Source organism: Castor canadensis, chromosome 12 (genome assembly GCF_047511655.1).
Source record: "Castor canadensis chromosome 12, mCasCan1.hap1v2, whole genome shotgun sequence".
NCBI classification, from domain to species: Eukaryota; Metazoa; Chordata; class Mammalia; order Rodentia; family Castoridae; genus Castor; species Castor canadensis.
The window spans coordinates 65,101,944-65,246,122 of NC_133397.1; the positions used below are offsets into that span (position 1 = coordinate 65,101,944).

Below are 144,179 nucleotides of genomic sequence, written 5' to 3' on the forward strand. Positions count from 1 at the left end.
GGACCTGGGTGGGTTGCCATAGAGCCTACCCTAGGGCTTCTGCTTTCTCTGGAAAATATTAGATACATTATCTGCTGTGAGTGAGGGAGGACGTGATGGCCCAGGGGAATGAGGACAGTGGCTACCATGTAAAGCAGCTGCAGGGTGAAAGCCAGCAAGCCTTAGGAAGCTTGAAGGAGTAGCCCTGACCCCCTAATCCTGTAGCTATGGCTGTCTGCCTGATGGAGTTTTTTTCCAGCAATTTTCAGCAATTGGGACACTTTCCAGAGAGCCAGGAGGAAATGACAAAGGGAAGGGACTAGAGCATGGAGGATGTCAGAGGATGGATAAGGTCTCCAGTTTTGTGGGGGGTGGGTAAGCAGTTATGTTGTGTGTCTGTTTGTCTCCCCAGTGGGCTGGGATCCTCTCCCACCATAGGTTAGGGAACCCCATCCCATAGTGATGCAAAACTGACTAATACACCTATCTGGTTTTTACTTGCTTACCAGGATATTCATCTCGTCCCAGCTGCTTGGACCTTCATGATGCTGATTGATCTCCAGTCTGAACCTCTCATCACTAACTGTGGGATTCTCCCTTCCAAGACCACCTTAATCCAGCCAGGCCACTCATCATGACTACCCTTGTTGTGTTCCATCAGCTGTCAGTAAATTCCATTTTATGCCTGCATAAAAATGAGTTTGTGGGAATGCCCATCCTTAGAGGCAGGAGAAAGGCAAGCCTAGGTATCCCTCTCATGGCATCTTTATGACATGGCATACATGACATCATATTATAATTGGCTACAACCCTGTCCTCCAGTGTGTCCCCAATGCCTACTTGCATATGTACATTCTATTAGTAGTTGTTGAATAAATAAATGGAAAGATCCAGAGGGAATGGATTTATGAAAGCAAAGTTTCAAGTATTCTGTTCTTAGGCCTTCTTCTTCTGCTGCTGCTGCTGCTGCTGTTGCTGCTGGGGTTTGAACTCAGGGCCTATACCTGGAGCCACTCAAGGTGATGGTGTTTTTCAAGATAAGGTCTTATAAACTATTTGCCAGGGCTAGCCTTGAACCGCTACCCTGATTTTTGCCTGCCACGTAGCTAGGATTACAGGTATAAGCCACTGGCTCCTGGCTTAGCCCTACTTTTTGAAGCATTGGTTTGATAGTTGGTAGGTGACAGTCAATGGATGAGTGGCCATCCATCCCAGATGCTAAAGGACCTTTTGAGGTCATATCTACCTAAGAGGGTCTCTGTGATGATCTCTTTTTTGTGATAAAAGACACTACATAATGAGATACATGGCATCAGTGCCATAAAGGCCTTGGGAGTAATCAGATAGCACAAGCTTGATATTTTCTGTTCAATTATCTAAGTGTACTTGACGTTTATCTCTAATGCATAGTTCTGATGTGACTGCTGTCAAAGTGTCTCTAATTATCTCAAGTACGTCAACAGAGTCTCAAAATAAAATGAATTTGTAATCACCTTAATACAGATTCTCAGGGCTCACCCAGACATTTTGTTTTTGCTTTTTTGTTTGGTGGTATTGGGGTTTGAACTTAGGACCTTGTGCTTGCTGGCAGGCACTGTACCTCTTGAGCCATGCCTCCAGCTCACCACCACAACATGTTTAATAGGAATTCTTGAAGTTGGGCCTAGAAATCTGCATCATGTAATAATTCTCATGCGGTGCTTGGGAATCATTGTTCTATCTATCCCTCTCGCTTTCCAGATGAGCAAACAGAAGGAGGGGGAAATGACTTGCCTCAGGTCACACTGCGTCAGGATTAGTATCAAAGTCCAGGTCACCTTACTCTAACTAGTTCCAGTGCTTCCTCCGTCTGCTGTTATTTTGGAGTCCCCAGACCCTTCCTTGGCTCTTGGCAAACTGAATGAGGGCTTAACTATAGCAACTCCTACTCTGCCTGGTCTTGCACATACACCATGCGGTCTGTGGGTGCAGGGGAAGGAGAGGGCAGCTGGTGTGGTATAACGTGATGGGTGAATAAGGGCTTCTGCCACCAGCAGGGGAGCTGTGACCTGGGGCATGAGTCACTGCCCCACTGGTCTGCTGGAAGCCCCAGCACTTGACAGCTGTTTCCCTATCTAGACTCCTCTGAACTTCTCCCACCCCATTCACCAATAACTTGTCTTCCGAGGAGTAACTCTTCCCAGGAATGAAAAAAGGAAGAGAGATAGCTATGCATGTTTCTCCTCGAAGCGGATGACACAAACAAAGGAACCTAGAGGTTGTGGGTGGAAAGACTTCCTGGAGAGTTTCCATGGTAACCTTTTCATCCCTGCCCTGGCAGCTACGTGCTGCCTGACATGTGCACTCTGCCAGGTCCCTGGAGGGCACTGCTGTCTCTCACTTGCTCAGTGTTCAGGAGTGAGAAGTTAATCCCTGGTTTCAGACAACAATGTCCAAAGGCAGTCATGGGACCTTGAACCAGCTGGGCTAAAGGCTCCTGTCTGTGTGCCCCAGGGAGGGGCCTCTGCCTTCCTCCCCCAACTCAGAGCCTGGCCTGCAGTAAGTGCTCAAATACTGTTGTAAGAATGGCTGAATGAATGAGGGTCTCTCCCAGCTACTGTAAACTTTTCAGCTGGTGCAAGTGAGAAGAAAAAGGGCCAAAGTGGGGGACAAAAGGCAGGCTCTCCCCAATTAAGGAGGACATGGATTGATCTTCAGATAGCGTCTAAGAGCTCCCGTCTTCTTTCCTTCCACATCCAGTGTCTACTCTTTGCTGGCCCCTGAGCTGCAGGCCACCTGAACTAAGGTGTCATGAACAAAGTGTTTTCTCCCAGGTCCTGCACTCCTCTCCCTCTGTAGAACCCTTCTCTCCCCCTCCCCCACCACATACACCCTGGGAGAAAGGTCTGCAGCATTGGATCACCAGAGTGGAATTTCACACAGCACTGATGAAGGTGATATAGGAAGGAAAAAGGCTACGTGGAGTCCTGCAAGTCCTTGCCATCTTAGCCTGCAGCAGATTTTAACACATATAGCCTCAATCTCTTTTCAACTTTGATGCCAGTATCAGATCTGTAAATGGCAAACAAGCCTTGGGAATGAGTAGGTAAATAAGCTAGATAATGCAGTGTGGGAAGAGAGGTCCTGACAGCTGGCCTAGATAAAGTGTCAAGGCTTGGGTCTTGCTTGTTTGTTTTGGTTTCCGTTTGATTTTGTGTTGCAGAGTCATTTGAGAACTATTCCTTGAGTGTGTCCTACAATTACACACCCACTCAGACCCTGGAGATCATGAGAGGTAAGTCTAGGATAGGCCCAGACAAAGCTGGGTAACTTTCTGAGGAAAAGAGGTTTATTTTGGCTCGTAGTTCTAGAGGTCCAAGGCTGAGTGTTTCATCTGATGAAGGCCTTCTTGTCGGCAGTGTCCCAATGTGGCATACAATACCACATAATAAAAGAGACAAGGAGAATGTGTGAACATCTGTATCCTCTGATCTCTCTCCCTTGTAGTCACAAATATTCAGAGTTCCTCCTTGATGGGTTTGTCTAATCCAAATCACCTCCAAAGACCCTACTTCAAATACCGTAGTCAGCTTAAGTTTCCACTCTCACAAGGAGGATTAAATGGAAACACAGGAGCCCTTGGAGGACGCATCCAAACCATATCCAAACCATAGCAGTAGGTAGTCCATGAATATTTCAGTAGTGGTCATGTAGACTCAAGGGTTTCTGGGGCAGAATGAGGGTAGTGCCTTGTCCAGAAAAACTGGGAGATTGAGCAGGGTCTTCAGGCATGGACACAGACCTGGGGCACTGCAGGGAGGGCATTTCCTAGGAAATGATGATTGAGCTGAAACCTGAAGGATAAGTAAGAATAGAGGAGGAAATTACTCCAAGAACAGGGCTGGTGGAATGGCTCAAGTGGTATAAGAGTACATTCCTAGCAAGTTCAAAGCCCTGAGTTCAAACCCCAGGGCTGCCATAAGAAAATAAATAAAAATTTAAAAAATGTCACAATGAAACCAAGCATGGGTATCTAGAAAAGAAGTTATCAATGCCTGTCATCCACGTAGGATCATTGAACTTCCTTTCTATGGAGTATGAACAAGAGTTCTGAAATCTTCCAAACTTGAGAAGGTTGGCTAGGCCCTGAGAGACATCAGGTCTGCAAAGTGGACAGATTCTGGACTGAAACTCCTTCCTGTCCAAAGATAACATTAATGACCTTTGCGGAAGATCCTGAGGTGGCCAGTTAAAAGGACCCTTCTTTATCTCTTAGGGATAATTAGGTGGTGGAAGAGAAAACAGGAGATTTTTGGATGTAGTTATACATTTGACTTCCACAAAGATGTGTAGTCCATATGGAGTTATTATTATTTTTTTCCTTAAACAGTTTATTTTCTTTAAAAATTTAATAAAAGAAAGAAAAAAAAGACAAAAAATTCTTCATCTCATTACCATTTTCAATGTTTTCTGTTTGTACATCTAAATTTGCATATGATATCATTTCCCTTTAGCCTGAAGAACTTCCTTTAACATTTTTCATGTGTGGATTTAGTGATGATAATTCAATTTTTACTTATTTGAAATATTTTTCACCTTCCAATTTTTTTTTTGAGACAAGGTCTTGCTGTGTAACCTAGGCTGGCCTTGAACTTGTGACCCTCCTGCCTCCATCTCCCAAATGCTGGGATTACAGGCATGCACCACTTCCCCTTTAATTTTGAAAGAATTTTCACTGGATAATTTTTTTGTTTGTTTGCTTTTTTTTTTTGGCAGTATTATTCTTTCAACACTTTACAGATACTGTTTAGTTCTCTTCTGTTTTCTCTTATTTATGGCGAGTAATTAGTTGTCATCCTTATCTTAGTTCTCTGTATGTAATGTTCCTCCTCCCCCACCTTTGCATCTTTAAATTTTTTTTCTTTTTCTTTGTTTTTCAAATTTCTAACTGATGATATGGTTTTTTTTGTTATTGATACACTGAAGCTTTGATAAACTTGGGTTTTTAAATTAAAATTTTAAATAAAATTGGAAACATTTTGGTTCATATTAACCTAAACATTCTGCTAAATTTTCTCTCTTGTCCCTTGTTGGGATTCCAATTGCTTGTGGTAGACTTCTTACTATCTTGCAAATCACTGAGGCCTTATTAATTTCTTTCAGTTTTTTTCCTTTGTGATTCAATGTGGATTTATTTTTTTAGTGGGACCAGGGTTTGAACTGAGGGCTTCATGCTTACAAAGCAAGCACTCTACCACCTGAGCCACACCTCCAGTCCATTTTGCTCTGATTATTTTGCAGACAAGGGTCTCACAAACTATTTGCCTGGTTTGACCTTGAACCGTGATCCTTGCAAGCTCAGCCTCCCAAGGAGCTAGGATTATAGATGTGAGGCACTGGTGCCTGTCTCAATTTGGATTTTTATTGATCTGTTGTTAAATTCATTAATCCTTTCTTCTCTACTTTCTAATCTCTTATTCATTTTATCCAATGATTTAAAAAATTTCAAAAAAATTCAGATACTAGAAGTTTTACTTTTATAAAACTCATTTGGTTATTCTTTGGAGTTTTTACCTCTGTCTTAAAACTTTCCATCCTTTCACCAATAACATCCATCAATTGGTGCTTTAACATACTTATCACAGTTATTTTAACATATTACTTGTTAATTCCAACACATGGGTTCCTGGTACATCTCTTTCTATTGACTTCTGTTGATTATGGGTCATATTTTCCTGCTTCTTCACAAGTCTTATACAATTTTTATTGCATACTCAATACTGTGGAGTTACATTGTAGAGACTGTGTTAAATTGTCTTACTTCAAAGAAGGTTGAATTTTGATCCAGCTGGCTGTTAAATTACTGGTGGTCCACCTATTCTTAGGAAGGTTTCATTTAGGTTGCATTATGACAGGGCTATTTTTTCCTTAGTCTTTTCTGGAGTTTCACTGGAAAACCAAGGCCTTCTAAATTGGTGGGACTTGAAGTTCAAACTTAATCTTGCCAGTAGTAGTTATTGAAATCTCTTGTTTTCTCCCTTCCTCCATCCACCCTTTCCTTCCTCCCTCCCTCCCTTCCTCCCTTTCTCTCTCTTTCTCTCTCTCTTTCTGAGTTCAAACCTTAGTAATACAAAACAAAACAAAACAAAACAAAGAATAAGGGGTTTTGGAATAGTGGTAAAATCTCAAGAGCTCAAAATAAGAGGAGGAAGGAGAGACCACCAGAGATAAATGGTGAGCAGTGAGTTGGTGAGGTTAACTTCTGGACAGTGTCACTGTAGTAGGTTAAGTAGGAAATGAAGTTAGTGTTTTCAAAAAGTTCCCTGACTTTAATGCAGTTTTTTTTAAGTGATAGGGTCTTACTATGTTTTCTCATTGGGCTCAAGTGATTCTCCTGCCTTAGCCTCCCAAGTAGCTGTGACTACAGGACCATGCCCCTTCAACATTCAGCTCTAGTCTTCATGCTCCAATTCTGACAATCTCTGATTGATTCTTGGTTGTCTAGGTCGACTCAGAGACTGGTAGTTGCAGCTGTTGTCAAGTGGCTTTGACAGGGCAGTTTTAGTCCTCTGGATACCAGACACCCTAAAAAGAGCTCCACTCTGAGGAAAGAGGTGAGCACAACAGGTGAGCAGTCTAGCCTCTTCTGTTTGAAAGATAAGTGCTTCCCACCTCAGAATTTTAATGTGAGCTTCCTAGCCTTTCCTGCTTTCCAAACATTTAGCTAAGGTGATGGGTAACACTTAAATGTATACTTGTCTTCCTCAAACGCATCTCAAAGCATTTTGAACAAGCGTCTCCCAGATTCAAAACTGGCTGGAGACAAGGCAGGAGGATTTTATTCCTTAAGCACCATTTTCCCTCTTATAATCTCAGCCACAGCTGGTCTCAAAGGAAGTAACCTGGAGCTGGCTATGGAAGGCTCTGGGTGCTGATTGGGGTGCCCCTCCCAAACTGAGAGACTAAAACATGGATTAACTGAGTGTGGGGAAGAGAAGGTGGGCAAAGGTATGGAGGAGGTGAGGATATTGCCTGGGAAAGGTCACTGTGAATGGAAAGGTCACTATGCAGATGGAGGATACGGGAGGAATAATGTGTCTGGGGAGGGAAATCATGACTCCATTCTGAACTGTTCAATTTGGGGCCTATGAGATGTCCAGGTGCTGTCCAATGGTCAAGGAGCAATGTGAAGCTGCGACTCAGAAGAGAACCCAAGGGAGAAGATAGAGTGAAGAGTAACTTGGTGTGGCTTTTGGGTATTGCACCACTGGACGCTTGTGGAGTTGCTCTAGTCCTTCCCGAAGTCCTCCCCATAGACCAAGGAATGCTGTCCTAAACAGTGGCCTAGGTGGAGAACCACTCCAAGCAAAATTTTCAGAATTGATAAAGGCCCCAGCAGAGAGTCAGGATGTCTGGGTTTGAATTCTGGTTCCATTTTAAGTATTGTGTGAACTGAAATAATGGCTTCTTGTCTTTGGGACTCTGTTTTCTCATTTAGAAGTTAAAGGTAAATTGAAATTGAAGTTGAAGGTAAATTGTTAACAATTTTTAACAATTTACTAAGCACTTATAGTCATTTTTCAGTATCCATGGAGGGATTGCTTCTAGGACTTCTGTGGGTACCAAAATCTGCAGATGCTCAAGTCCCTTATATAGAATGGTGTAGTATTTGTATATAACCTCTGTACATTTTCCTATATACTTTAAATCATCTCTAGATGATTATTTATTTTGTATAACTTATAATAGTTAATATAATATAAATGTTATATAAGTAGTTATTCTGCATTTGGGAATAATAACAAGAAATAAAGTCTATATGTGTTTAGTACAGACAAACGCTGGAGACTGAAATACATTTTTGATCCATGGTTGGTTGAATTTGCAAATGGGGGCCTGTGGATACAGAGGGTCAAATGCACAATGCACCAGGTATGGGGGAAAGCTTTCTGCTTCCATCATGTTGTTTGATCCTCACAGCATTCTTGTTCCCATTTTCAGATGATCAGCTGAAGATCTGAGAAGTGAGATGACTTCCTGAGCCCATATGGCTTAGAGAGGAAGGAGTCAGGAATCAAATCCAGGGCTCTCTTAATTCTGCACCAATGCTGGTCAACAGCACTAAGGGATGGCAAAGCTCAAAGGAGGTGGGAGTAAGGGTAGTGTGGCAAAAATCCCGCAAAACTTTCTTCTATTTTGATTCTGTAAACACAGGTTTTTTTTTGACATTCTGTAGGTAGTAACACTAATAAGACTCATTTTCATATGATTATATATAAGACTTTTTTTCTTGCGGTGTTAGAGGTTGAGCCCAGGACTTTGCACATGGTAGGTAAGCACTCTACCACTGAGCTACACCCCAGCCCAAATTCTTAAAAAGTGTTTTCATAGAGACGGTCAGTAAATACTGAAAAAATTCTTTAAAAAAGTGGCAGAAGCTCTGAGTTCAATCCCTAGTATCATAGAAAGAAAGAAAGAAAGAAAGAAAAAAATCAGTCCCATTTTGATTAAGGAAAGGATCACCTGACCAAATTTAGCTTCCAATTTGTAGGACCAACACGACTCCCCAATGTCTTTTCTTCTTCCAAGCAAAGTAAAACTGAGCATAGAAATTAGGGTGGGTCTGAACTGATTGTGGGTAGAAGGATGGATAAAGGGCCCCAATGACTGATGGTGGAGGGTTAAATGAGACATGATGGAGTTGGGGTCATTGCAGAAAGAAAGTACAATGTGTCCTTTTTTTTTTTTTTTATGGTACTGGGGATAGAACCCAGGGCCCAAGAATTAATCTACCACATCAGTCACTGGCGTCATGCCTCAGCACCTTTTTATTTTTTTTGCTTTTGAGATAGGGTTTGCTAACTTTGTCTGAGCTGGCCTCAAGCTCCTGATCCTCCTGCCTCTGCCTCCAGAGTAGCTTGAATTATAAGCATTGCCACCAATAATATAAAGTAAACACTTATATTATTATTATTTATTTTATTTATTACTTATTATTTATTATTAGTTATTATTATTTTCGTGGTTATTTTTCAAAGTACTCTGTACACTGGTAATCCAAAGGCAACACCAATGCTAGTGCCTTTAAGAATGCAAATGAGACAGCAGGGGCCACATGGCAGGAACAGTAAGACTGTATTGACTGTCATATCCCTGGGCCTAGCAGAATACCTAGCACATGGTTGGTACTGAGTGAATATTTGACTAAAGAAATGAATAAAATCAGGCCAAAGCTGTTTTTCTCTTCAAAGACACACCACAACATGTTGGTTAAAGACATAGTTTCTAAACTGGACTTCTGGGTTCATAGTTTGGTGTTGACTAGCTGGGAGACCTTGGAGAAGCTACTTAATCACTATACCTCAGTTTCTTCATAAAAAAAGAGGGAGTTTGAACTTAGGGTCTAGCATTGCTAGATAGGCACTTTACTCTACGAGTCACTCCACCAGCCCCTGCTTTTTATATTTTGGTGGTGTTGGGACTTGAATTCAGGGTCTTGTGCTTGCTAGGCCACTGAGTCATGACCCCAGCCCAACATTTGCATTTCATTGTTTATTTATTTCTTGTGGTACTGGGGCTTGAACTCAGGACCTACACTTTGAGCCACTCTGCCAGCCCTTTTTTTTTTTTTTTTTTTTTTTTTTGGTGAACGGTATTTTCTGAAATAAGTTCTTACAAACTGTTTGCTTGGGGTTGACTTTGAACAGAGATCCTCCTGATCTCTGCCTCCTGAGTAGCTAGGATTATAGACCTGAGCCACCTGGACTGGCTAACATTTGCATTTTAAAAGAGACCAAATGAGATTACTGTGCTTAGCCCAAAGAATGAATCACTAGTAACTGAATTTTAATGTCTTTGAAAATATACCAAAAAGGTAATTTCAACTCAAATCCCAGTTCACTGAGAGGATTTTGGGAAATTTGATGTTCAGGGTGCTTTTTTGGCTCCAAGCCGCTGGCAAAATTCCTATCTTCTGTTTCCTAGAGAGGAGAACTTGGGGGAGAGCCACACCAAGTGTCCTATGTAGAGAGGGAGGCAGAAGGAGCTCAAAGTGCTGATGATCTGTCTGCCTCTAACCTGCTTCTACCTCCTGTTCCACCAAGACTTGAGAAATTTACACAGAAATTGAGATCTTGCATAATTAGAAACACTTCCTGTGTTAGTTGAAATCTAGAAATACGATTATTTTCATTTAGTGAGAGGATCAGACATGGCTAATAACAGAAATTAGGAATTATGACAGAGAAGAGCTCTTCACTATCAATCCTGCTTGTAATAAAGTACGTTACAGTGCTTGTGTCAGTCTGGGTTAGATCAGGGAAGTCAAACCCCTAAGAGCATTGTGGAATCAGGACTTTATTACAGGAATTAAACCTTACACAATTGAGGGAGACCTTGGAAAGCACAGGATTGACAGGGGAAGCTGAAGGGTCAGATAGGTGTCGCTAATGGGCCTGGGTTCTAATAAATGAGCTGAAACTTGCAGGGAAACCTTGAAGCCAGGCACACCCCATAGCTGGAGTTATTCCCCCCACCCCCATTAAGGGGGCTGGAGTAGAAGTCCACGGAAGGTGGTAAACTCACCTGGGTTTACTATGATCAGCAGGGCTGACAACTGGGAAAGAGAGGTGGAAAGAGAGGTAGTCAGAGTGGGAAACCCGCCTGCACCTGTACAGATGTCTCTTACCTTCTCTACTATATGACGAACTTCAGAGATTGATGGCTGCCTCTATATCTGCCCCTCCGTCTTACTCAACTTCACCTCTAAGAACCAGGATCATGGTAGGGGGACAGAGTTCCCAATGTAGCCAAATTGATGATAGCACATTATTTAAATGAGGTAATATAATTGAGGGTTGCTTTGGTTTATTTATTTATTGTAGTGACAAAGTGACAATTAAAGGATTTTATTTCAAACAAAACAAAATTCAAACTCACCTCCCCAAAATGAGATATTCAGCAACAATATGAGGTTGATACTAATATGTACAAACTTACAGACACAAACTAATAGCATTTCAGAACAATTGTTGACTTAAGCACTAGACACGAGGTCTGAGGAATTGCTGAACTCCCCACTTTAGAATCCTAAACTACCTAAAAGATATAAATTTCTCATTGTTTTTAGTAATATCTGAAAAACTTGGGGAGTTAATTCATGGAAAGAGCCAGAACTTTCTAGTGAGTTTACCAAAGGAATAGGTCCCTCTGTCATCCAGAAGACAGGAGAGCTTACTAGATTCCTGAGATTAGGAAGGTATTTCATATCCCATTTCTTTTGCATAGTTCTTCATATATTTATTCATTTGTATTTGCCTCATATGAAAAAGAATTCCTGAAGTGACTTGCAGAAAAATTTGCAATTGTGTAGGTCAATTTTCCATTACTGTACCAAATACCTGAGATAATCAACTTATGAGAGAAGAGGTTTAGTTTGGTCGACACTTTTAGAGGGTCCAGTCCAGATCGACTGGCTCTGTTGCTTTTAGATCAGTGAGAAGACAGCACAGCATGGTGAGAATGCATGGTGAGTCAAAACTGCTCACTAGTGGCTAAGAAGTGAAAGAGAGGAAAAGGAAGGGTCTGGGGTCCCAGATCTCCTTTAAGAGCATGCCTCCAAAGACTTAAAGACTTCCCACTTAGGCTACATCTCAAAGAGTCTACCACCTCTCAAACAGCACCACTCTGGGGACCAAGCCTTTAACACATGGGTCTTTGGGTGACATGTAAGATCCAAATCATACCAGCAATTGCATGAAATTTTATTTTCTTTTATTCTTTTGAGGTGGGGTCTCATGGCTAGTCTTAAACTCATGGACTCAAGTGATCCTGCCACCTCAGCCTCCTGAGAAACTAGAACTACAGTTGTGTATCACCACACATGGCATTAAAGGAAGTGAGAGAGGGAAAGAACATTGTGTAAGGCAATGAAATAATCCCAAAGGAGAATTCATGCTCAAGGAATTCATCTAAGAGCCTGTTCCATGGCAGATGGGGTTGCAGACTCGACATCCTCAGATCCAAAGCAAATATTTTGTGACAAGGATTGTCATAAAGGGAGTGGCACATATTTTTCTAGTACTGAGACCCAAGCAGAAATATCTCTTGAAGGTCTTCAAGAATAGTCCTTTGAGCTGGCACTGGTGGCTTACTTCTGTAATCTTAGCTACTCAGGGGGCAGAGAGCAGGAGAATGGAGTTTCGCAGCCAGCCTGGGCAAATCGTGAGACCCTATCTTGAAAAAGGATTCATCACAGAAAAGGACTGGTGCAGTGGCTCAAGGTGTAGGCCTTGAGTTCAAGCCTCAGTATCACAAAAAAAAAAAAAAAGAAAAGAATGGTCTGTTGATAAAGTGTCTTGGAACCATTCAATGAAACCAGTGCTCTGAGGGGTTTAAACAAAGTAGGATGAGCTTATGCTCCATGCTTTCCTTGCCTGAGGGCAGGAGACAATTTCCAAATGTTTTCCGCAGATCCTTTTACTTGGGATTGACAAACTGTTCCTATTAAGGGCAAGATACTAAATTTTTTTTTAGGGTTTGTGGGCTGTTAGGCCTTAACACTGTTGTAGTGTAAAAGTAGCCACGGAAAATCCATAAACAAATGAACGTGGCTAGGTTCCAATAAAACTTTTTTAAGGGACACTAAAATTTGAATTTCTTATAATGCATGCATGTCACAAAATATGAATTCTTCTTCTGACATTTTTCAATCATTTAACCATATAAAAAACCATTCTTAGCTGTGATCTGTAGCTATACAAAAACAGGGACCCAAATGGATTTGGTTCATATGCCATGGTTTGCCAGATCCTCCAGAATGAGTAATTTTTATAATTGATTAAACAATGGGAGGTGAGGGAATCTTAGTTCATTTGGATTACTATAGTAAAATATCATAAACTAGTACCTTTATAAACAACAGAAATGTATTGTTCATGACTCTGCAGGATGGGAAGTCCAACAAGATCAAGGCACATTTGGTATCTTGTAAGGAATTTTTCTCTGTTTCATACATGGTGCTGGCTTGCTGCATCCTCATATTGTAACAGGGGCAAAAAAGCTCCCTTGGGCCCCTTATTCAGACAGTCTTGCTTGGTAACCCAGATGGGCCTTGAACTTACTACATAGCCTAGGCTGGACTTGAAGTTAAGATCTTCCTGCTTCAGCCTTTTAAATGCTGGAATTATAAGCATGAACTACTATGCCTATCCCTTGGGTCCCTTTTATAAGAACACTAATTGCATTTATAAGGGCAAGACCCTCATGACCAAAAATGTCTCCAGATGTTGCCAAATGTTCCCTGGGGTACAAAATTGCCACAGGTTGAGAACTGAATGACTTGGAAACCTAATTGTTTTCCAAAGGTCCTGCTTCCTAATAAAATCACCTTGGGGGTTAGGATTTCAATGTATAAATTTGGGAGTAGTGGAACACAAGCATTCCTACCAGAGGAAAGGGTTTTAGATTAGTTTGAGTAACACTATTCACTATAATAGGCAAAACTCAAAATTTCCGTGACTTATCATAAATGTATCTCTACTTTTGTAAAGTCCACATGGGTGTTCCTCATAGGTGGGTGGCTCTCTTCTGAAAGGTGACCTGGTCTCTGTCCATCTTGTGGTTCTGTATCTAGCCAGGAGATGGGGCAAGTCAGGTGATGGTGGGCCTTGCTCATCAACCACATCAGCCCAGAAGTGATGCACACACATGGGGCCATGTTTGGACTCAAGGGGACAGGTCAGGTGGGGAGTGTGCTAACAAAGATATTACCTGGCTTATAAGCCACTTACAGAATGGAGCACCAATCAGAGTTACACTGATGGCTGTCCCTGCCATGGTGATTTTTTTTTAACAACTTGAGTGTAGATAATGATGCTGGTTAAGGGTGGTTCTAGAAAAAATACGCATATATGTGTGTGTGTGTGTATATATATGTATATATATGTGTATATGTATATATAAATAAATAACTTTTTTAAAGGTGGTTTGTGAGTCAAGGTGAGTGGAGGGAAGACATTCCTCTATGAAAATACCTGAGATGTATGGAGGGTGAGGATTTCCCTCTGAAAATCACTCATATAGGATGTGCCCTGATACAAGCTCCAACAGATTAGTGGTGGAAGCTTCAACATCCTTCACTCACAAGCATGACTGGAACATATTTTGTCTGGAAAAGCTTCAAAGAGTTGTGATCCATTGCCTAATATGGCTATAAATAGTCACTGACAGTGAGCTCTGGAAATTTAAAATATTAAGCAATGTGACCTCCTGTTGAACCTTCCAAAATATAGTCATCTTGAAATGTACTTCCGGGTAACTCAGAGATTTTCTGCCTTGGGACTATTCACAGTTTAGGGTGGACAATTCTGCATTTGTAGATTTTAGGATGTTAGTAGCTTCTCTTGCCTCAACACACAGATGCCAGTAGCATCCTCTGTCCCCCTATTTGTGGCAATGAAAAATGTCTCTAGGTATTGCCAAATGTCTCTTGGAGTACAAAATTGCCCCAGGTTGAACTACTGAGTAACTGAATGCTAAAAGTTATTGAATAAAATTGTCAAATATGAGCCAACTAAATGTTGCAAGACTGGAAGTATAAATGATGATATTCTAGAGTGGTTGGTCTTGGGCCATCCTCTCTGACAATTATGAATTGACTGGTTCTTTAAGAATTTCTCTTTGTGAGTCTTTGCTCCCATTTTCTGTCTGAGGAAAATGCTTCTCTCTTTCTCTTCTCCCCCCTATTGTTCTCATAATAAACTTTACAGTTTCTTTTTTTTTTTTTTTAATAATCTCTCCTGGTAAAAGAAGTTAACACACCCATTGAGCTGTAGAAACAAGACATCTGGCCTTAGGACTGTTATCCAGAATCTACAGAGAAATCAGAAAACCTAGCCCCCAAAGAATCAACATCCCAATGAAGAAATAGGCACATAAATTAAATAGAGAATTCTCAAAGGAAGAGGTACAAATGGCCAATAAATACATGAAGAAGTATTTAACTTCTGTGGTTATAAAAATGATGCAAATCAAAAGTACACTAATATTTCATCTCACCCCAGTTAGAATAGCCATATTCAAGGGCAATAACAACAAATACTGGCAAGGATTTGGTGAAACAGGAACCCTTATACACTGTTGGTAGGAATGCAAATTAGTGCAACCACTATGGAAAGCAGTATGGAGATTCCTCAAAAAGCTAAAGATAGAACTGCCATATGATCCAGTGATACTGCACCTGGGCATCTACCCAAAGGAACATATGACAGGATACAATAGAAACACCTGTACACCGATGTTCATCGAAGCACTATTCACAATAGCCAAGCTTTGGAAACAACCCAGGTGCCCTACAACTAATGAATGGATCAAGAAAATGTAGTATATACACAATGGAGTTTTACTCAGCCATAAGGAATAATAACATGTGGTTTGAAGGTAAATGGATGTAATTGGAGGACATCATGTTAAGTGAAGTAAGCTGGCACAGAAAGACAAAGCCACATGTTTCCTCTCATATGTGAAAGATAGATCCAAAAGATAAACATATACACAAAAACAAGCATAATTGTGTCCATGCTAGAAATGGAAGACAGAATGATTGTTATTTTTAAGAGACCACCTCGGGAAGCTTCCACATCACTGTGGCCCCAAGCTGTGAGCCATTGGAGGGTAATCTCATCATGTGGGAAGAGTGCTGTAGGGAGCCAAATGCCTTGGTTCAGCCCTGCTTTCTGGTTATTAGACCTTGAGCAAGTCAAAATCCTTTCTCTGCAAACACCTACCCCAGACAAGACAGCATATGCAAAAGTATTTTGTAAAATGCTACACAAGGACAAGATATTGCTGCAAACGTTCACTAGAAGAGCAATCATAACAAGAGAGAATGTCTTATACCATCTTTCCTGAAGCAATGGTTCTGCTGTCCTACACTGAACATTTAGATGAGTCACCTGAGAGATTCATTTGCAAGCTTTGCTTCAGAGCAATTCAGGGCAAGTTGTCAGGTAGCTTCTTTCACTCAGTTCTTTTTCACCAGACACTCAGAAAGGTCAGTGGTACTTATGGTTGGATAGAATTACAGCAGATTCCTTTTTTTGGTGGTACTGGGATTTGCACTTGTGAGGCAGGCGCTTGTTTGGGCCACACCTCCAGCCCTACAGCTGATTTCTTATTTTATTTTTATACAGTTCTGCATTTATTTATTTATTTACAGTGCTGAGAATAGAACCAAGGTTCTCACACATGCTAGGCAAGCACTTACCACTAAGCTTCATCCCCAGTCCTGGTTCTGCATGTTAAAAAACAAAGGCATGGAAATGCAATATAGTGGGGAGAGATTGGGGAACCACTAGCAATCAGGTGTGTGGGGAAGTGGTAAATGATGGAGCAAGAGCTCCATGGTAACAATGAAGGAGGTGGTGTTTAGGGAGTCCTTTTTCAAAGAACCACGAAGTCACTCTACTTTGGGTTCAAATCACATATTTCAAATTATGATATCCAGACCAGCAGCATTGGTTTGCCTGGGAACTTGTTACAAATACAAATTCTTCCTTCCACCCCAGACATTTTACATCAAAACTTCATACAGAGTCCAGGTCTTGTTTTAATAAGCCCACAGGTGATTCTGATGTGTGCTGAAGCCTGAAAACCACTGGTTTAAAGTATTTCTCAAGGCTTGGAGTGGTGGAACACACTTGTAATCCCAGCAGTTAGGAGTCTGAGGCAGGAGGATTAAACCTTCCAGGTCAGCCTGGGCTATATAGCAAGACCCCGCCTCAATTAATCAACCAATCAAATGATTGATCAATCAGTAAAGTATTCTCAAATTGGAACAATGCCTCCTGCCCCTAGTGAGCTAGCAAAAGAAGCCAGCTGCCTCAGTTATCTACTAGCATATCCTCTTGGGTGGTGTCCCCTGGCTTGGTTCTCTGAGAGCTAGAGACGCTTCTTTCCCGACCACATGACATCTAGGTGAGGGCTTGTCTAGGTGAGGAGTAGTTATTCTCAGGCGAAGATGCTTGGGAGGGACAGATGTCACAGTGTTTGCTCAAATCTCTTCTCTCTTTGGTTTAAAAGGATCTGGAAGTAGCCCAAAAAAGGTACGCAGAAGGCACTGGGTCATCTAGTGCTCAGGTGTTACAATGTGTTCTTTGCTGTTTCTTCAGCCTCTGCAGCTCTTCCCTACCTGTTCCCATTATACAAGAACAAAGCCTCCCATCTTGTCATCCTTGCAGAAAGGACGAAGATGATTTGGGTGCATTGAATTGTGAACCCCTCAGAGCCAATTCCACCATCTGTGACTTTCAGATCCCTCACCTGGATGCCATCTCTGCTTCACCTGAAGTTTCTCTGCTCCCAAACTCTACCTGGAATAATAACCAGGCCTGTGTATCTTATGTTCCTATCACCTAAAGTCAAATAGTCAAGAGTTCAAAAAATAATAGTTACTGCTATTATCATTATTATTTTATATTACACAGGAAGAAAGACAGCCTAGGGAGACGGAACATTAGGGGTGGCTACATAATTTGTGGGCCCCAGTGTAGAATGAAAATATGAGGCCTAGCCAGAGGTGGGAGATCCTGGAAAATCAATCTCCCCTTCCCACAGGCCCATTTCCCCAACCCATGTCAGACAGGCAACTCCCAAAAGATAACAACCTCTGTGTGGGCACATGCTTGGACCCTGGACTGGATTAGAGGGCCCCACTGAGTTACTTGCCAAATACACTGTCACCAGACACTTGCAGCTCAGGATAGACATGGCTGCAACCTTCTCTTGCAGGGACATGCCCAACTCTGACCCTCCCTACTAATATACCCAGGCAGAGGGTGACAGCTGTCTTTGGGTAGGAAGGGAGATATTGAGCTCTTGGTTCTGGGAGCAAATGACCAAGAACTCATCTGAGGAAGTTGGTAGGATATGTGACTACACATGAGCCAGCTGACCAGATCAACTTGTCTCATTAGTGACATCCATGACTTTCTAGACAGCGCAGCTTCATGAGCATGTGACCTGTACTTGATTTATTACTCTGCTGTTGCCATCCTACACTTCTTAATAATCTGGACATTGGACCTGGGTTTAACTGGTGAAGTCCAAGGAGATAATTGGTGCATGCAGGTGAACAGAGGAGAAACGAGAAATACATGTTTGTCATTCTTGGCTACCCCCATTTCCTGATAGCATTCATGATGCCCTATGAGCCCAGAATTTGGTGGACTTGTGATGTGTGGGAGTTCAGTGACAAGTAAGTGCATATGAATACAAGGTGAGCATATTTATGTCTACAACTGAGTAAGTGGGGACTTGACAGCCTCAGGGCCACTTTCCGTTCCCACAAGAAATTTCTTCAGATGCAGAAAGAAGGCATTTTGAGAATCAGGGTAAACCAAAGAACCCTATCAGATCGTTTCTTACTGTATCAGCCAGCCACATATGCTGAAGAAGATGGCACAGGAGGAAAAGGAAAGATTGTGCGTGCAAACTACAGTTCCCTTTCCTTTCAGCCCTCTCTCACTCAGCAGTGAGCCAAAAGCAGAGAGTATTGGGACAATATATACATATCCAGAAGTGAAAAAAAACACTTGAATTTGTTTTGTGCAGTATTTCCGCTGTTTTGGTGTGAATGGAATACACATGCGAGTATGAGCTATGAGAACAAATTGTGTAATTTCGGTGATTCCAAATATGAGTTAAATGAATTTGTATTTGCACTGAAAACAGGTGTTGCATGATACAAAGATGAGTGGGAAAATTCATGATAATAATTTTAAAATTTAACTGTTCTATACTTAGAATGACTCTAAATAGCAAAGAAGTAACACTGTAAGTCAAGAGAAAGAACACGGAAGAAAAAAAGCCTCACATATTAGTATCTTTCATGGTGCTTACTCTTTGAACAAGGAGTCCCACATTTTCCTTTTGCACTGGGACTCACAAATTATGTAACAAACCTCTAGTATTTGCCCTCATGGCCCCAGGCTCCTTCTCTACTCTAAGACAAAGAATGAATCAATGTCATTGTTCTGTCCAGGATAACACAGAATTTGGGCTGGACACAAAGGTGACAACTGTAAAAAAGACTAAGTTGGACAGTTGATAAAGGGAGAGAGGAGAACAGTGCATCTCAGATTGAAGAGTGGGGTGATGGGGCAGCACACAGCATGAGTCAAGATTCAGAGATAACATGGTGCACTGGGAATTTGTGTTTTTCTCAAATGGAAGGTAGAGAAAACAGTAGTAAAGGTTCTTGAGATTCATGAAACAACCTGCATTTATCAGGAGTCTGCCATTGCCAGGTTCTGAGCACTTGTGTGTCTGTGTGTGTGTGTGTGTGTGTGTGTGTTTTGGTGGGGGAGAGAATGCAGTATGGGATGGAGTGAGGTGCTCCTGCCTTTAAGGAATTAATAGATAAGTTGGACACACACACACACACACACATGCACACGCACACGCACACACACACCACTGTCCATGGGCTGGAGTGATTAGAGATGGCTTTGTCCATCTCAGTTATACATGGCTTGTGTTTGGGGTGGAGGGAATGGACAACATGGAGAAAAGATGCAGCCATGTCTAGAAAAATGGTTCAAACAAGGCTCAGAGAAGCTCAATTTCCACTGGAAAGAGACAAAACTTGTTGGAGAGGAGAGTTTGTGTCAGGAAGGAGGGTAGGACAGGATGAAACAGGGAGAGTGACAAATACCAACTTAGGCAGATTGGACCCCTGTGGGCAGAAAGGCCTGATCAAAGCAGGAGTGTGGTAAAAATTTTAGGTGTAGGATGGTGATATGGATGTAGGAACAGTGCTTGAAGTGTGGGTCTTTTGAGAGTGGGAGAAGGATCAGGGCAATATTATAAAGGGCTTTGAATGATAAACTAAAGGATTTGAAGATTATATTCAGACTAATGTTTTTCAAAAAAGTTTTAAAGCAACACCCCACCCTGCCCTTTTGTTTGTCAAAATAACCTTAACAGAAGTTCAACATACCAGACAGATATAAGCAGGAAGTTTTGCCTGGTTTGAAAGCCTTTGTGGAAGGTGATGGGAACTCTTGTAAACTCTGATGGCTATGTATGATCAGATTGAAAGGCGAGGAAGGAGATAAAGAGATGATGATGATATGGATGACAGATGAAAAGAGCATGGTGGATCTGAAGGATTTCAGAAGGAGAAGTAATGGAGGAGAGGGAGAAAGCCCAAACCCAGTCAGGAGAAAAGGAGAGTTCTTGGTGGGGGTGGTAGGGTGAGATCTTGGTTGCCATAAGGAAGGAGAACTTGATACCTTCTGGTTCAGATGCATGTGGCCACTGTTAGAGATGTTTGTTGCTGCCTGTCTCTAAACTTTGTTCAATGCTGGGACTTTTCAAAAGAGCTTCTGAATGAAGATTTGAATTTAGAGTCATGTGAGCAGTGCAATGCTGTGCACTTGTTCATGCAGTCTGATGATCTGAAGTAGTAAAACAACTCTTCAACTTGGCTGCCAGTAAAGTTTTGTTTGAAAGTTCTAACATAATTCTTGATATTGTTGACACTGCTCCTGAACCTACTCTAAAATACAGGTAGGTCTCTGGTTGCCCAAAATTGTGGAGGGTTTGAGATTTTATCATACTTGCAAGCTAATAATCCTGTCACGTGGAGGCTGACAGAAAGCACATGACCCCTGGGTCAGAGACAGAAGACAGCTTGTTACTTACAGTAATAGCAGTAATCAGAACATCGTCAATTTTGCATTGGTTCCTCAAATCCCAATTTCCACAGGGTGAAAGAGCCACATAAGCTTGCAGGTATGTGGGCTATAAGAAAGGACTATCAAGCTTAGGAAAACTGAAACTTTGATAATGGACAATAAGCCTACTTAAATTTTACCTTGAAAGGAGATACCATTATATCAGGCAGTAAACAAACCTGCCCTCTGTTTTGGAGGAGGACATTTTCTCTATCTTCCAAGGCTGTATAGACACCCTTGAAAAAATATTCTGGAATAAAAGCAGGTCTGACCCCAAGATATGCAAAAATGCAGAGACCTGTGAAGAATTGTCTCAACATGTCAAGGCTTTAATAATGAGTTAAAGGGATCATAAATTTCTTTTACTCCTCATCTTCTTCCTCCATGGAACCCATAATACATTCATGACTTTTCCAGTTGATCTAAGGGTCAAGTCTTCTATCACACTGGCATTATTTGAAGTGTATCAAAGATCTGACCACTAGAATCTGAAATACTCCCCTAAAGAGAAGTTCTACATGTCTGTATACGGTTAGTATAATAATCCCTCACTGACCTGGTCTTCATGCTACTTTGTTATCTTATCTTGAAGCTCTTAAGATTCTTTACTAGCTTGAAGTTTTGTAAAACTGAATCAGTTTTATTTACTTGGACACAAGTGTGAGCTCATAATGGAGAGATGTATGAGGAATGATCAGAAATTGTCCTAAGGATTTTCTCAAGTTTGAGACATTTAGGACTTTGTGGAAAGGAATTATAAAATTGAATAGTGAACATACCTGCATGAAAGAATTTATGAGGCCAGTAAAGACAGTGAATTTCTACATCTTATGGGCTTTTCTAGGACACTGGTCTTGTAAAGTAACTTTATAATCTCCCTGCTTAAAGATTCACACTGTGGGGGCTGGCAGTGGGGCTCAAGTGGTAGAGCCCCTGTCTAGAAAGTGTGAGGTCCAGAGTTCAAAACCCAGTACCACCAAAAGAAAAAAAAAATCACACTCTGACACCTTCAGATGAGGATGAGTTGTCACAACAGTCCTATAGATGGGACCAGGAACTATAGTTCCTTCAAGCCAGAACTCTAAAAGATGTACCCTTAGCTCCTTCCAAGATTAGAGGTCTTAGTGGAGGCTGCATTTGTTGCAGTCGATCAGCTGTGCATGTTGACTGAAACCAACTTTATTTCCATTATAATGGCTTATTGGTCCAGGCATTATATCCACACCAAAGGCAACTGCTTATCATAAGGCTCAACCCATTGCGAGGTGGCTTGGAGAAAAATTTATCTTGCTATAAAGGACCTATATTGAATGGGACAGACAAACACAACCAAGTCTGAGAAGAGGATCAATGCCAGCTCTATGGAGAGATGTTGCCATACCCTTGGTAAACAAAACTCTTGATGTCTCAGTTCTCCTTGAGGCCTGCTGGTTATCCACATTCAGGATACGTTGGAACTCAGAGAAATTGAGAAGTTAAGAAGAACAAACAGATCCTGCATGCCCTCACATTCTCTTGTATCCTCATCTCTGTTTCTAACCCATGCTTGAACTCTTACAGAGTAACATTACTACAACGATGAAAAGGTCTTTAAATTAATGTGTGACAGATCTAGAATTAGAGGGAAAGAGATGGAGAATAAATCCCACATGCAGAAAGTTGAGAACTGAGAGAAGAAGCATTATGCTCTAATCTAGGACTCTACAAATACGAAGTTAGTCAAACATCTTCTGGTAAGTTAGCTTCACTATGTCTACTGACAAAAAGAGAGAGGGAAGACTTGCTCCTAATTGCTTCAGAAAAACAGTATACGGTATAGTCCACAATATATGAGAGACTCTGAAAAAATTAAAGTTTTTTGGAAACAGTAGTCCCTTTGTCCATGCTCCCTCAGTAGGGGAGCTCATCCTTTCCCATGGCTCTAAACATGATCTTAGGCTGACAACCTCCCAACTTTATTTTCAGCCAGGCTCCTGATATGAACAGAAAGTCATGTACCTGACTGCTTACTTGTCATCTATACTTCCAAATGGAACTCTGGACCTACCCTCACAAAATCCATTCTTCCCTATATAAATAGTACTCAATAAATGGTTCTACCCATCTGTTTGCTTAAGCCAGAACTCTGGAGCCATTCTTCACCTCTCACCTCCAATTCACCAGCACGGGATATCAGTTATATCTCTAATACATGCCTTGACTCAATCTTCTTTTCTTTCTATAGTCATCGTCCTTTGCCAAGTCTCTGTCATTCTTTTGCCTGGTTGACTCAGTGACTTCTTCACTGGTTGGCTATCTCCCCGTCTGTTCTCATCTGATCTGTGTTCCACATGGCAGCCAGAGATTATTTTAAAAATCATTCACATACACACAGAAACATACACACTGACCCATGCTACTTACCTGCTTAGTACTTTTTTGAGTCTTCACCTTGAATTTAGAGTAAAAATCTCATTTCTCCTTAGAACCTTCCAGGTTCTCCATGAATCTGAGGCTCATCTCACGCTCTTCCTCTTTGCTGTCCCCACTCTGTATTTTTTGCAGTGGCTTGTTCTCACCAAGATGTTCCCTGTTTTGGTGCCTTTGACATGCTGTTTCCTCTTCTGGGAGGCTTTTTGATCCCTCTCTCTGCCTGGCTGACATCTGGGGTGCCATGCATATTGTTTTTTCCTCAAGCAATGTCCCTTGGAAGTGTGCATTGAGACAGCCCACTTTCCGGACCATACAGTCTAAAATATGTTGCGGACTTCCCACTCACAGAGTACCACATTCTTTCTCTTGGAGCATGTATCATATTTACAGTATGGGTTTTAACTTTTTTCAGTGTCTGTCTCCTCCTTAGACTGTAATCTCCATGAAGGTAAGGCTCGTGCATCTCTGACCTGGATGCAGCATTTAGCATAAGAAGCACTTAATATACCCTTGCTGAATGAATGAATGAATGAATGAATGCCTTATAGGACAGGGGAATGGGGTCTTCCTGGGCTGAGTAGGATGAATTAAGCAGGGGCATGACACCAATACTGAGAGTACCCGAGACCTGAGGACATGGCATGCTGGTTTTCCTCTGAGAGTCCCGTCTGTCAAAACCCTAAGAACTGTGTGCTGATGATTTTTTAAGTGGGATAAACATTAACACACTGTAACTGCCCTGAATGTGAACGCAATCTGTGTGGTACTAGTTGAAGGCCTAATCTGTTGGTGTGATCACCAGGCACACAAAACAAGGCAAGATCAGTATTTTTTGCTTTCTCCTTCTGCATATACTCCTGTTCCCCACCCTGGTATTCTGTGCCCTTTCAAACTTCTGGATTCTGTCTTCACTTGTATTATGTTTTGGTTCTCCCTTCTCCATGTCCAAAAGGCTGTGCTTTCTTCTTGGTTCCTGTGTTCCAGAGGGGTCTCAGACATTCTGGCTCTTGCCTTGGGACACAGCTGCTGGGTCATCCAGCCCCCTGTGCTCCTCTCCTGTCTTTCTGAATGCTGGGATGAAGAACCCCCACTGACTTCCTGACCTTCTGCCCAGCACAGACTTCCATGGATCACCATGTCACCTTTGTGACTTAGATGCCCACCTTCAGAGGCTCCATGTAACTATCTCTCAAGAGTGAGGGGGAGTCATTTTTCATGTCCCTGTGCTTTGAAAAGGCAGGCATTACTTCATCACGAAGTTCTTAGAAAAAAACCATTGCCCTTTCTTTGTGGCGTCTTTCTACTTCCTTTTAAAACTTCCCCTAATTTTGGTTTGTATATGCAGTCAACCAAAATTAAAACCATAACTCAATGACCCCAAAGTTATTGCTGAAAAACCACATAATAGCAATTTATATATGTATATGTATATATATTAATTATTATTCAAAATTACTTTCTTTTCATGATGTACATACTATAGAATGGGTATGCAAGGTAAACATGAAATATTCCCCTCCATGACCACACCTCCCCTCTGTAAGTTCCTTGCATGATCTTCCTGAGACTTTCTCTGCATTTACAAACATAGAGACTTTAGCTCTCCTTCCCCTCTCCCTGCCTGAACATTGTTGTGCACCTAGCTCTGTTCTCTGAACAATATGTTCTGTTTCAATAACCCAAAAACTTTCTCTTCATAACTAATATTCTATTGTTTGAACAAATCATAATTTACATTGAGAAATGGAATATGTAGTTTCATGAAACTACATACATATTCAAGTATATTTAAGAATAATTTCTTAGAAATTAAAGGATATATTCATTTTTAATGGGATAGATTTCTCAAATTGCCCTCTACAGTAATTTATAATATACTCTGTCAATATAGTTTACAGATTTTTTGTGTGTTAACTGAAAAATGCATTGTCATTGCAATTTGCATTTTCTTTGATCTCAAGCATATATTTGTATGTTTAGAGAATTGATGACTCTCTTTTTTTTTTTTTTTTTTGGTGGTACTGGAGTTTGAACTCAGGGCTTTGCCCTTGCAAAGTAGGCACTCTACCCTTTGAGCCAGGTCTGCAGCCCACCTTTTCTTTTTTGAAGATAGTAAAGAGTGATGTATTAGCAAAGCAGAAGTATACTTGGAAGGGTGAGGTGAACAGTTCAGATAAGGATCCTTATCTATGAACTCATGTTTCCTTATCTATAAACTTTTCATGCTTGTGCCCATTTTTTCTAGTGGAATAACTGTTCTTTTATTTTTCTTTAGTTTATTGATATTGATCTGGTTTTTTTGGTGGTAGTGGGGTTTAAACTTGGCCTCAAGCTTGCTAGGCAGGTGAGGCTCACCCCCAGCCTCTTTTTTTTTTTTTTTTAAGGTTTTTCTGAGATAGAGTCTTGCTATATAATCCAGGCTGGCCTTGAACTCTTGATTTTCCTTTTCCACCTCCTGAGTGCTAGGATTACAAATATGTACCATCATACAGAGCTGTCTTTTCTTATTGATATGTGAAAGTTACACATATTTTAAGGAAGTTTGTTTATGGTAGGTTTGTCTTGAGGAATTATAATCATTTTAATATAGCTAGTTCACCTTTCTTTTAAGGCACCTGGATTTTTGTGCTGTACTTGGGAAAGCTTTACTTGGAGTTATTACAAAAGTTTTCTTATGATTTTTTTCTAATGATTCAATTTTTAAATACATAAATCTTTGCCCCATCTGTGATTTATTTTGTTATAAGCAGCAAAGTAAGAAAAAGTGAATTTTTCTTCCTGGATGATCACCTTGATGTTCCAACGCCACTTATTGATTAATCCATCTTTTCCACGCCAACTTGAAAAACCAAAACTTGACCATTTACTAAATCCCTCTTGTCTTCGAATATGTTTCTAAGCTTTATACTCTGTCCACTGCTTTGTCTAATCATGTCTGGCCTCAGGTTTGAAACTCTTTAACTTCTTTTATTATTTTGAAGGTGTCACAACACTTTTTTTTTAGGCTAGTATTAGGGCAAGTGTTGGTATCCTTAAGCTGCCAGGACCATATGGAGGCTGAATCCTTAATGGTGGCCTAAATAACTCTTTATTCCAGCTCCAACTATTCCAAAACAGATTCTGACATTATTAGGGATCCCTGGCTGGGGGGTGTCTAGAAATCACATCCTGCCTTCATTTAAGCCTCACAAACACCTCCAGTGAGGTCATGTGTTCTTTGTTTGCAAGAACAGAGATTCACTGAGGCTGGTACAAATAATAAGGGGTATTGTGTGTATATTTATATTTGGAGACTTGAATCTCAGCCACTTCATCAGGAGAATCCACACCAGACCTCACAGGAAGGTACCATGTTTTTTCTTTTAATTGCACATCATTTATGTAATTTAAAAGCATAAGCATACAAAACTCATTTTATGAGCTTGAATACATGTATGCTTAAGGGCCCATGTCAGATATTAGAATGCTGGCCTATGAAAAGTACCTGGAAGGAAAAGGGGTACAGGTATCAGGGTCAAAGTGTACAAAGAAAAAAAATAATAGAAAGAAACAAAGTACAAGTAGAGGGGGTCTGCTATTGATTGCTGAGTGTGTGCTATGTATTGAAGAATAGTGAACTATTTACATCAGAAGTATTTTAAAAGTTAAAAGGCACAATGTGAGACTCAAGCTGGGTGCCAGTGGTTCATGCCTGTAATCCTAGCTACTCAGGGGGCAGAGATCAGGAGGATCATGGTTTGAAGCCAGCTTGGGCATGTAGTTCAAGAGACCCTATCTTGAAAAAAATCCAACACCAAAAAGGGCTGATGGAGTGGCTCAAGGTGTAGGCCCTGAGTTCAAAAACCCAGTATTGCTAAAAAAAAAAAAAAAAAAAAAAAGGAGAGAGAAAAATATAAAAAAAAGAGAGACGCCAGATGTTGGGATGCAAAATGAAAAGTAGGAAGTTATAAGGAGGAAAGAAAAGCTGAAACAATACAGGGAGGAGAGGTAGGAGAAAGCAGATGACTGGAGGAGAACCATCATTTTCAGTATTGTATTAGTCCATATAAAATATGTTGCACTAGGCAAATGACCCCACATCTCAGTGACCTAAAACTAAAAGGTCATTGCTTATATTACCTGTCCCTTACAGGTTGATGGGGATCTGTTCCATGTTGTCCTCAATTAAGGATACAGGCTGACAGAGCCATCTCTGTGCTTCTGTGACAGCCAAAGCTCATTTTCTTTATGTATGGACTTGCTGAATTTTTATTGGCCATGACAAGACATATAACACATCTAACCTTAAAGGGATGTGATTATATAATCTTACCATGAACTTAGAGGGACAGGTAGACATATTTGATGAATAGAACTAGTGGTTATTATAGGTAGTGGCTACAGTATATAGGGATGTAAGTCACAAGGTAAATTAAACCAACTTTAAGTTTAAGAATAGAATTCTGACATAGTCACATTGGCTCATGAATCAGCTGTTGTACACTGGGGAGTAGCTGTGTCTTAATGACACCAGCAGTCCACACCTGCACTGTAGATATGAGTAAATCTCCAAGACTTTTTCAAAAGTTTGCAATCACAAATATACTCACCATACACATTCCATGGATGGCATGTCAACCCTGATCTTTGCCCTAAAAAAAAAAATCTGTCCTCTGTAAATAATGTTTTTCTTTTTCAGTCTAAAGAGATACTGGATAAACAGCTATCTCAGCAAAACCCACAAAGAACAGGGATATATTGTTCTTCAGGATGCTTTAGCTGATACTTTAATCTTGACTCCCTGAACTCCCATGTCTCCTTGAGATACAACCAATGTTGCAAACGGGAGCAGTCAACCCCATATTTTCCCTGATGGCTCAAATCCTACCAGTAGTGGTGCCATATTTTCTTCTCTGGTAAGATTCAATTTTATAATATTGTAGGAATAAACCAATGAATAAACATCTTATGGCTAATTTGAGTGCCAGCCTTCTTGTTCTGCAGAGAGAAAAATATTAAAAATGCTGGCCTCATTGGGTTCCAGGACTCTTTCATATAATCTATTGGAATTAGACCACCAATTTCTAAATTGCTCACCTGGGTTACCCTGCAGGAGACAGGTGCTCAGCACCTGTAAAGCAGTAATAAAGGAGGCATTGTTGGCTGCCTACCACATTCCTTCTTCTCCTCCCAAACCTCATATTGTTTGGGATCTATCCAGTGCTGGAGGGGAAGATGACCCTATCCTCATTTTAGGGTAGGTCCTAATTAGCCTAAGCCTTGGCACTTTTGAGATTTTGAGTGGGATAATTCTTTGCTGTGGAGCCTATTAGGGATATTTTGGAATGTTTAGCAGCCTCTCTGCCAGTAGCATCCCTCACTCCAGTTGTAACAAACAAAAATGTCTTAGATATTGTCTCATGTCTCCTGGTAGGAGAATGCTTACCCAACTGAGAGCCACTGGTATAAGCCAACCATGGCAATCCTTTTAGGTAACTGGTCTAAGTATTGGGTATCTGATCATTTGGGTAATGAGATTAAAGGGAAAGAAAGCTGCTCAAAATATGCCTCCCCTGCCATAAAAACAGACCCAGTATGAGATATTTATTTTCTCTTCTCTGGATCTCATTGTGAGCAAAACCTAGACACTTTGCAGTCATCTTGCCACCAGTTTAAAGATGAAGCTAGGGAGTGAGGCAGAGACAAGAGATTTCAGAGAAGTAGCGCTAGAGCCCTGACGCACCAGCCTGGCACTGACCCACTACTGGGTAGCTTTTTATTTAGAACAACAAATATCCTTATTGTAGGAGGCAGGGTGTTCTGTTACTTGCATCTGAAACCATCCTAACTGAAGTCATTGGGAGAGCAGGACATAGAAAGAGGCACAGTCAGTCCTCTAGAGCTGCTATAGACAGGGTTCTGGCTTGTGCCTGCTGGAACAAGTGCCTTCTTAATTAGAAGCAACATGTTTTGCATCATTGAAGTGACAGGAGGTTAGGAAGTATATTTGGGTTTTTGGCAAGTTCATCAGAAGAAAACTAAGCTCCTGCTGTCTTAGAGGACAGGGATGAGGCAGCTACGGAGATAAGGACCAGCTGCCGCTAGGTCTGGAAGAGATACAAGGATCAGAGACTGGTAAGGAGGGAGCAGACTGGCACTGAGGGACCAGTTTAGATGCTAAGACTAATACAATTCTGCCGAGCACCCGAGCACTGAAGCCAAAACACCAGACTCATGCTAGAGCCCTGTTTTTCACCTTTGGCTGCACACTGGAACCACCTGGGGTCCTACCCCCAGATATTCTGATATAATTGAACTGAAGTGTGTTCTGGGAATCATTTTTTAAAAAAACTTAAAAAATGTTGGTGGTCAGTGCCTTTACTCCCAATCCTGTGTCCTTTCTACTCTATTCTGCTGCTTTCAAACCAGTAGCTTCCTCTCAATTTAATTCCTTTTATTTTGTAAGTGTATAGTTATACTTGTACCTGGTATAAGACTGCACAAGAAAGTCTCTCTCCCCTACCTGTCTCTCACTTATCCAATTCTTCTGTCTTGAGGGGGTTTATGAGTACACACAGGTAAATATTTATTTTGTATTCAGTTCTTTTTATGTATCAATGGTGGCTTTCTATGTACACTGTTCTATGTCCTGCTTTTTTGACTTAACTGTATCTTGCAGATCATTTCATATTGATACTTACAGAGCTGCTTTGTCATCTTCTTCTTTTTCTTCTTTTAAATATGGCAGCCAAGTAATTCCATTGTGTAGATGTACACTAGTCTACTGAACCAGTCTCCAAATGATAGAATTTTGATTGGTCCCAGTCCTTTTTTTTGTGATACTGGAGCTTGAACTCAGAGCATACACCTTGGACCACTCCATCAGCCCTTTTTGGTGAAGGGTTTTTGAGATAGGGTCTTGTGGAACTATTTGCCTGGGCTGACTTTGAACGGCGATCACCCTGATTTCTGCCTCCTGAGTAGCTAGGATTACACTCTACTCAGTCACCAGGCCCAGCTTGTCCCAGTCTTCTGATGGCAAATGCTGCTTCAGTTGAATATCCTTATATGGGATACCTGCAAGAAAAATGGGACCATTGGACCCCAGGGCAGGAGTATCATTTGGAGAGTCTTGAATTGATTTCATGGAGGCTATGGTCTCCTAACAACGTGTTCTATTACAACAGTGAACAAAAAGACAAAATGTCTAGGAACTTCAACTACACATGAAACTCAGAAAACCATACCAAGAAGATAGGCTCAGTAGTGTTTCATGAATTTCATTTCCTCTTGGGTAAGCCTGTTCACCCTGAAAGTGCTCTTTGCCCATGGTGGGGTATGTTACTATTATTTGATTTTTGCTCAGCTGATGGGCATCCCCCACCCCATGTATCGGCATAGTTTAAATTTGCATTTTCAAGGGTGTGGTGGTATTTGCCCATACTCCCAGAACTCTAGAGACTGAGGCAGGAGGATTGCAAGTTTGAAGTCAGCCTAGGCTGCATAGATTCTAGGTCATCTTGGGCTACATATTTCTACATTTTCTATCTCTATTTTTGAGACATCTTCTGTCTCAAAAAATTGTTTTTAAGAGGTGCATTTTTGCTATTGTGGGTGATTTTAATCATCTTCTCATATGCCAAATAGTTATTTGTTCTTTTCCTGTGAACTCTGTGTCTATTTCAAGAGCTGGATATATTTTCCTTAATAATTTGAAGAAGCCCTTGATATAGTAGGAAAATGAGCCCTTTGTATCTGGTATATATTTTTATATAGGTTGTCTTTCAACTTTGCTTAATAGAAACTCTTTTATGGATCTTTTCTTTTATGGTGTTTAGATTTTTAGTCTTTCTTAGAAACGACTTCACCATTATTCATTTAAAAAGCGAATGAACACGCTTCTTCCTGTGGTTTGTAGAAATTTTAAGTAGTCTTGTTTACTTTCCATATGAATGTTATAATCAGTCAGAGTTTTTAAAAAATCAAATTTTAGGTGTATTGCATTTAAAATTTAAAGACTAACCAAAGAGGAAGTGAAATTCATGAAGTACTATTAGGCCTCCCAACTTATTCTGCTTTTCTGAGTTCTTTGTACAGTTTAAGTTCCAAAGAATTTTATCTTTTTGTTTACTATTATAATGGAAGAAAAGATGTTATTAATGTCTATTATTAATTTGGAACCAGGAAAGCTCTCCAAGTAATCCTAACATAATGAATGTACAGGGGTGGGAAGGGAGGGGTTCCCAACAGTTCTCTGGGAACTGTTGGTTGTAATCTTGAAAGGAGTGTTGTGTCATTGATATTGTTTAGAACTGCCAGCAACAGTGATAATAAAAAAACAAACAGACTAAAGGCTTTTTGGCAATACTGGAGTTTGAACTCAGGGCTTCCTGCTTGCCCGTCAGGCACTCTACCACTTGAACCATGCCTCCAGACCTTTTATAAAGATTTTTATTATTGTTTATAAATGTTCTATGAGAAAGCATTCTCCATTGCCATATCCAGGGCCAACTGCCCTCACCCCTCTGTGTACCATGTTCCATGGGACAGTCATGGCTGAGAACCATAGTCTTGGAGTCTCCTACCTCTTCCTGCCCTTCATATTCAATTGTGTATCAAGTCTTATTCAGCAAACCTCTTATATTTTTCTCACTTCTTTCACTGCCTTTTTGTCCTTTTGCAATGCAATGCCTTTGGCATCTTTTCTCAGGACTCTGGTCTCATTCCTTACCGGCCTGTTTTCCACATCACTTTCAGTCCGATGCAATGTCAGTAGGCACTGGTGGAATTTCTACTGCCTCCCTTTCAGCCGAGTTCTCTTTACCTGCCCTTCCTCCCCCTGCCATTCCTCTCTGTGATCACCTGTGTAGACCAAAGCCTCATCCTTCCATTTGGAACAAATCAGTCCTTCCCACATCGCTGAGACCCCACATTTGTTGTTTCTGCCACCTTGACTATTTTTAATCCCTGAGTTCTTATTGCATAGAGGACCCACATTATGAACCATGCTTTTAGGAAACTGGAGTTTAGTATTTAGTAGGTACCAACTAAAAAGGCTTTGCACATTCCATCTCATGATCTCCACTTTGAAGATAAGACTAAGGCTGAGAGGCCTAAGATCATGCCACCCTCCTGTACCAGCATTGCCCTCTGCCCATCAAGAAAAGAGAGTCAGACATGTAGCCCTCAAATGTGGGATGGCCTGGGAGGGGGCTCCTTGGCAATATTTCCTAGTAGCTTCTCCCACATCTACTGTAACACTGAATCCATATATGGACAGGTATTGAGTTATAGCTTGTGTGTGGAGAGGGCAAATCACCCAACTCAATGTCAACTCATCTATAGTCAGTTTCCCTGGGGTCAATTTGCCTGCTGACTACTTTCCTCCTGATTTAACTCCCATTGAGCACAGCTGCCCTATTTTTCAATCCTTTTGATGTATTTGGATTTCAGAAAGTCAATTGGCCTAAGGGTACTTAAAACTTTCCAATGTAGCACATTCAATGACTGTTGGGTATGGTGGATATTTGTCAAGTTTTGGGACTTCCCAGCAACTTTGAAAATTTTTCCTATGTTTTGGGACTTCTCTTCATTATGACTCCTGATGCCCTAGTCTACTTTCCCAGGTTCCCTTGCAGCTAGGGTATAGACATGTGGCTTCAGCCCTGCTAACCAGCTACAGATTGTCAGTTTGCAAGTAAATACCATAAAGAAGGAGGAGCTATGCAGAATTCCTCCTATCAAAGATGCCAAGAGACAGATATCCAGCTGTCAAGGGTGGCTGTGGCAAAATCACAGCTGTAATGTCCCATGTCCAGCATCATGAGTGTGGGCAGAGATGTTAGTACAGTGGTCATAGCAGTTGCATTTCCACTGGCAGAGTTGGATGGTATAACTTAGGCATCAATCTTGGCTGACTCCAAGCCTCAAACTCCTTTTCTGCTTAAACTAGCTTGAATGGATTCTGTTTGCATATGTAATAGATAAAGTGGGGTTGTGGATTGTTGTGGCCTTCATTTTTCTACTTGAATTCCCAGGACAGTTTCCTGAAGCCCAATTGCCAGGCTCAAGGCAATCCTATGGAGGAGAGGGAGGAGAGCAGTGCCAGTGCCAGCCAAGTGTGAAATCAGAAAACTGGCATTCACATAAGTTAAACTACTCTTGGAGGACACTGGCCTGTGGCTCCACAACTCTACCACAAATAGAAACACACATTTGGCTTTTTAAAAAAATTATTTATTTATTTATTTTGATGGGACTGGGGCTTGAACTCAGGGCTTCCTGCATGCAAGCAGGCACTCTACCACTTGAGCCATAACTCCAGCCCACATTTGACTTTCACTGACAAGAGTTTTTTGTTTTGTATGAGGTGAACGTGATAACCACTCCACTACAGAAACCACCTAGAGTTTTTTGTTTTGAAACATTTGTTTTATGTGTTAGTTTTATATCTTTGACTAAACAGCTCATCATTTAGGGGCAAGAACAATACGCTTATTTTTGTATTTCTCATAGTACTGAAAGAGGTGTCCTGAACATTGTAGGAGTTTAATAAACATTGCTGATTGACTTCTCTCTTGGATTGTGGAGTGAAAACTGTATGGTTATTCCATCACTCTGCAGCATTTGCTGTAAGAGAAAGAGAGAGAGATTTGAGAATCAATAAATAATAAATAATAAACTCTAGGTATGGAGTTTGGAGCCAGAAAAGTCAAAGATACAAATCTCAGACTTGTATGGGTAACCTCCCCTTCATTTGTCTTGCATGAATTAGAGCATGAGACAATATGTACTCCACCTCTCCAAGGATTATTACGAGCTTTGTAAGAAATAACATGTACTTAAAGCACCTTGTGCTAGAAGTGTGGTTCAAGTGGTAGAACACCTGTCTTGCAAGCATGAAGTCTGAGTTCAAACCCGAGTACCACTACCAAAAAAAAAAAAAATCTTGTGATTGTTATTTAATCCATATGAAATGGGACCAGAAAGGAGGAGGCACACTAATTTTAGTGTGAAGAGGGGGATATAGTTCACCTGACCCTATTACCTTTGATCCCACCTACTTGGGGACAATGGATTTTTATAGTACTGGGCAATTGGCTTTCCAAATGTGTCTAGGCAGCAGGCATTTTCCTCCTCATCCCCTATCTCTAGCCAAAGTCATTAATTCTGCCTCAGACTTCCTATTGTCTAAATCCATAGCCTGACTCCCTGTGGAATCTGGCATCTTGGCTCAGGCCCTTATCTTATCTTAACTTATTCTGCCTCTTCTTGCCTCTGGTCTCTGGCCCTCTTTCCTTATCCTCATAGAGGGCAGTTATTGTCCTGCAGAAGTAAATCTGGTCACACAGCTTCCCAGTTTAAGTAAGTGTACTGGATAGCTTGGTCTCTTGGATATCTAAAGAGGGAAGTCCAGTTATGAGGCTGTTGCAATCAGATGAGAGGTATTAGTGAAGAGGGGTAGACAGAGAGGTGGGAAAGTTTTGAGAACTAATGCATTATACTAAACTATGTTTGTATTGCTGTACAAAATGTGTGATTTCTTCTGTGAACTCATGCAATAAATATCTACTGCATGCTGCGTACCACATGGTATGGCAAATATGAGTGAACAAACATAGACACAGAACCTGCCCTTTTGTAGCTTGGACTAGTGAAGATCTAAAGTACGGGCGTTTAGAAAATAAACTGGGTTGGGGGTGGTGGCACATGTCTGTAATCCCACACTTGGGAGGAGGAGGCATGAGGATCATGAGTTCAAAGCCAGTTTGGGTTACATAGAAAGACTTTGTCTCAAAAAAAACAACAAAAAAAAGAAGATAAAAAATTTAAAAAAATGTAGAAAATAAGTGAAGTATGGTGGTGCACACCTGGAAGCCTGGCATAGGGGAAGCTGAGATAGGAGGATCTTGGGTTCGAGGCCAACCTGGACTACATTTCAAGACCTGTCTCAAAAAAAAAAAAAAGACTAAAGAAAAACAAATAGGAAGTCAATCATAGCCAAGTGATAGTGACTTGGGAAGTACTTGAGAGAAACTGGTCAGGGGAAAGCCCTTTGAGGAGGTGATATCTGAACTGAACCTTAGTGAGGAGGAATAGACAGCAGGGGACAGTTCTGGAGAACAATATTCTAGACATAAGATAAAGGAAGAACACTGGGCATTTTTCAGAAAAGCATACTAGTGTGAGTGCCCAGTAGTGTACTGGGAAAGTTTTTTTTTCCTTTTTATTTATTTATTTACTTGGTGGTAAATAAATATTCAGGGACTTGTGCTTGCTAGGCAGATACTTTACCATTTGAGCCCTGTCCCCAAATCTTGGGGAAGTCTTATGGGCTATGGTGAAAAGAGAGACAGGGATCTCAAAGCCTTAGTAGTCATTGTCAGAAGTTTGAATTTAATTTGAAGATTGGAAACCACTGGGTGCAGTAGCGCATACTTATAATTCCAGCTACTCAGGAGGTGGAGATTAGGAGGATTGCCGTTTGAAGCCAGCTAGGACAAAACAGCAACTACAGCAATCAATAGGCTATGCATGGTGTTGCACCTGTGGTCCCAGCTACACTGGAGGAAGGCTGCAGGTGGGAGAATCATGGCCCAAGCTGCCCGCCTTCAAAAAAGGTGAGACACTATCTAAAAAACAACCTAAAATAGCAAAAAGGACTGGAGGTGTGACTCAACTGGGAGAGCACTTGCCTAGCAAATGGAAGGCCCTGAAAAAAAATTGGAAACCATCAAATGGTTTTGAGCCAGAGAAATACAATCTGGTTTATATTTTAAACAAGTCACTTTGGCTCCCAAGTGAAGAAGCGATTATAATAGTCAACGTGGAGGTAGGCAAGAATTGAAGCAAGATGATGTGGTATCGGCTCTAGCAGAGTCATTGGTGACACGGATAGAAGTGTCTTAGGACATGGAGAGAGACAGGGTCTATCTGACAGGTCAGATTGACTGCTTGCTGATGAATTGACTGGATGTGAGGGTGAGTGGCAGGAAGGAAAACAGATAACTTAAAGGGAATGGTGATCCCATTTGCTGAGACAACTGGGAAAGAACAAGATATGGGAAGAAAGGTTGAGTTCAGCCTTGCACATATTAAGTATGAGTTGTTAGCCACTTTGGTGCAGATGACAAATGACAGTTGGAGGAGTAAGTCTGGAGTTCTGGGAGAGGTCCTTGCTTGTAGATTTACTTTTGTGAGTCACTTGCGTGTAGATGATATAACAGTCACAAGGTTGGGAGGGGATCTCCCAGGGAGAACATGTAACTAGATTGAAGAACAGGGTGGAAGGCAGCCCTGGAATAGTCCGGCACTTTACAGTAAAGAAAACCAGCTGAGAGCCTTGGGAGCAAAGTTAGCGGCGGGGGGGTGGGGGGGGAAGCCAGCTGAATGACGCATCCAGCACGGACAGGGCAAGGAAGATGTGTCCAGATGGAGGGTGTGATCAATTGTCCCCAGCGTCACTGAGAGGTGGAGTAAGACCAGGGCAGGGAAGATATTTGCAACATGTTTGTAGGTCATGATGGTGACTAGGAACAAAGCAGTTTGGACCCAGTCCTGAGTGGAGTGCAGGGAAGGAGGGGTGAGGATGTGTGTTTGGCAAGGGTACACAGCTTTCAAGTTGTGCTGAAAGGCTGGATCATGGATGTTTTTGTTTTTTCATGTCTATTATCATTGTTTCATCATTAGTGTTAACAATAATGTCTGTACAGATTTCAAATAGAATCCACTCCTGCACAGATCCCTGCAGATCTTATTTTCCCCCCACTGTGACCTCTCCAACTCAAGTTTGCCATTCCCCACCAGCACCAATCTCATGTTTGCTAAGATGGGTATTTCATTGCCAGCTTCCACCAATATATGTAAATTTGGAGGCTGGTGGCAGGCATTAGTTGTGGCTGGGGCTTAATTCTTCTCAGCATCCATTAGCCAGCCCAATCCACCCAATCCCACACACGTCCAGGATCATCTCCTACCATATTTATCATCCACTCAGTTTCACAGCTGCAGACAATTCTCCTTTCCCGTCTTCTACTTTCCTGGCACCCAGAGGCAGGATAGGATAATGGGGAAGAGAATAGGGTCTCAAAGTCAGACATGTGTTTCTTTTCCCATCTGCCACTTGTTGGCGGTGTGACCTTGGACATCTTAACAGCACCGTGCCTCAGTTTCCTCATCTGTACAACAGAATCAGCGAAACGTATTTCCTATCAGTGGTGTGAGGGTTAGATGGGCCAGTTTTTTTAATGACCGGAATAGAATAAGCAGCAGCCAAGCCGGCTCATTTCGCATCAGCGATGCTCTGACGGGTTGAACCAAGATTGGTGAGAACCAGGATTGCTGAGAATCAGGATGGTTCAGATGTGTCACGGACAGTGGGAGCCTCTCACATGACCCCGAAATACTAGACGGTGTCTCTCCACACAGGGCGTATGCTGGTCCACTTGTCTTTCCAGTCACCGTGCATCTCCTGAGGCCGCGATCACACGCCCCCCACCCGTAGCAGAAACTGACGCGGCGGCGGCTCATGCGCCTTTGAGTCCTAGGCTTTTGCCACGGAACACACGTCCCATCCTCGGAGCCCGGCCCCGCCCCCCGCTCGGGGCTCGCCTCTCCGGAGTCTGGCTCGAGTATCGAAGCGGCCGCGCCCGCGGGCTCTGCGCGCTGATTGGTTGTGCCGCGCCAGCGGGCGGCCCGCGGGGGGCACACACCCTCTCTGCGCAGCCAATGGGTGTGCGTGCGTCACTGACCGGGCGGCCCTCGAGCCGGCTGCACTTCAATAAGCCACATTGTTGCACGAAACTCTAGAGCTAGAGTCCCAGCCACCGCTAGCAACAGCGTGTCATTCAGCGAAGGAAATCTTAGGGCAGCAGGAGCCTCGCGCAAACGAACTCGAGAGAACCGACCGCCCTAGTGGAGCCGAGCTGCGATTTTTCTTAAATTGAGCCTTAGTGACTGCGGCTGAAGTTAGCGCCTGGACGTTGGGTAACCAGACACGTCGTCAGAAGTGATACTTAGGCACCTTTTAGCAGTTGTGACTCCTAAGACCTCTTCCTAGAGATCCGGGAACCCCGAGTCGCGAGCCATCTCTGTTAGCGTGTGTGTGTGTGTGTGTGTGTGTGTGTGTGTGTGGCCCCTGGACTCCTCACTCCGAACCGGGCTGGCAGGCGCGGGTACAAAGCGGTCGTACGGCGCCTCCCGCCTCCCCCGCCAGCGCTCGCGCCTAGGTTTCCTTTGGTCCTGCGGCAGGATGATTGCCTCGCATATGATCGCCTGCCTCTTCACTGAGCTCAACCGTAACCAAGTGCAGAAGGTAAATCAGCACCGGCGGGGGCAGTTGGCTTGCTTTCCAATAAAGTTGCTTGGTTTCCGGGAATCTCCTGGATCCTGTGGGGGCTCGCTTCCTCATTCGGGACTGGGGACGCGGAAAAAAATCTGGGTAATTGGGAAACTTCTTGAGCTCGAAGAGCCACGTCCGCTAGGCAGCGGCAGGCTTGGGAGCGCTTCCGAGGCGCGGGGCTCGCGCACCGCCCGGCTCGCTCCCTCCCCGCTGTCTTGCGCGGGGTCGCGCTCGCCCCCTATCCCCTTTATTCTTGTTTCTGGAGGGGCGGGGGGTCGCCTGGCACGTACTTAAGGACTGCTGGGGCCACGTGGGAGGAGTCCTTCTCCAGCCCGAGTTCCGGCAGAAGCACGTGGGGAGAAATCATGTCTGGGGGAGGAGGCTCCGTGGCCGCGTGGGGTTGCTTAGGGGCCTCCGCGCGTAAGCACGCGCTTAGGAGTCGTGTGGTTTCCCTTATGGTTCCTCACCGTCCTGTGGAGGTAGACTAGAGGAAAAACCGAGCCGGGAAAGAGCGGGAAAGGGTACAGAAGAACTTGCCTGCCGCGCCCCCTCCCCGGAACTGAGGTGCCCGGAACTGAAGCTCGGAAAGGGGCGTCCCCCTCCCCCCAGATCTGCCTGGGGACCGCCCCGCTCGCGTCCCTGAGCCAGCCTCGGAGTGGGATGGGGGGTGGACGTTGGATGTTACTCTCTGGTTTGTCCTTAGGTTACTCCGAGAGAGTTCCCTCTACCCCCAAGATTCCCTGAACATTTTGTCGTTCTGAAAACGAGCTTTATACTGCCCTAGGCCCCGACCTGTACGTGCCCACCTAGCCCTCCGCAGCCCTGCAAACCCGAGCTCTCACCGCTGCCGGCCTGTTCATTTACATAAGAAAGAGCCTCGGGCCCTGCTGGGAGCCTCGCTCTCCCAGCCTCAGGGTATGGAGGTGTGGTGGATCAGTGCCGGGGCTGTGGAAACTCTCACTCTGGGGAGAATTGAGTTTCCGAAACGCCCTGGATTAAAGAATTGGCTTGTGGCCTGGGGCCTTGGCTAGGATTTGAGGGAGATGTTTTGGGGATGGGGTGGTGGTGGTTTTGATGGTAGTGGGAGGATTGTTTTAGGCAATGACTGAGCATTATTCAATTACATACTTGAAATTTCAGTGTCTGATGGGAACACATTTTAGGGAAAATGTCTTGACATCATTCCGTGGGGCCACCTGATTGTATTCTCATTCTGGCAGTTCTGAGGGCATGCGAGAGGATGACAGGTTACCATCTTATTTCCAGAGCTGTGGCAGATGAGCCTCAAACTGGAGGAGAGAGCAAGGCGCCTGGTTTAGTTGGGGTTTGCTCTGTAAAAGGGCTGATATTCTCTAACCCCTTCTTGGGATGTGGCCCTGCACTGTGTTTATTTAAAAACGTGTCTTTTGAGCTGGCAGGATCTTGGCAACTTCTTTAGGCTTCACTGCCCGATATGAGTTAACTCTTGGGAGAAAGAAGACTGTCATCTCTTGGCAAGTCCGAAAATACAAAGTGGAGGATTGTTAATCCCAGGGAGGGCTTTTCAGTTGGGTGACTATGGCTCCAGGACCTCTGAATTCTCAGAGGAAGAGGCCAGGACTGGACCTGTAGAACCGAGTATTCCATTCTTGGGGCCTGGAGCAGGGGTTATCTTTGAGTTCCAGGGAGGAAAGAGAATTGACCAGGGTATCAGGAAATGAGTTTTAATCCCTGTCGAGTGGTTTATTCACCACAGGACCTTGAGCCTCTTTGGATGGCCCATTTCTTTTTGTAAGAGCACCCGAAAGCAGCCTTGTTCTCTTGTGGAGCTGTCATGCTTAATCATAACAAAGTGAAAACCTTTTTTCTTTAGGGTTCTTTTCTTTGCATTTGGAGCACCTTTCAGCCTGTGAAGTGTTCAAGGACACTTGGATGTATTTCCTCTAATTTACCAATGGAGGCAGAATTGATTCAGGCCTTTTATTCAACAGGTGTAGAATGGGATTTAGCATCCCAGTTTAGGTGAGCAAAGCTGTTCAATTCCAGCTGCAAGTAGATAGGAAGTAAGAAGAGAATCAGAGAGAATAACTTGGGGGTGTCTTTATGAGTTGCTCTGAGGAAAAAAATCAGGAGCGAAGGATGAAGCTTGAGTTTAATTTTGGCCTTCCGAAGAAACCTTCATTTGAACTCTTCTGGAATCCTTGTGATGACATCTTACATATCTAGTGTGAGAGGATGAAAGGTTTAGGGTCATCTGTCCAGAGCTAGCTAGCCCCATTGTGATCACTTGTCTCCTGGCGGACCAGCCCAGTGTTTTGTGGCATTAGGACAGGTTATTTGCTCACTTTTTCCAATTGAAACTTTGGAACTCAAGAGTGAACACAGAACATCTACTTTATACTTGGCCTTGTTTTAAACTTTTGACATAGGTTAGCTCATTAATATTCAAACAACCATGAGGGAAGTATAACTATTATGAGCATCCCTATTTTATAGGTGAGGAGTTGAGACAAAAAGTAACTTGCTCAAGGTCATTAGCTTTTTTTCTAAGAGCACAATACTCCTTTTTGCACTTTTTTTTTTTTGTAAGAGCGCTGTGCTCTCTTTTTTTTTTTTTGGAGGTACTTGGGTTTGAACTCAAGGCCTACACTTTGAGCCACTCCACCAGCCCTTTTGTGTGATGGGTTTTTTCAAGATAGGGTCTCTCGAACTATTTGCCTGGTCTATCTTCTAACTGCGATTCTCCTGATCTCTGTCTCCTCAGTAGTTAGGATTACAGGCCTGAGCCACCAGCAAATGCTGTGCTCTTGACCACTACTCATCTGTCTCTAGGGAATAGTAGTGGGTTTCTAGTCTGTGCCTGTGTCCACTCTTGGATGCTAGCACTACTTCTACCCAGTATGTCCAGAAATGAAACAAACTCCCTTGTTGAGTTGATCGATGGCATCAGTACCCACTGGCTTTTCTTTCTAGGAGCCCTGGATTCCTTTTTGCCTACTTTCTCTTTCTGAATGCTATGTAAAGTGGTCTGTGGGTTACTTCACAGGCCTTTGAAAGGTTTTCCCTATTTCTAGTCTCTGGAGCTAGGCTGAATTATTTCAGAAGCTTTCTGCAACTCTGTTGGCTAGTGTATGTCCCTGACCCAACGCCTCATCTCAGCCTCATCTTCCTCTCCATCCTTTCATTGAATGACCTGCCATTCCTTTGTCATGCCTGTCTGCCTTTTCTCCATCTATCCCCTTCCAACTCAAATGCTGCCTCCTTTCATGTTGCTTTCTGCTTTTTACCTGTCCTGTGTGCCCAAGTTGTTGTACCAGAACCTTTCATGGCATTAGAGTTGGTGGTTTTCAGTTTGAGTTCCTTCCTCAGGGCAGGGAGAATCCTTGCTGTTCAATTTTGTTACCATGGTTTTTGGTCACTGATGAGGTGCTCAGTGAGTGTAAGAGTGAAAGGGGAACTTCATGGAGAAATAAGCAGAGCGAGGGATGGGTGAGTGGAGCCTTAGAGGGAAAAGTAGTTCTCAGAGCTATTCTGAAGCATGGTCTGAGGCTGATTCTGAGTGGGAGAGATTGACAGACCATTTCTGTCTGTCCTCAGCAATCAAGGCTTTGTGTCCTGTTTGTGTGGAGAGATAGAGAATTCATTTTATTGAGGTGAATTAATACACAAGATAAAAGATCTTTGTTTCTAAGGGATGAGAATCAGAGCAGAGTTAACTCTAGAAGAGAAATAAATGTGTAACCCTTCCTTTAGCTATTGACCACATTGTTTTAATACATAGACTACAGATATATAACTTCAATCCTGTAATCTACAGAGCTCACTTAGGTTCCTTGCCATATGAACAAGTAGTGGCCTTCCACTCTGGATTTGAGGAGGGCTATCTAGGAAGCAAGGAAGATTCAACAGAGCCCTGAAGAGTAAGGTAGACAAGGATTTTAATGTTCTTTTTTTTTTTTGAGAACCTAGTAAGGATGCAAGGCCCTTTGGGTGGTAAGTGGGAAACAGAAGTGAAGACATCTTTCTGTTGTGCGGAGAGATAAGGCTCCAGGAAAAGATAATTTCTGGCCACTAAACCTAAAAAGGGTGCATTCTCATGGTTTGGTGGGGAGTTAGAGACGTCAACAGAACTTTAGTATGTTTTGAACACCTGCTACACCATTAATCTGCAACTAAGGGATTAAAGTAGTGGGAATAAGTTATTGATTAAAACTGTAATACGATTATTTTTGACTAGATTAATTTTGGCTCGTTTAACTGTCATTGACAAATATGTCATTTGGTCAATTTATAACAAGTTGGTATTCTAATATTGCTCCTTCTCCTACACAGAAGATAACTGATGTTAGCAGGAATACTTTGTAGCTTTTGCTAACCATCTTTTTGTTTTATATTTCCAAAATACTATTTCAGAGAACGCTAAAAAAAATACTTTTTCTTTACCCTTGAATGAATTAAAATTCCCTCTGAGGCTGCTCAGCCAAAGAGAACTTATTTTTGACATCACTTTTCAAAGTTGAACTTTTCTAGCACCTTGAGGAGTTTGGGAGCAGTTGGGGGCTGTTTTCTTCGGGTGTGGGGAGGTGGGGGAGAAGTAAGCAACACAAACCAGAGTTAAAATGTGATAGCTGAAGTAAGAAGATCTGATGTTCCAAAAAACTGGGGTGCCCCAGAAAATGGGCTTCCTTTGTTCAGATACTTCTGATTTAAAAGACTAGCTCTTGATAAGAGGTTCTTCATTATTGTGGAGTTTGGTTTATTTTCTAACTCTGGGTGTTATCTGTCTGTCATTTCAAAGCAGCAGGGGGTGTGGTGAATCAAATCTCAGAGTCATTGGTTGCATCTTAACAGCTCACTCCATGGTCACTTGGTATGCTTCCTTACACTGGAGGAGCTGTTGCTGCTTATTTCTAAAGCCGTTTTTTTCAACCTTAGTGCTATTGACATTTGGGGCTTATTGTTTGTTAGGGGCTGTCCTATCCCATCATAAAAGCAAGAATTTCCATTTTGTCCAAGTTTACGGAGGCAAGCCTGTGTCTTTTTACTTCCTTTTGAGGCATAATTTTCAACGGGGAGTGATTTTGCTCCTCTGGACTTTTGCAATGTCTGAAAACATTTTTGGTTGTTACAAGTTTTGCAGGTGAGTATGTTTCATCTCATAAGCAGAGGCTAGGGATAGATGTTAAATGATAAATACTATAAAATGCACATAGTGACTCCCCCAGACCCGAAGAAAGAAGAATCTGGTCAAAATGTCTATAGGGTGGAGGTTGAGAAAGTGCTTTAAAGTAAGGTTGCCAGTCCACTGCAGTCAGATGTTCACAAACCCTCACCGAAATGTGGGCAGTGCCAGCACTACTGAAAGCCAGTGGGAAAGAATTCTGCTCTTGTTCTTGGATGAATCCCCCTCAGCTGTATTGGAGTTTCCTTAGATGCTGGGTATGGGCCAGGCTTCCAGACAAGGCTGGCATGTGAGCTGGCAAGATGTGAACTCAGGAGCTGCCATAGATGGGGAGCAGAGAAGAAAGGGCTGGTGACACCCTCAGAGGGGCAAAAATAGTGCAGCATTCTTGGGAGAGGCTGTGTGGTGAGATGGAGTCAGGCTCCCTGGGGTTGAATCCTGGTTGCCACAGAATAAGGAGTGTGAGCTTAGGCCAATTATGAAATTTCTCCAGGCCTCAGTTTCCTCCTGTTGTAAAAAGGAGAGATTGTTGAATAACATCTTAATAGAGGAATTATAAGGATTAAAGGGAGAGTTAATATGTCAAGCTTTTATAGCTTTCTTGTCATGTAGTCATACTTTATGTATTAAATGTTAATACCCAGAGAAAAAAAGATGCTGTTTGGTACCCTGCTATCTTATCCATCTTCTCAGAGGCAGAAAGAGGCCTTACTGCTACCTAGATAATTCCAAGGGCTTCTTTTAGAGAATGTGTGTCCGGGCTCATTTGTCCAATGTTGGATTAGATCAGAGGCCAGAGGGCAGAGGGTGGAAAGTTCCTGAAGCTGAGGAAGAATGAAACATCTTCACTGGCCCTTTTACCTTCTGTAACCTTCTCCTTCCTGGGCATAGGAGATCCATTCTTGAACGCTTTCTCTAATTTGCTTTCCTTCTGGTTCTCTGGAGAGGTGGCACCTTTATTCTGTGTCTCCTGATGTCTGTTGGTACACGCCAGGTCTTTCTTGTGATGCCATGAGAGACACAGCTGCACTGAATGATGACGGCATCATATCCAACTCCTTTTCCCTGGTGAACCCTCCAGAATCTTCCCCAGAAAACAGAGGGCAGAGGCTCCCCAGAGCAGTTGCCAAGACTGCTTACCTGAGAAGTTTTCTTCTGCTGCCAAATTTGCCAGTTGGATACTTGTTCCCCCTTTCTTCACATTTGCTTTAGACTTTGCCTTTCATGGGGGAAACCCGTTGAGGTGTCCTGTGCTGAAGAGTCACGGGACCCCTTGACTACTGGGGATTTCCTAAGGGAACTGGGTCTGGAGGGCACAGCCACGCCTACATTCTTTTGGTGCATTGAATGGAGATTCCTCAGCCACCTTGGGCCTCAGCAGAGAGCTTTGTCCATCATATTGTTTTATACCCTGGGCTGTTGAGCTTGTTCCTCTCTCCTGGCACTGAAGTGCTTAACAAAGTCCAAGGAATTCTCAGTGTGGAAGCTATACTCTCCAGCCTTTGGATAGCTTGAGTAGCTTCTCTTACTCCAGTCAGGAGTCAGGAGTCCTGGCCCTGTTAGCAGAGAAGCTGCATTTTCCCTGAAGAGTCACAAGCTTGTCACAAGCTTTAGTGCTTTTGTCTGTGGATCTCTTAGTGTTTTCTTGACATTTCTTCCTTGGAGTGACTTGGTTAAGCCCTGTCTCAGCTAGACAATGAGAATAGAGTGAGTTAGGCTGGCCCTGGAGTTCCTACGACCCACCCACTCACTCACTCACCATCCTTGCCCTGGGTGTTCAGCATCCTTTTGCCTGTAGGTGGTCTGTAGCCTTTTTTTTTTTCTTTTTTCCCCAGCACTGGAGTTTGAACTCAGGACCTTATGCTTGCTAGGCAGGAGCTCTTAGCACTTGAGCCACTCTGCCTTCCCTTTTTTGTGATGGATTTTTTCCAGACCTCACAGACTATTTGCCCAGGGCTGTCTTGGAACTGCATCCTCCTGACTTCTGCCTCTGGAGTAGCTGGGATTATCCTCTTGGCATCTCTGTATCATCTGATAAAAGAAGGAATGAGGCTAGATAAATTACCTAATAGCTTTAAGTAGGGTTAAATGAGGGCATTTGAGGTTGTCTCTTTTCATTCTTTTCCAACTGAGGGGCTTCCTCCTCCTGCTTCCTGCTTCCTCTCAAATTTTCCTGTCTCAATAACCTCCAAGAAGCCTTCCAGTTGTGTCCTATAGTTCCTTCCCCCCACAAAGATTTTAAAGATAACAAACATGAGCAGTACTTTTTAAGATTTGGCCTTTCCCAGACATATTCCACCTGCAGTAATCCAGGCCACCTTAAAGCTGCCCTCCAGGGAGGCATTTTTATTATCTATTATTTAGACGAAGACACCAAGCATAGAAAAGAACAGTAGTTTGCCCTAGGGCAATAAACCCAGGCAGTCTGATTTCCAAGCCCATGCACTTACACTTAACCTCAGCACAGAGCAGCTCCGTACAACTGGAGATCATTAACTGTTTCAGTTTCAAGGGGGCTATGAGTCAGGTATCAGCTGCAAAGACCTTTGGAATCATCTAAACCAAATCCTTCATTTTACAGTTTACCCAGATGCTGGGACCATTCCAAGCTTTCATAGGATAAACCCCATATCTGGAACTCAGTTTCAGGATCCTTATCCTGTTTCCATTAAACACCATCTGTGTATGGGAACTGTCATATTTTAGGTGTGGGCTCTCCAAGAGCAAAGTTAAGATTTGCTTTGTGGGCTGTCCCTGTGGGGACCCTATAACTTATTGTCCAAATTGAGCCATTTTTGAGAATAAAAGGAGGCACTATTTTGTAGCCACACCAGTATCATAGTAGTAAACAGAGATAGTCTTGGCAGGCAGGGATGTGGGGTGCCTCACGCATGGCGGGTATGATTGTGGAGTGGGTGGGACAGACTGGGGACAGCCTGGACATGGAAAGACAGACCCAGAGAGATTTCGTCCAGCAGGTGGACAGTTGGCAGCAGATGGGTATGGAGTGCAGGGGCCACTGTGGGATAAGAGGCTCAGAGGCAGACTCTGGTTCCTGGTATGGGACTGTTCAGGGGTAGGCAGAGTCTGGCCTAGTGTACTAGCAGAGCAGGCAGGTGGTCAGGGAGGAAATGATGTCAGAATCCCATACATGGAGGGTGCAGGCCTGAAGAGCAGGGTCAGGCTGGGAGCACCTGTCAGTCCAGAGTAGCCTGCTCTTTCCCTTCACTTGGTTGCTCTTCCCCTTCACTTGGTTGCTCTTCCAGTTCTTTGCTAGGCATTCCCATAGCCCTTGTAGGTAACCACAACGGAGATTTTTTTGAGCGCCTATCACACTTCTTGAGTATTGAGAGGCTGTTGGAACCATAAATAATGAAGTAGATTTAATTGCTGCTTAGTCCTGGGGAACTGGTGAGGATAAGAGAAACAAGGTGTCAAAAGTATTTTGGCATTACCATTTGGGGAGAGGTCATTTGTGCTGAAGGGCGAGTAGGTGTTTGTTAGGCCAGAGAACATTCTAGGCACAGGAGTTAATACTTGCACATGTTCTTAACCTTTTCAAAAGAAATACTCCTTAGGATTATATTGATGTGTGTGATTTAAGTGATCTAAGTCCGTATTTTATTACAATGAAATAAATCGCCTATTGTCTGCCCTTACCTTCAGTTTATTTTACTTGTTGGAATATTTGCCTCTTGCCACAGACCAAGTACCTGGCTGCCAGAAGCTGCTGTCTCTTACCCTGGTATCCTCAGCACCCAACCCTGGCATACTTGATTTGGTGCTCAATCAGTATCTGTGGGTAAATAGACCGAGCAAGGGTCGTGCCTACCTGGGACATATTATTCCTTTGTACTGCTGGAACAGAATGCTAGAGGACAAGAGGGACCCGGGTTGGGTGTCCCAAATGCCTATCTCCTGGACCCCGACAGGTGCTGCTGCCTGGGTCTGTCTGGCTATAATTTGATGCAGCTAAGAGTGAGAACTGGCAGAACAGGAAACCCTGTGACTCACGATGGTGCAACAGGATCCTGGAGGAGTGGCTCACAAGCTCCCTGGTCAGCTCCACACTTACCCCACTGCCCCTGGCTTGTGAGTATGCAGTGCGTCATCTGGAATCTCACTAAGTTGGCTCGGCCACGGCCATGTTCCATCTGAAGAAAGTGTTATAGCAGATCTGTTACTTCTGGTCAGTTGGGTTTCAGAGGACAGGGACTTATAGAACTCTTGTTCAGCTGTGTGTCTTCCTCCCCAACTTATCTTTTTTTTCCTTTATCAGAAACATCTGGCCTTGCGTTTGGCACCTTTACAGGATGAACTTTGCACTGTCTGGGCCCTTTTGGGAGGAGTCTGTGAGGACATTATTATTGGTGAGGTCATTGGTAGCAGTTGTCCAGCTTTCCTGGGATGGGCACAACTGGGACCCGGGTTGGGCTACCGGATGTTGTGGTTCTGCCAGGGATTAGACTTGTGGTTTGGAGAAGCTTCTCCAAGCCTTGGTTTGTCAGAAATTTACAGCAAAGCACTGGCAAAGGAATAATGTAAAAAATATGAAATATGAAATTCCTTTGAAACCAAGTTGCTAACATGTGTCAGCATATATCATTAGAAGGCTGTGTACAGCTGGAGTGAAACTGTGGTTCTCCTCTCTGAATTGTCTCTTGACCTCTTTGATCTCCTTGGATGCTTTGACTATGTGTTGTAGATAGATCAGGACCAGTTGGTGCTGTCTGCTTTTTTTCCCTTTTTTAGTGGGGTGGTGGGGGAGGTAGTATTTTGGCTGGGGGCAATAACTCAGGATAGCTGAAACTTTCTATATAGCCTGGACTGGACTCCAACTCAATCTCCTCCCTCAGGAGTTCTGGAATTATAGGTGTGTTTTACCATGCCCAACCTCCTACTTTTTAAAAATTGAAGTACAGTACACATAAGAAACTGAATACATTGGGTAACAATTATGCAGATCCAGTAACAGATGCCAACCCCACTTTCTGGCACTAACCCCTGTTCCACTTCCACCAACACTATGACATTGCTATCAAGAGTGTAGCATTGGTCTATTTTTGTTGTTAGTATGAGTAGACTCAATGTAGTATGTCCCCTATTGTGTCTGCTTCTATGTTTTTGGTAAAGGTGGTGCACTCTCATGCTTTGTGTTAACTCCTGCCCCACCTCGCTTTGACTGTGGTTGATTTAAAATAGATAAGACTAAGTCATAAGGCTGTTCACCTCTAGAAGACATGGCTCTTCTTAAAGTGCCTTTCTTTGAAGGTTGGAGTGTTGACCTAAGATAGACAGACAGACTTGTCTACCTACCTGAGTATTAAGAAAGCTGAAATCCAATCAGCAGGTCTGTTCGGGGGTTTAGAAGATTAAAAGGTAGGAGTTGGCCAGTGATCCTCAAAGACCACTTGGAGATTCCAGATTTTAACAGAAACATCCAAAGACCTGGGAAAGAAAACCTGCTGTGCCTCCATGTCCCAGCATCCTTTGCTCTGGTGCGTCTAAGCTTGTTGAGTCACTTTCTTATCCTATTTGATCACTTGCATTCACCCTTCTGCCAGGAGGGTGTGACCTGTAGGAATGACTGATGAGCATTTGCTCATTCATGTGTTATTTATTTTCTGCCTGCTTACTGAAAGGATTTGGCCATTTGGGCTAGCCTTCAGTAAGAGGATTTCTAAGCAAGAGTCATTGAATGCGTTGGAATGATAATCAAAAAACTTTAGGCTGAGGATAGCTAATTGGAGTTGAAGACAGAATGCTGAGCTTTCTGACAAGGCAAAAATTAGCAGGGAGCACAGTGTGTCTGGACAGCCAAACTTCATTCCTTACACTAAACTTTACAGGAAATTGACTGGCCAAGGAAGGGTTAGTGAAAACATAGCGGCTTTGCACAGTTGGGTGGTTGGTCCTTGTGGTCCTTCCTTCCTATGATTCTTATTTTTTTTTGAGATACTATCTTGCTATCGCCCAAGCCAGCCTTGAACATGAGATCCTCCTGCTTCAGCTTCCTGAATGCTGGTATTACAGGCATTCACTGCCATACTTGGCTTTGTGATTCCTTGATTGGAAATGATAAAATTACATTTGACCAGCTACTTGTGGCTAACAGTTTCTTGTTTCTTTAATAAAATAAAATGCACCTGGAATTCATAATTTTTTAGGATCTTGACCATGTCCACACTTTCTGAAATGGTCTCCAAGTCAAGATTCATCCACTGAGGTGGCTTAGCCCAGAAGCTATCTCCTTTGACTGCTGGTCTCATAGGCCGCCTAACCCTGTGGCATTTCTGTTGGCCACCACGCAAGTATTTGTCCTTCTAGGCAGGCGCTCTACCACTTGAGCCACTCTACCAGCAGATCTTTTTTTTTTTTCGGGTGATACTGGGCTTTGAACTCATGGCTTTGTGCTTGCAAAGCAGGTACTCTACCTTTTGAGCCACACCGTCAGTCCTGTGCTTGTTCTTTGAATCTAATCTAAGACCTATCCCTCCATGCATCCCCAAGACATTGATTGGTCTATAATTTGAGCCAGGTTTTTGCTATAAGGTCTCAGAGAGTAGGGGTCTTGGTTTCTTAGAAAATGTCTTAGTGCGATAAAATTTATCATTTTGACCATTTTAAGTATACATTCACATAGTTGTATGAGCATCTCTACTATCCAACTCCAGAAGGGATTTTTGTGCACCATATTCTTTTATATATAATTGGTGTTGCATAAATGTTATAAACTGGAAGACTGAAGATGCTGCTGGGGTCAGGGATTCAGGGTTTGAATGGTAATGAATCATAAAGATTTAGAAATGCAAGGTTTCTTCCCTTTTAAACTTAACATACTCATTAAACTTTGTAGTATGTTATATAAACAAACTGCTGAAGTTGGAATAATGTGTGCTTCTAGACATAAGTAATTTGGTTGGGGCCAATTTCCTGCTGAGACCAGATAGAGAAGTTCAGGATCCAGGCACGGGCCACCAACTGTTTGATTGGAATTGGTCTGTGAAATGAGATGGGTTCTTGTGGGCTAACAGGGCTGTCACTCATCTGGGTGATCCAGATTCTAGTCTCAACCTTGTGGCCTGGTCTAGGCTGATCTTGGATTGGCTTCAGTTTCTCTGAGAATCCCTTTCTGGCTCTCAGTCTCTAGGCCTTTCTTTCTTGAATCCTCATACCTGGCAAGGACTGTGCTTGACCCAACCTGTATACTGCATACTTTAATGTGAGGCCTCTGTGAGAATGACTGTTTGCTTTTTCCATTCCTTACATTACTTGTATGACACAATTTCCCCTCCTTTTCATGCTGATCTGGAGGGAAATTTGGGCACTTAAAAAAATTGGCATTAATCCCATTTTGAATGTTATCTTATTTCATAAACAATGTGTAGTTAATTTCTCTTTGGAGCTTCCCTTGACCCACCCCGAATTCTGTAGAGGAAATAGTCATACCAGACTGTGTTATGGGAAAAATAAAACTGACCAGAATTGCCCAATGAGGAAGTTCTAATTTCCTCAGCATTGCTGAATAGATATCAACTAAATCTGCTATCTCTCTTTCTCTATAACACACACCCTTTCCCTGGGGCAGGCAGGCAGCCTTCCCAGACCCCAACTAGGCTTTGCTCTGGCCTGCCTATGGCTCCCTAGCCTGGAGGGCCTCTTCCTTTCCTCCTTTTGCCCAGGTAGACTTAAAGAGAAACAGCCCTGGATGATAGGCCTTACACCCACCACAGAAAGAGAAGGGACTATTTGGGGAAACAGACACTGTCTTGTTAATCCTGAGTGTGATTAAGTAGGGTTAAGAAATGTCTTTGGTCCTCTGAGGGTGCCACTTGGCAGAGAGAAACCTAGAAGAGGGAAGGGAGCAGAAAGAAAGGTCCTTCTTTCTGGACCAAAGGTTGGTCTGGAGTTTTGTTTGAGGGCTGAATTATGGTCATGACTGCATAGGGCTCTTTATCTCATTTTATAGGGAGGAAACTGGGGTTCAGAAAAAGTGTGACTTTTCCAGTGTTGTACTCCTGTACAGGTGCCACAGCTAGCATTTGCATACTGATTTCTCTGGTGCCAGAATCCTCATTTCACCACCAGTAGCTACAAAATGAAGACTGGCTTCAATGATTCTGTTTTGATAGTTTCCAACAATTAAATCTCTTTCCAGCAAGTGCAGGGTTTGTCTTTCCAACTCCCAGCACCCTGGATCAACACGGGATTATTTTGCAGGGACACATTTGGCATAATGTTTTAACTATTGGCTTTTAGAGCCCTCAGGCAGAAAAGTGGTAGAAATGACCTTAAGCAGTGTTGACCAGAACACAGCCAATCAGTATCACATATTGACACAGTGGAAACCTGCCTGCCTCAGGGGAGGATGTTTGAACTCCCAGTCTTATTAGGTGTCCTTTGGGTCATTCTGAAATGGATGTTTGGAATCCTTAATGGCCTTTCTTTTTCTTTTCAGTGGCAGTGGGGTTTGATCTCAGGGCCTTGTACTGAGGATTGAACTCAGGGCCTCCCACTTGTTAGGCAAGCACTGAAGGCCATGCCCCAGCCTTTTTTTGCTTTAGTTATTTTTCAGATAGGGTCTGGCACTTTTTGTCTAGTTGGCCTTGGACCATGATTCTCCTGCTTATGCCTACTGCATAGCTTTGATCATGGGACTGTGCCACTGTTTGGCTTGTTCTTTGAGATAGGGTCTCACTAACTTTTTTGCCTAGGCTGGCCAAAATCTCAGCTCCCAAATAGCTGGGATTATAGGTGTGAGCCATCATATCCAGTCATTTCTCTCTCTCTCTCTCTCTCTTTTTTTTTATTTTGAGACAGCCACATTGTATAGCTCAGGCTGGCCTTGAACTCATGATTCTCCTGCCTCAGCCTCTTGAGTGCTGGGATCACACCATCATACTTGGCTTCTTAGTGCTTTTGAAAAGCTTCTCATGTGATTCTGATGTGCAGCCAAGCTTAGGAACTCTTATCACCGGGGGCAGAGTGGAGATCAGTCAGAAGTCACAGAAAGCAGACTTATCTCTGATTGAGGGACAACTTTGTAACTCTGATCAACAATGGAACTTAAAGTAGTGAGCCTCTCATGCTTGGAAGCATTCAAATGGTCAGATAACTAACTATTCAGGTGACAGAGACAAAGTAAAAACTCAAATGCTGTACTCACTGGAGTTTGAACTAATTACTCCAAAGGCCTTCTCTTTTTAAGAGTGGATATTTTTTGTCTGTGTCTCACTGCTGTGTGGACCTATGGCAACTCCTCTGTGCCTTTCTCCCATGACATTGGGACTGGTGCTCCTTGCCTCTGGCTGCACTCTGGTAGAAGTTGGCAGGATTCTGAAAACTGTGTTCACTTCCCTTCCAATCCAGGATAACTGTCCTCTCATGAGGCTGCATCTTGTTCCCCACTTCTGCTTCCCTCAGCCACTGCTCACCCAGCACAGTAGTACCTGTCAAGGCCAAGTGAGCTCCAGTAGTATGTTTAGGAAGCTGTGGCATTAGATAACTATTGTCCCTTCCAAGTGACCTTAATATACTGGGTGGATACATATTCATGCCCAGATGCTGGCTACTCCTGAGTCTGAGCATTCAAAGAAAGAGCTCTAAGGTGAGGGTGTTGTGTAAAGATGCTAGACTTGAATTTCTTACACCTATTCTGCATTCTTCCTCTTAGTCTTCTCACATGATGGAGAGAAACCCAATGTCCTTATAATTTTCCAACTTTATGATGGTGGGAAAGTGATACACATTCAGTAGAAACTGGACTTTGAATTTTTTTGATCCTTGTTCAGGCTAGCAATATGTGGCATGATGCTCTCATGATGCTGGGCAGCGGGAGGGAGGCATAGCTCTCAGTGTACCACATTATCATGAGGGTAAGCAATCAAAGTGTGGTGCAGTGTTGTTAAGCTATAATGCATTTTCCACTAACAATATTTTGAACTTAGGATGTGTTTATCAGGATGTAACCTCATTGTAAGTCCAGGAGCATTTGTAAATATTTATTTTCAGATTGTAGGTGGTACTATGAAGGGAAAAGCTTGAGCCTTTAAAATATTAAGTAGACCTGACTGTTGTATTCAGGAGGTCAGAGAAAGCCTCTTTGGAGAGAGGCCTGAAGGATTGGCAAGAAAGGGCAGGCACGTATCTGCAACGCCTGTGCACATTGACCTGGGTCAGGGAAGGGCAGGTGGGAAACTGAACCAGGGATAGATTCTGCACAAGGATGCAGAGATGTGCCATGTAGGAGCTGGGCAGAAACCAGCTTATGTAGGGGCTTGGAAGGGTCTTGGGTTTTGTTCTAATGGGTAGCCACTGATAGAATTTAAGCAAGGGAACAGTAGAGTCTGGCTGGGAGTTGAAAAACAGATGGAATCGGTAAGTGTAGAAATGGGGATTGTGTGAGTCCAGGCAGAGGTAGTGGCTGCCAGGCCTACGGTGAGAGGTGATAGGACTGACATGGCCAGCTATGTGAGGTGTTTGGGGGAACAGGGAAGAGGGTCAGTATTGAACTCAGCTCCATCAGGTGTTTCAGTTCAGCCTTTCTGAAGATCTCCCCCAAATGCCCTTTCCCCTGGTTCACCTTTCTCCAGAAATAAAATTAAATCAATTTTTATTATTTTAATTAAAAAAACCCCATAGTCCTTGCAAGTCAATTCTTACTAGTCTTCAGTAATCACCTTCTGTCCATGACAGATTTTATTCTTTTGAAGGGCTGAGTGATACTTGATGACATAGACTATCCTATAATTTGTTTAGCCCGTAGATCTTATTATTGTTATCTCTCTCTTTCAGGTCGACCAGTATCTCTACCACATGCGTCTTTCTGATGAGACCCTTCTGGAGATTTCTAAGCGGTTCCGTAAGGAGATGGAGAAAGGACTTGGAGCCACCACCCACCCCACTGCTTCTGTGAAAATGCTACCCACCTTTGTGAGGTCCACCCCAGATGGGACAGGTACTGTACCTGGGGGATGGCTTGCCTTGGGGCAATTTGTTTGGTTTTGCTCAGGGACCCAAAGAACTCTGTGTTAGTGAAGATTCCTTGATTTTAACCCTCAGAATCCAATGAAGGCTGATGTAAGAGAATTGAATGGAAGGCTGTAGAATTGGGATGGCCAGGAAGATCAGGAAAACTAGCAGCTTTGGCAGCCAAGGTCAAGGCTTCTCTTTGGTCAGTCCTTCCAGAACATTGCTGACAGTCATTTGTTTTCTACCCATGTGTTGAGAAAGGCTTCTTGGCTCAGTTTGAGATTTTATAGACCCACAGAAATTGGACACAGTGGTGGTGATGAACCACAAGAAGTATGCTGTGATGGTCATGGCCTTAGGCTATGGAGGCTGTTCTCTGGCCCATGTATGTCCAGGTGTCCTTAACAGCACATTCTGTAGGTATGCTGGGAAAGCACTGCAGTTTACATTGTCCTTGATTGTTTCATGAACTCCACGAAAAAAAGTCCTAGAAGTCTAAATAAACTTGGAGAAGAGCATGGTGGTATACAGCTGTAATTCCAGTACTTGGAAGACTGAGGCAGGAAGATCAAGAGTTAGAGGTCAACCTGGGCTACATAGAGAGACCCTGTCCCAAAAACCAAAATAAAAGCCAGGCACTAGTGGCTCATGTCTATAATCTAGCTTCTCAGGAGGCAGAGATCAGGAGGATCTTGGTTCGAAGCCAGCCTGGGAAAATAGTTCTTGAGACCCTATCTCGTAAATACCTAAAACAACAAGGGCTGGTGGAGTGGCTCAAGGTGTAGGCCCTGAGTTTAAGCCCTGCTAATGCAAAATAAATAGATAAATAAACAAACAAACAAACAGGGAAAATGTGAAGAAACCCAGTACACATTTAGGTACAAAAGGCTCTGAAGGCCCATAGTAAGAACCTGTTAAGGTTTATTTCATTCCTGTTTGGATATAGAATTTCCATTTCATAAGTGTACCACCCAGGAAGTGATTTTTTCTTAAGGGTAGAGATTGAAGAAGGCGGGTAAGGAAGGGCATCATCCCAGAAGGCCTTGCATGCAGTTCGAAAATGTTGAATCTTTCAATAGGCCTTTGGGGAGGGGCATTAGGAGTTTCTGAGGGATGTGAGCAGAACCATCATGGTGATGTTACATTACCAGCAATAACTGGATTGGAGGGGGCATGGTGGGCGGCTGGGGGGAGCACAGTCATGGACAGGGAAGAGAAGATTCAAAGGGATGTCAGGAGATTGAGCATAGACAGTAGCCTGGATAGTGGTGTCCCTGGAGAAAGGGGATGGGGATGAAACTGAGCTGTGGTGAGCTTTCACGTGACTTGTGTCATATAATTCTCACAAAGACCCTCTGTCTTAGAGACCGAACACCTGTGAGGCTCCTGAGTGGTGGGGGCCAGGGGACCTCCACCCATGTAGAGGACAGCTGCAGTATAAGAACCAGGAAGCACAGAGTCCAAGAACCTGAGGGAGGAGGGAACTCCAAGATACCAGCTGGCAGCGGGTGAGGTATCTGCAGAGGAATTGAGGCCTGGGGCTGCAGTATAGCAGTAGTTGAGGCTTGTTTACTCACCTTGTGCTTGGCTGTTTCCATCACATTTGTGTCCTTGAGGCTCACTGCCTGAGTCTCTAGGGACCTGGTTGGTTTAACAGGACTTTGTATGATTCCTAAAATAAATATGTGCTTGCTGAAGCCTTGGGGCCCAGCCTGGATCCAGCACTGAGGGTGACCTTGTTCAGGGTCATTCTCTGAGTGTGTCTCAGTCCTTCAAAGAGCCCCTTGAGGTAGACAGGATGCTGGTAATTCTCCCTCTTGTGTCCACTAGATTGGCACATTTATTGAACCTGCCTCTCCCTGACTGGAAACCACACATATTTCTTTGCTTCTATTTGACATTCTGATAAATTTCCTGGTTTCTGAAGGACAGCTGTTCAGACCCCAAATATTGCCTAAATATTATGGGAAAAGGACTATTCCTGAGCATCTACCTGGTGTTAATTCATTTACTTTTCACAAAAGCTTGTAAGATAGGTACAAATTCTAATTATTTTTTTTTTTAGATAAGGAGTTGGACGCTTGAATGGTCAAATAACCTGTCCAGGATCACTCAGCCTATGAGAAGCTGAGCCAATTTGTAGATGACAAAGCTGTGGCTTTAAGACCACACTGTGTATGTGTGCATGGGCAAACATACATGTGCTCATGTGTGGGCCTGTGCACCCAACATTGGAGCACTGTTTCTCAAAATGTAGTCGAGACTGGTGATTTAGCCTGTATTGGGCAGGTCAATAAATTTGTGAAGAACTAATTATGGAACAAGTGGTATAAGTGACAACTCAGCAATTCCATTTCCAAGTACATTCTCTGAACAATCTCCCATATGAATCTAAGGAGACATGTTCAATAATGTTAATAGCAGTGCTGCTTGTAATGATAGCATATCAGAAACTGTGGTGTATTCATGTGATGGAATACTGTACAGTATGTTACAGAAAGGAACTTATGTAAATACAGATGCATCTCCAAAAGAAGAGTGAAGGCTAGGCATGGTGGCTCACACCTGTAATCCCAATTACTTGGGAGGCAGAGGTAGGAAGATCAAAGTTCGAGGCTGGCCTGGGAAAAAAAACTGGAGACCCTATCTGAAAACAAACTAATAAAGCCAAAAGGACTGGTGGCATGGCTTAAGTGGTAGAGTGCTTGGCTAGCAAGTGGGAGGCCCTGAGTTCAGTTACAAGTACTGTCACCCCTCCCCCCACCAAAAAAAGCACGAATGAGTTGCAAGACATGGTCCTCCTAGTAGTTGAATGTAAGACTAAAAATCTCTCAAAGCAGCTCCATACACTAGGAACCGGAACACATGTGCTACGTAACTGATAGTGGTTGGTTTTGGAGTGAGAAAGGAAAATGGAACTGGGGAAGAGGAGTATGATAGTCTGAAATTTATGTATTTATGTAATTATGCAAGTAAGCTTGGGGACTACTACCAGAAATGAAGTTCTCCTTTCTTGCTGACACATGGGTAAAGTGTGTGCAGATGGGCAGCAGCACTTTCCCCTAGATGTGGCTTGTGGGGTGTACCTGCTTCCTGGCCAAGGCCACAGTCTGGACCCTGGTTTCTGCTACTAGTGATGACCCCCTCTCCCACAGAGGGCTCCAGACCTTTGCTCCAGTGGTGCCTGTTCAACATGGCCTTTATCAAAAGCCTTTGTTCCTCAGCCTGTTCATTTCCAGCATTGCTTTTCAAATCTGAAGAATTAAACCTCAGATCTAAACCCCTGATCTGGAAGGACCTAATCCTCAAATCAGTAGCTTTCTAACTTTATATCTTCACAGCAAGAGACTCATGCACATATATATTTATGCAAAACTTAAGATTCAGGGATTCAGGGACCAATGTTTACTCTTAAATGTAAGACGGTTGGCTTTGTTATCTTCCATTCTTATAAGAAAGTTGTTACCAGAATCTACAAAGTTTGAAAACTGCTGCATTGAATGTTCCTCAGCCCAGTTCTTATTCTAGGCTGAGATTTGTAAAATTGCGCACTTGATGTTAGGCATGAAATGCGTGGTTTTAGGGCAGTATGATGTGGGGTTAGGATTAGAATTCTATGTTTAAGTGAGTTTGAATTCAAACTGTTCATTTATGCTATGATCTTGTTTCCTCCTTTGTAAAAAGATGAAACATTGGGGTGTTCTCTGAATTAAGGGAGAACCAGCTATGTGACCTTCCCATGAGTTAGAACACCTGTGTAGCTACAACCCACCACTGCAAAAGGCATGTTCAGTGTATATTTTACTGAGAAAGCGTGAGTGAGCCTCCAGGCCCTTTTCCTTTGGAGGAGACTGGCATGGAGTGAGCAAGTTCAACCCCATCACCAGAGGCCCTGCATTTTGCAACAAGGACCAGGCTCTGAAGCTTTTAGATAGGCCCTAGCTATCTAACTGTAATCAAAATCCAGGTAGAATAAATGGGAGACTTTGGGAAGTTTCAGGGCATTCATTTTTGATGGCCACCTCCATTACACTAGAGAAAAATGAACCTCCAAGTTGTGGATTATGGGTTCTTTGTGAGAAGGCAGAGGGATGTCAGCAGCCACCGAGTACTGTGAGGATGAGATGTCCAAAGTCAGTTCTGAAGAGCCTTTGCTTCCAAGCCGAGTGGACACCACATGGAAGCAACATAGTTGGCACAGATGAAAGCACGGTAGATAAACGGGCTGGGAGACTCTTTCTCAGATGACAGAATTTACTGTCTGCCAGGGCATGTGCAATTACTAGGCAGGTGTCCTACAGCTTGTGCCTCATCCCCAGCCCTGCATGTGCAGTTGTTATGTGTTCATTAAGCATTAAAAAAATTTTAAGCTGGGGGCATGGCTCAAGTGGTAGAGTGCTTACCTAGCAAGCACAAGACCTTGAGTTCAAACCCTAGTACCACCCTTCCCCGCAAAAAAAATTAAAATAAATGAAATAAGGAGATGTAAGTGTTGGCTGGGGATGTGCTTTCCCCATAGTGCACATCCATATTGTACTACATTTGCCTCTATCCTTCCACCTATCATTGGAAGTGCCTTGTGATTTTTGAAATAAACTGCTGTGGTCTTGATGCATTGTGAAATAAACTACAAAAATCAGTTCATTTCAACCCTAAAGTTTGAGCATGCATATTATTACCTAGATTTAGATATTTGTTTTTTTCCTTTTGATGTAAAATCTACATGTAATGAAATGACAAATCTTGTGTATTGTTTGAATTGACAAAAATACATACACACCTGCTTAATGCAATCCCAATCACTATACTTCACAAAGTTCTTTCATGCCTCTTTTCTGTCAGTCCCTGTCCTTGACCCCTTGACATTGTGTTCTAATATGTCCCACACACTTTAGTTTTGCCTGTTCCAGAATTCCTCATAAATAATCTCACACAGCAGTTGTTTTATCATGCAAGTCTTTTGTTCATCATGATGTAGGATTTATTCACATTAAATCTTACCAGTAGTTTGCTCCTTTTGTTTGTTGATCCCACGGTATGATTAAAATCACATATGATGTGAATATTATGGATACCCTGGCAGTTTCCAGTTTTGGGGCTATAATAAATAAAGCTTCTGTGAACATTCTTGCATAAGCCCTTTTCTGGACATGAGTTTTCATTTTTTTTGATACATAACTGGAAATGGAATTACTGAGTCATAGTTTGGTATATGCTTAGTTAATACAGAACAAAACAAAAACCTTCTAGGCCTTTTCTCCAAGTTGTCAAACCATTTTTGTCTGTATCCCTTGATTTTTGCAAGGAGAGTTGGGCACAGAAAGCATTTATTTGTACTGGCTAGGCACGATACCATAATGACCTTCTCAAAGCAGCCCTAATCTATGCTATGGCTGTGTAGGTGATTGTAGCACAGCCCTAACCACATCATAAGGGTCTGGCTTTCAGAGAACAGTTCCATCTCAAGAGGCAATGCAGGAAGAGTTGACACCATTTAATGAGCAAGCATACTGTGTGTATGAGGCTGTTTGCATAAATCTAGTATTCTTCCCACAAAAACGTTACAAGAGAAATAATCTCACTTTAAAAATAAGGCAACTGAGGCTAAGAGAGGATTGTTGATTGCCAAGGCACTTGAGGCCAGATAGTAGGATGGGGGATTTAAGTGTAGGTAGCCCTGACTCCGTGGCCAGAAGATTCACAGTTTATATTGGCTCATGTTGCTGAACAAAAGTTTCTAGGGTAAACCAGATTATCTTTTAAAATAGATCATACATACAGCTTGGCTTTGTGCCATTAAAATAAGAAGCTCAAGTACAATGCAATTGAAAATCTACAAATGTTCCAGCAGCATGTTCTAATTCAGAAATTAAGTATTGTTGTGGTTTACTTATCACTTCCTTGTTTTGGCTAGATTATTTAGATATAAATCTATGCTTTAGAAGGCAGAGGAAGGGTAAGGCAGTGTCGAAATGATCATTTTATACTTCTCCACTTCACTGAATTGTCAGTTACTTTCACAGGTAAGTATATCTTCATCCTCTAGACAGATTTAGCTTTCTGGAGAGCAGGGAATGGTGATGGTGGTGGTGATGATAATAAATTGTAGATGTAGTGCCAGGCACTGTGCTAAAGATTTATCAGTTCTCACTGATTCAGTGGTAGATTCTCTGAACTTCATTTTATAGGGAAAGAAACTAGATTTAGAGAGAGTAGGCTACTTGCTTAGAGTCACAGCAAGCAGGTAGCACTGTTGGGATTTCAACTCAGCCAGCTGCACACCAACACATGGACCCTTAAGCACACCACTAGCTTATGAACCTGCTACATGGCTAGCCCAATTCATTCATTCTTCTTTTGGGAACTCAAGTCTAGCTGTTCAGTTCGATCAACAAAAGCCTCAGGCTCAGCCTAAGGCTCAGTTGTCTGTGAGACAGTGGTGTGCCAAGCTACCTGTGCTGTGCCTTTGAAAAGTGAAAATAGTCCTCAGGGAGATAAAGCTTACGTAGATGAGACAATCAGAGAGTGATAGTGGGTCATATAATGCAAGGACACGATATGATAAAGAGAGACTGTGCTGGTGATAGGTTGCTTGGTAGCTGGTGAACCCCTAAGAGAAGCCCTTATCTTGGTTGCTGTGCGTTATATCAACAGCCGTGCAATGGAGACCTAAATGAACAGCTAGCACCCAATCAAGTTAATAAGTGGATTTATGTGGTGCCAGCAATATAAATGAAGATTGTACTGATAGCTTCCATATGGTAGCTGGCATTTATGTATGCCAGGTATTGTGCCAAACACCTTACCCTTTATTGTATTGAATTTTGACAAACTGTGCTTATCAAAATACTAGGTGATAGTTTGGTATATGCTTAATTAAAAAAAAAAAAAAGTGGTAGAACACTTGCTCAGCAAACACAAGGCCCTGAGTTCAAACCCCAGTACCACCAAAACCAAACAGGCAACCCCCCACCCTGAAAAAAAAAATAAAACCCTATCAAACCTTTTCTTCCAGGTTGTTGAACCATTTTATATGCCTCACAACGAATGAGATATCAGTACCTCTTGGGTTTTGGAAGGAGAGCTGGGGGAAGAAAACATTTATTTGTATCTGGCAGCCATGGTACCATATTTAGACCTCTCTGTAGGCAGCCCTAACCTATGCCATGGCTATGCAAGTCAGTGAATGCAGTGAACGAGTGAGAGAGTGTGTGTGTGTGTGTGTGTGTGTGTGTGTGTGTGTGTGTCTGTGTCCCTGTGCTCTAGGTATTGGCTTAGAGAGGAGTTTATGGTATCTTTTTTATTTTTTAAACAGATAATGAAATCTCAGTATTAGGTTTTGATACATTACCTGAAGTCAAGTGGCCAATACTGAACATGTTAAAAGAGGATCTGAATCCAAGTCTTCTTGCCTGGAATGCTTAAGACACTCAAAGCCTATACTGTTGAAACATAACCCTGTTTTAATACTGTGAAGGGTATTTGCACCTCTGTGGTGAAAGTATCACTTCTGTATGACTTGCACATATTTTAACTGTAAGAAAAGGGTATCAGACTGTGCTTTCTAAACACACTGTGTGCTTTTTGTGTGCTCTGGGCTCCTCTCTTCATTGGAGCAGCTCTATTTTTTTCTTCATCGGTGTTTATATTTTAGGATTTGGCATACCAATTTTACTTGGGAAAAAATATCCTATTACTTAAAATGGCTTAAAAACCAATGATGTAGAAGATCAGATTATCGTTTTCCTTGACTGTGTCAGATACTAGCATTTTCTGTGTGACACGATACCTTTAATGACATGGAGTTACTTCTCGATTGCTGAGCTGTTGAGTGGGAGCAGGCACTGTAATGTAGTAACTGGGATCCTGGAGCTTAAGACGAGGGTGCCAGATGTGACAGTGACTGTGGCTCCAAATAGATGGGAAATATGTGCCTTGAAACCTGTCTTCTGGATTACCTCCCCAGGACCTGGAGATTCATCCCTTTAGTCCTTGTTCTAATTGTTGGTACATACCATACATTCTTAGAGCAGGCTCCTGCTATGAGCTAGCACTAGAAAAACAAGGTCCCCCCCAACCCCAACCAAAGCCACCCTGTGGAGGAAGATCAGGATGTTTAGTGCAATCACCTGGGACTACTGGAAATGCTATTAATAGGGCAGGTCCCTTCGGAATCATTGAATTATTATAGGGCCAGTTCAGGAACTGGATGTAGAAGTCTAGATGTGTGACTTTGACTTACCTCAAAAGTTCAGAGCTGCATGCCTCAGGCATTGGGTGATAGGGCAGCCCTAGGGTTGGGTCTAATGCAGTTGCGCCATCCTGGTTTGCCTAGGACTCTCTCAGTTTCACCATTGAAAGTTCCATGTCATTGGGAACCCCTCCATTCTGGGCGAACTGGGATGGCTGACCAGTCAAGGAAAACGATAAGGCCTAAGTAAACCTAGGCCTTCATTGCTGCTGTGCTGGACTAGCACAGCAGACTTCTAGCCAGACTCCCTCACTCTAGACCCATCCCCATAATGCTACCTGAGCCCTTTTGAAAACACAGATCTGACCTGTTTGAGAATCAGTCCTTGGTAATGACATTTCCTGTGTGCTTATAACCATGTCATGTAAGCCTGATGTCGTAGCCACTTTGTACATGTCATTTTTTGGCAGCCACAAGTCAGTTTCATCTTATAGATAAATATATAAACATTCCTCCTGCCGTACTGGACACCTGAGCATGCCATGAACTTTCACATATGTCCTCTTTGTTCTGTCTGGCAACTTCATTCTCACTAAGTCTGGGCTGTCTCTTTTGATTCCCAAGAAACTTTTCTTGTCTAAGCAAAAATGATCATTCCTTCTATACCTGTTCCTTCTCTCCCTATAAAGTCAGGGACAGGTTTGCTTACATCATGCTCAATGTTGAAAAAAACTAATAGAAGAATGGGAGGTATTTTTTTGGCAGGTCCCAGAATGGCTTTAGTTTTTGATTCTTAAAATAGTGATTTTCATACATTTCTTGAAATGATTTTTTTTTTCAAATATTTAGGAGTGGACCACAGCCCCAAATTTAACCAAATGAAATCTTATGATGTAGAACACTGTATAAAAGACAGAGGTAGAAAGAAGAAATAAAGTTGGAAGTAAGGGTGCAGGAGGTGAGCTGTATCTTAATTAGCCTTGCTAAGGACAGACCTTCAAGGGTGGCAGGAACTTATCTTTCTCAAAGTCTGTTAGTCACCTGAAACTAGAGCTGAGGGACTGAGCTTCTGCTCCAGGGCACTGCCACATCTTAGGACACTGCTGCTTAAAGATACAGAACGAAACCAAAACTGTTTGCAAGTCACTCTTAGACCACTGGCTGGCACTCTGCTCTGAGCTCCTGATGAGAGGAACAGGTGGTGATCTATTTTAATTAGTGGCAAGAACCTAATGATTAAAAATAGATCTTTTTGAAAAATTCAACTGGCTATTGTCTCACCCTTCAAAAAATATGTGGACATTGTCAAGTACGAAGCCTACCCGTTAATATGTATCTTTAACAAAGTTGGGGTGATGGCTTGATCAAATGAATTACTGATATCATGTCAACTAAGGTGATATTGACTATTAAGTTCAGGCGGTTAGTCAGATGCCATTTTGGTCCTTGGCCTTTCCCTGTGACAGGTGAGTTCCCAGGAGAAGCTGGAACCCCTTTATCTTGCTGACCTATGTATCTGATAAGAGTGGAACTGAAATTGGGCTAACTGGGAGTCTACGTGGGAAATGAGTCAGTAAACAAACTGTCAGAGGGAGTCGCTTCAGTCTCTGCTGTTGGGCAATTTGATGGAGGGTGGCACCCAGGCCTCCCATCACCAGTTCCTCTTAGCACTACTTATTTGAGAACTTTTTTTTCCCCTATTAGAAAAAAGTTGGTGCTCCTTCTCTTGTTGAAGGTGGATGGGATCTTTTTAATGGGGAGGATCTTCAGCAGAGAAATCTTGAGGAGGGTCCTGTAAGATGGGAACATAGGTTTGGTGTAATTGTTTGAGAAAGTATCAATTTGTAGTTACTCTAAAGAAAGGCCTACAACAGCTAGCTTTAGTAGGTCCTGGGTTCCACTGTGGAGAAGGGTGTGTCATCTCTTGCCAGTGGCTGTGTACCTGGTACCTTGCTTATCCCCGTCCCTTCACTCAATTTTCAAGATCAAGTCTGAGAGGATTTGGCCATTTAATAAGTCCAGGGGATGGGCTGTGCTTACTGATAAAAGTTAGGGTGTCTTTGGTTTCTTTCTCACCACTTTATGGCTTCCAGGAACCAGAGCCATGAAAGATGAGGGTGTGGTACTGAGGGACAGGGGTAGGCTTGGGAGTCAGATGGACTTGGTTTCAAACCCTAGTTGTCATTTGTCCCTGCATGACCTTAACCAAGTGACTCAACTTCTGAGATACACCATCACTTCCTCTGTCATCAATCAAGCCCAGAGGCCACTGTCACCTTGAGGTTTTATGCTCTTAGCATAGTTAGTGAAGAACTCCTTGTTTGAGAGTTTATAACTTTCCCAAGATTAGTCTCATTGCTCATAGCAGAAAAAAGCTATGTTAGAGAGGCAGCCCTCCAAGATTTGAATCTTGGTTGGAATTGCTTGACCTGAGCCTTGTTTTTCTTATTTGTAAGTTGGGATTATAATGTCTAGCTCATTACATAATGAATGAGATAAAGTTTATAAACGAAGTGCCTGTTGCTCAACAAACCTTACTTTCTTTTTTGTTAAAGATCTCTATCTGCATCATGTCTTTTAAACATCTACTAAATGTCTCCCATACTTGCCCCTATCTTTTCATTGATTTATTCTCACAGTAATCCAGATATGAGTGAGAAAGTCTGAGTTCTGTGCTAAGGACAAGAGAGATGAAGAGAGGTCTTAGATTTCATTTTTCAAAAAGGAAAATAGAAAACTTTGATCTTTTAAACAAGCTTTCTTGTTAAAGCAATTTTTTAAACTTGTTTTCTTATGTTAGCTGTGTGGTAGCCACATTTTGGAGGAATTGGGTTGACTTAGAAAGGGTGGCAAACGAATACAATCTTTATTCTTAAGAATTTTCGGGGACATGATATTAAAACCTTGAAACCAAACATAGTTTGACAACATAAAATTAAACATAACATGACAAAAATAGCATGAATAAAATTAAGAGACAAACATCCAACTGGGAAAAATGGTTGCAAATATAAAATCAACAAAGCTATTTTCTTTAATATTCAAAAGGTCTTTTCGAGTACTAAGAAAATAGTATCTTAAAAAAATCAGACAACAAACAGGTGGTTCACACAAAAAAGAGTTCAAAATGCCAGTCAACCTTTCAAAAGGCTAACTTTACATAAATGAAAGAAAGCCGGTGTTTTAAAAATTTTTTTTAAAGATACCACTGTGACCTAGCAGGATTAATTGCTATATATAATGGAATGCTGGCTGAAGTATATCCTTTGATTTGCATAGAAACTGAAGAGAACATTTAGGAAGATACTTTGACAATATCTTCCAAATTAAAAGCACATTCTTGGAACTAGCAATTCTATGGCCTCCTCTGTCTTTTTATAAAATAAATGTATCTAAAGACACCCAAGAAACTTTGTTAGTGATTGCTTGTAGGATATGGAGAAGAAAAGGAAGATGTTTGCTTTTCACTTTGTCACCTTTTGTACTGTTGGAGCTTTCAATCTGGTGTTTGTATTTTATTATTTTTATAAAGTTAAAATTGTTATCCAGAGATGACAACATGCTTAACAATATGAAACCTGATAGTTCATAAATATGATGATCTGGGCCTGATAATCTCATTGAAACCCCATAATTGATGCTCAGACATTTTGTTTAATAAATGAACCGTAAGTGAGAAAATTCAGTATGAGATAGCTTCTTAATACGTTGCCTCAAATGTCACCTGTTATTACTTAGTAGAATGTTCTCTCTGGACCTTATTGGCCTCTGCCCTGTGGCTTTGTATTTGTACTTTTTTTTTTTCTAGTGGTGGTACTGAGGTTTGAACTCAGGGCCTTGTACTTGTTAGGCAAGCACTCTACCACTTGAGCTACCTACTCTTGGCGTGTTTGTTTTCCTGTGACAGGGCCTTTATCTTGCCCTGTTGTAGGTCCATGGATGCATCTGTCCTTCACAGCCCGTCGCATATTCACAATACTCCATCTGGGGCTTTTGGAATGTTTTGAGAGGTTCTCAGTGGAGGTAGATCTTGAGTTACCAGTAGCAGTAAGTAGGGTTTGGAGTGGCCAAGAAGAACTAGCGGAGATTAGAAAAAGGAATAATGGTAATAATACACAATGACAAGGACAGTGGCTGATTATTATTTGTTTATTTTTGGTGGCACTGGGGTTTGAACTCAGGGCCTTACAGTTGCTAGCCAGGGGCTCTTACAGCTTGTGCCACTCCACCAGCCCTTTTTTTTTTTTTTTTTTTTAAATGGGTTTTTTCCGAGAGAGGGTCAGGGATAGGGTGCCCAGCCTTATTTATTTTTTTGAGACAGGGTCTCACTGTATAGCCCAGGCCGGTCTCGAACTTGAGATCTTTCTGCCTCAGCCTCCCAGGATTTTAGGTGTAATCTGTAGCTGTTGGCTTACTATGTGTCCATATGTTTACAAATATGTATTTACATATATTTACATATATGTATTTCATATACATACATGTATTTCATTAAGTCTCACATTGCTGGGAGAATTCAGCATTATAAGCTGTGTTCTACAGGTGAGGTGACATGCCTAGACAGCCCTGTGATGTGCTCAGTCACACAAGTGATGAAGCAGCAGCCCTGGAATTCATGAGGCCTGCTCACCATCTCCCAAGGTTTAATGCTTAACCTAGATTCTACTGGGGAGGGGGAGGTCCTGTCCTGTATGATATGGATATGGGCACCAGGACAGGGTCTGTCCATTTCCCTGAGGGGTCACCTTTAGGATTTTTGGAGTTGTGGGGCTGGACCTACCTCAGATTCTGAACTCAGACAGCGTATGTTCCTTGGCTGTGGTCATGTGTGTTTGTTTAAGGGAAACCGGGGAGAAGGAATACTGAGGGATGTTTGTTCCAGAGGAGTCTGTAAGGAAAGCCAGGGACATCCTTCCTGGGAACAGAATTTTCAGTAGTATTTTGTTATTTGTAATTTCCCTCCACTCCTCCAGAAAATACGGCAAAACCACATTCCTCATGGAGTCATGCTGGACTGGATCCAGCTGGGCTGGCTTTGGATGATCACCAACCAGAGGCAGTCCTGGCTGCCTCCATCACTCTGGTCACTGATTCAGCAGATCGTGTGTGCCCTGGGCCTCGGAGTGCTGATGAGGCAGTTCATCCTTGATTTTCCTTTTTATCCCTCATGACAACCACCACAGAGCATTTCCTAGAATCTGGCTGAGGTCCTACTACCAGGGGAGGCTCAGAACCGGAGTGTCTGGAAAAGCTGCCCATGGCCATAACGGGGCAAGAATTCCCCAAGATGAGGTTGGTCTTGCTGGAGTGAGCTGTGGGGCCACCTCCAGACTCCAGACAGGGATGGAGAGTTAGTATTCCTTAGGAAGAGTCTGAAGTCACTGGGGATGACTTTAGCAGCTTTTCTTGGACAGAGTGCTGTAGCTTCCTCTGGGTGTCCATTGTGGGCTTGAAGACTCTCGGTATAGGTGTGGGGCAGTTCTCTGAGAACCTAGATGGAAAGTACCTAGCACCTGCTGAGCATGTGGCACAGTGCTGGGTGCTTGAGGCACATTATCTAATTTTCCTCCTCACAACCTCCCTGTCAAGGGTGATGTTCCCATTTCATAGATGAGGCAGCTGAGACTCTGAGGATCAAGAGCTTGTCTCAGCTAAAAGGTGGCTGGCCTAGGATTCTCATGTAGGGAATAGATGGGCTGTAGATAGATCCAGTCTCTATCTGGCTGATGTGAGTGCAGGCAAGTTCTGGGCATGCTCCAGTGGATGATATCTGCCCCCGGTTTCCCCTTTGCATTCTAGGGACTGTGGGAGATGCTGTTAGGGATCCAGCAAGAGGTGGTTTTTTTTCAGAGTTGAGCTAAAGGTGCTGAAGGCACCTGGGTACAGAAGAAGTCCTTTGGTTTATGTAGTCAGAGCATGTGTCTGACCCTCCCATCCATTCTGCCTTATTTCAGCTTTCACTGGGATGGGGACTTAATATTGACAAACCCGCCAGTAAGTGAACTCCCTGGGAAATTACTATATACTTGGAGAAGGTGTGGGGTGGGGCAGTGGGACACACTGCGGGGGTTATTGCCAGTTCAGGAAGCCACATTGTTGGTACTGGTTAGCCACCTTCTCTTCCTGCCCGTGCCTGCTTGCCACCCTGGCCCTTCTATGGGCTCTGTGCCTCTTCAGCATTTTCATTCTGTGCCCTACAATGAGGTACTTCCCTGTAGCTGGTTGCATTATCGTCCAGAATCTGGATGTTTCCTATCTTTATTACTTATTTCATGGTGGGAAGGAGCTCTGCCTTCCTGGTGACACAAGAAGATTGACTATTTGTGACTGTGTGAACTTTTCTGGAGTCCCACTTTCCCCTTTCTCACTCCTTCACAAGTGGCCCAACTCTTGTCTTATACTATGAGCTCAGCATCCTCTCACATTCTGATAGGCATGAGATCCTTTGTTGGGCACCTGCTTGGCTTATTTGGTAGGCCACTGAATTTAAAGCATTGGACCCCATTCTACTCCATCATATGACCCTCTCATTCTATCATAGGACATTAGCATTGGAGTATGAAAACATTAAAAGTCAATTTTGTACAGTGTTTGCCATTTGGCAGCAGGTTCGGGGCCAATAGGCCTTCAGCAGAGTGCTGGGTGTTCAGGGGATATGAAGAATAAAATTAGGGCATGGACCCTTGGTGCAGGGCTTGGCAGGGTCCAGGAGCTCCATGGGGACTTGCTATAACACTTAGGAAACAATCTTGTATGATGGATGGTAAAATTGTCTCAGTGTTGATATGAATGAGAAAAGTAATATAAAAGTGCTTAGCATTAAGAAAATCAAACATAAATGTATATAGAAAAAAAGTAAAATACATCAGCCACCTTATCACTCATAGATGACTAGTGTTCATGGAGGGACTCAGGGTTTTTAAGTGTTGATTTGTTTCTATGAAGCGGTTTGATTTTATCTTTCCCAAAACTGACAGTGGCCCTGCCTTTATCCACAGAACATGGAGAGTTCCTGGCTCTGGACCTTGGAGGGACTAACTTCCGTGTGCTCCGGGTGAGAGTAACAGACAATGGGCTCCAGAAGGTGGAGATGGAGAACCAGATCTATGCCATCCCTGAGGACATTATGCGAGGCAGTGGCACCCAGGTATGGCTTTTCTCTCAGGGTAACCACTGCTGTTCTACATAGACTTCCTCTTGTGCTGTTCTTTCTGCATCTCCCCCCACCATGGAGAGATAATCATCAAGACATTCCTTGATATCAGCACCATTGTAGGGATCCTCCATGCCAGGAGCTCTGGCTGTTTCTGTTGTGTTTTACAACCAATAATTACACTCAATAATAAAAGGAATGAGTGGAGGTGAAATGTGTAGAAGAATTTTCTTGGCACGTCTTGGGCCTCCAGCTTAAGAGGTAGAGAAGACCTCAGATTCCTACTCTCTGTTCCTTCTACCACCCAAGCCAATACTAGGATAGGAATTCCTGATCATGAGCAGATCAAGTGAGCAAGATATTTTTAGATCTTTTATTTTGCCTTTGGTAGGTGGCCTTGAGAGTAAAGTTGCTCTTCTTGTTTTAATGCTGGGGTTGGAGAAGGAAGCTGAGTTTTCAGGACAACACATCTTAGCTCTGCTGAAGGTCACATAACTCCAGTATAATATTGGGAAGAATAAAGAGAGGAGAGGCTGTTCTACTGCCTCCTCCATGATGCCTGTACCATGCTGAGGTATTGAAGAGGTTGGAGCCTGTATTCCCAGTCTGGCTTTGTGATTCTAGGCAAGTGATAGCACCTGGCAGAGCCTCACTTTATCTGTACGGAGAGATGATAGTACCTACATTGGGATTGGAGAGGAGGCATGTTAAGTATGTCACACAATGTCTGGCACATATGCTGGTGCTTACTGTTTTTCCATGGGAGGTTTTGCCCACTCATCTAATAATTGTTCTTTTGTTCTTTCTACTCTGTTTCCAGTCTCTGTGGCCAGCAACTGCATTGTTCCCTTTATGGGGAACATCTTATTCTTATCTTCTTATTCTGGGCTGTACCCATCAGATTACGAATATCTGAGAACCAAGTAAATAAGACAAAACCAGAAAGAGCATCTAAAGTTTGGCTGCAATTATGAAAAAGACTTGCAATATCATGATGATGTGTTAGGTAGATTCTTACCTAATCTTTGAAGTCTCAACAACAAATATGGCCATAGCACCTCAAAACCTTTGCAGTTTCCTCCCTGCAGCCTGGCATGGGCTTGGGACTCCAGCAGGCAAGGTAGTATGTCTCTGCTAATCTAGAAAGAATCCATCGTGAGCTTTCAAGATCTGTGTACCCTCTTTATAGCTTAGAGGCTATAAAAAAAATTACTTCTATTCTCCATATAATATATAAACAAAATGTTTTAGTCTAGCCTTATGCCATTAATGATATACTAGTACTATATATGTTTAATCATACTTTCAGTTAGATATTAAAATGTATTTTTCATGCACATAAGCGTGCACTTAAACCCATTAAAGTAGATAGCCCATTAAATTATTGAATCACATATACTTATTTTCCATGTGAATATTGTCACGGGTCACTTTAATTGTTATTTTTGCATAGGACATAATGTTAATCACATATACGGCATTAAGTTAAAGCAGTTCTTGCAACATGTGAATCATCTCCGACAGTGGTCTCTTAATCTGCCTTCCTCCGCGAAACCAGCAACCTGCTTAGGATGGGTCCTTCTCACTGCAGGCCCACAGTGCTCGGGGGCTTCTATGCAGAAACTGTACCTGACGTCTGTTCTTACTGTAGGGTCATTACAGCTCATTCATTCCCCTTAAATGAGACATCTCAATGGACTGATGACTATCAGTTCATGATCACACATAATTGTAGTGTTATCTTTTTTTTTTTTTTTTTTTTGAGGCAGTCTCTGTATGTAGTCTAGACTGGCCTCCACCTCACTATCTTCTTGCCTCAGTCTCTTGAGTGCTGGGATTGTAGGTGGACCCACCATGTCCGACTAAGTTTTTAAAGTATATCTTATGGGAAGATGGGTGAGCAGATTCTTAGACCAATAAGGAAAAGGAAACCTTTCAAACTTCATACAGTGGTGCCCTTTGAACCTTTTTATGGCAGGAAGGTGTTAGGTTTTTTGCCAGCATCTTATCCTTAGGTCCTTAGCCAGTAGAAAAGAAGTCTTCCAGTTTAAGGAAGCAGATGGTCTCTTCTTCCTGCTTTTAAAAGGGTATAAGTTCAGCCAGGTGCTGGTGGTGGCTCACACCTGTAATCCTAGCTCCCTGGAGGCTGAGATTGGGAGGATCGCAGTATGAAGCCAACCTGGGCAAATAGTTTGTGAGACACTTCCCCCCACAATCCAAAATAACCAGAACAAAATGAACCGAAGTGTGGCTCAAGCAATAGAGCACCTGCCTATCAAGCATGAAGCCCTAAGTTCAAACCCCAGTCCCACTAAGAAAAAAAGATATAAGTTCTTTGAGCCCAGTACTGGCTGAGGGAACTTTTTTTGCAATGGGAGAACTGTTTTGTATTTGCCCTGTGCAAAACTGCCAGTTACCTGAGGTATTGAGCACTTAAAATGGGCTAGTATGACTGAGCAGCTGAATTTAAAAAATTTTGTAAAATTCTAATTACTTGAAATAGTCACAGATGGCTCATGGCCACTGTTGGGGGAGGGAACAGTATTTAAAAGCTTCTTTGCTGCCTGTTTTTTGTTTCCTCCTATTGGGAGGGTAGCTGGAGAAGGGAACATGGTCAGGGCTGAGTTAGGAGAAGCCATCTTGCCTCTCCCCCTTCTGAAGGGCCCCTGCATGTCCCATGATTGTTTTATCTCTTTGTGCCACTTTCTTTCTTTGGATAAAACTATTTGTACTAAAGATCATTTTGACTAGACTGTCAGGAAGAAGTCACTGGGAATTTTTGTAATATATACCATAATTTGTCTCCTATCAGCTTTTCAACAGAGGAGCAGAACTTGCTAAATCTCTCTCTAGAAGCTATTTATATATTAAAATTCTTGACCTCTGCTCAAGAGAGTTGGCCCATGTCTGCTGGTGATCCCCTTGATGCTGGCTTTGTACTTGCCTGCCCTTGGAGAATGTTTTGGTTTGGAAGTTGGAAGCTCAGCATTGTGGTTAACTTTGTTCAGGATCAGACAGAGGGACAGTCTATGAGGGGAGTTAGAGCTGCCTACCTCCTAGATTGGACTGGCTTTGTCTTCCTGGGTCCCTCCTGCTGACTATCCCCCAGGTATCAGGGGGACTAATGAGCCTGTCAGCCTCCCTTCCTCCACTTCTGTGTATATGCAGATAACTTTCTGTGGGGGCTTGTTAACAGATTGCTTACACATCCCCCAGACTTTCTGCTATAGTGTGTATGTATTGCTGGGCAGGGGCGGGGTGGTGTTTGAATTTGCATTTTTTAGCATGTTCCCCGGTGATGGTGATGATGCTACTGGTCCAGGAATCCTCAGTGAAATATTCTTTGTTTCTTTCTAGAAAGGAAAAGATAGTTGTTCTCTCTCTCTCCCCGCCCCCCTCCCCTGCCGTTCCTGTTTCCTTGTTTTTAGATTTTTGCCTCTTAGTTAACTTGGTCCTTGGAATCTGTTTAGCCTCTTGGCCTCTGCTTACTTTTTGCACCAGAATGCGCCTGGCCTTAGCCTTTCAGTATCTGGAGTGTCACCAGTTTCCCTTTGAGGGAGCTAAGTGGGCAAGAAGGAAGCTGGGGGTTGTGGGCTTTGGGGCTGGCTTACTCTGAATACAGCTTTCTCTAAGGCTTAGGAGCTGTGGGTCCTGCTCAGCATGGTCACAGTTGTGAGGCACGCCATCCACAAAACCCTATTTATTCTTCAGTGTTCTTCATAGCGCAGTGAACCTTCTATTTTGAAATTAGAAAACAAAGATAACTTATTAGAATTGCCCCCAGGGGATTAGTTCTCTAGAATGGAGGAAAAATATAAAAGTTGCTTATTTTTGTTAGGTCAGTTCATAGAATGCCAATGGAAAATGTCCTAGCCCTCCCCCAATCACAAGAGACAGAGATGCTAAAGTGTTTCTTGGCTGCAAAGATGAACTTTCCTTTGTGGTAAATTAATCGGCTGGGTGTCTATGACAGGGCCACCAAAGTATGTTCTGTTCTCAGGGCATGCACTGACTTTCTGCTAACGTTGGCCATGATTTCCCCTGCCTTACAGGTTATTTTGACAGCAGTTTGGATAAATAATTTAAGTAGAAGACATCATTTAATGAGCAGTAACTAGTGTTAAGCCCTTGTATGCATTGACTCATTGGATCCTGTTGGTAACTCTGTGAGGACAGGTTTGGTTATCATTCCCATGTATGGATGAACTAATGAAGACTTCAGAGGAATAAGGATTTGGCACAAATTCACCTAGTTCTTTTCTGAGCCAATAACCCCTGCTCTTCATCTCGATGCTTTCTGCCTGCCTCCTTGCTCATTTTCCTAATTCATATGTCCTTAGCTGTTTGACCATATTGCTGAATGCCTGGCCAACTTCATGGATAAGCTACAAATCAAAGACAAGAAGCTCCCCTTGGGTTTTACCTTCTCATTCCCCTGCCACCAAACTAAACTAGATGAGGTAAGATGGGTTCTTCACATGTTTTCTTGGCTTCACTCTTAGGGATGGGAGGATTGGGAAGGATTTCCAAGTCACCTACTGCCATGGGGTTAGTGGTGGCACTAAGAAATAGTGCAAATGAGGTTTCCCTATTGAGAGTTCTGTGCTTGGTAACTCTGGGTGCATGTAGGTGTGAGGAGATGGTGAAGAAGTACCAGAGGAAGGTGCTCTGTCACCCTTTCCTCCACACACATTGCGCAGTGTTCTCACATCCCCGAGGGTGACTAGAATAAGAAATTAGGAGCGTTTCTCATCTAAAGTGTTATGAGAAAGACTCTTGGAAGAAAGATGCCTGGGGAGTTATTGATATGAGGATATGTCTGCTATTTTGGCAACTCTGTCACCTGCTCTTGCCACTTGTAGGGGCAATGAATCATGACAGACTCTTTCATTTAATCTCCTTTCCTTGTTTTTGTTGGAGCCTATGTTTTTCTTTCTTGGGCCAGTCAGGCAGTCTACAAATTCAGTCATGACATGTCAAGCCCAACAGCAGGGGAGTCTACTAATGATAGCTGTTGGAGGGGTATAGTCCGTATTTTAATTATGGGAAAGCAATATTCTTTCCTTGGTTCTTGTCTAGAGTTTCCTTGTCTCATGGACCAAAGGGTTTAAGTCCAGTGGAGTGGAAGGCAGAGATGTGGTGACTCTGATCCGGAAGGCCATCCAGCGGAGAGGGGTAAGTTGGGGGTGGGAGCTCGGGTCTGCAGGCTCATTGGTGTGTCTACTCTGAAAATTTTCTCTGTCTGTCCTCAGACTCAGCATGAGAAGCTATTGCAGAGCTTAAGAGGAAGTTTTCTTCTTCCCTGCTATGTTTACCCAGAAATTTCGTGTGATCAGATGCCTTTGGGGTTTTGAGATTAGTATGATAGAAAGTAACCTTAGCCTTGATGCAGGGAAAATCCTTTAGTCCTTAACCCCAAGACTTGAATTCATTGTCAAGTAAGAAAGTTGGTATGATGTTGACATGAGGGTTAAATGGGGCAGAGAGAGGATCATAAAGGTCTAGCCAAGGAGGATCTAGGAAAGGAAGAAGGAGAGAGAGAAAAGAAGGAAGAGAGGTGAAAAGGGGGAAAGAAAGAAGAACTCTGGCTACAAACCAGACTGCATGGTGAAGGTTGTGCTCCATGGGGAGGACAAGCAGGATGGGAGCAAGGTGCTACTGTTTGACAGGGTCTTGATCTAGATTTCCAGCTCTTACCTTTTTTGGCTCTGACTTGGGCTCATAAGGGGGGACCCCTGTTGCATTTGATCTCTGTGTTTTCTTGCTCTTTCTCCATCTTTATACTTGTCTTCCTTCTGTGATTTCCACAGGACTTTGATATTGACATTGTGGCCGTGGTGAATGACACAGTTGGAACCATGATGACCTGTGGTTATGATGATCAGAACTGTGAGATTGGTCTCATTGTGGGTGAGTGGGCACTGTCCAGTGGATGGGGATGTGGGCTGGAGAGAAAGGAGGGATCCATAGCCTAGGTGTTTCCTTGTACTTCATACAAGATAAATGGTGCAGCCACTTTGGAGGGCCAAGCCAGGACTGGGTGGTAGAGGGCTGCACCATGTGTTGGTTGCTCTAAGAGTCTGCAGTGCCCCCAGAAACCTGGATAGTAGTGCAAGCGGGAGATTGGGGCAGCAGGGAGGACAGTATAGGTGGCTTCTGAATGGTCCCTTGCTTTGGCCAGGCACTGGCAGCAATGCCTGCTACATGGAGGAGATGCGTCACATCGACATGGTAGAAGGCGATGAGGGGCGGATGTGCATCAACATGGAGTGGGGGGCCTTTGGGGATGATGGCACCCTCAATGATATCCGCACTGAGTTTGACCGAGAGATCGACATGGGCTCGCTGAACCCTGGGAAGCAACTGTGAGTGGGCCCTTCCTGTGGGTAGGCAGAGGGGGGGTGGGAACTGAGGTTGGGACTGCCAGGGCCCTAGGGGATGGGTTGTTTTACTGTTTTCTTTATAGTCTTACGTTGTATGCCGAAGGTTGCAAAGGCATACCCTGATTATGGGAACGTTTATGACTATCAATCACTGAGAGGGCTCTAAAATAGACAGAACAAACAGATACCAGATCATCTCAGAGCAGTCACTTTGGAAGGTCATATTCTAAGTGTGTATCCCTTTTCTTTCTTACCACCTTCTATTTGTAAATTTTCTATAGAAACTGTGAGCCACTTAAGGAAAATCATGTTGCGATGGTCAAGATGAGGGGCTCTGAAAGCCCCCTTTTGTAGTTCTCACCCCATCACTGTCCAGGGAATGAGGCTATGAGTCAGCTGCTCATTGCTGGCCTACAGAGTCCCAGGGTCTCCTGTCCCAGCTGTAGGTTGAGGAAAAACTGCCTAATGAGCCTTTTTGGCCTCTACCCGGGTCCTGTGACCCAGCCATGACCTGGGATGGATTGGAAGAGGGGACACAGCATTTTTCACCCTGAATGCTTTACACTCCAGCCTGGCCAGACTTGGTTTCATGTTACTTTTGACTTTTACACAACATAATTTCATTCTCACATTTGCCACATGTCCTTGTTGAAGATCTTGAGACAGGATTGCTACAAGTGCTGAAAGCAGTTGCAAAACACTTTGAGCAATGCAGCACTTCTGCGGTCTTCTTGGAGCTGTGACTGTCTTAAGAAAACTTTTAGCTCAGATCTCTATTTGGAGAGGCAAACCGGCCCTATAACCTCGGTCAGTGGTGGGCTACTGTTTTCTTTACCAGAGAGTACTTGCCACCTAAAAGCATGGCTTAAGTCACAAGCTTCTCTCTCATGTTGAAATGTGAGCCCATGTACTTGAACTTTCTTAGGACCATACTGGTTGTGTCTGCAAGGGTGGTGAGAGGTTTATGAGCTGAATGCCTGCCTCCACTAATAAGGCACGCCCATGGCATTCTGAGGAGCCATGTGCCCTTTGAAGTGTCCAAAGACAAAATTGCCAGCCAGGCCTTGGCAATACACCCCTGGCTTATCCTCAGATAAGACAGAAGTTGGGAGGATATCTTCCAAATTGTCAGCTGTGGTGGCCCTGAAGTCATGATAGACAGTGTCACACCGTGGAGACTCACTGGTCTTGGTGTGATTCCCATTAGTTTCTATAGAGCTGGCTTTTTGGGAGAAGATGTGAAACAGACATGAATTTCTTACTGTTTGAAACCAGGTTGCTACCCAGGTGGGAACCTGTGTTAGTGTTTTGACTTTTTTTTCCTTGCTCTGTAGCCCAGGCCATCCTGCCTCAGCCTCCTGAGTGCTGGGATTATAGGCATATGCCACCATGCCTGGCTTTGCTTTGACATTTTCAAAGCACCCTTGCTTGGATCCATGCTGCCAGATTTCCTTTTGCTTCAGTCTTGCCCTACCTGGCCTTGCGTTTTGAGCAAGTAACTTCCTGAGGGCCTGGGTTTCCTCTCTGGTTGGTGATGTCTAAATCTGCCACGTGGTCCTGGTCTGGGCCTCCTCGTTGCTGTAGCACATCCTACTTAGACTGTAGGCCCAGGGTGTCTCCTTTCTCTTAGACTCAGATCCTTTCTGAAAGACCAAGGGACTGTCTTGGCCAAAAAGGAAATTGCCAGGGCTTGGTTTCCTTGGCCATGGTCCTAGTCAGAAAGACCAATTTCTAAAGAAAACAGTGTCACCTAGTGTTGGAAAATTATATTACCTGACTGTCCTCTTCGTTTTGGGACAAATCTCTGCCTGTCTAAATCACACTTCTTACCTTGTCACTTGCCTGCTCAGAGGCTTTCAAAGAATGAATCAGAGAATTATCCTAGATTCTTAAGGTTTACCCCACACTGCCCTTCTAACCTTGCCCCATCATTCCCCTGGCTCAGGTTTTCACAGTTTTTATCAGGAAAGCACAAATAGCCTGTAGGGGCAGAGCAGTGCGAGTTGATGAGTGGCTAGGCCTGTGCCCCATATTTAGTCAGTTTGACTTTTTTCTCTTGAAAATAAACATTTTATTATTCAGTTTTTATTTTAGTTTTTTATTACTTAGTTTTATTTATTTTATTATTTAGTTTTTTATTTTATTATTTAGTTTCAGGGCCTCAAACTTGCTGGGTATGTGGTCTGCCAGTTAGACATGCCTCTAGCCTAAGATTTTATTTTTAAGAAGTATTTTCTTGGTAGGGAAGAATTTAGCTATTGTTACCTACACAATACTTAGTTTGCCTCAAATATATTTTGTTCCTGAATATTCTGTATTCCCTGGATGTTTTATTTGGTTGATTAAGGCCTGTTCTTCTCCACACATGTGATCCCTTGGCAGTGCTGCCCGAGTTCATCCTTAATTGTGCCTTGATCTCTAAAGTTTGTTCTTGCTTACTGCATCTCGCCTCCCCAGGAAAGTTGTATGTTCATTGACAGTGGGGACCTCATTGTTTTGGTCTGTATTTCCCTGCAGATTTGAGAAGATGATTTGGTCTGTATTTCCCTGCAGATTTGAGAAGATGATCAGTGGGATGTACATGGGGGAGCTGGTGAGGCTCATCCTGGTGAAGATGGCCAAGGAGGAGCTGCTCTTCCAGGGGAAGGTCAGCTCAGAGCTCCTCACCACTGGCTCCTTCGAGACCAAAGATGTTTCAGATATTGAGGCGTAAGTTTCTGGCTTTCTCTGTTCACCAGGTCTCCACAAGTGGGGGCAGACATTTGGGAAATGAGGACGGGGTATTGGCTTTTGACCTTTTAAGCAAGACCACAAGAGAGTCTCACAGGTGGCCCACGTGGGCCCCTGTGACTTCATTTTACTTACTGTCTCTACTTTTGTCAGTTTGAGTATGATCCTACTACCATGAATGAGGTTGGTGGGATAGTTGCTCTCCATGTACAGGGACTTGTGCTGTTTTCCTGGTTTAGTGCTGGAGGCAGTAAAGACAATGACTCACATTCATCTTCCCCCTTTTCCTTCTCCTAAAGCTCCATTTCATTCTCCATTGGCAGTTCTCAAAAATAGACTATCCTGAATCCTGCTTCATAACAGAATATCTCTGGATGCCCAGAGGTATACCCACCCATTCACACACAGCCCAGCAAGAATGGGAGTAAGGATGGCCTGATTTCTGTTTTCAATAAACAGTATCCCAAGAGTTGGGCCTAGTTTTCTGTTATTGAGAGTGTTTCTTATCAGTTGAGGTGTCCTGTTGTTTCAGGGACCAGATGTGGAGAGGAGGTAATTTTAGTACCAAAGGAAGCAGTGAAAACCCTGGGAGGAGCTGTGTCTTCTTGTTGCTAAGCCCAGAGGGGATGAGAGTACTCATTAGTGAGGCATTTAGTTCCCCTGAAAAGGAAGCTCATGTCACAGCTTCAGCTCTTTCCCACCATCTTTAGGCACAAATAGGTTGGCTGCTCTAGAGAGAAACAGGTGGGTCCATGCTGGACTCACATGTTCAGAGGTGGATAATGGCAAAGACTCCACTTGTCTACCCTAAGGCAAGCAAACAACATAAACTCACACTCACTAGCCTAGTGTGTTAAGCATCTAAGACAGGGCCTTGTCTTCATGTGGTACCCACAAAAATGCTAGTTTTCTACATTGGGGAGAAAGGGTAGAGGCAGGGCAGCAGTGTGTGTGTATGATGGTTTGTGCCTCGGAGAGGAGTTCAAGGGTAAAGATGTTGTGTTTTACCCTTCCTCCTTGTTCTGTTCCCTCTCACAGGTGGGCAAAGCAGTGATGAGGGGCTTCTTTTGTGCCAGCCCACACCCCCTTCCTGCTGGCCACCATGGGCCAGGCATGTGCCCCTGCACTGTCTTTCTGTTTCCTAGGGATAAGGATGGTATCCAGAAAGCCTATGAGGTTCTGGTGCGGCTGGGCCTGAATCCACTACAGGAGGACTGTGTGGCCACTCACCGGATCTGCCAGATCGTGTCCACACGCTCAGCCAGCCTGTGTGCAGCCACCCTGGCTGCCGTGCTGTGGCGCATCAAGGAGAACAAGGGCGAGGAGCGAATGCGCTCCACCATTGGAGTTGATGGCTCTGTCTACAAGAAACACCCCCAGTGAGTCAGTTTCTTGGGCCTAGGAGTGATGGAGCCCCCAGAACAGCTGGGACCTTGTAACTGTATGGGCCAGCTCCATTTTGCATATCAGGGTCTCTGTAGAATAAAAGTTCCCACCTAGGCAAGTGGGAACTGGGAGATGTCATTCCTGGTATGGGTAGAGGTGATTTTGAAGGTTACTGACAACTTGGGCTCTATTCAGAGCTTCCCTAGTTGCTGGGTGCTCTTCTTGTCACCTTCTTTATGAATCACCTTCTTCTCATGATTCTTGGTAGTCCTAGAGAAGTTTTTGTCCTCTGCCAGGGTCCACCCCAGCCCAGTGATTTACCAGCCTCTCTGGCTGATTTTGGCATTGAATTGATCGTACCTTGTCCACATATTGGTCCCTTGGTTTATATCCACCTATATGTCCAAATTTCAGTTGGGCCCTGGAAGACACCTTTCCATTGTGCTCACTTATTTTCTTATCATTTTCACTTACTGTAAGTGTAAGGTCAATGCACCTTCATTAACTGAATTGGTTGCTGCAGAGGGTCTCAGACCTGGATTCTCTAGTCTCCCAGCCAATACCCCAATAACTTTAAGGTGCACTTAGGGATGTTGTTAAGAGGCAGATTGTGGTTCCGAAGGACTGGGATGAAGGTGGGCCTGAGATCTTAATAGCCTCTAATGAGGTTTCAGGCCCATAGATCACACTTAGAATACCAAGACCATGGTTCAAAGCTGCCAGCACCCCAAGTGTTTCTTGCTGAACATAACTGTTACCTTTAGTTCTTCAGACACTTGGGATTGATGGCAGAAACTTGAAAAAGAGGCCAAAGTCAGAAGAAAGGCATTCTAGTGTTTCTATTGGGGTCTTTCTCAGACAACATCAGATGAAATGAGATAGTCCATGAAAACAGGTGTTATTGGCACCACTTGATTCTACTGGGTGTCCCAGCAGAGATTGACTACACCTGATTGGGCAGAGGAGCTGTGGCTGTGGACCAGATCAGTGAGGAAGATGAGGTCTTGTGTGACTGTATACAGTGGACAGTGGCTTGATAGAAGTCTCCTTTCCTTTCAGTGGAGGATAAACCCAGCCAGGGTGGTCATAAAAACTCATATCTGAGTTTTTATACAGTGACCCCTAACATGGGAAAAAGCAGAGAGAGGAGGTTCAGAGCAGCTCCTGATTCTGCAGGGGCCTCTTAGCTTTTGGGATGAGGCGGTGCTACCATTTGTACCACTGACCTTAACTGTGGACCCTTGTCTCTCATCTTGGTGGCTGCAGTTTTGCCAAGCGTCTTCACAAGACCGTGAGGAGGCTGGTGCCTGACTGTGATGTTCGCTTCCTTCGCTCCGAGGATGGCAGTGGAAAAGGGGCAGCCATGGTGACGGCAGTAGCTTATCGGCTCGCTGACCAACACCGAGCCCGCCAAAAGACCTTAGAGCCTCTGAAGCTGAGCCATGAGCAACTGCTGGAGGTAAAGAGAAGGATGAAGATTGAAATGGAGCGAGGTCTGAGCAAGGAGACACATGCCATTGCCCCTGTGAAGATGCTGCCCACCTATGTGTGTGCCACCCCTGATGGCTCAGGTACACAGCGGGGCTGCCAATGGCTTCCGTACTGGTGTGGATGCTTGGGGAGGCTCCCTTAGCCTTAGACTTTTACACCATGCTTCTGCAGCTGAATCACTGTAAGGGAATTCTGATGTTCCACAAAGACAACCAGGGCTCCCTCTGGTAAAATCAAAGAGAAATAACAATCAGTACTTCACTGAGTGCTTATTATGTGTCAAAGCACTTAACATGTATTCATTCATTTACTGTTTGTTAACTTTAGCAGTTACTTTATTAACAAACTGCATGCTGTTGGGTAGAAAGTAAAGGCATAGAGAAGTTAAGAAACTCACCCAAGTTCATACAGCTAGATAGTGTCAGAACTGGGATTCAAACCCAACAATTCAGATTCCCAGAACCAGCTTTCACAACTATCATATTGGTCTGTGACAGGGATCAGCAAACTATATTTCATGGGCTGGATTTGGCCTGTACCTGTTTTTGTGAATAAAGTTTTATCGGTATACAACCACTCCCATTTGTCTATATAGTGTTTGATAGCTGCTTTCCACTGGTCTGGCAAAGTCAAGTGGTTGTAGCAGAGACTGCATTACCTAGGAAACTTAAAATGTTTCCAGCCTGGTGCTTTACAAATCTCTGACTCCTGGTGTAGGTCTTACAATCTAATGGTGGTATTTTCCTAATTCACAGAAAAATGACTGAGCAGACCAGTGTAGCCATTTGGTATAGGCTCCAGGAGTCAAGACTGGAGTTTGGTCTCGGCTCACCTTTTTCTAAGTGGTGTGTTCTTGGGCAAGAGATTTGCCCAGCTTAGCAAGATCTCCATCATCTGTAAGAGCGGATGAAATGCATCCCTCACAGGGCTGCCTAAGGGTTGGATGAGGAAAGTGTATGAAGCTTGTGGTCCACTGAAATTGCCCAACAAAGGAGTGTTTCACATTTTAAAGTATTTCCCTTCAACTTCCTAAAAGAGCTTCACTTTGCTGTTCCTCCCCTATTCTAGAATCTAACCTAGGGTGCAAATGGTGTATTTAGTTTTAAGTGAACTGTATCAGAGCTCATTCTGATTTGTGGAGCCCATCATGTGGGCTCACTGAGAAGCAACAAGGAACCAGCAGGGATCTGGGCCTGGGGGGTCTTATTTTCTTCACTATTAGATGGGCTATACACTCCATCATCTCTTGAGGCTGTTGAGTTCTATGGAGGGCCCTTCGACAGAGGTCACTCTCTGTTACCTTAACTCATCATCTTCCTTGGTTTCATCTTCAGAAAAAGGAGACTTCCTGGCCTTGGACCTTGGCGGAACAAATTTCCGGGTCCTGCTGGTGCGTGTGCGGAACGGGAAGCGTCGAGGAGTGGAGATGCACAACAAGATCTACTCCATTCCTCAGGAGGTCATGCATGGCACAGGAGAGGAGGTGAGGCAGGGTGCCACCTCCGAGAAGACCTGTGGTATTTTTCCTTCAAGGACAGAACTTTTGTCTGCTCACCCATGGCCCAGGAGAGGGCTCTGTGATCAAAGCCCCAGTGTGGTCTCTCCCTAAGTTGTGCTTTCTTTTGGGTGGGAACCTTGAACTTGTGCTCAGACCCTACTGGGGTTGCCTGCCCTTGTCACAGCCCCTTCCTCAGTGTCCCAACTTTTCCCTGCAGCTCTTTGATCACATCGTCCAGTGCATCGCTGACTTCCTGGAGTATATGGGCATGAAGGGTGTGTCCTTGCCTCTGGGTTTCACCTTCTCCTTTCCCTGCCAGCAGAACAGCCTGGATGAGGTAACAGTTTCTTGGAGGGCTCTTCTAAGGGTCTTATTAACAACCAACTAGTCCAGGTTTGGAGCAGAGGAGAAAGTTAAGCTGAGAGGAGGGACCTTGGAGAGGAGAAGCCCTTTGAGGGGAATGAGTTAGCCAAGGCTGGTGGAGGTTAAGTAGATTAACTTGGCTGCAATGATCTTTGGGACAGTGATGATTAGTATCATCAAAATACTAACTCACATTTTTAAAACTCTATGGCACACACTATGTTAGGCTTCCTCTGTGCCTTGTCTCATTTAACCCTCACAGCAACTGTGTAAGACAAATGTTTGTATACCCATTTTGCAGAAAGGAAGATCAGAGGTGCTGAGTATTTTGCTCTAGGTCACCTAGCATGGGAGTGGCCAGGCCATAATTTGAATTCTGTTTCCCTGACATCTGAGCACATGTGCTTAAATTATGCCCTTCTGCTTTTGAGGCCCTTGTTATGGGCTCAGGACATTTTCATTTTGTCTCCTGTTGTGTGGATGCTTTGGCTTTTCTGTAGTCTCACATTTCTTTTTATTCCCTTCAATTTGCCTTGGCTGAATGAAGCTGATGGGTAGAGATCTGGTACTCCATCCTGGAGAAGAGTACATGGAGAAGTAGGGAAGAACTGAGCAGTCAGTGCTTGGATTGGCGCTGATGACTTAAATGTCACAGTACTGTTGCTTGAGCAGTTGTTCTTCCATGTCCGGGCCAGTCACACAGAAGCCCACATGCATACGACAGGTGTGCATTTGCTGTGGAACACTCCAATGTATATCCTTCCAAACTTTTCCTGCTAAATTTTTTTTTTTTTTTTTTTTTTGCAGTACTGGGAGTTGAACTTAGGACTTTGAGCTTGCTAAGCAACCACTGCCATTTGAGCTATACCCTTGGCCCTTTTGGCTTCAGTTATTTTTGAGATAGGGTCTTGCTTTATACCCAGGCCAGCCTGGACCTCAGTCCTTCTATTGGTGCTTCCCATGTAGTTGGGATGACTGGCATGTACCACCATACCCAGCTTTTATTGGTTGAGGTGGAGGTCTCATGAACTTTTTGTCCCAACTGCTCTCAAACGTCAGTCTTCCCCACTTCCACCTCCTGAGTAGTTAGGATTACAGGCTTGAATCACACCTGGCTTCTACTAAAAATTTTTAAGCAGATCCTATCTTTTCATTCCAATATATTTATTATCTTTATCTTATCAGGTAAACTGGAAGGTATGTTAACTATTTCTGTCAGAATTGTAAGGAAGGTTCCATATCATTGTGCTGCATTTTATTCTATTTTTTCAATATTCTGTAAGAGCATGTGTTAAATCTAGAATCAAAAAAGGTAAGAGCAAACAAAGCAGAGGACAGCTCTGTCTGTCATCTCTGGTGAGATCATCCTGCTGATGAGGCTTCCATAGGCACTGAGGAGGCGCAGAGGCCTGGAGGCTCCAGCTGCATTTACTCACCACTGGCTTTGGGCACTTCTCAGCTGTTGGGCCTGGTCTTGTCTTATAAGGCTCACCTTTAATGATGCTATTTGAAAATTGTATAAACTTTAAAGTGCCAAATGAAAACTTTTGCCAGGGATGTGAATGTAATTTGTAGATGAGAGAGATGGGTGGAGACAAACACACACTTGTCTGGATGTAGGTGTGAAAGCCAGGGCTCCACAGGGACATGCTTTGTTCTTCTTAATCTCCTGGGATCTGATCACAGTGTGACACATCCAGGTTGATGAAATGCCAAGGCAATGGGCATGAACCATGAGCAGGACCTGAGACATGCAAGTGGGCGGTAGTGAGCACAAGTTCAGCTACAGTCCCAGCCTCTTGGGAAAGGGTTTTGGGGGTGCTGATGCTGGGCTCCTGGTGACTGCCACAGCTCAGAGGGCTCCAGGGAACAAACATTTCTCCCATGTGCAAAGCCAACAGGCATCTGCTCCCAAATGGTCCTGTGACATGATGATGGACACAGTAAGAATAGGCCCACAGAGGACTCTGAGGGAGCCTGGAGGGCTTCCATCACTGAGAAATGGGGGGTGATGGTGAGGCCTAGACTTCCCCCTTGCTGTGACTGGGACATTTGTTCACTTGATTCTGGAGCCTGAAAAATAAGAGGCACTTACTGGCCCTTCTGATATAAAGGATGGGGACAGGGCAAACTGCTTTGCCTAATGAAGAAAGCAAGTGTATAGGGGCAGTGTGGTGCTTATGAGTCAGTGGGCCTGGAGGTGAATCCTGCTCCTCTTTTCAAAATGTAGGTAGGCCTTGGGCAAATTACTCAGTGCCTGAGTTACCTGGAAAGTGGGTGTGATCATGATCAGTGGTCCACAAGATGGCTGTGAAGATTAAATGTTGTAACACATTGATGTGCCTAGCCTAGTACCTAGTGCACAGCAGGTACTCAGTAAATCCAAGTCAGTACCTTAGGAACAGGTTTAGGATCATTGTGGATGAGATGACTGCTTTTTCCACAGAATCTGTCTGAGTTGTGAGGTTGAGCTAGAAGCAGAGCTGGGCTCAGAGAATGATCTAGAAGCCCTTCTCTGATGTCGTCTCCATTGCATGTGTGAATTTTAGAGCATCCTCCTCAAATGGACAAAAGGCTTCAAGGCGTCAGGCTGTGAGGGTGAGGACGTGGTCACCCTGCTGAAGGAAGCGATTCACCGGAGAGAGGTACAGATGTGGTGCAAGTCCCCGTGCAACAATTCCTTGATACCTGAAATGATTTGTGTATTCAGAAAGTGGGGGTGACATTGAGTGCAGCTGGGTTATGGTCTTTTTTTTTTTTGGTTCAGTACTGGGGTTTGAACTCAGGGTGGCAGACACTGTACTGCTTGAGCCATGCTTCCAGCCCTGAGTGTTAGTTGCTTTGCTTGGGAGAAAATTAACTTCATCACCTGGCAATGGTTGAATGTCCACTGTACAGTGAGCCCTGCTCTGGGCTTGCAAACTAACTCAGGAGTGACCACAACAGAGTCTTATTCTATAAACAGAAACCCATGGTGCAGTGAGTGGCAGGTACTATTAAGGGTTATGAAGAAAGGAGGAGTGGGCATGAAGGCAGCAATCTTAATAGCACAACCAGTGAGAGTTTCCCTGAGAAGCGGACATTTGAGCAGACCTGAGTGAAATTAGAAAATGAGCCCATGACATAAAAAATGTATTTTATATACACACAAATTTCTGCTACACGTGTCTGAAAGGAGAAATTGGGGTTCATTTGTGGGTGAGGCATCTGTTTCTGCCCCATAGGAGTTTGACCTGGATGTGGTTGCTGTGGTGAATGACACAGTAGGAACTATGATGACCTGTGGCTATGAAGACCCTGACTGTGAAGTTGGCCTCATCGTTGGTAAGGACTGTAAACATCTTCCCTGTGGGATGCACAGCCTCAGGTGTGAAAGGGTGGGAAACTGGTGCTGAGTGATGCCTGGTGCCCTGTGATTGGCAGGCACAGGCAGCAACGCCTGCTACATGGAGGAGATGTGCAACGTGGAGCTGGTGGATGGAGAGGAGGGGAGAATGTGTGTCAACATGGAGTGGGGGGCCTTTGGGGACAACGGATGCCTGGACGACTTCCGCACGGAGTTTGATGTGGCTGTAGATGCACTCTCTCTCAACCCGGGCAAACAGAGGTAGGCTGCCATCTGTGCACGTGGGAACATCCCAGAACTGGACCGGAGTGATCTGAGTCTTTACTACAGCATTTCCCAAGACGCTTGCTCTTTTGAGGTGCTAATGGGCTTCCTTGAAAGGGTTTCTTATCAAATGAAAGTTCTGAGTTAGTAAATGTAAGAAGCAGCACCCATCCTGAGGCTTAGGAGAACAGGCTGGAGAGCATTAGAGCCTAGGTCTGAGGCTCTGAGGAAAACAGATGGAAAGTGGAACCACCTGCTGCTCTGGGGTGAAGAAGCAGTACTGGGTACCAATGGGAGCAAAGCCTTTCTTTTCTCCCAGCCAAGTGGCTCCAGCATCACAAAGCCCCATGTAAGGTGGGGGTGAGGGGAGGGTCTGAGCTGAGAGACTTAGATGTAACACATTTCCCTTTAAGAAGATGTTGTCTGTAGTGACAAGGATTATCAAGGACCCAAGTCCTGCAGAATACACTTTGCAAAAACATTTGTCTAAAGTAGAGTTTCCAGACTAAAATGCCTCCAGGAATTAGACAGGCAAGCTCATTCATGAAGAAAGCAGGCTACAAGACAAGACAAGATAGGGTAGTGATGGGGTTTTGGTTAAACTGGGAACCTCAACATTTTTAAAGGTGCCATACAGGTCAAAAGACCTGTCCTATGTTCAGTTCCAGACGCCTGCTGCTGGCATTAGTTATTTAATAATGGTTAGATCCAACAGAAAGCATGCTAACTGCTTAGTGAAATCAAGGATGATAACTCTCTGTGTCATCCTCCATTCCTGGAAGCGTGGTGGTATTTGGGTGTGTATGCCTTTTTGAGGAGTTGGGAATAAGCCTTGGAAATGAGCCCAGGCAGTGGCCCAATCCCAGGGAGCCCTGTGGACCTCAGGTACCATATGGTCAGTTTTGCTGAAGGTAGATTCTGAGAGGACACTCAGAATCCTGCCCAAATGAATCAAATGGCATCCATTTCCCATCAAGGTAGCCTGCTGTCGTTGCTTTCTGTTCTGTCTCCACACATCCCTTTCTGCTTAACTTTCTGAACATTACCTACTTTGCAGATTTGAGAAAATGATCAGTGGCATGTACTTGGGTGAGATTGTTCGGAACATCCTCATCGATTTCACCAAGCGTGGGCTGCTCTTCCGTGGCCGCATCTCAGAGCGGCTGAAGACACGGGGAATCTTTGAAACCAAGTTCTTGTCCCAGATTGAGAGGTGAGAGTGTAAGGCTTGAGGGAGAGAAGAACTGTGTCTTCCTTTTTTTTTTTTTTTTTTTTCTCATGGATAAACAAGCTGAAGGGTTTCCACAGCTCAGGGAGATTAGGGCATGGTTTACCCAAAGCTCAGTTTACTTGACTCACACATTTCTATATGCTGTCCTTATGAAAGATCATGCTGAATATGGCATGAGGCCATGAAAAACAATATTGTTGGGTTTTAGACCAAATATCAAAGCTAGAGAGATCTGTGCTCTTAGGATGTTAATTGAAAGGCCCAGAGAAGATAATCTAATAAAACCTGCATACTCAGCTTGGAGGTCCTTCCGCACTGCTGGCTGCAGAATTGGGCAATGAGGATTGAGTACAGATGGGAATGTCAGGCAGTGCAGAAAGCCCCCTCCTTCAGTCTCATGGCAGAAAAGTCTGCCTCCAATTAAAATGGTGAATTTCAGAGTCCTTTAAAGATAAAGATCACTAATCATTACTCTCAGAGCATAGACCAGGAATCAGACAATTGGCGTGAGTGGGCCCTTGGGGCACCCCACCAGTGAATAGAGAGAATGTGTTCTAGTTTGCATGCCTGTTGATGTGTAAAGGGTATGATTTCAGGTTTCTAAAATTGTTACCTTTATGCAACAGTTTTTATTTTCTTCCTACAATTTTATTTACATCTGTTTCATAAATAACACACAGGCAGAATGCAGAGCACTCGGTGTGGAGGGCAGGAGTCCAGGGCTGGTTAATTTATGCTTGTCTTGCAGCCCTATGGATAGCAATGAGAGAAAGGATATGAAACAGCTTTGCAACTGGAAACTGCCACTTGCTGGCATTGCCATTGCCTCCTTTATTATTTCTAAATGAGTGGGACACATAGACAGTGAATTTCCTTTTGTTTTGAGTATCAGTTTTGTACTAGCAGTGCCCTCCTTTGGTGGCTAAAGTGGATCGAGGAGCCATTTCTTCACATTCTTGTTACTCTCAGGAAGAGTCAGTGTGGTCCAGTGGGGTGACCACTGCTTTGAGTTGAGTAGCAGGGTCTACCTCAAAGGGACAGCTCCCTGAGGGACGGACCCTCTCTCCACAGAGGTTCTCCTGATAAAGAGCTGTGACCCCCTCTGCCTGACTGACCTCTTGATGCTCCCTTCCCACTCCAGTGACTGCCTGGCCCTGCTGCAAGTCCGCGCCATCTTGCACCACTTGGGGCTTGAGAGCACCTGCGACGACAGCATCATCGTCAAAGAGGTGTGCACTGTGGTGGCACGGCGGGCAGCTCAGCTTTGTGGTGCGGGCATGGCTGCCGTGGTGGACAAGATACGAGAAAATCGTGGGCTGGACACTCTCAAAGTGACAGTTGGTGTGGACGGGACCCTCTACAAGCTTCATCCTCAGTGAGTGCCTCACCCCAGCTGCCCTCCCTATCTTCTCTCTCTCTCTGTACTTCTGGTCTTTCCCTTCTCTCTCTTAAAAATTATGACAAATTATAAGCCATTCCAAAGAGTGTTTTTAATGTTTATGGTTTGAAGATTAATGATCAGAAGCAGGCCTGTGTTTTCCCTTCAGTATTGGAAGCCCATTAGGATCCTCTCAATTGCACCCTTACTTTGCCCTGCTGAGGAAAAGTATTGTGTTGAATCTGTCTTGTGCTATTCTTTTTTTCCCATGGTTTTTGGCTGTACAGCAAACCTGCCTTATGTATGGATTCAATTACATGCAGTTTTGACCAAGCAGGGTCAAAAAAATTAAATAACTTTTTAAAAAATCATAAGAAGTTTCAGAAACAAAAATTGGACATTCCCACATGCATTATACAGCTCAGTTGATGTGGAGAGGCTCTCAGTCAGTTGTTTAAGTCATGTGATCTGTTGAGTGTTTCCCTGCCTTTCATTTTGTGAAAATCTACTTCCCCACAAGTAAATGGTGCCCCCAAAGCAAGGTCAAAGTTAATGTGTTTAATTTAAGTGATAAACTTGACAATTTTAGATTTGTTGAAAGGTGGCATGTCTTTTATGCAATGTGGGTGGCATTAGGGGGAAAAAATGAATCAAGCATCTGCAGTCCAGCACTAAACTCTATGTATCCTGAGCATCTGTGTTTTTACCTCCTTGGAACCACATACCCACCAATACCAAGGGTCCAGTGTACATCTATATTGTTTAGTTTTACTTATTTTTGAACTTTCCATAAATTGAATCACATGGCATCTCTTCTGTAACTGGCTTTTCTCACTTAGTATTTATTTATTTATTTATAGGCATGGTCTCACTATCTTCTCCAGGCTGGCTTCCAATTCTTAGGGCTCAAGTGATGCTCCTGCCTCAGCCTCCCCAAGTAGCTGGAAATATATGTGTATGCCACTGCACCAGACTTGCCTTTATTGTTTTAAGAGGCATCTACATTGAAGTCTGCAATTATAGCTTGTTAATTTGGGGGGCTGGATCTCATGCTTTTGAATGAGTATGCTACCATTGCTTCTACTGTTGATGTGATATTTGGATCATTTCTGCATTTTGACTATTACAAACAGTGCTGCTATGAATGTTCCAGGAAACATATGCAGAACATATGCTGGAGTTCCAGAAAGGTGGTTTTTCTGTAGTTTAGGGCAGGGATTAGCAAGTGCCAGCCACTGACTACTTTTGTAAGTAAAGTCTTTCTGGCATGCAGCCATATGCACGCGTTTATCCATGGTCAAAGGCTGGCCCACAGTACTACAAGTAGTTACTGCCTGGCCCTTTATACAAGAAGTATACCATCTTGTCAGTATGAAAGTACCAAAGTTTTTACTACTTTCCTTCTCTCCATGTTTCTTCTCCTTTTCCCCCTCTTTATCGCTTTCTTGTTTTTCTTCACTTGTGTGTAGGTTTTGAGTATTTTATTTTGAAGTTAGAAAGTACCCCAAACACTATCCTTTGAGCTAACAGCTAAAGGAGGAGATCTGAACCCTGGCTTAGTCAGTACAGACAGGATGGAAGGGAGGACACAGAGTCCTGGATGGAACTCTGAACTGTTCTCGCTATGTTTATTTCAAGGAATTAAGACTAATTCCTAGAGTCTTAGTGAAAAGAAGAGACCTCAGAAGATCCAAGACCCTTTTCTTAATGATTAGTGCCATTGTGATATTAGGAGCCTTGGCTCTAGATGAGGGTTGGAGGGATCTGTGTTAGTCAGCTTTCTGTTACTGTAATAAAATACCTGAGACAATAAACTTATAAAGAAAGAAGGAATACTTTGTCTCTGAGTTTTGGAGTTTCAGTCCATGATTTGTTGGTCCTGTGGCAAGGCAGCGCATCAAGGTGGGATTTGTGTGGAGCAAAGCTGCTCTCCTTGCAGCTTGAAAGAGAAAAAGACAGAAAGGAAGAGACTATGGTCCCCTAGTCCCTTCTTATGCATTCCTCCAATAATGTATAAAGACTTCCTACTAGGCCCACCTCTTAAAAGGTTCCACCATCTCCCAATAGCTCCAAGCTCGGGACCAAGCCTTTAACACTTGCCCAAAGGAGCATTTTAGATGCTAACTATAGCAAGCAAGGATGGAAACCACCATCCCTGGGATTTGGTGTCCTTAGCTTCACAGGTGGGAGAGTATCCTGATCCTGCTGTGTTGGGTTGAATGGAGACTGTCCCATATGGAAATGGTCTGTGATTACTGTAATGTCCTGTAGTCTTCCTTCTTTGCTTTCAATGCCATTTTGGAAGATATGTGGAGTCTGATGTGAGGCAATACCCATGGAAAATGTAAAATCATATCCACAGGTCTTGGTCCTGCCTTCTAGGGTTTACAAATATTTTATGCACTTCAATAAGGCATGCATGTGACTTCCATGATTGTTGAACACCCCCTACCCCTGCCCTTTCTCACTGTGTAGCCCAGGCTGGACATTAACTCAAGATCTTTTTGCTTCTGCTTCCTGAGTGCTGGAATTATACATGTACACCACCACACCTGGTTAAACCTATCATTCACTGATAGTTTTAAGAGCACAGTTCACCAGAATCCAGTGTTGAATCTTAGCTCCCTCCATTGCCCACTGTGATACACAACTTGTGTATATTACTAGCACCTCCAAGCCTCAATTTTCTGATCCACAATACATAGTGAAGGTTTATCACATTGTGGTTGTCATTGTTCTCATCTTAATTATTCCTGGGTCTAGCTTCACCTCTTAGGATCTCACCTTGGAGGATCCAAATCAGTCATGACTAAAGTGCTTTTTCTCTATGTTTTTCTCCCGTCTTTTCCAGCTTTGCCAAAGTCATGCATGAGACGGTAAAGGACTTGGCTCCTAAATGCGATGTGTCCTTCCTGGAGTCTGAGGATGGCAGCGGGAAGGGGGCGGCTCTCATCACTGCTGTGGCATGCCGCATCCGTGAGGCTGGACAGCGATAGAACCCCTGAAACCAGAAAGGACTTCTTCCCCTCTTCCCTGTTTTAAATTATAAGATGCCATCCCCTTGTGTAAGAGATAGACCCTTCAGCTTTTCCTTGGCTGAGAGGACTGTTGGACTGGGTTTTGTCTCTGTATATATTCAGTAATAATATCCTGAGAAGAAAGGATTTGTTCACACCGGTCACAACCATTCCCATTGGTTCTCTTAGACCTTAAAAAAAGTTATAAATTTTAAACTTTAGCCATCTCCCCCTGACCGAATTCCGTATTCCTGAATAATCCTACAAGATGGTGACAGTGTTGAAAATGTGGCTGCTTTACCTTGGAGCTGAAAATGACTTTTCTAGGTGGAGAGCATCCTCCTGCCTGGATGTTGATACCGTTGCTCTTGTCAGAGATCTGGGAGGTGACCACTAATGACATGAGCTGATCCTCCTACCGGCAGAGTGGAGAGGGTGGAGGGAGAGCCCTTCTTCAACTTATCTATAAGCATTGCCCTGTGGAGTCAGCATTTGTTGTTCCTGGATTCAAGGAGTCTGATGACTGGGCAGTGAGACCAAAGCCAAGAGTCAGGTGTGCTTGTCCTTACATCTCATCATGGCTGCTTGAATATTTCATGAGCTCTAGACCTTTGGGGGAAAGAGAACCTTTTGGCTTCTTTTTAATTTTTTTTTCCTGCAAAAGTGGAAACACTGTATTTTCATTTTAATTTATGTTTGAAATTTCTTTAGTTCATGAAGTAGGTCTGCTCCTTCATCATGTAACAGTTAATTGTACGTATTGTATTTATATGTTAATTTGTTATGTATATTGATATGCAGGGTCTCCTCAGTCTTGGCCTCATTAGTAGATTAGTGTGGTTAAGGGATGTGAGGTGAAGATACTGACCAGATACTAGAAATACCTCATTCGCCTGCTGGAAGAGAAGAGAAGGCTCTTTGGGGTGAGTGAATGGCAAAGTGTCAGCTTTCTGGCTCCTCCTTCCTTGAAGGAAATGTGTGGAAGGCAGGGACGGAGACCCAGGCTGGGACAATGGATTGAAGAAGCCACAGCAGCCAGCTGCTCTATCAAGAGACTTTCCTGGGGGCGATATCATATGGGATGTTACCCAAAGGAAACCAAAGGAAACATTTCAAATATCTGTTGCTTAGAAATCTTTATTCTTAGGGCAGTCAGTATTTTAAAGCTATCTGACAAGATAAAAGAAGCCACCAAAAAATTTTATTAAAAAAAATTGTATCTAATCAATAACAAACCAAAAATGAAGCAATTAAACAATCAAACCAAACAAAACCTCAGGGACATTTTGGGGGTAGCAAATTTCACCTAAGGTTTGTTTTATAAATGCTTTATAAGAAGTGTGCTTCCCTGGACTGAGCTGGCATTGTTCTGCTGACCCACTTTTATTTTTTATACACATTATTTATTTCACACTGTTGGCAGGGATGGGAGTGGCACAAAAGTGCCCATACTCTGGTTTCTAAGAGTACTGTTGATTCAGAATAAAGAGCCCACTTCTGCCCTAAAATATGAACAACTACAGACATTGAGTCTGGATACAACATGAAAAAGAGGCCTTGCAACATCAAAGTAAGATATAAGATCAAAATAGAAAGATGAAGAGAAACTCATCACTTGATTGCACCCAAGTTTTGCACATTTTTCAAACTTGTGCTGAGAACAGTGCCTGGTTGTCATTTTTGAACAGATAGGGTATAAATAAGTGAAAACTGCCCAGGTCCTCCTGGGAAGCACAGAGCAAAGGGGACAAGTCTTCGTTTCTTCCAGGCTTGCTCTGCCTGTCTGTAGCTTCTCAACTGCCCCCATCTGCAATTATTGATCCAAAATGTGGGTGCTTCTGACTATAATGAAAGCCAAAAGCCATCTGTAGTTTTATGAGTCACTAAAGGATACCCACAAAATACTGATGAATTTTAACTTTTGAATCTTAAATTTTAAATTTAGGCACCATCTGTGAAATTACACATTTTTTAAAGGTACAAATGTGTGGTAGCTGGCTATTAACGTTGTTGGTTTCCAGTCAAGAATGCTGGACAATGTATGTTGACTGTGTTCCTCGCACTAAGCCAACAGCCCCTTGCTGATGCTGCTTTGCTCTGTGTAAATACAGTGATCCCAGTCTTTGACTGGGATGTGCCGAACATGGATCATCTCAATCCTTGAGCACCCAGTCTAGTGAAGATGTTGTCACTGTGTACAATAGAGAACTAGATGAATTAACTATGTGATGTTCACTATTATTAATAAATTGTGACATTTTTCAAATATTCAGTGTGCAATCTGATGAAATATTAATGTGCATTTAGGAGCATGGAAATCTTTGGGGCATGTTAATACTTCCTGGTCAGTCCGATGAATAAATTATGGGTGTCTTGATTTTTGAGTGTATAGTCGTCTCTTGGTAGGTTGCAGGACCTGCCTGAAGACACCAAAACCTGTGGATGCTTAAGTCCCTTACATAAAATGTAAAATAGTGTAATAATGTAAATGCTTGTAAATTTGGGTAATTTAGGGTGTATGGACTGTGAGAAGTGTGTAATGTTCAATACAGATGCAAATTTTTTCCACATATTTTTGATCTGAGGTTGGTGGGTTGAATCTCTGGACATGGAGCCTACAGATATGAAAGCCAAGTGTATGTATTTGACAGGCATGTGGATACAACTTGGCCTGATCCCAGATTTTCCCTTTCCAGAAACTCAATCCTAATGGAACTGGAAGGTAACTTCCTGGCCCATCCTTGAGCACCTGGATATCACTACTACAAACCATGGCTAGCTCTGCATTTCCCACTGGTGCATCTGGGCTGGGGTGTAGCCAGCTTGTCTTGGGGCTACAGCTTGTCTCAGCAGACAATGTGATTCACTTTCAAGATATGTAGCCCCCCTGTGACCATCCAAAAAAATCACCTTTCTCTGTTCTCTCCCCACCAGCCTTTCTCCCTCCCCAATAAACAAAACACAAATCTGGGAAGTAAATTCCCCAGAGATCCCCAGTGATGCTCACTGACATTGACAATGTTGCTTGACAGTAACTGAGGAATATGATCAATAGTAAGAGAATAATAGAGCCAGTGGTGGAACAGAAGTTAAAATTAGGTCCTGCTTTTTCATGATAAACTGGTGAGTTTGTGGGGCCATTCTGATTATTAGTGGAAATATGAATTGGTACAATACATTTAGGAGGAAAAGTAAGTAATATGCATCAAAAGCAGATTCTATATAATCTTGCAGAAATTTGGGGTAAGGAAATACATCCAGTTTGGTACTAATATTTAGCTTCAGGGATATTGACTACTGTAGGCTCATAATAGCTAAAAAAGAGAAACTGTCTATATAATGAGACTACCCACTCTGTTTCAGGCTCTAGTCAGGAAAATAGTTCACTTTAGTTATTACAAACATTTTAATTGAGTGACTTGATTATACAGGTGGTAGAAGAGCTGAAAAGCAACCTGAGATTATACCAAGAAAAGGTGCTTCTATTCCACCGGCTGACTCAGTCTCCAAAAGCTGGGGGTGGGGCAGGAACTGGAACCCCAAGTTGGGTGAGGGATATAGCGATAGCCTGGTTTCTGTCCCTCCTATCTTCTGTTTTCTGTCGGCTGGACCTAATGAGAAGCGAGTTGATGAGAGGGTCCTAGGGGATGGATCTGAGCAATTAGTACAGCAACTGGCATGTGCCTTGTGAGACTGTTCTTTAACATTACAGAAGCATATTGAATGATACAGAAAATGTTGACTATGCTGTTTAATGTCAAAAGTCTGTTACAGAGCAGGCTACACCTTGCTTCTGTCCGAGGATTCCCCATCCTTGGATTCAGCCAATTGAGAATTGAAAATGTACTTAGGCCTATGATAGTTGCATCTGCACTGAACATGTATTTTTCTTATTCCCTAAACAAAACTATAACAACCAGTTACATTGTGCTCGGTATTATAAATCATCTAGTTGATTTAAACTGTATGTGAGGATGCATGCAGATTATATGCACATGCTACATTATTATCTATAAGGTCCTTGAACACCTGTAGGTGTCCGTGAGTATCACTGGTATCCTCAAGGGGCCCTAAAGCCAATCTTCCACAGATACCAAAGGATGACTGTATCACAATCCTGTTTATTTTATTTTATTTTATTTTATTCATATGTACATACAATGTTTGGGTCATTTCTCAACAATCCTGTTTCTGTCAAAAATGATGTTTTATGACAGGAGGTGTGATGGGCTTCGCGAATGACCCCTCGGTCTTGGAGTTGTAGTAGAGGCCACAATCTCCTTTCTCAGAGATCCCTTCAAATTACCCACTATGCTAGAATCTGGGCCCGCCAGCAGGCATGTACTTCCCTTCCTAGGTCACTTTGGACCTCTTGCTGCCTCAGGGAGGAGCTGCTCTGCCATTTCTCGATTTCCCACTGGGGCTCTGGAATGAGCATAGACCCTTAATTCCTCACAGACTCTAATAGTGTTGAGAGAAATTTTTCAATGTATAATTTATGATGGACTGCTGCAAACAAGGCCCTCAGTGCCCTTGATCACGAAGGCGCTCGTGCTTCCCTGGGGTTGCTCCCTGCCTACTTCACCTGCTGCGTCCTTTACCATGAGGGAAAATATTCCTTCCAGCAAGAAGATGAGATGGTCTGCAGCTGTTTGCAGCTGGAAAGTAGCTTTTCCACTCTGCCCAGCCCACTGAGCCCTTTTCTTTCTTGTTGCTTTGTTTCCTTTAGTCTGGGTCCCAGGTGCAGAAGGCTAAATTACCCATACTTCTGCTTCATTTAGGGCATTTTCTAGTCTTTGCACAAACCTTTCTTGCTTTTCTATTTTCTTACTCCCTTTTATCCTCATTTTTTGTTCTTATTCTCTACTCCCAATCAGCAACCATGGTACTGTGCTCGATGGCCAACTTATTTTTGTATGTGTCTTGAAGTATATATTGTTTTGGGTGGTTTCTTTTCTTTTGCAGTGCTGGGGATGGAACCCGGGACTTTGTGAATGCTAGACACGTGCTCTGCCACTGAAAGACACCCCCATCTCCATGTGCATTTTAAACAATTACAAAGTATTATTGGCTGAAAGTCTCTTTGTTCCCCACCCACCCACAAAGCACCATGCTTCTAAAGGTCCATAGACTTCTGTTCACATCTAATTCTTTACTTGTAGTTGCTACAGATATCCCATTGTGTACACGGACTGCGTGTTCCCATCCATTTTCTCTGGGGTGGATGTGCATTGACTCAACTCCTGGTTATTCAAACAACAGTCATTACAGTGAGCATCTTTGTACCTGTTCCCTTAATGGATTTAGTGGTAATCTCTCTGGAGAGAGCAGGACAGCTGGCTTACAGGTCAGCATTTGCTTTATTTGACCCCATTCTGTTAGATTACCTTCCTGAGGGGCTGCCCCTGCCCTCAATCCCACCAGCAGCAAATCTTCTCTAATACTTTGAACTATTTAGCTCATTATTGTTAATCTGCTGGGAATTTAGGGTTGGCTGAATTTACATTTGTCTAATTACTGTAGATTTGAGCATCTCTTCATATGTCTCTTAGCCTTTTGGATTTTCCTTAGTTCATTGCCTTTTCATACCCATTGTAACTTTTCAACCAGGCCTTTTTCTCTTTTCCTGCCTGATTTATGGGGCTCCTTGTATAACTTAGTTATCAGTCCCTTGTCGGCTTTAGATATTGTATGTATCTTGTCCTGACCTGCTAATTTTGCCCATGGATGACTAGGAATCCTTTCTTTTGGAGTAATCAAATTCACCCATCTTTTATGCTTTATGGTTTGTTCTCTTGACCTTTCTCACCTGTAGGTCACGAAGGTGTGTGTGGTTTTTTTTGTTTTTTTTTTTTAACCTTAACGAATAAGAAAACTCTCAGGGAGCCCATCTTTCTATTTAATATTAGTCAGTTTTATTATTTTCATGTTCTTAGTAAGTTATGTCACTTCATACTATCCTGGGGCAGGTTTGTGAACTACATTAAAATTGCAAGGATGTGTTTCTGAGTGCTCTTTTCTCTCTGATTGATCTTTTTTATTGTTCTCAGGCCAGTAACACACTGTTTCTGTCACCAGGGTTTGGTAGTGTGCCTCCATGTCTGGCAGGACTATCCCCCCCTTTTTGTTTTCCAAGCCGATGGTGCTATTCTTGGCCCTTTATTTCTGCATGTAAATTTTAGAATAAGTTTATCTAATCTCCTAAAAATTCTGCTTAAGTTTTAATTAGATTCTCAGTGGATTTACTTATTTGGGGATAAAACTAACCTTTAGCAAGAGCACAAGAATGTCTGTGTATAAAATGTTTCTGCCTTTTCTCAGAGTTTCAAAGTTTATACAGGTTTTGGGAATTCTTTAAGTTAATGTCCACACAACTCATAGCTACCATGCGTGCCCCTGATTTTTGTTATATTTTCTGGTTGGTTACTGCAGGTGTATTGGTATAGTGAGGTTTTTACACCTTAGCATCATTGCTTTATTGTGTGTACATGTGCGCATGTGTGCTGTTTTGCACATTGTAGGACAGCTAGCAGCATCATTGACTTGTCCATCAGATACCAGTAGCACCCCAATTCCATCTGTGATGAAACTTCTTCAGATGCCACATGTTCCATGGAGGTGGGATTGACAGATAAAATAGAGGACATTCAGTGTTTTATCTCAACATTGTATGGGAAATACTTATTAAAATTTTTCATTTTTTATTTGAAATTCAAATTAACTGGGCATCCTATATTTTTACTCATTAAATTTGTCAACGGCATCTGAGAGGCAAAATCATTTCTGACTGAGAACAACTAGTATACGGAAATGTTAGAGATTTTTGTAAGTTGATCTTATTTCTGGTAGCCTTGCTGAATTTTATTATTGTAATAGGTGCTTTGTTCTTTTGGTTTTCCCATGTAGATGGAACATATTTCTACAAACAATGGCAGTTTTATCTTTTCCTTTCCCTGAAATTGCTAAACATGCTTTTTTTTTTCTTTTCTTACACCATTCATTAGATCTCCAGCATTAAGTCATACAGTAACAGTATTAGATCCTTTTGTCTTCCTGAACTTGAAGGGAGTGTGCCTAAATTTTCTTCATAGAAAAAAGTGTTTGCTGTAGATTTTTTTTTTTTGGTACCAATCTAAGGAATTTCTTTTCTATTCTTAATGTTTTAGACCATTTAAGCTGTTATAACAAGATGTCACAAACTAGTAAACAAGAGAACTATATTTTTCACATTTCTGGTGACTGTGAGAAAGTGGGAAGTGGGAAGTCCAAGTTCAGGCCACTGACGGATTTGGTGTCTGGTAAAGGCCCACTTCCTGGTTCATAGCACATTCTTTCATTCTCATGTGGTGAAGAAGAAACATCTTTCAGACTTTACAAGAGCTCTAATCCCATTCAGGAGGGCTCTACCTCATGACCTAATCACCTCACAAAAGCTACTCCCTAGTGCCGAGACATTAGAAATTATGTTTCAACAAATGAATGTGGCAGGTCATAAATGCTCAGTCCCTAACATCAAGTTTGCTAAGAATTTTAATTGCAAAATCTTAAGTAGCTGTTGAATTTTATTAAATAGTTTTTGTGCATTTACTAAAGTAAATGCAGGTGTGTCCTTGTTATCCATTCTTGGAATGAATAACATTGAGGCATTCTTTGACAAATCTTCCTTTCATTGCTGGGCTAAACCAGTACATTTTTATATAGTTCAGCTGACATTTTATTTAGTATTTTTTCAGCCTCATTCATAAGTAAGATTGCTCCATATTTTTATTTCTTTATAGTGTCCCAATCCAGATTTCAATCATGGTTGCATTAGCTTCATTAAAAAAAACCCAAAAAAAAAAGGCTAGGAAGTTCTCTCTTCTCTCTTTTTTCAGCACTGGAGTTTGAACTCAGGGCCTACACCTTGAGCCACTCCACCAGCCCTTTTTTGTGATGGGTCTTTTCAAGATAGGGCCTCATGAACTTTTTTCCCTGGGCTGGCTTCAAATTGCAATCCTCCTATCTCTGCCTCCTGAGTAGCTAGGATTATAGGTGAAAGCCACTGGTGTCTGGCTCTTTTTTTTTGTTTTTTAATTTACTGAAACAATTTGTATTAACAATTTAAGATTAGGATTTTCCATCTCTTGAATATTGGGTGGAACATAGCTGTAAAACTCTGAGCCTGGGGCTTTTGGGAGAGGAGCAGAGATTACCATTGCAATTTCTCTGATGCTTGTTGGTCTATTGAAGTCCTTGACTTATGATAGGGCTATATTTCAATAAGCTGAAAAATGCATTTAGCATACCTAACCTACCTGACATCATAGTTTAGCCTACTCTACCTTAAAAGTGCTCAGAACGCTTACATTAGTGTGCAACTAGGCAAAACATCTAATACAAAGTATATTTTATAATACAGTGTTGAATATCTCATGCATTTTATTGAATGCTGTACTGGAAGTGAAAAACAATGACTAACATGAGTGCATTTTCACATTATTGTAAAGTCAAATTTGTAAGTTGAACTATTGTCAGTTGGGGACCATCTATATTTTATCATTTCGCATTCCATAGTTCCCCATAATTTATCAATAATACCAGATTTTCACATTAGTTAGCACACAATTGCCCATCAGACATAAAACCTTTTTAAAAGAAAATTTCAAGCACATACAAAAGTAGACTAATGAACCCACTGTGCTTCGTTCAGTGGTTTTCAACTCATGGCAAATCTTGTATCACCATCTGTAGCCCCACCCACATCCCACATGAGACTTTGAAGCAAATCTTACACATTTGTACCCTGATACCTGTAAATGCTCTGGTAGGAATCGCCAAAAAGACAAGGATTCTGTTTCCAGTCTGTCCACTATACAATTACCTTTTCCCCAAAGATCAAGAAATCCTCTTGATCCTCACAAATGTCTTCTTTTTAAAGCTTCTGTTTGACCCTTGTTCCTTCCTATTATTGCTTATACTCTCTCTACAAAAAAATTAGAAATAAGGGCAAAATAGTTTCTGCTGGGTATTGAGTGGGGGAGAGGGAGGGAGCGGAGTGGGTGGTAAGGGAGGGGGTGGGGGCAGGGGGGAGAAATGAACCAAGCCTTGTATGCACATATGAATAATAAAAGAAAAAGGAAAAAAAAAAGCTTCTGTTTGAATCAGAATCCAACAAAGCCCATGCATTGTACTTGGATGAGTATATTCTAAAGTCTCACAAACTCTGGTCCCCTCCAGCTCTGTTTTCCTTCCTTTAAAGAAATTGGGTCATTTGCCCAGAGTTGCCCATGACTTCCTCTCAGTTTGACATATGTTGCTGTGTTCTGTGTTTCCATAAATGGGTATTTAAGTTTCAACTCTTGGTTAGATTTAGGTTAATATTTTAACAAGGCTATGCTGTTTTTCATCTTTGTTACATCTGTAGCTGTTTCTTTACATTTCTTTGTATATTTTATCTCTTTATTTCTTCCCCCTTTTCTTAGAACAGTTCTTTTGTTTTTTTGTTTTTTTTGGCAGTACTGGGGCTTGAACCCAGGGTCTCATGCAGGCACTCTACTGCTTGAACCACTTCACCAGCCCTTCTTGCCCCTTTTCTTGATCAATCTTGCCAGAATTCGGTAAATAATTGATTTTTGACTTTGTTACTTTTTTTCTTTTTTCTTTCTGTACTTCATTGATTTTTCTCCTTGTTTATTTTCCTTCTTGTTTCTTAAATTTGGTTTCTTGATCTTGTTTCAACTTCTGGAAGTTGTGTTTGAAGTTATAAATTTTCCTCTGTTGCTTCAAGTACTGGAAATTTTGATACATTGTCATTTCATTACCATTCTTTTTCTTGGTATTTGGAGACTGGGTCTCTCTATGTAGCTCAGGCTGGCCTGGAACTCACTGTACAATCTACACTGGCCTCAAACTTGATTTTCTCATGCCTCAGCCTTCTGAGTGATGGGATGTCAGACATGCACCAGTATGCCTACTCAGTCATTCTAAGTACTTAGTAATTTGCTATACGCTTTTCTTTTTTTACCTCTTAAAATGTAATAGACTCGCATTTAGTTTCCAGCAATTTATTATGTAAGCTATCTTTCTGTTATGCATTTCTTTCTTTTTTTTTTTGTGGGGGGGGCAGGCAATAGGGATTGAACCCAGGACCTCAGAACTTGAGCTTTTTGTTTTGAGACAGGGTCTCATTAACTTTGCCTGAGCTGGCCTTGAACTCTCAATACTTCTTTCTCCACCTCCCAAAGTACTGGAATTATAGGTATGCCCTGGCTTTGTTATACATTTCTAACTTTTTGGCATTATGGTCTGAGAAATGATCTGTATGATATTATGCTTTGGAATTTATCAACTAGTCCTTTGTAGTCCATTATACAGGCCATACTGTAGCCCCTTATATATGTGCTTGAAAACTGTGCTTTCTCTGAGTTGGGTATAGAGTTAGAGAGGGAGAAAGACAAGCACAGAGGCGGAGTGATTTATGTGTTTCTTAATGGTGGAATTACAGGTTAGCTTTATTTTATTCTTAGATAGCAGTAGTCTTTGTCTGTTTCCAAACATTCTTGAAAACAGCCTCAGAGATTTCACATGCCACCCACTTCCCTAGCTGGGCAAGAGCAGTGGTTGGGCAGAGGGTAACATTTGCCTTTGCAGATCATCTGGGTGACTCACTATTTTAGCCCATTTTGTGTGGTCATAACAAAATACCTGAGGCTGGGTACTTTGTAAGAAAAAGAGATTTATTTAGTCCACAGTTCTGGTGGCTAGATTGGGTGACCACATCTGATGAGGGTCTCTGCTCACACAATGGCAGATTGCATCACACAGTTGGAGTGTATGCAAGAGATCAAATGGAGAGAAAGGAAGCAAGGGAGCAGGGAAGGGTCAAGCTTGCTCTTTTATGACAACCCACTCTCGCAAGAACTAACCCTCTCTCTCCAGAAGGCATTAAACCCTTTCATGGATGGTTTCCTCAATGAAATAATTACCTTTTCTTAGGCTCCACCTCTTAAAGAAGTGGTGACTCCTCAATACTGCTACATTGGGGACCAAGCTTCCAACATGTGAACCTTTGGGGGCCAAACCATATCTACTCCATAGCATTCACCCTTTTGGGCCTGCCATCCTCCTGCATAAAATGAGGGGATTGAAGCTTTCACCCAGCTTGACATTTGTATTCTGTTTTTATAAATTCCATCTGCTGCTGGGGTGGTAATCGGGAAATCCGGGGACCTTGGGCTGTGGTCCAGCTCTCAAATGCCAGCAGGCAGGAAATCTCACAAACCTGGCCCTGGAGGAAGTGCTGGATCCCACGCATGCGTGGGCAGTGAGCCTTTCTCACTGCATTATCAAGAGATGATGTGGCCTTTCCCTGCTTTCATTTAGCAATAAACACAGCTCTTTTTCCTGTCATGCTTTCTGCTTTCTAGGCTACTAGCCCATTTCCAGGGAAAGCAGACAAAACCCACGCCAGTCAGAGCATTGACATAAACAGAAATTAGTATCCTTGGCAGCTCCAGGACCTCAGGTCCTCTGAGGAACAAACATGTGCTCTGTTTTATTAAATGTTTTCCATCTTAATAAGCAATGGGAAATGCCAGGACCATCTGCAGCTGCCTGCTGTTCCTAGGGCTGGGAAGGGGGAGCACTGGGCTCTTGAGCATTTCCATTCTCCCACTGCTTAGTGGCTTAGGAATGTCATCACCTTGGGGGTCCACAATTGCCCCAAAAGACCAGCTCTGCTTTCTTTCCAAGCAGTTTTCTACTTCTGCCAGGACCAAGCCACCCCTTCCTTGCCAGCTTATCCTAAGGCCATTTTCCCATGTCCGTAGAATGAAAATACTGGGAAGATGGTGCTTGTGACGGGCATTACTCAGTTTATATTCATTATGTATGAAGTGAGTATGAAGTTGCTGCACAAACACTTGTATGTAAGAAATCAAAGTTAATTCTGAGACCCACCCCCCCAATCAGGGGCATGAGATGGCCAATATTATTCCCCAAGATAGAGTGGGAGCCTTGAGGGACCACACAGGCCAGAGCCACCTGAGAAAGGGCCTCCAGTCTTTATCCATTGTGGTCCCACTACTTTCTGGGTCCTGATCGCCTTTGGAGAGCTCCAGGCACAGTCCACCCTGCCTGTAACAAACACTGGTCCCGAGATGGTGCCCCTGGAGGCACTGGGCACTGCATTTGGCAGTTGCCCATTCTTGTGATCATCAGTAGCTGTCTCAGAGGTGTCCTCATGTGGCAGTATATGGGAATTGCCCCCTTTGCTGGGACCATGGTAGGGTTCACATCCTCATTATCCCTGGTCCTAAACTTCAATCTGACCTCTGAGTCACCAAGAAGTCAGGAGGCTGCTTCAGCCTTAGACAGTGGCTGGACCTTTTAAATTCAGATTCCCCAAACAAACAGATTAGTATGAAATGGTGCGTTTCCTTTGTCTCCTAAGATGTAGAGAATATTTCAAGGGAGGAGGAGAAAGAAAGGAGATGGGTAAAAGAAAGGAGGAGGGGGAGTCGGAGGTGGAAGTTGCTAAGGCTTGTCCTCTCCAGAGGAAGGCTGGAGGAGTGGGGGTGAGAGTGGTGAGGAATAAGGAGAAGGCACAGGGCCTTGGAGAGTGTGTTCAGGGCACTGTTCACACCCGTCTGACTTCTCTGTTACCTCAGTGCCTCTGCATTCTGGTCCTGCATAGATTACCCTCAAAAGCTCCAGTCTACCACTAGAAGGAGCTGATTGTCTTAACGAGATGGTCAGACTTCCTTAGGCAAGTGGTCAGTCTAAAGAAAAGGCCACAATTATTTACGCTTATTGTAAACCAATAAATGTAAATTCCTACCTGAGGACTGTGATGTTAGCAGAGATCAGGCTGTCTGTTAAGACACAGTTCTCAAGCTAGGCAGGGTGGTGCTATTCAGGAGGCAGAGGTAGGAGAATCGTGGCTCAAGGCCAACGTAGGCAACAGTTAGAAAAGACCCCATCTCAAAAACAAACTAAAAGAAAATGGACTAGAGACATGGCTCCAGTGGTAGAGTGCAACCAGGAGGCCCTGAGTTCAATCCCCAGTACCAATGCCTGTACCTGGACAGCCGTGCCTTCTGCTGAGATGCTTCCAAGATTCCAAAAGGCTTGCTAAGCTTTGTTTGGCATCTTGATGAATGCAGAGACTTCTGGGTTCTCTCATTTGCTGGTATTCATAGAAACCTAGGAGTTTATTCATCTTTATGGCATGTGCCTTCTAATTCTCTGGAATAAATATTGCTTATGGTTCAGGACTGACCCCATGTCTTAGCTATAAATTGGATGAGGCATGCCTCATAGAAGACTAGGAAGGAACAGCAGACAGCTCTAAAATATTTCCACTGGCAACATCTCACCATGTAGAGTGAGGTCAGGGGTCAATACCACCCACTAGAGGGTAAATGGGATGGCTCTAGGCTCTTCATTGTTCCAGCCTGGTGCCCAAAGTCCACTGGTCGGCAGAAGACCTTTCAAATGCAGAACTTAGTCCTCTGTCCATTGGATCCAGCATCTGCCCTGCTTAGGGTCAATAAGAAGCCCAGCTCGCACAGCACCTGATTTTAACAGCTGGTGCTGCAAACTTCCCTCCCTGGAGGCCTCTGCTTCCTACGGCGCCAGCATCCTCACATTGCACTGCTCTTCCTTCCCCTGGTCACATCCTATTCTCTCTTCCTCCTCCTAGCCTGTCCCTTGTGCCCCTTGGAACTGCACAATCATCAAACTGGGCCAGATGTCCAAGTTCCTTTTATAGTTGGATCTGCAATGTCTTTGTACTAAAGGCTCGTCTGCCAACCTGTGGTGCTGTTGGAAGGTGGCAGAACCTTTAGGTGGGGGCAAACCCTCCAAAGGGGAGCCCCTCCCCTTCCTCTTTTTTTCCAACTTAAGGTGAGCAACTTTTTTCTGCCACATGCTTCTGCCGTGGTGTACTACCTTGCTACAGGCCCACACCCATGGGGCCAAGTGACCATGGACTAAATGCTTTGAAAACATGAGCCAAAATAAAGATTTTTTTTAATTTGATTTTCTCATGTATTTTGTCTTAGCAATAGAAAACTAACCAACATACCTCCTAGCCATGTTGGTCTCTTTTCTTTTCCTTAATTCACTCATTCATTCAGTTCAATAAACATTGGTTGAGCAATTACTAGGACTGATGTTTTAGCCGTGGGGGATACAGCAGTGAGCAAGATAAGCAAGCCCCTGCCTTGCATCCCTGTACTGAGAGAATGAACTGCTAGCATTCCCTGTTATTAGTGCTATAAAGCAGAGCAGGTGAGAGGACAGAGGGTGATGGTGTAGGGAAGTATGGATCGTGGTAGTCAAGGGAATGAAGGGAAGATGAAACAAAGGAGAGGAGATGAGGGATAGCCATTTGTGTGTGAGGAAAAGCTTTCCAGGAAGTGTTGAGGAACAGAAAGGAGGCTGGTGTGGCTGTATGGAATGAGCACAGGGAGGGCGGGGGAATTGGGGCAGGAAGGACTTGAGAGCCAGGTCCTGCAAGGCTGTACGCACCACTGCAGGGTGTTCAGGTTCTTCTCCCGGCGGAATGAGAAGCCAATGGTTTTGAGCAAAGGAGTGCCAAGGTCTGAGGTAGGTTTTAAAAAAGAGCTTATTACCTTCATGTAGAGAAAACAGACACAGGAAACCCAGTTATGAGGCATCTTCAATGAACCAGGTAAGAGGTAACAGTCCGCGGATGGGGCAATGTCAGAACCTGGTTGGTTCTGAAGTCAGTAGATTTGCTGATGGAGCAGACATGCGTATGAAGGAAAAACAGGCTCAAGGCTGACCCCAGGTGTTTGGCTGAGTAACTAGAAGGGAGTTGCCACCCATTAGAAAACTGAGGGAGAAGCTGGTTTTAAGGAGAGAATCAGGAGATCTATTCTGAACCAATGCAGGAGCAACAGTCATCCCAGAACCCAGAAATGTTTTTTTTTTTTTTATTGTTGTGCTGGGTGGGAGTACATTGTGGCATTTACAAAAGTTCTTATGCTCTTTCTAATATAGCATACTTGAACTCACCCCCTTCACCACTCTCCTTTATCCCCCCACCCTCATTCCTGGATTAGTTTCAACAGGTATCATTTTTACATTTATATACATGAATACACAGTATTTACACTATATTCACCCTCCCATCCCTTTCCCTCCCCTCTTTCCCCTCCTACTGTTATCCTTCTCCCTCCCCCATCCCTCCCCCCCAGGACCTGTTCTGCCCCTCTGTTCTCCTATTTTGTAGAAGAAAAAAAGAAAAAAAATTTTTGTTTGTTTAAGATAAAGATAGCTACACTGGGAGTTTCCTTGTGACATTTACATGTATATATGTATTATAATACCAACTGGTTCATTTAATCTATTCTTCATTCTACCTTAATTCCTTTCTTATGGTGGTTTCAACAGGTTTAAAAATTCTATATTCATTCTTGTATAGAGAGTACACCAGCCATATTTACCTTCTTTTATACTACCCTTCTTGGATGTGACCTCTCCTTAGCGTGACCTGTTTTTCATAATATTACTGTATTTGGATTAGGTCTATATTCCACATATGAGAGAAAACATGTGACTTTTGGCTTTCTGAACCTGATTAACTTAAGATGATGTTCTCCAATTCCATCCATTTACCTACAAATGACAAAATTTCATTCTTCTTTGTGGCTGAATAAGATTCCATTGTATAAAAATAACACATTTTCTTAATCTATTCATCAATACCGGGGCATCTTGACTGTTTCCATAGCTTAGCTATGGTGAATAATGCTGCAATAAACATGGGTGTTCAGGTGCCTTTGTTGTAACCTGACTTACATTCCTTTAGGTATATCTCTAAGAGTGGCATTGCTGGATCATATGACAGTTCTATTTTTAGTATCTTGAGGAGCCTCCATACTGTTTTCCATAGTGGATGTACTAATTTATATTCCCACCAGCAGTTTATGAGGGTTCCTTTTTCCCCACATCCTCACCAACATTTGTTGTTTGTGTTCTTGATGGTAGCCATTCTAACAGGAGTGAGGTGGAATCTTAACGTGGTTTTGATTTGCATTTCCTTTATGGTCAGGTGGCCAGGGATGGTGAGCATTTTTCATGTGTATTTTAGCCATTTGGACTTCTAGAATGTGGTCTTGAAGTACCATTTCAAGTGTTATGGCTTAGATATAAAATGTCCCTAAAGGCTCACAATGTTGATGACTTGGTTCCCAAGGGATGGTGCTATTGAGAGGTGATTTGATTAATGCATTGATGAATTCAGAGCTGAGTGGCCTATTAAGAGGTTGGGCTTAGTTGGAGGAATGCCCTTGAAGGCTGTATTGGTCCAGAAATCTCTCTGTCTCTGTTTCTGTCTCCGTCTGTCGGTCTCTGTCTCTCTCTCTCTCTCCCCTCTCTCCTTCCTGACTGCCACAAGGCAAAAGCTTTCTTCCTCCCTGCCCTTCTGCCATGATGTTTCTATCTTCCTACAGGCTTAAAAGCAATGGAGTCAACTGGCCATGGACTAAAACCTCTGAAACTGTAAGCCTAAACAAATCTTTCCTCCTTTAAGTTGATTTTTACGGAGATTTTGTCAAAGTAACAAAAAGCTGACGAACACACACAGGTTTGCTGATCTGAGATTTTGGGCAAGAAATGAATGGGATGATCCTAGAGCATCCTGAAATACCAGCTAGCAAGGAAGCTATCAAAGAGGATTAGGGTCCTGTCCAAAGGACTAACAGCCAACTTAAATGGGCCCTCACTTGCTAAAGATGTGATAATGTGAGCATCAGTAAGGATAAACTGCAGTGAATTGCAGCATCATCAAATGTGTTTAAACCCATGAGTTTATGATACTAAAACTGATCTCTTAATTGGCTTATTTGGGAGAGTGGTAGGAAACCAACTCATTATTCAGAATACTGGTTAATAATAGGGGGAAAGAACAAACATTTATCTTGCCTTTCCTATGCAAACTATACTTAAGGGTAACCACATAGGAGACAAGGGAGCATTTCTCTTTATAGCAGTATTCCAGCTAATGAATGAAGATGAATGATAGAATGACTACCATCACCATTTGCTAGTCTTACTAAGATAATGGGCTCATGCAGGGAGCATAACTGCTCTGAATATGACAGGAAGGGAGACAAACAGACATTATTTGTCTCCTGATGGAAGGTTACACCACTACCTCTAGAATCCAAATATCGATTTACAGATAATTTAGAGGAGGGCAGAATGTGCTAAACAATACCATGGGGTGCATTTGGCAAAATCCAAAGTGAGAGAAACTCTATAAAACAAATGGCCTTGTTTCACCAAATAAATAGAAAAGACAGAAGGAAGGAGAACCTATAAATTAAAAGAGACTTAAAAGGCATACCAATCATGGGACCTTTTTGAATTCTGGTTCAAGTCTACAAAAATCATGAGATAATTGGAAATTTGAACATTGACTGGCTGTTAAATGATATTAAGGAATTGTTATTTTTCATCAGTGCAAAAAGGCATGATGATGTTTAAAAATGAGGAATTTTCCTTAATAGATGCAATGATATAATGTGTATGTTGGGGATTGACTTCAAAATGGGGTGAGGTATAAGGAGAATAGAAACAAGATTGGATCTGAGTTAGTAATTGTTGAGCCTGAACCTGGTTTAGTGGTGTGCATCTACAATCCTAGCACTTGGGAGGCTGAGGCAGGAGGCCCAAGTTCAAGGCCAGCCTGGACTACATTGTAATTGCTGAGCCTATGGGTGTGTGGAGAGTTGGTGCACACATCTGTCTACTTTTGTGAATGTTTGAACAATCCATGTTAAAAGAAGTAAAAAAAAAGATAGAGGATAAAAAAGAAGAAGAAAGGATTAAGAAAGGATGAAATAAAAGAAGGAAAGAAAGGAGGGAAGAAGGGAAGCAAGGAGAAAGGAAAAGAAGGGGAAGCATTTCACTTGGGGCTTGTTAAGTTTCAGACACTAATTTGCTTTCCAGGCAGAGTTAGTGGCATAGGTAGTTGAGTCTGTAGGTCTGAAGTTTGGAGTTTGGGGAAGTGTTAAGGATAGAGACAAAAATTAAGGAGTTTTAAAGTTAAAAACACATTACAGTCATGGAACTGGATGAGATCACTTTAATGAATATAATGAGGCTGGGGTATAGCTCAGTAATAGAGCACTTGCCTAGCATGTACAAGGCCCTGGGTTCCAACCCTAGCACTGCACTACAAGAAAAAGGGTGTAAATAAAAGAGACATTACAGATTAAATCTTGGGGATTTCCAAAATTGAGAGGGCAGGAAGAAGAGGCAGAAAAGGGGCTGTGAAGATGTGGCCAGGGAGGGAGGGAGAGAAGGGACAGGGCATTCTGGGGACTGAGTGGGACAGTGTGTCTCTAGGATGGGGTATGCTCACCCCTGTTAGGTGCTGCACAGGGTCCAGTGGATGGAGACTGAGATTCGTCAGTATCTTAGGCAGAGGGGAGATCATCAATGTGTTGCTCCAGAAGTTTGGAGTAGAAGGGAGACACCCAAATGGATGGATTCTGAAAGACAGAGGAGGAAATGAGAGGCAGGGGGCATGGTTGAGTTTTTAGGGAAGTTTTGCAATAAAGAGCAGAAATGAAGTAGGGGTGTGAGTGGTGTGTGAGGTCGCTGGGGCTGTTTTTTAGTATGGGAGAAATTATTCTGATGGGAGTGATGGGGAGGGGGAGAAAGGACAATTACTGACGGGATGTCCTGGTTCACCCAGAAGCAGGTCATGATCCAGTTAACTCCATTGCATTTGGTGTCATGACACACATATTTCAGTTAGAAGCCTATACATAGTCCCACCGTCTCCTCAGGGATTCTGTGAAAGTACCCATGCAGCCATGATGCCCATGTGCTCATTCCGGAAGCTGTATCTACAGTGAGAGGACGGGATTGGGACTCCTTGGGTGTAGAGCAGAGCTCATGTAGGGCTTGGTGACAGCCTATGCCAGTCCAGGCTGAGCTCCTTTGAAGACAAATTCTTGGGCAACTTGCTCACTTTCTTTTCAAATTCTTCATCACCATTCACTGGGTGGCAGTGAATGAGAAGCAAGTCAGTTGTTTCACTGAGAAGCAATTGACGACTCCTGGTGTCAGGAGGAGTGTGTCTGGTGTTCCTAGCAGCATCTGGATAGCTCAGGCTGTGTCCTTCCTAGTCATTGTCAGTGGCTGACGACAGAATGGTGGGTTGAAGCCAGCTTCACAGATCACATGCTAGTTTGAACACATTTGGGTGCAGATGTTGAGTGGGGAGCTGGATATACAAGTCTGACATTCAGAGGAGAGGTCAGGCCAGAAACAGACATTTGGTTAGCATGAGGCCAGGTGGAACCACCAGGAAGAAGTGCAGGTAGAGAAGAGGGTGGGTAGCTTTAAGGCACTGAAGAGACTCAGTGGTGTGAAATGCTTTCAGCAGATCACCGTGGAGTGGGTGAGGACATGTAACTGACCCTGGAACTTGCACTGTGGATTGTTTTAATGAACTTGACAAGAGAGATTGTGAAGGAGCTGTGAGAATGAAGCTGACTGAAGTAAGTTCAAGAAACAACGAGAGGAGAGAAAGTGGAGTGCGAGTATAAATAACTCCTTTGAAGAGGATTGATACAATAGAATGATGAGGGGGAGAAATGGGGCCAAGGAATTATGTATTTTTTTAAGATGAGAGAAATGATAGTACACATTTATGTTTATGGGAATGGTTCAGTAGGAAGACAAAAATTGCTCATGTGTTCATATGACATAGGGACCAATTGACAAAGTGATGTTCTTGAGGAGGCAGGGGGTAGATGTCAGGCACACATGGAGGGCTTCACCTAGAAACACACAGCGCCCTTCTTCACTAGCAGGAAGGGAGGCAGAGCTGAGTACAAATGCACATGGGTGGATGTGATCCTGGGAGTGAGGGTAGAATGGAGGGTCTGTTCTAGAAGGTAAGATTTTTCTCAGGTCTAAAAATTTAACTTAAAAACAAACTTGTCATTATAATCTTGTCTTCAACTCTTTGCTATTCTTTTTTCTTGCAGATCCACATAGTGACAAGGTGTTGTTGATTCTACGTACTTGCCCGGTGGCGCCCTCCACTCAGTCCTGCAGAAGGTTTGTGCACGCAGCAGCTGGCTAGTGGAGTTTGAATCTAGGCAGAGTTTAGTGGGAAATTAATGGCTACCTGTTTGAAGTTAGTCAGCAAGTGATTTAAACTGCGTTTGCCATTGGTAAAATTGGGATAACAGGACTGGAGGCATGGCTGAAGCAGTGGAGTGCCTGCCTGGCAAGCACTAAGCCCTGAGTTCAATTCCCATACTCCCACGGTCCATTTAGAGGATTAAAACAAATAATGGCTCAGTCCTTTGCCTGCCTTCTAGTTTGAGCTGTTATGATTTTCACCTGTCCTCCCTTCCGAGTTTCAGAATGAGCCTTCCATAGCTCTAGAATCTCCAATGTTCCCTGCTGCTCTCCTGAGCAGGTTCAAGCTTCTTCACCTGTTAGACCAAATTTTCCATCTGCCTCCAAACTCCTTTCCTGCCCCATGTCCCAGAACTTCTCTTCCACTTTTTTTGTGTTTCAGAAACAAAATTTGCCATTCTTGACCCTTATCTTTTCTTTTTGCTTGTGCAATTTTACAGAAGACCCTCTTCCTGGAACCTCAGTCTGGTGAAGCCTGCCATTTCTCTACTTTCAGTAGAAGTACTAAGTTTCCCTGTAGTACTTCCCTGGTCTTTTCCATGCCTCTGATCTCTAGTTATTCCATCTTCTAAGGAGCCCCGCCCCCCCTTATTTCTAAGTTGCCTTACTGCCCTCCCACTATGAACTCTTTGGGAGCAAGGGCTCTGTTTAGTTCCTTTCTTTATTTTTGGTGCCTTGAACAGCACCTGGCACAAAAAAATGCCTTGAGGAATGACGTTGTTAGTTTTTCCCTCCTTGGTATCCAACTCTTACCCAGCATTTAGTGTTTTACATTGAATTATTTGTTGGTGATATTTCTCCATTGCGCCACGAATGCCACGGGAGACGAGGCGTTATCTTTGTTTCCCCACATCACCAGAACCTAACACACAGCAGTGAATTTATAATGTTTAATGCATAAAATAGAACAGACCACCCCCTTCCTAAATGAATTTGGCACCCCCGCAGATCTCGAGGTGGCCTCCAGGTGGCGCCCGCCGCTAGGAGGTCGGGGGAAACCGGTTGCGCGGTGGCTCTGGTGGGCTAGGGCGGTAGGCCACGCCTAATCCGCGCGCATCCCCTCCAGGTGGCGGATCCCTGGGAAAGGGGGGCGGGGTGTGGACCGCAGGACGACGCGTCGCCTCCCCGACCGACCTGCAGCTTGCATCAGAAATGGATCTTTTCCTTGTGCTCTTGGGCCATTCTGCAGATGTTTTAGGAATGTTAATGGGGTGGAGGGGGGTAGGGATGGGGGTGGGCGGGTGCCCTCTTCCTGTGCCCCTGGGGAGATACCTGAGTTTCCGGTGCTAGCTAGCGAAGGAGTCATATCTCTGCTGGCAACTGTCACAGTTGCAACATGTGCGCACGCAAATGTTCTTTAGTTATCATAATAATGATAACAACAGCAAGTGTTTTGGTACATCTAGCTGTATCCGAAGTTCATATACATTAGCTCAAAGGCACATAATATGTGAAATTTTTTTAAATTCCCATTTTATGGTGAGGTAGCTCAGGCACAGAGGTTGAATAACTAGCCACCATGACTCATTCTGCAATTGCAGAAGCAGGGCTAGAATCTGGTAGTAGGTACTTGAGTCTGCAGGCTCCCCCCATTCAGCCCTGACCCCTTCTGCAGCTGAGTGACCATCCAGCTATTCAATCAGCTAGGGCCTAGACAGTCAGACTAAAATTATTAAGACCTACTGTGTGAAAGGAGAAAGTATCTCCCTTCCAGGAACCTCCAGGTGGTCATGGGACATCAATGTGTTAGGAGGGCGATATGGCCAAAGGGAATGATAGTAGGGGAGGAGCTGTGGGAAATGAGGGGCCAGCCTTTTAAAGAAAAACTTCCAGGTAACCAACCTGGCTCTTTTTGTGTCCCATTCTTGTTTCTGACCTCCTTTCAGGTAGTTGGTGCTCTGGCCTTGGTGCTGGAAACCTGCCCAGGTACCAATTCCTCCAGGGCTCCAGTAACCCCCATTCTGTTTTGTCCTTGAACTCCTACACAGTGCCTGGAACCCTTGTCCTTAGTGACCAACTTTTCTGGTACTGCTTGCCTGCCTAGACTGAATGTCGGGGACTGTGCTCCACGTGGTTGTTGGACTCTCACCAATTAGGCACCCCGTTCCCATTCCCATCCCCATCTTTCCGTGCTTTCCTATCTCCATAGAGACCTGGTCATCAACAGCCATGGCTTATCTGATGCTGTACTAAGCTCTGATTTCTGAGGCCCTAGCCCAGCCTTTACCTCTGTTCCTTCTCTGAAGCTCTCCTGGTCCCAACTCCTACCCTCCTGGCTCAGTCACACTTCCGTCTCCACTTCAACTGGTGGTGACTAGAAGACCTGCAGACTCTAGACCCTTTTCTTCTGACCCGTCAGTCTCTTGTTGGCTTTGCTTTCTTCCCCACCCATCCTAGATACTATCCAGGTTGAGCACTTGAACCCTTTTCTTGCAGCTGTGTTAGTTTTTCGTTGTTGTGAAAAATACTGGACAGAAACAATTTAAAAGAAAGAAGGATTAAATTTTGGCTCACAGTTTTAGAGATTTCAGTTCATTGTTTCTGGGTCATGGTGAGACAGAGTATCATGGTGGAAAGGTGTGGTGGAACAAAGTTGCTCACCTCATTGTGGCCAGGAAGCAGAGAGGAGGACAGGAAGGGGCCATAGACATGCCACTGGTAACCTACGTCTTCTAGGCCCCACCTTAATTTCCAGCACTTCCCCCCAAATCCTATCAAATTATGAATCCATCAATGTATTAATCCATTGATGAAATCAGATCCCTCATGATCCAGTTGGATCTACCAGCTGGGAAGGAACCAGCCTCTTGGAGGGGGGAAGGAGGGCACTTCATATCCATATATAGTACTGGCCTCTCAACTTTTCTGTCTTCTCGTAAACATCTGTGCTGGAAATCCCCCAGGCAAGATGATTTGGGATCTGCTTTCTTTACCTGGGATGCTCATAGATGCTGCAGGAATTCACATAGTTGGCACGTTGGTGCCAGTCAGGACAGACCCCATGATTTGTAGGGTCCAGAGTAAAATGAACATGAAAGACCCTTGTTCAAAAATTTTGAGATTTTGAAAATGGTGATAGCAGGGCATTAAACTAAGTGGGGAGCCCTTCTAAGCAGAGGCCCTGTGTGACTGCACTGGTCATATACTCATGAAGTTCTTGTGTCTGGTCATAAATGTGGCCCCTGCCTTCACACAGCATTCAGGGCTACCTGATCACCTGCTGACTCTTCAGTCCTCCCCATGGGTCTGCCACACCACTACTATTCCCAGCTATACCTTAACTCCCCCTCCAGTCTCACTTGCGTTCTGATAGACTTTCTCAAGTAGAAGAGGAAGATAGGAATTCCTACCCTGGTGGATAAAGACCGAGGATCTCTGCTATCAGTGAGCCCCACTGAGGCTGGGTCCTCAGCTGCACGTGGGACTGGATCTAAATGTCAATGGAAAAGACAGAGGATGGGGAAGGAACCAGCAGATTCCTTTCTGGTTCTTACTTATTAGGCATTTTACATGTTTTTGTCTGTTGCTGCTGTTATAATAAGATGCCTGAGCTAGGCTCATTTACAAAGTTCGAAACTTATTTTCTCACAGCTCCAGAGGCTGGGAAGTCAAGACCAAGACCCTGCTATATCTGGTGCCTGGTGATGGTTGTTCTCTGCTTCCAAGATGGTGCCTCATGCTGTGTCCTCACATGACAAAAGGGACAGAAAGGCACAAAGGTGAACAGCCCCTCGCTCCTCTTTAATAAAGTCACTAATCTCATTCATGAAGGCGTTGTCTCCATGTTTTAATTACCTCCTACACACCCCATGTCAGCACCATAACTTTGGTGATTAAGTTCCAATATATAAATTTTGGATGACATATTCAGACCAGAGCACATGTGTTCCTGGACCTAATCCTCCAGGGGACTTTTATTTTCTCCATTTTATAATACAGATGAAGAAAAAGGCTCAGAAAGGCTAAGCAGCTTGCTCAAGATCACACAGGTAGCACTGCTGGTGGTAGGTTTATGGCCAGGTTGGTGTAAAGCTGATGAAGTCCCTCAGTATTTCCCCTTAAATTTCTCTTTCTCATAGGGCCAAGGCCAGGTCTTGACAGTTGTTCACTAGCTGATTCCAGCCTTTCCTTCCTCACTCTGTCCTCCCCCACCTCCAGGACATTGATTATTTCCTGGGAAAATGTAATGTCATTCTCAGAAGCTGCCAAGTTGACATCTCTATTCACTGATGATAAAAAATACCCAGCTTTTCAAGAAGCCAAAGTTTTCTCTGAAAATCCCGTCATACTTGAACCTCACCTCTCCATTTCTGTGGGCAGTTGAGGAGGGATCCTGTTCCTCTTACTCAGCATTTGCCTCTGGCTTGCATGCTCCCTGGGCAATGTCCACCATTCCCCTCCCCTAATGGAAATGGAATCGCTAACACTGACTGGGACCTGGTCCCAGTGAGGTTCCCCTGAAGTCCTGTCTCACTTCTTCTGCTTGGGTTGTGCTTCTGCCAGTGCCCCTCCCAAAGCAGGTGAGACAGGCTCTCTGTATGTAGTCTAGGATGGTCTTGAACTCTTGATCCTTCTGCCTCAGCCTCTCAGGTGCTGGGATTACAGACATATACCACCACACCTGCCTAAGGTTATATTTTTATAAGAATTTTTTTCAGTACTGGGATTTGAACTCAGGGCCTCACACTTGTTAGGAAGGCACACTCCCACTTGAGCCATACCAGTCATTTTTGGCTTCAGTTATTTTTCAGATAGAGTCTCATATTTTTGCCAGGTCTGGCCTAGACCTGTACCTGGCTACCTCCTACTTATAGCCTCTACATAGATGGAAGGCACTTACCACCATGCCCAGCTTATTGATTGAGATGGAGTCTTGCTAACTTTTTGCCTGTGTTGGTCTTGAACCACTATGCGCTTATCTCTGCCTCCCAAGTAGCTGAGATCACAGATGTGAACCACTGTGCCCAGCAAGGATCATTTTATGCTATGATATACATATATAATTTTGTTTATTTATTTATTCATTTTTGGGGTTTTGGAGGTTAAACTCAGGGCCTTGTGCTTGCTAGGCAAGCACATTACTATTTGAGCCACTCCGCCAGCCCTTTTTGCATTGGTTATTTTTAAGATAGGGTCGTAAGCCAGGTACTGGTAGCTCATGATAGAGGCTTGAAGCCAACCCAGGCAAATAGTTCCACAAGACCCTACCTTGAAAAAACTCTTCACAAAAAAGGGCTTGTAGAGTGACTCAAGGCCCTGAATTCAAACACCAGTACCACAAAAAAAAAAAAAAAAAGATAGGTCTCGCTTTATACCCAAGCCATCCTTGACCATGACCCTCCTATTTGTGCTTCCCTGAATGGCTGGGATTACAGATACACACCGCTGTGTCCCAGCCATTGGTTGAGATGAGGTCTCATGATCGCTGGTCTTGAACCACAATTCTGATCTCCATCTCTTGAGTAGCTAGAATTATAGGCTTGAGCCACTGCACCTGGCTTATGGTATGAAATATTAATTGATGAATCCAAGTGATATTTGGGATTTGCCTCCAAATTATATGGGAGGGAAGAAATAGGTGAGACTTTGGCTGAAACAAGATTGAATGTGAGCTAATTATCACTGAGCCTTGGTGATGGGTATGGGCTCATTGTACTATTCTACTTACTTTTGACTTATCTGAATTTCTCCATAGTAAAAACAACTTTAAATAGATACTAAAATGAAGGACAGTAAACTCAAGAGCTCTGTGTATATGAGAGTGGGGGCAGGCTGGGAAGAGCTTGGAGGAGGCTTAAAACTGGTGAATGCCAGAATATAAAGTAATATCACAGTTCTGCTTTTCTAGTTAATAACCTTGCAGTTTCCAGTTTTTTTCTTCTTCCAGGTCCAGCCTCAGAGCTACAAGACAGTCAGCCCTTCTTTGAGGTCTTAAATTCCAGGTCTACAAGGTCCCTCTTCCCAGCTTCTAAATAATTAAACCCCCAATCTCTTCTCATTGATCTCCAACCCTAAAAGTGGAGCTGCTTTCTATAGTTACTATCTCGGTGTTTATTTCTATATTCTCTTTTTGCCTTTTCAGTTTCCAGTGTCTGCTTAACCAATTGCCTAGATGAAATTCTCTTATTAAAATAACTGGTGTGGCTCCTACTTTCCTAGCTAGACCTGACTGATACATGCCTCTTGGAGACAACGTCTGAACAGCACATCAGCCTTACCTTGATGGCTGCAAGAAGCCTCAGTAAGTCAACTTCTATGATAAGGAAACTCTCTCATCACAGGAGACATCCCCAATCTAAAGCAATGTTTATAAGTACAGAGGGAGAGCTTAATTTGACAAAGCCAGTAGAGACCCTAAATCTTTTTATCCCAATCAAAGCTGTCAGAGCCAGTTAGCATCAGAGTCAGTGAAATGTCCCCAAAGATGCTGTCTGCTCAGCAACCGTCCTGTCACCAAGGAAACCACACATCAGTGAACAGAGCCCACAGTAACTAGTCTGAAACTTAGACGCGTGACATGTTTGTCATTATCAACTTTGCCAAAGCGCAGCAAAAACAATTCTCTGAAACTTCTTCTGCCCCAACCCCCTGTTGACTTCTCTATTCCAAGTTGATATACACCCACCTCTGTGAAAGACATGTGCTGGCAGGCATGGCAGACAATGAGAGGAGTCATTCGTTTACTCAACAGCAAATAAAGCAGATGGCCCACTGCATTGGCACCAGGACTAGCATCTTTGGGGCACTCCCACCTACTTCACAGGCCCCAACGTCTTCTCATCTAGGACTCTGACAGGTGGTCATTGAGTCTGTCCACTGTCCTTGTGTAGCAGTACCAGGAAGCATGCTCCATAATTGCCCTTCCTGGTCTCTGATTTAATGTTTGATGTTACTATGCAAATGATTAAGCAAACATTTATCTTACTAATAACTGAAAACTCTAACATTACTATTTCAAACATTTCACAACTAACACCTTGAGTACCTTCTGTATGCCAGGCATTTAGCTGGACCTGAGGCTAATAATAATGGTAATAATAATAATAATAATAATAATCTCTTGGTGGTAGATGAAGCAAGTAAGTACTTAGATAGCATGGCCAGGGAGGGCAGTTCTGAAGAGGGGCGTATCAGTTGTGTTTGTTACTTATAGCTATGCAACAAACCACACCAAAACTTAGTGGCTTAAATCAACAGTGATTATTTTGTTCACAAATCTACAATTTAGGCAGGTAGAGTGGGAACAGTGTGTCTCTGTTCCACATCTTATCTATTGAACTAGAGCCATATGAGGGCTTCCTCACTTACAGTGACTGATGGTGGCTATTAGAAGGGACCTCAGCTGTGGCTGTCAACTGAAACACCTTCAAGTGGCTGCTTGGCTTTGTCTAGCTTGTTGGCTAGGTTCCATGATGAGTCTCCCAAGAGAGAGAACCAGGTGGAAACTGTAGCACTTTTTTAGTCTTAGAAGTTGCAAGGAGTCACTCCTGCAGTAAGTGTGCCAGAAAGGTTGGAACACAGTAAACAAAGAGGGATTGTCTGAGATTAGTTTAGAGGTAGACAGAAACTATCAGTCAATTACAAGTCTGTATCAGGCAATTATAAGAGTTTGGATTTTATTGTGGGTACAGTGGGGGTACTAAAATATTTAAGATTTATAGTCACATCTTGAAAAAAAATTACTCCAGTGGTTATGCATAGGACGGATCAAAGTGAGACAGGAATAGAGGATACCAATTAGGACACTATTGGAGTGGTCCATGGGAAAGATGATGATGGCTTGGACAAGAATGTTAGCACTGGTGATGAAGAGAAGAAGTCAGACATGAGAAATGGTAGCAAATGAAAGAATGTACTCACGGACTGGATGTGACAGTGAAGGAGCAAAGAGGTAACAAGAAGGATACTCTAGCTTTAGACTCAAGTATTTAGGTGGATAGTGAAGCCATTTCCTTTGACTGGAAAACTAGGAGAGAAGTCATTGATATAAGTGAAAGAGGTAAAGTCCAGAGCCAATTTTTAGGCATGTCAAATTTGGGCTGTTTGTGAATTATACTGGTGGAAAGAAATAGTCAGTTGGATATGTGAGCTTGAAACTCAGTGGAGACTGGGGCTATAAATATAAATATGGGAATTATAGGATAGGAACAGTATTTTAAGGGTAGTTGTACAAGAGGCTGAGAAGAAATGGCCAAAAAGATGGGAGGAAAACTAGGGCCCTGAATATTACACAAACCAAAAAAGGAGGTTTAGAAAAGTAATACTGATAAAGAAAGAGTTGGCTCAAATGATGTTTAAGGTTCCTGCAGATTTGAATTTCTATAAATGCCTCAAATTCCTTCGAGCTAGGATGTTCTGTGACTCTATTGCATCTTTGTGAAAACAAACTTCCAGAAGAATTCTTGCATCTTTCCTAAGACTATAAGAATGGCTTCTTGGTAATGTGGACTTTTGTATTTGGATGTAAAACTGATTATGAGTAAGGTCAAACTCATAGGATCCTGAAGGGAAGCTAGGATAGCAATGTAAGTGGCAAAATTTAAGTGGAGTCATGTGATCTCTTCTAGTAGTGTTGGCTCAGCCACGGCAGACCCTAGACTTAGGAAGTTGGAGGAGGTCCTCCACTCCATATGTGGAGCTGCTTCAAGGAATGCCAAGGTTTGCACTAATGGAGTTATCTGATGGCGACTAATGGTCCACTGCCAACACCTGGGCCTGAGCTGTGTGAGTGAGCCGTGCCCCAGCTCTCACCTGCTCATGTTGCACCATGGCGCTATCTCTGATCAATAGTATTCAAAGATACAGAATGGTGGCAGGCCTCCTTTACTCTATGTACCCCTTTGTCATTGGTTCTTAGAGTTGTCATCCACACTGTCTTCTGGCTTTGTAACACACATCAGGAAGTTCTCCAGGGATGGCTGTACCTATCTCCCCCAAGGGTTTTTAATACTGTTGCTTTGTAATGCCATGGACTCTTCCAACAATGTCTTTTCTTGCCTTCCAATGACGCAGTGATGCTGTGCTTCCCCAGGTTGTTCTTGTATGAATGGGACTGTTTTTCCTATGTGCCCATTTCTTCTTGCCTTTCTCCCCTGGTTGGTGGTGGTGTGGAGAAGCAGGAATGCAGGCAACATTGAAAGAGATCATATTGTAGGAATGCAGTGATTATGGCCTAAAGAATTCAAGAACATACATGGTTGGAAAATATATTGCTCTTCATTAATGTTATATAATTTCAAATGGAAAATGAATTATAATTCACACTTTGCTGCAAATTCTGGGTAAGGCTTGTGGTTTTGGTCATTATCAGTGGAACAGAAACAACATTTGAGAAGTGATTGGAAGCCAGTATTCTCAGGTACCATGATGGATGATGCTACATCTGTAGTAACGATGCAACCAGCATTAAATGAATGATATCCAAGATCTGCAGAAACAAAAAACCAAGACTAAAACCCAAACCCAAATCTAAACCCAAAACTATATTGGTTTGATACAAACAGAATCCAAAGAGCCATGACACCATGAGCAGTAAGTGTTGCTGCCCTCTTCTTATGGGGAGAGAAAAACGTTAGCCACAAGAGCATGAAAAGATGTTTCCTGTATCTGAATATAGAGAGGTGTTGTCTGGGCTGTAAGAATAATACTTATATGCAGTGATAGAATAATACACATGTATGTCAGCATCTCCTTCCTGCTGATTCATCTAAATCTTCATTGATAAGTGTCAACACCTCATACAGATCCATAAATTTTGAACTATCACATTATTTAGATAGGCAATGTTCCTGGAAAAATATTTTTCCAGGGACCTATACAGCAAGGTGGTCCTGACCACTGATACATTGAAACACTTTGTTGAAATATAAGCAAGAGGTGGGAGAAAAGAAAAATGGGAGACAATGAATACAGGTGAGTTTTTAAAGAAGACTTTTGCTATGTAAAGTACAAAGAAGTGAGGAAGAGGTTGCAGGCAGGTGTGGAGTCAAGAATGTGGGGTTTTAGCTGCATTTATATATTCTGATGGGAATGGTCCAGCAAGGGGGAGGGATTGATGCTGTAGAAGAGAGAGGGGACTAGTATGTGGGTGCAGACAATAGTAGGTGGGCAGGTGTGGTGGTGAGAGCTTCTGGGAGTTCTCTTTACAATACTTCTATTTTTCTCCTGGGAATAGGATCTCAAGTCATCAGTACAGACAGCAAGTGGAGTGGGTAGGAGGTTTCTGTCTCTACTTGAGGAATGGGGAGAAGGCAAGTAGGTGAGTAAGCAGAAACAGGGAATGTGACAGGCTTGCTGGCCACCCTAATGCACACTTGAGAGGAACAACAAGACCAGTCAGATCAGCCAGTTTGGTTGTTGTTGTTACTATTTTCTCCATCCAATGTAGTTGCTCAGGTGCCAGTGTGTCATAGGAGTCTATTTAACCAGAGTTGATGAGTTGGTTATCAATGTATTAGCTCTCAGTTGTGAATCCACTTTTGTTGTTGACTTGTGTTGTTGGAACATTTCTCCTTGACTAGTTAGCACATTACACCTCATCAGGAAAACACTGGAAGAAGGGGTATTTATTCCTGGCTCAGTGTGCTTTCTTCTAGGCAGGATTTTGTAATGCATGGTGGTCAGCAGAATGCCTTCCCTTGGGCATCTTCCCTCAGGACCCCAGAAGGTGAATTCACCTCAAGTCCTGTCAGCAGACAACTCAATGACTTCACTGCCCAGTGAGTAACAGCTGTGTCCTCTCCAGGAGAGTCTGAGTCTCAGCTGTGGTGATGGGAGGCTGCTTGTCCATGTTCATTTTATCCTTGGGTGCAGTGCATCAGCCCCAGGATAGTGGCTGTTCCCTGTTTATGCAAAAGAATAATTCCTTTATTCTTTAGACTTCTCTTTAACAGGGAACTAGCCAGTTTCCTGTTTTAATTATTTATATTAGCCTTACTTTCCTCATTCAGATCATAGTTGTTTCTGCTTATAATTGGACCCTGACTGACACAATTGGGACTTTGAAAAAGAGGGCAGAATTGTGGAAGTGACATATATCAGTTATTTCTTTTCACTTCTGTATTTTTACTGCTCCTAATTTACTGTCTCCTTTTCTAGTAGCACACTAAACCTGTTACAGGGTAGTGTATATGAAAAGAAAAATGAATGGACCCATTATTTTTTTTCTTTTATTCATATGTGCATACAATGTTTGGGTCATTTCTTCCCCCTTCCCCCCACCTCCTCCCTTATCCCCCACTTCCTCCCTTATCCCCCACTCCCTCCCTCTCCCCCCTGCCCCCTCAAAACTAGGCAGAAACTATTTTACCCTTATCTCTAATTTTTTTGAAGAGAGAGTATAAGCAATAATAGGAAGGACCAAGGGTTTTTGCTGGTTGAGATAAGGACAGCTATACAGGGAGTTGACTCACATTGATTTCCTATGCATGTGTGTTACCTTCTAGGTTAATTCTTCTTGAACCAATCTTTTCTCTAGTTCTTGGTCCCCTTCTCCTATTGGCTTCAGTTGCTTTAAAGTATCTGCATTAGTTTCTCTGAGTTGAGGGCAACAAATGCTATCTAGTTTTTTGGGTGTCTTACCTATCCTCATATCTCCCAAGTGTGCTCTTGCTTTATCATGTGATCGAAGTCCAATCCCCTTGTTGTGTTTGCTCTTGATCTAATGTCCACATATGAGGGAGAACATATGATTTTTGGTCTTTTGGGCCAGGCTAACCTCACTCAGAATGATGTTCTCCAGTTCCATCCATTTACTTGCGAATGGAAAATTTCATTCTTTGTGGCTGCATAAAATTCCATTGTGTATAAATACCACATTTTCTTAATCCATTTGTCAGTAGTGGGGCATCTTGGCTGTTTCCATAACTTGGCTATTGTGAATAGTGCTGCAATAAACATGGGTGTGCAGGTGCCTCTGGAGTAACCTGTGTCACATTCTTTTGATATATCCCCAAGACTGATATTGCTAGATCATATGGTAGATCTATGTTTAGATTTTTAAGAAGCCTCCAAATTTTTTTTCAGAGTGGTTATACTAGTTTACATTCCCACCAGCAGTGTAAGAGGGTTCCTTTTTTCCCACATCCTCGCCAACACCTGTTGTTGGTGATGTTGCTAATGATGGCTGTTCTAACAGGGGTGAGGTGGAATCTTAGTGTGGTTTTAATTTGCATTTCCTTTATTGCTAGAGATGGTGAGCATTTTTTTCATGTGTTTTTTGGCCATTTGAATTTCTTCTTTTGAGAAAGTTCTGTTTAGTTCACTTGCCCATTTCTTTATTAGTTCATTAATTTTGGGAGAATTTAGTTTTTTCAGTTACCTACATATTCTGGTTATCAGTCCTTTGTCTGATGTGTAGCTGGCAAATATTTTCTCCCACTCTGTGGGTGTTCTCTTCAGTTTAGAGACCATTTCTTTTGTTGAGCAGAAGCTTTTTAGTTTTATGAAGTCCCATTTATCTATGCTATCTCTTAGTTGCTGAGCTGCTGGGGTTCCACTGAGAAAGTCTTTGCCTATACCTATTAGTTCCAAAATATTTCCTATGCTTTCCTATACCAACTTTAGAGTTTGTGGTCTGATATTAAGATCCTGATCCATTTTCAGTTAATATTGGTATAGGGTGATAAACATGGATCTAGTTTCAGTTTTTTGCAGACTGCTAACCAGTTTTCCCAGCATTTTTTGTTGAAGAGGCTGTCTTTTCTCCATTGTATATTTTTAGTGCCTTTGTCAAAGATAAGTTGGTTATAGTTGTGTGGCTTCATATCTGGGTCCTCTATTCTGTTCCACTGGTCTTCATGTCTGTTTTTGTGCCAGTACCATACTGTTTTTATTGCTATTGCTTTGTAATATAGTTTGAAGTTGGGTATTGTGATACCTCCAGTGTTGTTCCTTTTACTGAGTATTGCCTTGGCTATTTGTGGCCTCTTGAGTTTCCATATAAATTTAACGGTAGATTTTTCAATCTCTTTAATGAATGTCATTGGAATTTTGATGGGAATTGCATTAAACATGTAGATTACTTTTGGGAGTATAGAGATTTTTACTATGTTGATTCTACCAATCCATGAGCATGGGAGATCTCTCCACTTTCTATAGTCTTCCTCAATCTCTTTCTTCAGAAGTTTATAGTTTTCCTTGTAGAGGTCATTCTTATCCTTTGTTAAGTTTACACCTAGGTATTTGATTTTTTTTTGAGGCTATTGTAAATGGGATTGTTTTCATATATTGTTTTTCAGTTTGTTCATTATTAGTGTATAGAAATGCTAATGATTTTTCTATGTTGATTTTATATCCTGCTACCTTGCTATAGCTGTTGATGGTGTCTAGGAGCTTTTGAGTAGAGTTTTTTGATGGACCCATTCTTGGCCTTTTATCTTTCTTTAGTTATTGTTCTGTTTATTTTTAACATTCAAGATCCTTAAAAGAATATATTCTAAACATTACTGCGGTAGAATGAGCTATCGTTCTCATCTCTTAGCTCCCTTCCTGAAAAAGGATGATACAACCCTGCCATCACATGATATTCTCATCCTGCATAAAGGATAGTGTACATTCCTGTTCCATTGATTTAGGACCTGGCTGTGATAGCTTGATCCATGGAACAATGATGGAAAGTGACAGTGTGCCAATTCTAAGCATGAGATTTATGAGACAAAGCATATTTCAGTTCACCCTTCTTGAGCTTCTGCTGTCTGCCATGAGAAGAGAACATCTGAGTGTGGCTGCTCTGCAAGCATTGGACCTAGCATATGAGCAGCTGAGGACCTGCTCTCTGACCATGACATTGACCACCTTCCCTCTCTTTTCAGTTTCAGAAATAACAGAAAGCAACAAAATTATTCCAAGGTTTCATTATACTTTCAAACTTCGAGTTTTATTCAAATTTAATCCTTAGACACTAAGGAAAGGATTTTCATGTAGACACTGAGTCAGTACATTCTCAATGAAGTGACAGCTGTGGAGGAGGGAAAAATTTACCCACAAGAGGACTTCAAGAGCTCTGGCATATCAGGGCAAGTCTTCAGGAGTCCTATTTACACAAATAAAATTGATAGATGGGGTACTGATACTGATTTTGGACACCAGAACACTTGATGCCTTCATTTACTAAGGCTGCCATAACAAAGTATCACAAACTGTGCGTCTTAAAAAACAGAAATTTGTTGCCTCAGGGTTTTCAAGGCTAGACATCTGAAATCAAGATACTGTTAGGGTTGGTTCCTTCTGAGGGCTATGAGAGAAAGATCTCTCCTTAGCTTATATGTGGCTGTCTTCTTGTTCATATGGCATTCTTCCTGTAGGCATGTCTGTCTCTACATTTCCTCTTGTAATTGGGATACCAGTTGTATTTTATTAATGTTCACCCCAATGACTTCATGTTAGCTTAATCACTTCTTTAAAAAACCCTATATCCAAAGAAGGTCGCATTCTGAGGTACTAGGGGTTAGAATTTCAGCATGAATTTTGGTAGGACACAGTTCAGTCCTACCAAGTCAGATTAATATTCTGAGAAATGAGGTGGGAACACTAAATATTTGTCCACTCTAGGGTAGAAGAGTTTTCTGAATAAACAAAGAAACTGTTTTTGGTAGAGAAGAATTAGGTTCTTCCAGTCTAGGTTCTAAGTGAATTTATTCTGAGTTTCCCAAGATAGGGAGGAAGATAAAGTAAAAATAAAAAGAAGTTATCACAGAAGGAGATGTACTTTGCCAGCTTTCAGCAGCAGCAGGAGCAGCAGGTGCACAAACTCCAGGGGCCAAGGTTGCCCTGGTTACCCTTTTTAGGGGGGCAGCAGGGGCAGCAGCAGAAGCATAGTGGGCTCTGAAATTAGAAGTATATGACCATCTTCTACTGATGCTTATGCTGCATAAGCAGCTTGATCAAATTTTTATCCCAGTGGGGAGCTCTGCTTGAAGGTTCAGCTAAAAATTAAGTTCTATGGGAAAGAAAGTTTAGAGAAACACATTAATAAATTGGTAGGAGACTGTTCTGTTCATCCCTGGTCTTTGACAATGGACCACTCAAAGAACCAAGTAGGTAATTTAATTTAATCCTCCCTAAAGGATATTTCTTATTGTTTGCAACACAAACAATATGTCTGTGTACCCTACCCCTCATAGTCCTACACTGAAGAACTCCCAAGTGACTATATTTGGTGATAAGTTCTTAATGGCAGTAATTAAGGGTAAATGAGGTCATAAAGGTAGGGCCCCGATCTCTTACGATTAGTACCCTTATAAGAAAGGACACCACGCAATGTGTGATTGCAGACACTTGTAATCACAGCATTCGGGAAGCTGAGGCAGGAGAACCTTAAATTTGACACTAGTGTGGGCTGCATAGTGAAACTCTGTTTCAAAAAGAAAAAAAAAAATAAAGGACACTAGAGAGCTGCTTCTGTCTCTCTTTTTCTCTGGGCCATGTACAAAGAAGAGTTCATGTGAAGACATGGAGAGAAGGCATCTATCTACAGGCCAGGAAGAGGCCCCTTACCAGGAACCAAGTCAGCCAGAACCTTGATTTTGGACTTCCCAGCCTCTAGAACTGTGAGCATTAAATTCTGTTGTTTAAATCACTCAGTCTGTGATATTTTGTTTTAGCAGCCCAACTGGACTAATGAATTGATTTGAATTATGTCTTCTCTATTAGAAGGCAGAAAATATGCATGTCTACTTCCCAAATATCACTGTGCTTGGCATGACGGCTCTCATATAGCAGACACTCAGTTAATAGCTAGTGAATGAATGAATGATTAGTAAATCAATGACATGGTAGGTACTATTATGCTCATTTTAAAGAGGAGAAAATTGAGACTTGTGAAAAGATACTTAATACTCACAATCAAGGGTCACAAATGGCATTTCCTGAACCAAAGTTAATTAAAAGAAATAACATCTTCAGGCACAAATTACATTAAGAGTTATTTTAGATGGTCAGTGAGGAGGGTTGTTTCCTCTTTCTAATCAGAATCAGAGACTTGCCAATCCACACTTGGTTCTTTCCATGTAATGTAATACTTTCAGAGTCAGCAGACAGATCCAAAGCTTAGAGGAATTTCATCACCTTAGGCAATGTGGGGGAGCAGAGAATGAGTATTCGGCTGTCTCTGAGAGACCTCACAGGGTGAGTGACCTCTGCCCAGGGTCTGGTGTACCCTACAGGTTTAGAAACTGGATCTGTCAGCACTTTGAACACAGATCCATCTCTCAGCTTTCATTCTAATTAAGTTTGGAGAGCTGATGCACAAAACCAGAATGTCAATTTATTGATTCACAAGAGGACTGGACCTGCCTCTGTGTCTGAAATACTTGTCTCTACTCGCATATTCTTTCAGTGAAGACAGACCTCCAAAGAAGGCAAATATCAGAAAGTTGCTTAGTGAGCAGAGACTCCAAATGAAGAAAGCTAGATGATTCAAATATTTAATGATATCGAGCTGGGAGAACCTGATGTTGGCTTTCTTACTGTAAGAACAGTCTTTCTAAAGGCAAAAGAATACTCAAAGCCATTGGGTATGATGCCATCTCCAGAGGGCATTTCTTCAATGGGCTGTGCTGATGTTCCTGTCACCACATGCTCCTTTCCTGTGTTTTCATGCTAATCAGCCCTGCTTTGACTGGCTCTTTTAATCTTTTTTTTTTTTTTTTTTTTACTTTCTAGGCTTTCAGAGCTATTTTGTTTCTTTAAGATGACTATCTCTGTTCTGATGTTTTGTGTAGTTGTAGAGCCTAATTCTCAGAGGACAACCTTATTTATTTAATTTATACACACATACCAAATTCTACAAAGTTAGATGACTTTCTGTGTTTCTCATCTTATTTTATTCAAAAGAGACATTTGAGGACATCTTTGCAGTATGCCTGAATTACTTACGTTCTCCAGTCATAGATAACCTTCAACTTAATAATTGCTTAGTGATTTTTAAATAATTTCATTGATTAATTCTTTCTGAAGCACAAGATTCCATAAAGATAATACATAGCAATAAGGGCAATCACGAGGCACAGTGGTACATTCCAATAAAGTCACTGTTAGGTTATTTAGAGTCACAAAAACTCTCTTGCTTGATCTAGCTTTTTTTCAGTCAGCAAAATGTTACTTTACTGCTTGGGTGGTTTAGAAAACCTCTCTCCCCCAGTTGGTAATACTCTACAGCTCTGAACACCTTCTGACTAAATTATAACCATTGTCCAGAGTGCGGTCCTTTACCCTGCAGCTTTCTCTGACACCTTTCTTCAGCCACCATGTCAGCCTTTTAGGATCCTTATGGTACTGATAGGTTGTATTGTATGATCTGCTGTCTCGGCTCGCTTGCTCCCCCGTTATTCCCTGTGTGCTGCACTTAACTTGGGTAGACTGTAAAACCCACAGTGCCAAGATACTTTTTCCTTTACTTTACCTCACTATCTGTCTTGGGTCAAGCAAAGAGTCAGTGTTCTGTTAGTGTGTAACTGTGACCCTACAGAGATCCTGGAAGGTGCTGAAGTAGGAGTAGCTAATATGAGGCTAATCTGAGGGCATTACATTAAAAAGGAGAGTTTTAAGCAATGTTGTGAAGGCTCTAGAAAAGTCTGCACCCCAGAGAATCCATACTTTTAAGTGTGTAAGACCATCCATGTTTTATAAACTGGGTGATATGATAGTTAAACTGTACTTTTTTTTTTTTTTGGCAGCACTGGGGTTTGAACTCATGGCCGCACACTTGTTAGGCAGACACTCTACCACTTGAGCCACTCTACCCCTTTTTTGTGATTTTTTTTTTTTTTAAGATAGGGTCTTGTGAGCTATTTGCTGGGGACCGGCTTTGAACCGGGATCCTCCTGATCTCTGCCTCCTGAGTAGGTAAGATTACAGATGTGATCCACTGGCACCCAGCTCTAAACTGTACTTTATAAAGCTCTCAGGTGACTAAGAAAAATGAAAAGAACTAGAGTAAATCTAGTCCTAACCATATTTATTCCATGAGAAATTGATTTCCTGTTGTGTACAAGGAACTGTTTTAGGGTTTGGAGATGTAGAGAAGAATGATTGAGTCCTTGTTTTCTAGGAGTATGTGGTTCCTTGCAGAGATCACAAAGAAGTAGCTTATGAGCTCCACAGGCCCATTTAAAAGTCAGAAATTTTTTGAAAACATTCAAATTTCCAGACTTTCTTGAGAAATCAGAAGACCTAGTAATCTGAATTTGCATTCCCTATGGCTTTTTCATCATTTATGCCAGCAGTCAGCAAGCTTTTTCAATAAAGGTCAGATGGTAAATCTTTTTAAGCTTTGTAACCCATGTAATGGATTAAGTAGTGTCTTTATGGCACAAAAGAAGCCACGAGAAATATATAAATAAATAGATATGTTTGTGTTCCAATAAAACTTTATTTATGAAAAAACGGTGGTGAGCTATATTTTGGTAAGTTCTGATTCACAATCTCTAGTTTAGTGGGAGCTGCAGACAAGGAAGCAAGTGACAAGCTTGCTTGTCACCTGCAGGCAAGGATGAAGTGACAAGCTTAATATAATTGTGCGCATGTGCTATAGGAGCTCAGGAGGGAGCTTTTATTTATTTAATAATTTATAATTTATTTCTTTTTTTTTTGAGACAGGGTATTACTATGCAGCCTAGGCTGTCCTGGAACTTACGATACTCCTGCCTTAGTCTCCTGAGTGCTGGGATTACAAGTGTGTGTCACTAAGGAGGGAGTTTTATATCCACCTGGAGGGTTAGACCTATGGCTTCAGGGAAGGAGGTCAAGCTTCAGCTATTTCTATTTTACAGAATAGTATGATAAGGTACAGAGAGGTGAAGTGACTTTCCTAAGGCCCCTTGGAGAGTGAGTTGGAAATAAAAGCCAGCTCAATGGCTCCGTAGAGCAGTGCTTTTCTATCACTTGCCATCAGAGCCATGTTTACGCGTGACTTCCAGGGCCTCCAGCAGACCCATCCTAGAATTCCTAACGCGATTATAACTTAAATCTTAGCACCCATTGTTTTAACCTCCAAGCTAAATCTTTTTAATTTTTGCAATAATCATTCTCTCTCTTTTAAACATATGAAATGTTTAAAATAGTTATTTCTGCATGGCTGGTAATAAAGTTTTGCAAAAAAGTGACAATCATGCCAGTAATTGAAAGGACTTAAGGTTTCAAAAAACAAACTGATTTGTCACAAAATTTACAAAGGCCACAAGAAGCAATTTTTCACCACCCGGGGTATAGAATCTGTCCCTGCCTTTAGTTGTCTGTGCCCAGGGAGCAAAGGAAAGAACTTTGCACAAGGCTCTCTCTTCCCTTTACTTTCTTTAGACCTCATTCACACTCACAGCTTTAGTCTTTGTTTACATCTGGTGATTTAAGAGCTTGTATCTTTAGTTCCTATCTCTTGAACTTAAATCTCTGGAGTTTAAAAAAACTCCAGAATTTTGTGTCTGTCTTCTAGACCCTTGGAGGCCTCAGAGACACTTTAAGCTGAACCCCTATCACTTTCCCTCTATGACAGGGCTACATCTGTGTGTTCTCCTACCCAGATGCTCCAGAGTCCTCAAGATGCTCTCATTTCCTTCCCTCAGCCAATTATAATGCTGGTCCCCCAACAATTTCATGCATCTTTCTCTAACTCTTTATCTGCCTAGGTTGAGATCCTCACTACCTCTTAACTGAGTAACTGTACTCACCTCCTAATTAGATTACCTGTTTTCAACTTTCCTCCCTTCTCATATGCCAGAGAGATCGTACTAAGGTACAGTTGTAATTATGTCTTTACCATGCTTAAAGTTACTCAGCCACTCCCCATTGCTTTCACAGTGAAGCCCCTACTTTTAGCATAATATTTAAGACCTGCATTAACTTGATAGAAGACTAAATTTTCATTCCAGAAGCATGAGCTATAAGCATGTACTTTTTCCTACCTCATTAACACAGGCATGTAACTATACTGCCTTGAGAAAGTGCAGTGACCCTAGCACAGACAAAATTTAAGGGTTATAGCTTCTCTCAGATGAGGACAGTGGGAAGTTGGCACACACTGATGGCAAAGCAGTAGTGGCAGGGGGAGGCATTGCTGTGGTTGGTAAGGCTATCAGTAGCCAATCCTTCTTTGTCTAGAACCACCCTATCAGCTGGTATTGATCATTACTATAGCACAGATGAGGGGTATATTTTGCAATCTCAAGTTGTCTTAACCCTACTCTTTTATGCAACTAGCTGATTTAAAGTCTTAAATCTTTTAAGAGCTGCTGGGCAATAGCAGATGACCATCTTCTATAGTTTGGGTCTTGAATGTTTCCCAAAGGCCCATGTATTGAAGCCTTGGTCCCCAGCCTATGATACTACATGTAGGTAGGGCCTAGTGGAAGGAAGTGAGGTCATTTGGGGTGTGGCCTTGAAGCAGATCTTGGGACCCTGGCCCCTCCTCTTTTTCTCTTTGCTTGTCAGACACCATGAGGTAAAAGGCTTCCTCCACTATGTGCTCCCACCATGATATACTGTGCTGCTATAGGGCCAAGTGACTATGGACTGAAACCTCTGAAACTGTGAGATAAAATAAACCTTTCTTCCTTTTATGTTGATTATCTGAGATACTTTGTCACACTAATGGAAGATAATAAATATACTAACCTTTAAAAATAGATGCCTAAAATCAACATCATACTTTTCACTTTCACATATGAAGCCCAAATCCACATTGTTTTCTTTTTGTACCAGCCAGATTTATGTGAGCCCTACCCACTTCAGCTATATTAAGAATGATATGGTCACCAGAACTCCCCAAACTTTTCTAAGATTTTTTTTTTGTGTGTGAAACAAATGGGACTGTTTATCCATAAATTTTTACAAAAGCAAAAAACAAAGTCATTGGCTTAGCAAAAACAGGTCTGAAAAACAAAGAAGGTCCATGTTTTAAAATTGGCCTAGTCAAAGGGGACCAGGAACTAGAGAAAAGGTCAGTTCGAGAAGAATTTAGAAGGTAACACACATGTACAGGAAAGCAAAGTGAGTCAACTCCCTGTTTGGCTATCCTTATCTCAACTAGCAAAACCCTTGGTCCTTCCTATTATTGCTTATACTCTCTCTTCAACAAAATTAGAGATAAGGGCAAAATAGTTTCTGCCTGGTAGCAAGGGGGTAGTGGGGGGAGAGGGAGGGGGTGGGGGGTTAAGGAGGGGGTGGGGGAAGGGGGGAGAAATGACCCAAACATTGTATGCACATATGAATAATAGAAAAAAAATTGGCCTAGTCACTGGCGAGATGTGTGACATTTCATTTGTTCAATTATTTAATGAAAATATTGAGCAGCTACCAGAGGCCAGGAGCTGGTGCAGGCCCCTGGGAGGTTCAAAGCCAAATGAGAAGTGGGTCTTTGGTGAGAATGAGGTGAAGGAGGTAGAAAAGAATACAGGAACTACAAGTGATTAAGATAGAATGTGATTCCAAAAGAACACAAAAAGTATACTTCTATTTACATAAAGCCAAAATAGACAGAACTAATCTCTGGTGTTAGAGTAGTTATATAATAGTATATACAGTTATAGAGTAGTAGTAGTTATATAGAAGGAGGAGTTCTGAGACATGCTTCCTGAGGCTTTCGTCAGCAGTTTGAGTTTGGGCTGGGTCTCTGTGGTGAACTTTACAAACACAAGTGTTTACAGATGATTTTCATAGAGGTGGTATTATGATTCAAGAAAACTGGGGCCAATGTTTATTAGAACTTTAGTCCTTTTGAATAATTCATCACATACTTTCATGGGGACATCCTTAAAGAGAATTTAAGAAAGTCAAATATGAACTTTTTCTGGCAGTACTGGGGTTTGAACTCAGGACCTCACACTTGCTAGGCAGGTGCTCTACCACTTGGGCCACTCTGCCAGCCCTTTTTTTGGGTTGGTTATTTTCAAGACTTTCCTACACCAGTTTTATTTAAAACACAAATTGGTATTTCTCTTTCTGTAATGGCAAATAGTTCATGTAACACTGAACATGAATCATTGACAAATACAAGGTCTTTAAATATTAAACAAATTATTTAAAAAAATGAAGAGAATACAGGTTATATACAAAAGCACCTGGAATCTGTACATTGGTTCCAAAAATGAAATGAGTGTATAAAATCTGCAGTGAAACCAGAACATTCCACCCCTGCTTAAGAGAAGGACTATCATACAACATTCAGTCAGCTGAAGTTAGACTGGTAGAGGTGTGTCTATACATAAATTTCAAGTCATTTTTGCTTGTGCAGAGTCATCCAGATTGTCCCAAGACTGAATGAGCGCTTCTGTGGTTTTCTTCCTTTTTCATATTCCCAAAAAGGCTACATGAAGTTTCTTAGGAGCCAACATTGACCAGTGGTTAGATTTTCCCATGGAAACAAAACTGGCCACCTACAGCAAAAGATCAAAATGGCCAAGTTTTTCTTTCCTCCTCCTGATTATGTGCAGTATGTCTCTTTTCAAGACTATCATTCCCATTATACTTGTTCCTTCTCAAGTCTAAACCTTGAGATGATATGAAAGAGATCACCATCAAGAAAAGAAAATTCAATTTAGAAAAAAAATACAATACAGGTTTGAGTATTTTTTGAGATAGGGTTTTGAGAACTATTTGCCCAGGATGGCTTTGAACCATGATCCTCCCGATCTCTGCCTTCCAAGTAGTTAGGATTACAGGGATGAGCTACTGATGCCTGGCAAATATCTTCTTAAGAGATATGAGATCTCTTAATAAGATATCTTAAGAAAGTAGACTACAGTAAAATTAATGCTCATAGAATTCCTATTTCAGTATACTTATTAATCACAGTGTTTCTAGTGCACATACATACACCTCTCTCTCTCACATACCCATGCACAGAGAGTTCATAGTGACTAATTCATCCAGTACTGCAGGCTCTGGTTTAGAGAAGTGCGAGGCAGCATCTTCAAGGGTAGTAGAAAAAAACTGCCTCTGATATATTCTGTTTTCAGGACCCCCAAGTCAAGGAGTTGTATAGACCCCTGCTTGCTAAGGTATCTTCTCATTCATGTCTGGCAAAGTTGGGCCCTATTTCCCCCTAGGATGATGATTTGACATATCAGCATCTTGCAGGACCTGGTCTCTTCTGGAAAGAAATGAGGTTATGTTTTCTCTCTATGGTCTTTGATCTGTGTGGGCCTACTTACTTATTGGGTTATGTTTTCTGGCATGCAAATACAAATTCATGCCCTTGTTGCTCTTTGTAAACCATTTCTTCTCTCTCTGCAGTTCTATTCTTTTTCAGTTTAATCTTGCTATTATATTTAAATCACAAGAGAAACATATTTATTGTAACTCCAGAGATAATGTTAACAGATAATTTATTGTAACTAGAGATATTGTAACTAGAGAGAGATATTGTAACTAGAGAGAAAAGTTTATGCTGCCTCCCTCTCTCATCGCATTTCCCTGAGACAACACAATTGTTGTATCTCTCCCTTCTTCTGTATTCTATGACTTCTCTCTCTTCTCTCTTCTCTCTCTCTCTCTCTCTCTCTCTCCCTTTCTCTCTCTCTCTCTTCCCTTCTCCCCACACACATGTGCATGCAAGCCCAGGATGAATGCAGGATAGAGTCTTCATTATTAGGATGAGGAGATGACAAGACAAAACAAGTCACCCTTAGGTTTCTGCTTCCATGGATTCACCATAGCTTTTTTAGTCCTGAGAACATATTACCTTAAATATACAAAAACAGAGTGAAGAAGTAAAAACTTCTCTCCACAAGTTGCTTTCTTAGACTTTAGCCTGCCAGTTCTCACTATACTCCAGGAGGCAGGTTACACTGACTCTCCAGGGGTTCAGCATTTATTAAATGCCAAATAGAAACAAAACTGGTTCTATTGCTAGGGTAATAGAAAAAAAAAACTTGTATTTTGTCCAGAGGCCTGGAACATACCAGAGTTAGTTGAGCAGCCCTAGTCAAAGCTGGATCAGCCCAGGGTAGTGTGAAGGCTAGAGACATGACCTTCCAGGCAAAATACATGGTTAATAGGCACTGGAAGTCATTATGGGTGGCAGTCATTCTCTTTGGCTATGGTTTTTGCATACTTATACACACTAGGTTGGAAAGTCAACTGGAGCAAAAAGCAGGCACTCTATCAATTGAGCCACACCTCCAGCCCAAAGCTCCTTAAGTATGACTGCATGAAGTTGTTTGGCACCTTGAGCTAAACAAATGGTGAAACACTTGTTGCCAGATGCTTTCTGTGCTGTATTTTGCTAACTGGGTAAAACCTCCTTAGATAACAGACCTCAGGGACTGCCTTTTTGACTATATTTAATTTTTCCTTCTTTGGGTACATGATTACCGTTTTCTTTTTTCTAGTATAATTATTTAGCTAATAGTTTCGTTGCCAGTTTTATCTTTTAAACTCATGGTTTTTAGTCTTTCATATTTTATACTATTCATTCTGCTTCTTAATCTCTTTTCTGCTATTTTATCTCATTGTCTTGATAATGGTATAATTATGTTTTTGGTAACCTCCCTTTTCTAACTTTACTTCCACATACTGTTTTATCTGTCTTTGACCATGAAGATATTAGGGAACAGGGCAGTGATACCAAAGATGGGAGAACTGTATAAAAGGCCTTTGGCCAAGTACAGAAAGAGGAAACTTTTTTCCTTGAAGAGGCCTTTGTATCAATCTAGCTAATTCACCCATTTTTTCAAAGTTGTATTTCCTTTCATCAAAACCCTTTGACTTTTTTATTCAGCGAGCCTCAGGCCTAGGAAAACACTACCTATATCTACCAATGACATAGCTGAACTACTGGAACTTTCTGCAGCATCTTGCTTCATGGCTGTGTGGGGTGGGAGGGAGGTAAAGGGAGAATTGGCTAAGGAGGGAGTGCACAAACCTTAGGAGGTGTTTGGTGGGACTGGTACGGTCATACCTGGCAATTAGTGGAGGCAATCATGTTTGTAATCCTTGAGCTAATGTGAATTCATCATTAAAGCTGGCAAGAGAGTTCTTACTCAAGTCATGGAAATAGTGAAAACCAAAGGGGAGAGCCAGTTCAGGGACAGTATGTTAATGAGTGTCCTGCAGCAATACATACTGTATGTAGAATGATAAAGATGGTCCTGGTGAGGTCCTGGTTGTCCCCACCAGCAAGGGTTTCCTCTAAAGGGCAGAGAAACTTTTGGGAAAGTCAGGTCCTTTGTAGATAAAGGGATGAGAAAATGTCCTTAGCCAGCAGCAGAGGGAATTCTCATCTGGGTCTTGATATGCCTGTGAGGTTTGACTTCAGGTGAGGCTGGAAGTCAGCCTACAAGTGGCTTCAAGATGGAGATAGATGAATGGGGAATTTGAAAACCAGATTCACCAGCTTTAGGATGGTTCCTATTATTGGTGTTTCCCCATATTTCTCCCAAGGCCTTAGTAATACACTTTTTAAGTGTTTTGGCTTTGATTTAGTTGTGGTATTGAAGCTGTGTTTCTCATAGCAGGTCTGTAGATATGTTCTTGAGGGAGTGAGAGTTCCATGAGAATTTTTAAATGTTGTGTTTTTGCTTTGAATATAATCTTAAAGAAATAAAATTAAAATGTTTTACTATATTACTTCAGTGCCAATGAAGAACAAATAACATTATGGCATTCATGCTATGGAAATACAGATTTTTTGCAATAAGTTTGAACAGAGAAAGATGGTGGGAAAATTGATCAATTTCCTGGCCAGGTGGTGGTACAGGTATTTCAATTCAAAAGACTCTTGTCATAGTAATGCTGTATCAGGTCGAGAGCAGTGTTACTGGGAGACACACCAACTTGAACTGCTATTTGATACCAGGAAAAAAAAATTATTTTTGTGGGTTTTTTAAGACAGTGTCTTATTGCAATGTAGCCTCTTCCTGCCTTAGCCTTCTGAGTGTTGGGATTATAGGCATGTGACATCACACCCAGTTTATAAATTTTAAAAGAATTTTAAAAGTAGTTTTTTAATCAATAGTATTTTAAATGTTAACCTTCAGTTTTGTTTTTTATTATTAGGTACTTGCTATGGTTTGGATAGGTTCAAGGGTGTCCCCAACAAAGGTCCCGAGTCTTGGTCTCTCAGGTGCTGGTATTGGGAGATGGTATAGACCTTTAAGAGGTAGAGCCAATCCTGAAGTCCTTGGGTCAGTGCAATTGTGTCTGTGGAAGGGATTGGGTATTTCTTAGAGGATCCTGGTCAGTTTTCTCTTTAGGGCTATTATAAAAGGCTGAGTCTTGCCCCACCCATTCTCTCTGATTTCCTATTTGTCATGCAATTTCTCTCTTCTGCAAATACCTGCACCACCACCATCTACCAGGAGGTGATGCAGCTAAGATGTTCCCTTACCATTCTGCTTTGGACTTTCAGCTTCCAAAACTGTGAAGTTAAATAAACCTCTTTTTTTTTTTAATATAAAGTTAGCAAGCCCTGGGTATTTCATTATAGTAATGAATAACTGAACAATACAGTACTTATTGGCAAATTTTATTTTGTTAAAGCTGATTGCTTCCTTAGACCTTAAAAAAAGATCTGAGTTCTAAGAAATTCAGGAGACAGTTCTAAGTATTGGAAAAAAGCTGAATAAAGATGGCTATTTTTAAGTGTAGAAAGCTAGAAGTTTAGGTTTATGGAGATGAGATGAAACTTACATGTGTCAGGAACGAATGTGTGTGTGTGTGTGTGTGTGTGTTGAAAGTTTTGATAAACTTGCCTACTGATGTTTGTGATCTGTGGATGGGGTGCATGCTGAAAGACATTACCCATGTCCTAGACTTCTTTCCCCAGAAAGGTCTGGCCTGGAGCTTCTCTTGGTTGCTTCAGATTGGGAACAAATTCCCACAACTGCTCTTCAGAATTGTCACTTTCCATCACAATCAAGTATTACAATGGCCACAGAGATAGCAGGCCACTCTTCCTCTACTATCTTTTACCACTTATTTTAGTACTGTGTCTTGCTTGTTGTAAATATGTGTATGGCATGAAGAACTAGGTCTTGAACAGTGTTTATCTGGGAAGAGTAAAAACAAGGTGAATCCACATAGATGTGTAGAGAAAACATTAGGAATTAATGGCATTTGTGACTTTATTGGGCCTCAGATAGCCACTTTTTAATTTAATTAATTTATTTGTCTGTACTTGGGTTTGAATTCATATAGTTCCTACACATATTGGTTGTTTGCTGGGTGGTAGTTTCCTGACATACAGACACAAACCACAGATGCGATGGAGTGGACTTTTCTGGATGCAGGATGAGAGTGATAGTGTTGGTGTGTTATCTGTTCAATGGGCAGCAGCAGTAGACCTGGTCTAGGACCTGTTCAGTGCATTCTCCCTGACCCTATCTGTGGGTGATGAGTGGAAGAAAGAACTAGAAAATGAAGAGGCTTTGAATAATATCTTCCAGATTAAGAGTACAAATGGGAATCTAAGCTTTTCCTAGTCTACATTCTTACGACAACCTGTAGCTTTCTTTTGTTACTCCTAATAAGTTGTAATGACCTTTGTGCACTTATTTGATTAGTTTCTGTCATGTCTTATTTTTTAAGCCATATAAGCTCAGGGATTATACCTATTTTTAGCTACCATTGGATCCCAGTGGTTTAGCACTGTACCTGAGAGAGTAGGTTTTCAACAAGTTCTCTGAGAATGACTGATTGACTTCTATTCCTGGTCATAAGTATTAATTATCTATTGCTTCCCAGAAATTAGCAGTTTTAAACAACAAACAGCTAGGTGCCATGGCTCCCAGCTCCTCGGGAAGCAGAGATCAGGAGGATCACGGTTTGAGTCTGAGTGTGTTTGTGTATGTGTGGGAGGTTAGTGACACCCCATCTCAATAAGAAAAGCTGCCTGTGGTGACGCACATCTATCATTCCAGCTATGTAGGGAATATAAGTAGGAGGACTGCAGTCCAGGCCAGTCCAGGCAAAAATGCTAGACCCTATCTCAAAAATAATCAAAGAAAAAGGGTTAGCGGTATGGTAGAGTGCCTGACTAGCAAGCATGAGGCCTTGAGTTTAAAACCCAGTTCCACCAAAACAATAAAAAAACCCAACAAAACACTTATTTTTTTGCAGTTTCTATGAGCTACTAATTTGGCAGTAGCTTACTGGGTGGTTCTGACTCAGGGTCCCTCATGAGATTGCAGCAAGGATTTACCCATAATGCAATCATCTGAAGGCTTGATTAGGGTTGGAGGATTCACTTCTAAGAGTTCATTCACTTGGCTATTAGTGGAAGATTTCAGTTCTTTTTCTGACTTGATGGGAGGCCTCAAATCTTCACCATGTTCATGTATCCATAAGGCTCTTTGTGTGTCCTTATGACATAGCAGCTATTTTTTTCCTAGAATGAGTCATAGAAGAGAGAGGAGAGAGGGAGAGAAATAGAGAAGGAGGGAGAGAGCCATGGGGGAAGAGAGAGTGATGAAAAGCAGTAGTACCTTTAAAAATAGGATCTTTTAAGAAATTGAGATACAATTCATATAGCACAGTATTCACCATTTCAAATTGTACATTTTTAGTATATTCATGAGGTTGTGCAAAGATTTTCTAATTCCGGAATATTTTCATCATCCCTAAAGAAACTCCATATCCATCGGCAATCACTTCTCATTCCTCCCTCCCCACAACCCTTGGAAGCCAGGAATCTACTTTTTGCCTTTATGAATTTGGCTATGTTGGACATTTCATATAAATGGAACCATACAATATGTGTATGAAGCATAATACTTCAGAGTTCATCCATGTTGCAGCATCTCAATGTGTCATTCTTTTTTCTGTGGTCAAACAATATTACATTGTATGGATAGGCTATACTTTTTTTATCCATCCATGAGTTCATGGACATTTGAGTTGTTTCCACTTTTTCTGTATTATAAATATTACTGCTAAGAAATTTGTATGTAAGTCTTTGTGTGGACATGTTTTTAATTCTCTTGATTGTATAACTAAAGGGTGGAATTGCTGGGTCTTATGGTAACTTTATGGTTAACTTTTTAAGGAATTGCCATACATTTTCCAAAGTGGCTGTAACATTTTACATTCTGACCAGAAATGTATGAGGGCTCCAATTTCTTCACATCTTTGCAAATTGTTTTTATTGTCTGTCTTTTTTATTATAGCTATCCTAGAGGAAAGTGTGTGATTTTGCTTTATATTTTTATTTTCCTAATGAATAGTGATGTTCAGCACCTTTTAATGTGTCTTTTGGCCATTTATAGATCTTCTTTAGAAAAATGTCTATAAAAATCCTATGGCCATTTTAAAATTTGGTCATTTATCTTTTTTTTTTTTTGGGGGGGTAGTGGGGATTGAATCCAGAGCGATGCACTTGTTAGGCAAGTGCTCTACCACCTAAGTCATAGCCCTGGCCCTTTTGCCTTTTGTTTTTATTTTGTTTCTGTCACAGGGTCTCACTAACTTTGCTGGGCTGGCCTTGAACTTATGATCTTCTGCCTTTGCCTCCAGAGTAGCTGGGATTACAGGCATGTACCACCATGTGTCTGGCTAGGTCATTTGTCTTTCTATTATTCTAATAGTTCTTTATTCTAAGTGTAGTCCTTTATCAGATATGTGACTTACAAATATTTTGTTTTTTCACTGTTTGATAGTCTTTTGAAGCCCAAATTAAAAATGTTTTGATGAAGGGCTGGTGGAGTGGCTCAGTGGTAAAGCGCTTGCTTAGAGAGCACAAGGCCCTGGGTATAAATCCCAATACCACCAAAAATTTTTTTGAAGTACAGTTTACCTTTTTTTTTTCCTCTTATTACTCATAGCTAAGAAGTCTTTGCTGATTTCAATGTCATAAATATTTATTTCCTATGTTTTCTTCTGAGAGTTTTATAGTTTTGTTCTTGCCTTTAGGTCTTTGACCCATTTTGAGTTAACTTTTGTATGTGGGGATGAGATAGGGATTCAACTTTATTCTTTTGCACGTGGCTATTCAGTTGCCCTAGCACAACTTGTTGAAAAGACTTTTCCTGTTGAATTGTGTTGTTGTCCTTGTTGAAAGTCAATGTACCATAAATGTATAAGTTTATTTATGGACTTTCAGTTCTATTGAGTTGATCTTACATGTCTATCCTGAAGCCAGTACTTGAAGCAGTCTTGATTACTGCAGCTTTGCTGTAAGTTTTAAAACTGGGATGTGTGAGTCCTCTTTGTTCTTCCTTTTCAAAATTGTTTTGGCTTTTCTAGGTCCTTTGCACTTCCATATGAATTATAGGATCAGTTTTTAATTTCTGCAAAAAATGAAAAAGGTGGGATTTCGATAGAGATTGTATTGAATTTTAGATCAGAGAGTATGGCCATCTTATTGCCTTCCAATCCATGAACTTGGCTGTCTTCCTACTTATTTAGGTTTTCTTGAATTTTCTTCAATGATCTTTTATAGTTTTTTATCATAAACTTTGCACTTCTTTTGTGAAATTTATTTCTAAGATTTTTATTCTTTTGGAATAAACAGAATTATCCTCTAACTTAAGTTTTGGACTGTTTATTGCTATTGTATAGAGATACAATTGATTTTTTGTCTGTTCACTTACTTTAATAACAATACACACACTATGATGGTGATACTATGTTATCACCATCGAATGTAACATAAGAGAAATTTATAAGTGTGCTAAAGCATTCTGTAGTGTATCAAAGTTTGCATACAATGTCAGTTTGCTCATAACCATGAATCACTTCCATTTAGGTAATCTGTTAAACATTTACTATTATTTCAGAAAAATATATACTGCTCACATTTAAAAACTGTTCTTCATTTACTTTGTGTTAGAAAATACCTATTTCTGGGCTGGGCATGTAGTTCAGTGGTAGAAAACCTTGTGGTAGGAGATCTTGGGTTTGAGCCCCAACACTGCAAATAAAACAAAACAAAGAAAAATATCTAGTTCAAGATGACTTTAAAAATTATTATAATAACAACACAAATATTCAGCAATTATGAAAGAGCCAAACTGGAACCCATAATTAAGTTATTCTCATGTTTACAAATGTGAGTCTAAAATAAATACTGTTTCTATGCAGCTCTCTTAT

At 42.5% G+C, this 144,179-nt stretch overlaps 1 protein-coding gene across 2 annotated transcripts; it reads left to right on the forward strand.

The window, feature by feature from the left end:
• Nucleotides 1–37,849: 37,849 nt before the first annotated feature.
• Nucleotides 37,850–95,364, forward strand: Hk2 (hexokinase 2). Of its 2 annotated transcripts, none has more exons than XM_020181826.2 (18): nt 37,850–38,397; nt 54,380–54,542; nt 69,746–69,894; nt 74,241–74,360; nt 74,980–75,075; nt 75,711–75,810; nt 76,082–76,265; nt 78,837–78,992; nt 80,159–80,392; nt 81,666–81,970; nt 83,225–83,373; nt 83,606–83,725; nt 86,301–86,396; nt 86,976–87,075; nt 87,175–87,358; nt 88,419–88,574; nt 89,734–89,967; nt 92,822–95,364. In XM_020181826.2, exons 1-18 carry the CDS (start codon nt 38,335–38,337, stop codon nt 92,964–92,966), a joined length of 2,754 nt encoding a protein of 917 aa, XP_020037415.1. In that variant the 5' UTR covers nt 37,850–38,334; the 3' UTR covers nt 92,967–95,364. The 2 variants fall into 2 exon arrangements, with proteins under 2 accessions (XP_020037415.1, XP_020037422.1); XM_020181833.2 differs by lacking the exon at nt 37,850–38,397 and adding an exon at nt 38,782–38,988.
• The last annotated feature ends 48,815 nt before the right edge of the window (nt 95,365–144,179 follow it).

Coding starts and splice junctions, on each gene's coding strand:
- Hk2 (XM_020181826.2), top strand. CDS start 38,335: ATGATTGCCTCGCATATGATCGCCTGCCTCTTCACTGAGCTCAACCGT. Junction 74,361..74,979: donor ACCAAACTAAACTAGATGAG/GTAAGATGGGTT, acceptor GTTCTTGTCTAG/AGTTTCCTTGTCTCATGGAC. Junction 87,359..88,418: donor CTCAACCCGGGCAAACAGAG/GTAGGCTGCCAT, acceptor CCTACTTTGCAG/ATTTGAGAAAATGATCAGTG.